Source organism: Lepidochelys olivacea (assembly GCF_965140295.1).
Source record: "Lepidochelys olivacea isolate rLepOli2 genome assembly, chromosome: 8".
NCBI classification, from domain to species: Eukaryota; Metazoa; Chordata; order Testudines; family Cheloniidae; genus Lepidochelys; species Lepidochelys olivacea.
Genome location: NC_140418.1, coordinates 21610480 through 21736260, shown reverse-complemented (window position 1 = coordinate 21736260; position 125781 = coordinate 21610480). Strand labels below are relative to the sequence as shown.

Below are 125781 nucleotides of genomic sequence, written 5' to 3'. Positions count from 1 at the left end.
CGAAAGCTCATGCTCAAATAAATTGGTTAGTCTCTAAGGTGCCACAAGTACTCCTTTTCTTTTTGCGAATACAGACTAACACGGCTGTTACTCTGAAACCTGTCTCCTTGGAATCAGTGTGTCAATGCATGTGTTGGAGACTGAGAGATGGGTTAGCTCCACAGAGCAATTATCTGTTTTCAGGGTCTCCAGTCTCATGGCAAGAGGAAAGTAGGTGGAAAATGATCCAATGAGATGAATAGGCCAACAAAAATACTGAGAACACCAGGACTGGTTAATAGCCAGTGACATGCTGCTGCTGGAATGCAGGCTTGTCTGGCCGATGAACAGTTCTCCCCCAACGGATTTGCCAGCCTCTCTCTGAGCAGCCGTCGTGCCGTTACATCCTTACATCTTCTGAGTGGGAGAGGACAGGGAAATTGCTGCTAAGGGAGGGTTGCAGACAAAGGTCTGGGACAATATAACACCATCCTGACAGGGGAGGTTCGTGGCTAGTGGAGAGTGAAAAGGCCAGACTATAGATACCGTCCCAATGTCGATCAGATGGTTCACTGTGCGTATAACACAAGGCACACTCGTAGTAACATTAAATGACTGGCTCAGATATCAGGAAATATTAAGGCCCTGGCTAAGCTCTCTTTTATGTTTAAGATCCAGATGATGTTTCGTAAGGCATGGTGTAAGTGAAATCTGGTTACAACAATGTGTCGTTTACATTCTCTAATGATGCAGGCATTGAATGCTTCCCCTGACTGGTGCTTTTGGTAAAGCTAGCCCCCCTATCCACTCCGCCCACCTCACAACCATAGGACTTCACTAGTGGCAGATACCGGCACTAGCTGGGGATCTATTAGAGAGGAAGTTATGGTACATGCGATGTTGTGGGCTGAAATTATTCAAAGAAGCCTTCAAGTTACAGACCTTGAAGAGTTAAAGGGTGATTGTCTCTCCTCCAAAATCTTCTATCAGGATACTCTTACACCCTGGAGAGCCCCAAGTTATTTCCACTTTGATCTGGTTCTTGTTTTCCTCCTCGCTCCAGTTAAAAAGATGAGTCTGATACAGTTCTCGCTTGGTCTACGGTGGCTCACAAGCTGCTCTCCCTAAGTTGAAGGATCCTCGCTCTCCCGGACAGCATTGCTGTTACCAGATTAAGCACACACCCCCACAGCAGCGACTGGAGTCAGTGGATATTGATCCCTGTCCTGGGACCCTCCCTCATCTCAGGTGACTTGAGCAAGGAAATAAAGACCAGCCCCTTGTATTCTTTGTGTCATGCCTTTATTGCAGCTGGAGTGTTCAGTGCTCGCTCAGGCTCAGACTTTTAGAGGCATTGGGGTGTGGCTGCACTCAGTGATCCAACACCTACGTCTCCTTTTCAAAAGTGATTTAGGAGCCTAAATCCTGTTGACCTAGCCCCACAAAGCCTAAATACTTTTAAAAATATGGGACTCAGCACTTAAGATGCTTGCAAGAGATCTGCTTAATTTTGTGTCTGGTTCCAGCTGGCTGTGTGCTGGGGTGGCTTTAAGGGGGGTTCATGGGTTCAACTGAACCTACAGAAATCATGGAACCAAGGGTGCAAAACCAAGCAGACATAGACTTCTCCCAGCCTGGTGTGGAGGGGAAGCCCCGGGCAGTTGGGTGTTGGAAAGTGAGCCCACCCTGTATTCAACTCTGTCCCACAGGGCTGGGTCCGGCTCCTCCATCCAGGCATTGTGACCTGGTGCATGGGGTCACAGTGCTACTCAGGTTTGGCTCAGCTTCCCCTTTGTCATGGGGTCCCTGGGGCCACTCCCCCACACCAGACAGGCTTAGGGTTGCGATGCCAGGGCAGAGGGTGCTGCTGCAGGTGGTCAGTGACCCATTGGCAGTTTAGTTTAGTGCACCCACTGAATCAGGAAGTTACATCCACCCCTGCTGTGTATAACAAGAGATTCACAGTGCCCTGGCCAGACTCTGTCTGGGAAGCTGAGCCCTAAAAGGCACAGCCTCTGATACCAGCACAGCCTTTACTTATTTGACTTTGGGGCAGAGACCATTAGTCACATACCAACGAGGTCTTTTCTCTCTGACCGCAGCATAGACTCTAAAGTGCTACTGAAACATTTCTCACCAGATGCATTTGACAGGCGACTTTTGGACTGGAGTTTTGGTGCCCACCTGAAAGGCAGCCTGCAAACCCTGCCTCTCTCTCCTCTCCTCCATCATGCTGCCACAAACTCCAGTGTGACTGTGCTCCTTTCTGTTCTCTTCAATCTGACGAGAGTCCCTTCTCTGATCCACCACAACTTTTGGTGTACAGTGAAAATTCAGGACAAAGGAACAGGGCATTTCTGACTTTATTTGTGAGAACAATTTGTTCTCTGGAGAGAACAGAGGATGTCAGGTTCACAATAGCACTCACAATAAATGCAGCGTACAAAGACTCCCTCTGCAAGCCTGCCATGTGCATTCACTATGCTTATGTGCAGCTTTATTCTGCATGCCTACAAGGCGCATGTGCTTCTGTGTGTTGAGCAGTGTACAATGGCGCTCTCAACATGAACTGTGGCATCAGCCAAGGTGGCACCAGAATAAACTGTGCCCGTATGCCCACAACTGGTCTTAAAAAGCCCTCTTCCCAAGAGCCACGGGTCAATGCAGTCACACGAGCTGCTAAATGGTGCTGCACGCCTCCACTACCCAGTTTGAATTTGTGGGAGCTGGATTACTTTGGGATGGAGATTTGGTCCTATCCTGTCTTCAGCAGGATTTAGTTCCCTCCTGGATAAACTAGGACTTGTCACTGAACTTGTTCCAAATTCTCCCTGTGTCCCATGACGTGGTAGCTGTCTGACCCCTCATTGTGAAACCTGTGTTCAATCTTCCCGGGTGGTGAGGGCAAGGTCAACCTCACACATGGTACTGGGGAGCTATCCGTGTACGGCTAGTGCTTCAGGCATTGCTTCTAGAGCTAATTTGAAAACAGCTCTGTCACAAACTCCTCGCAGCTGGAGTCAAAATTGAATCAGCCTATTTGTATGTCAAATTAGAAGGAGTTAAGAGAATAGCAACCATCAGGGAGCTGGAGAGACTGATCTGTGAGGAAAGATTAAAAGAGTTAAAGGGGCAGTGCTTGGAAAAAGGACATCTTCCCTTAGACATGATAATGAGTGACACGGACTTGAAAGGTATGACCAGGTGTAGGTGTGATATTAGTAGAAGCTTTCTGACCTTGGCTGTGGAATGGTCTCCCAAGGGAAGTGGTGAAAGCCCCATTGGCTGAGGCATTTAAAAATAGACTTGACAATCCGCTAGCAGATGTAACATAGGGAACAAACCTGTAGGGCCTCAGCAGATGGACTGGATAGCGTCTAAGAGATTTCTTCCATCTCCTATGACTCTGTGAGGAAGCAATTGGTGGTAAACAGATCATAGATGACTTTGGGGGCGTGTTTGTGATCTACCAGTGAGACTGTGTCCATTTTAGTTACTGTCAGCTGCTCCCACGCCCACACAAGAGAGTATTAGCAGGAAAAGTAACTGAAAGGATCCTGTGTTGCTCTTTGGCCTGAAGAGAAAACTCATGGTACCATTTCTAAGAGAGACTCCATGACTAATCAGTCACTGCAATGACTCCTAGGCTTTGTTCTGTAAAAGGACAGTCCTCAAACATTAACAGAGTCAGGCCTAGAGTTCTCTCTCCAGCATAAGAATTCACGGGAAAGTGTGCTAAGGGATAAAGAAGTGAGGTTCATGGCCTCATTCAGTCACACCGGTTTGAATGGCTTGGGCCGAGGGTGAGCTGTTGAGGAGAAGAGAATGCCTACCCCATTTGCCTACAGAGTCACTTCGCAGCCAGCATCTAACCAGCTGCACTATACTGTATGGTAGTGTAGGGCACATTGGAGATACTGAGCCAGATCATCAGATGCTGCCAACTGATGTAGCTCCTCTTCAGTGGAAATATGCCAACTCACAGCAGCTGAGAACCTGGCCACCAGGTGCTTACAAGGCAACTGTATATAAAACAAATTTGATTCTGCTGTAGATGGCAGCATTGAGAAAACAATATTAAGAATATAAAGTACCAGAGTCTAAGTAGCGTACAAACATGCGTTTTCTTACACACACACATACACACACACACGCTCTGTACCCTTCACATCCTGCACAGCAGATAAAGAAGGTCAGACTGCAGCCTCTTGTTTTGTAAACATCAGGCAACCCCAGCGAAATGGCTTGCTTTTATTTTGCTAGAGCTGAAGGCCAGCTTACGGCATTACACAAGTTGTCAGTGGCTCCCACTTGCAGACACAGGTTCGGAAGCGGGTCTACAACAACACTCCGCAGTCCTGTTTTTGTGTTACATCAAGCAGCAAATAAAGAAACCCAACTGTACGTTAGTGAGAGGTTTTCCAGGTGGAAGCCCGGCCTGCCTGCACACTTCTTGTCAAAACAGAGCTGTGTGCAAAGCTGAGAAATTCCGTTATCGCTGCTGGTCCTCAGAACTCAGGGAGCTGTTAAGCAGGCTGATAAGCAGAATCCTGCACTCACTCAGCTGAGCCGGGTGCTTGGCATACAAGACTATCCTTTTGCCATCCAAAACTGCAAGAACACCACAGCTTTCCTACTGTTTGAATTCGTCTTTCCAATGGTTTGCTGCGTGGACCTCTAGCTCTCTGCCTTTTTCTTTGCAACATGGGTAAAGAGATGAAGGGCCTCCTGATCTTTTGAGATGCTGAGCTCCTGGGAGGTGCTGGTCACCCAACGCCCCTGGGTGCCAGTGGAGGTTGAGCGTCTCGTGGACAGTGCTAGGCAGCCTCTGAACCTCACCAGATCAAGCCCTTAATAGCCAAACCAGGGCTTTTCATTTTGAACCCTTTTGTATATTTAATAAGCCAGGGAGCTCAGTTTTCAACAAGGATTGACTTGTCCATGCACTGATTTCAATACCCGAATGAGGGATTTGAGCCTTGTATGGCATTTGGGGCTCAGGTCTGAAAACTGGGCTCCAAGGGTGTGGTGAGTGCTGTTTGACCATCAGGGCTGAAAAGTGAAAGGTGAAGCAGCTCTCTTCCCATCCCTGCTAAGTGCAAAAACATGGGGTCAAATCCTAGCGCCTTACAGTCATTGAAGTCAGTGTCTTGGGGTCTGTGGGAGTGTTGTCTGAGTAAAGACCTCAGATTTGGCCCATGTTAATGTTCCTCTTCTATCTGAGTAGGGCTGAGTGGCGTATTGGGAATTTATTAGTTTCTACCCATGGCATCTTCTCTGTCTCTTCCTCTGTAGAAACAAACACAGAGTAAATAAAAGCAAACTTCAGTGTTCCTTGTCTTTCTCGTCTTTAAAAGGTTCCTGTTTCATCTGAACGCCACTGCCAGCATGTGGACAAAAACCCATGGCCATGTTCCTAGCAATCCCTTGGCCTGGCCAGGAGGCAGTGAGCTTGGCTTCTTTTCCATGAATTGGCCAATGGAGAGGACAGGGCAGCCCTAGAGATTTCTTGCCTTTTGAAACTGTGCTTTCCGAGGTTAACATGACAGGGAAACCCCTGGATGTCTTTTTTCCTCCTGCATGGAACTCAACTCATTCTGTGCTGTGTTGTTGGGCCATGCTATCACCTTCCCAGAGTAGATCCAATTTCACATGGTTGGTTCCGGAGATGTGGCTCTTTCAGGGCAGATCCTGCTCTTACATCCCCCTCAGATGCTTGATGCGCTGATGGATCCTCGCCTGGGTCGCTGTTACTCCTTCATCAGCTTCTCCTTCGGGTGACTCACTATGGGTGATGGGCTGAGATGAAGGCAGTTGCCAAAGCAATAGTTTCCCACCGTTTCACCAGCCTCAGAGAAGCACGGCTGTGCTCCTGCTTTCTCTCTCCAGAGCTCTTGTGAGCTCAGCATGGTAAGGAAAACACTTCAGCCCATTCAACTTTCCACCATTCCAGGACACCCAGGGATCTCTGTGGAGCAGAGAGAAAAATTATCAGCTTTTTACATTACAGTTTTACAGGCCTAGAAAAAATGAAGACTTTATACTGAGTCCTGGGAAAGGGATTACACCTCCCCCACTGCAATTTATCTGCTAGTGCTGTGGGCTGTATCCAGCAACTACAGCCCAGTAACTTAAGCACCCAGTCCTGCTCCTGTTAGTGTCAGCAATAAAAGTCTCCTTGGCTCCACATGGCCTATACGTGTATTTAACCAGCTAATGCAGACCTCACCCGGCAGCTCTACTCACTGAGCATGCAAGGCACACATTACCATAGACAAGACTCGAACTGGGAGACTCAAGTGAGCAAAGCCTGGTATCCATGGATTTAGAAGGAAGCTCACCAGGCACCATATCCCAGGGGAAGCCTGCTCTGGCATTTCCAGTGTATTTACAGGGTCTGTCTCCTTCCCGCAGCATAAGCAAATAAAATATCTAGCCGCATTCCCTTCATGCAGCTTTAAACTTCATAACAAACTGTAGACAGAGGACAGCACTCCCCAGAGCTGCTCACTGTACAAGCAGGATACAAACCCAACAGGAGCTGCTTGTGTCCTTCAGTGAGAGAAGTCAGTTTCTGACTTGGCAGTCAATGCGCCTCTCCCTCTTTCAAGCCTCTGAGCCTAACTAGGCTCATCCACAGCTAATTACCTCAGCTGCAAGCAGCAGGCCTACCTCTAGCTCAGGGAGCCTCCCAGATGGCAAAACTAGTGAAGAACCATTCTTGGGACATGAACCCCTATAAGACCCTCCCCCACCCCTTTCAGACACCCCCTCAGGACACCACTAGCTATGGGGCACCAAAGAACCTGTACCCCTCATTGTGATCCTCAGCTGCTGGTAGCTGTGCTATGCTCCCCTTGTCTGGAGAATGCTCTTTGCACACGTCAGAGTGCAGCTGATGCTTCTCCTTCTGCAGGTAGGTGGGGTTCCGCTGACACTGTCCCTAGAGACATTTCCACAACAATCCTGCGATCTCCATTCAGGTTCTCTGAACAATCTCACAAGCGGCTCAACAGAGAGCACACACAATTCTGGACATTTTAATTGTTAAACAATACTTTCCCCCCAACAGCAACCTCCCCACCTCCCTCCCCCCCCAATGGCTCAGTATCACTTCCCTGCAGAGAGCAAATAACAGAAATAAATAACGAATGCCTCCTAAGCACTTTTAGGGTATTACATAGAGCTTAAGACCAGAAGGGACCATCTAGCCTGACCTCCTGCACATCACAAGCCACTAAACTCCTCCCCGTTACCCCGGTATTGAGCCCAGTAATCAGGATTAGACACAAGTATTTTAGCTTTCAGGAGACTCAGCTAGCATAATGGTCCCTTCTGGCCTTCAGATCTATGAAAGGGTGGAGAGTGCAGTCTGTCAGAGGGATTTTTACTTTTCTTGGTTAAGTTTGTGCTCCTATACCCCAGTGACCGTAATGATAGAAGAAAAGAAGAACTCTCAATTTCCTGAAAATGGAAGGGTGTCGGAAAGAGAGAGAATATCCTGGGTCTGATTTTGTTTTTATTTTTATTTTTAAATGCTATTTTAATGAATGACTTGATGATTTTGACACAAAGACCTAGCTTTATGGATCTTGGAGGGCTAGAGGAGGACCTTTCAGTTCTATGAAGGCTGAAATAAAGCAAAATTTCTGTTGTGAATGGAAGTCAAACTTCCATAATGAGACAGATGATTTACAATAGTGTTGGCTGCCAATTCTGTCTGGTTTCAAAGCCACCAGTGCTGTCTCTGCTCTGTAAAATACAGACCCCTCTCCACCCTTCCTTCCTTCTAACTTACAGGATTTCTGGCTCTTGTGATGATAGTTTCTGCAGGGCTTGAAGATTATTTTGTACACTGAAATCAGCAGAGGGAGGATGGGCGCTAAACTTGCTGAGATGAGAACCACATTTTTCTTGAGGCTTTGTGGAGAGAATTGCACAGCATGGATACAGAGAAATGGGGCTTCCCTGGGAAACCATAGCCGCACTGAGACATGGAATCAACCCAACAGCTGGAGAAAAAAATTGCAATAAAGTATTCCCAGACACTCACTATGGGCCTGATCCAAAGACTACCCAAGGCAATGAAAAGTCTCCCATAGACCTCAGTGGTGTTTAGATCAGGCCCCAATGTGAGTAATACAGTAGAAGAATTGGTTTAAACTTTCTTCTGTGGCTTTCACACAGAGTTTGATTCCTCAGCTGGGGGAAAGGCTATCAAGGGTTCTGGCCTGAATGAATAAGCCAGTGAGTACTCTTCTTTCCTTTATTGCAATTAGGACTCCTAGTATCCAGGCTTCAGAATTACCCAAAGAACCATCTCCACGCATGCTTCATGTAGCAGCCCAATGGCATTGTTTTGACAGTATTGGGTCGTGGCTGGCAATATCTGGGGGAAGAGAGAGGCAATGTAAATAGGATTAAATTTTAATTTTATTCCTCATGAAAGTGAGGGGGATGGCTAGTGCTGACTAGATCCAGGATAGCATGGGAAGAAGCAGTGCAAGTTCCTCTCACTCAGCTCTGCCAAGGCACTATCAAAAAAGAACTACATGAGTTCATGGCGGATAGGTTCATCAATGGCTATTAGCCAGGATGGGCAGGGATGGTGTCCATAGCCTCTGTTTGCCAGAAGCTGGGAATGGGTGACAGGAGATGGATCACTTGTTCTGTTCATTCCCTCTGAAGCACCTGGCATTGCCACTGTCAGAAGACAGGATACTGGCCTAGATGGACCTTTGATCTGACCCAGTCTGGCCATTCTTATGATGTGTACCACCTTCTTCTATGCCAGCTCTTCTCATAAAAAGAGACTCTGATCTACTGTATAGTGGTTTTGTGTGGATCGGATAAAGATCTCCAAACTCAGTAGTGACTTCAGCCGTGTATGTGGGGTGGCTATCCAATAACAATAGTAGTTACAAATACTGATTAAAGGAAACTTAAAACTACACCTCAAAGACAAAAACAGAACATTTTAAAACACTTTATGATGAAAGCTTCTATTAGCCACACAAAGAAAAAGGAAGAGAACATGACCATCGGTATTTCCCCCTCCAAAAAGGTCTACTGACAGTTAGTATTTCTGTTGTCACAGCTATTAAAATACCCCAAGGGTTGGTCTGATATACACTTCACACAAAGTTAGTGGGAAACCGATTCAGTAAATAATCTTGGATTCTATTATTAATAATAATTATTTTATGTAATTTGTTTCTCTCATTGTCTACAGTGTATCATAAACTATTGAAACCTCTAAGAAATCATGTTCCCTGCTCCAAAAAACTTGCAGTCTAGCAGCTTACTTGAAATTCCTTAAGGCTTCCTAGGTGCAATGTGGTAGATATCAAGATTCCATTGGTTTCAATGCATAACGGCACCACATTAGGTGCAGTGAAGGACCTGGAGCTAGAGGTTTAGCACCAAAAAATAAGAATATTGTAAAGTCTGAAGTACCATTGCAAAGGTGAAACAAATCAGTCTCAGCAATGAAATGTGAAAACCACCCTTGAGTGAGACAGGAAAACTGGAATCAGTGAGTGACGCTTTTCCTCCTATCTTACCAAGTTGGAACCTGAAGGGATCTTTTTCAGTTCCCCTACAGATGGAGCTTTTGAGCTGACATTGACAAGGAAACTAACTTAAAACCTGGGGTTTGCAGAAGTGCTACACTGCAACCTCTGAGAGAAGATCCTAATTTTTGCAAGGGATTCACTTTAAAATAAGGGAAAGAATATGCCGGGCAAATAATATGTATGAAATCCGAAATAGGAAGTCCAAAAAGCAGATCAGGATTGGGTTTGATAGGACATAGCAATGGCAACATACCTACCCATTCTCTAACTTTGGAAGAGCCACGTTTTGGCTCTGCTACACACTCAGTCTTGTAGGTATTGACTGCCCAGAACTCTTAGGTCTAGGCCTCAGGTCCTTACACAGTTCTTACTCAGACAAACTCTCATAGAAGTCATTCTCTATCTGTAGCTAGTTTATGAGGAATTTATTGTGATTATTTGGTATTCTAAATTCAGTTAGTTTTGACTGGACAAATCAGTTACGTTCCATATTTCTGCTTCCTGACTGGACAAGTTGAACATTTATACTCAAATTTCCAGGGCCAACAATCACCGTTTCATTTGCTTTTTGTGACTGTCTTAAAGGGTGCTGATTCCTGCCAGTGAGCTCCTCTCCTAGCATAGTCACAGACAGCAAACACAAAAGAGGCAGGAAAAGTTATGCAGCATTTTCCCATCTCTAATCATTCCCATTTCAGTAACACTGAGCAGTAATTTTCATCTTCCATTCATGCTTAGATCCAGGAGTGCTGCCTCTAGGGAGTATTTTTCACTTTGATGGGACAATAAGTGTGAAATGAAGGGCGATGTCTCATTCTCACACTACCATACACATCCATCCTGTCCAATCCCCTTCAGCCACGTATCTCAGGGAATAAGAACTTAAGGGGAGGAATACATTTCTTCTTGAGTTTGTCATGTTCCCTCTATCTGGGACACTGGCCACTGCTGTTCTGTGACGGGATTTGGAGCTTCTAGAATATCCTCACAACTGAGCGTGCCAGGAATCCTCCTTTTTTTTCTCTCTCTTTCCTAGGGAGATTCATTACACTCTTCCTCCCCTTTGGTGCCTCATGCTCTGTGACTTCTCGGGAGTTGCAGCAGGTGTGGAATCACTTCACTGTGTAAACTCTGCTGATGACACTACTTTCTTAGCACACACGCACTAGTAAAAAAAAACAGTCCTCTAAAAACAATTAACAAACTGGCCAGAAGCCAATAAAGGACTCCAGGCCAGTGGGGGTAAACAGGAATAGCTCCACCACTGACTTTAATGGAGCCAGGTGATTTACACCTACTGCAGGTCTGGCCCTCCACTTCTCCCGCCATGAGAGCCATAAGAACCCCAGACACTTGCCAATACTTCCTCAAGCAAAAGCCTCTTTAAATCCCTGAAGGTCGACAAGCTCAGGCTCCCACAAACCCTCTAGGAAATGGAGTTCCTGAGCCAAAGGCCCTTTCCTGAAAAATCCGTTTCCACCTTCTCCTTCTGTTTAAAGCTAGGGGCTGATGACAGCTCGAGCTGCTGTATCATGACAGAAGGAGAGAGGCAGCCCTGAGGTAGCCAGGACCAAATTTGTACAGGGTCAGAGTCTCCCACTTTCACTTTCTTAGTCTTCAAACCGTCCCCATTGGGAGTAAGGGGGAGGGGGAAATCTGGCCCACAGAAATGTAGAGGTCAAAGTCAATGCCCTGAATGACATCTAGTAATGAAGTAGAGGACAGTGCAGAATATTTAGACCAGGTGCCCCATGCTTCCTGCAAGCAGCACCACAAAGCAAGCATCCCACTGCATTTTTCCCCAGAGGCAGTTTCAGGTGCACCTGCAGACACAGTGGGACATCTACATTTGGGACCAGTAGGTGCCATTCCAAATTAATTAATTACTGTTTCAAGAAGGTAAGTAATAAGGCACAACAGGAAGAGGCTGATGCTACTGCCTAGGGAGTGTAACCTAGGAGGCATGAGGCAGAAGTGTTTACAAAGGCGCCGGGTGTGGTAGAGATATTGGAAGGTATCGCCCGCCCTGCAGAGTCTCACTGCTATCATAGTATGGCTGGTGAATTAAACTAGATGGCCAGATTCATTCCTGGTGTAACTCCACTGAAGATAGTGGATTACCCCATGGATCAACCTAGCCCAACAAGCTTTATGTAGGAGCATAGTTAATGCTTTGCTGAAGAAAAAAATAATCTATTTATTTGCCCCCGATACTTAAGACCTCACACTGGGATGATGAAAGGCCAGATTCTGATCTCTGTTACACCATCGTAAATCAGGAGTAACTCGAATGGAGTTACACTACATTTATATTAGTGTAACTGAGATCAGAATCTGGCCTGATTTCATATTATCCTGGTTGGGAATGTCCAGTGGTCATCCAGTTTCTTATTTCTGAACATTTTGGGCCCAATTCTCCTCTCACTGGCACTGGAGTAAATCAGGAGTAACACCATCAGAGTCAATTGTGCTGATTTTCCTCTCATTTACACCAGTGTAAAACCACTGTAACTCTCTTGACGTCAGTGGAAAAACTCCAGTGTACACTGGTGACAATGAGCGGAGACTCAGATCCAGCATATTTACACTGCTGTAAAACTGTTGTGAGAGGAATATCAGTTCGGCAGCATACAGTATATACAGGCAGTGATGGAAGACAGGGCTAGCTGTCCTAAGAACTGCATCACCTAAAGAATTCTTATTTATGGTTCCTGAATGTGTGTGCACATGTAGGAAGGAGGCTAGGAAGATGACAATTAAAATAAACTTCAGGTTGTTTTTCCAAAACATCTGTCATATAAACACAAAAATCAGATGTTGTTCTGGAATGCGAGCTATCTGCCGCTCTGCATAACCCAGTGGGAGCTGCAGCTTGCCTGACCTCTCATGGTCTCGCCTGTGATCTGGGAACTAAATTCCTGAGAGTTCACAAACTAAAACATGGGTTTCAAAACAGAAGCCAAATGAAGAAATCTCCCAATCCCTCTTCATGATTCCCAATCCCTGCTTGCCTATGAGAAGCCCAGACTTCATAAAGGAACAGACATAATGGTATGATGAACCACCTGCATACCAGAGTGCAATGGACATGACCAGGAGACTGGGCTGTGTGCCAGACAGAGGAATGTTACAGCCGGCATATGTGTGAATCTTATTAATTTATTGTATCTTACTAGGCCAGTCAGAACTCATTAACCATATTTCCTGGTTTTGTATCAATATGCCCTGTGATGGGTTTGGGCCCTTTGGGGTGTCACCTCATGTGCTGGGTGCTACTGAGTCAGTCTATTCTGCCAGCCTGGGTCCCCTTTACCTGACCTTTGCTGGGCTAGGCTCACAAGCCTCTTGCAGTCAAGTACACAGGCAGGGCCACACCCAGCTGCACAGAGAGACAGAGATCCATGCTGGAAAGATTCAGCCTGAGGGTCTTGCCCCAACACCCTGGTGCCCACTCCCTTTAAGGGGTACAAACCCAAAGGTTTTATGAAATTCGCTCCCTTCCTCAATGTGGAGGGAGAGATGCACAACTTCTTGCCCCTGTCCCCAATTAGAAATTACATAAACTGGGTTATATTATAAACAAGAAATAAGTTTATTGACTACAAAAGGTGAATTTTAAGTGAATATAAGAGATAACAGACAGAACAAAGCAGATTACTGTCCTAAAAAAGCTAAATATGCAAGCTAAGCTCAATATACTTAAAAAACTGGTTACAAAATGTAAATTCTCACCCTAAATGTTATTTTAGGCAGGTTGCAAAGTTTCTGTGGTTCAGAATTCCAGTTATACTCCTTTTCAGACTGGACCCCTGTCTCAGTCTGGACTCCCCGGCACCTTCCCTTCAGGTGGCTTTAGCAGTCTTTCTCCTTGGGGAGACAGGCCATGGAGAGGAAGAGTCCCGTTTGCCTTCCTCCCCACCCTTAAACAGGATTTACATAAAGCGGAAATCCTTTGTTTCCCAAATTTGACACACACACCCGTTCCCTTCCAGTGGAAAGTTACAAGAAGTCCCAGGTAATGTTTAGTATCAGGTGACAAAACCACCTGACCTAGTAGTGTCTCAGTTACATCCCCAGACACCTCCCAGGAGGGAGAGGGATTAGTATCTTCGTGGTTTTGTTGTTCCTTCCTGATGGCTCATCAAATTTGATGGCCTGTCGTCTGCTGGGTGTCTTCCCAATACATACCCAGTTGTAATTGCATACAAATTGGATAATCACTTCAGTAAATCATAACCTTTCCAATGATACCTTACAACACCCATCTTGCATAAAATATATCTCAGTTTGTCATATTCATATCATAAGTATATTTCCATAAAGAATATGGAGTGAAACGTCACACGCCCATGAAAGAGGTGAAAAACTAGTGGGGAGAATGCTTCTGTTCCATTGTGATAGGTCCAGCACAAGCTTCAGGGCAGCCATTTTGTAGGGGCACTCATTTGTTTGTGAGGAAAATGAAAATGACACTTGCACACACAAGCCATCCATATTTCTAACTGGATGTCAAAGGGCACTCTGAGTAATGGGTATTTGTGGTGAGGGGTTCAATGGGGGCTGGAGGAGGATAAATCATCTCCAGGCTATGGCTTGATAGCAGAATGCTTCAGTGGCCTCTACTGTGTCCCTGTAGGAGCCCCTGTAACATGCACACCCTCTGAGAGGGCTTGGAGGATCAGCACAGTCATAGACTGCCAGCCCCACCCCTCATCCAGCTCATCCCCAACTCCCCACCCTGTGCTGAGGAGCAGAGAACCACAGCGTAGCAGGGAGGGACGGACACCCTGTAGGCAATCTCCAAATCCTGCTGTCCCAGCGCAGTAGAATCACACTATGTCCTGGATGCTTGGTGTCCACTGGATTTGGGGTTAAGTGGTGGCTGGGGCAAAACTGGGGTTAGGATTTACCCTACATCTCTCCAGCATACTCAACAAATCAGAAGAGTCCATTAGCTTAGCATTGCAATGGCTCTGTGCTGATGAGAGAAATCTCTTTTTGTGTTTTTGTAGTCACCGATTCCCACATCTTCACCTCACTGCCCTTTTTGCCTCACCTGAATTGCTCACGTATGAAAAGAGAACTCATCAGGAACTCTTCTTATTATATCTCATGCCCCAACCACCTGCCACCTGTAGTTTGCATCTGGCCACATGGCTCAGAGAGTACATGCTAAACGGCTACCACTCTGTCCCACAAAGCAGAATACAAAATGGCTCTAGGGCAACTGACTATAAAGTAATCTATCAGTTACTTCTTCATCTCATACTAAAGTACAAAGGAACCTGATTCCCAATGCGAAACAAGAGGAAGAGTTGTATTTCCCCAGAACGGCTGCAGGACCCCTCTAGTGTGTCAGCTCTGCCTGGCAGTTACATGATGATAGACGCCGGGGAGCTGTGGTGTTCTATAACCCGATTTATTTAGGAAAAGGAAAGGTTGAGCATCAGACCCGTTGGTCGAATGTGAGCTAGGCAGAAGCTGCCCGGAAGATATTAGGATTGGCCGGAAAACAGCAATTCCTTTTTGTGAAAAATGCTGAGCTTTTGAAATACATTTTTGTTCCAATGAGGAACTGAAAAGAGACATTTCTTGAAAAGACCCACGCATGAGAGACCAAGTCCTACATCCAAATAGCCAGTAGCCTGGTGGAGGAGACACAGCTTCAAGTGCCTGCTCTGCCGGATTCAGAGTGATCCAAGATGAAAAGCTCTGCTCTGAGTCAGGCAAAGCAGTGGTTTGTAACTAGGTCTCCTACATACCAGCTCAGTATCCTGACCACTAGCATATCCCTACCTCCTTCCAAAATGCAAAGCATGGGTTTCAATCTGCAAACAGACATCTTGACCCAAATCTGCCTTTGCAAAGACTTTCGAAAGTTTTCCGATTGTTTTTATTCCAATGCAGAAAAAAAATCGTTTATTTTGAAATCTATTGGCTGTTCTGGGATGTCTGTCTGTCTGTCTCTCTCTGGGTTTGACCAGAAATTCCATCCTGGAGCAGAGAGACCTTCCTGACAAAAATGTCATCTAAGTTGATATATTTCCCTGAAACAACATTTTTTAAAGGAAAAAAGGGTCATCTACCTTTTTCCAGCCAGTCCTAGTAGATATATAAGTATGCTCAGGAGGATGAGAGCTAGGGTTGCCATCCATCCTGGTTGTCACAGAAGTGTTCCTTCAAGGTTTTGTGGTCTGTCTTGCATCACGCTGGGCAAGCCAAACCTGCTGACATTTGGATTGCCCCTGCCAGGTGAAATCAGTGCGTCAGGACATCACAATGCCAGATTGCAATAAGAGGCATGTCTCTTCCCTGCTGTTAAACACCCATGGCTGGCCCCTGTCAGTTGACTCGGACTCAGGCGATGGGGCTGTTTTAATTACAGTGTAGACATTTGGGCTCGGGCTGGAGCCCAGGCTCTGGGACCTGTGAGGAAGAAGAGGAACTTCTGTGCCACAGTTAAACAGCCCTGTAGCCAGAGCCCTACAAGCCCAAGTCAGCTAAAGTGCACCACCACGGGGGTTTAATTGCAGTGTACGCATACTCATGATGTTCTGCTTTTGCATCATGGCAATGCCAAATGTTTCCATTCTGATGTAAGGCTATATCACAACACCCTCTCTAATGTGTAGTCAGGAGTTTATGCCACAACTGCTACATATCAGCTGGGACTTAGGGAGTATGTCTACTCTGCAATATAAGCCTTGAGTGAGTAGAACTCAGGTTAGGAGACCATGGGTTTGTTACCCTAGGGCTTGAGTGTCTACGCTCATTTGTAACCCGAGGTTAGAACTGTTGAACCCTGGCACCCAACCTGGGGCTCTAGCATCTACAGTGCATTATGGGGGCTCAAGTCCAACCACCCGATATCCCAGACTTCCTAGCATGCTCCCAAAACATGACCACCCTAGAAAGTCAGCCTCTGGGACTGTGGGATACTTTAGGTGGACTCCCAGAGCATGAGGCCATTGGAGCTGCATCTACACCGCAAAGCAATCGGACTTTAAACTCTGAGTCCCGGCTCGACTCAGTCTCAGACCTTCCATCATTGTGGGGTCCTGGGACACTGGGTCTGTGCTCTGGGTTAGCACAATTTGTGTGTAGACAGGTTAGGCTTGAGCCTGATTTTGAGCCCTGCACTTTTGTTGCAGTGTACAGTGGTGCAAGTGGAATCCATTTCTTACTGATATGGGGGGAGGACACGGAGGGGCACGTGACCTCCTCACGTGACCCCCCCCACATGACTCCTCCCCACCCTGCCACCAGCATGGGGCCCCCACGCTTTTCCTGTCCCCTCCCCATTATCCACCCCCTGTACCTGGGGAGGGTGGGGCTCTGTCCTCCTCCTGCTGTGCCTTCCGAACCGCAGCAGGGAAAGGAGCAGAACCTGGTGCCACTGGGCAGCCCCACGCCGGCAGCTCCTCCGGCGCAGTTGTACTGCCCCAGCCCTTCCACACAGGGTCTCATCCGTCTCTACAGCAGCAGCCTCACAGAGGACAGGGATGGGGCGAGCTTGGGACAGTACAGCAGCTGCGCCAGAGGATCTGCCAGCGTCGGGCTGCCCAGCGGCCCCACGTTCTGCTCCTTTCTCTGCTGTGGGTCCTGGGAGAACTGCAGGGCTCTCCCAGGAACCGCAGTGGGGAAAGGAGCAGAACCTGGGGCCACCGGGCGGCCCCATGCCGGCAGGATACCAGTGAAAATCACTGGCTCCTAAAGTGGTGTACATGACAGTCCAGCTGCTAATTTCCAATGTGGGTTCTCATTTACTTGAGTGAGAAATAACGTCCAAATACTATTTTACATTTCAGGGACATTTTCTCTTCCTGGCAGTGGATAATTTGAGTAATTCTGGAGTTTAGTCAGAATGTGGAAGAGCTGCAAGGCAGCAGGAGTTGAAAGGCAGTGTTATCCTATTTCTCCTTCTTGTTTGCCTGGCCCGGCTTTTCTGATTTTGTTTTTAAGTCCCTGAACAATTTGGACCTTGGTCCCAGAAGTGCTGTAAGTCCCTTGAAACTCTGTAAAACCAATCTATAAAATCTCCATTCCGGCAGGAGTTTTTGATTATATGAGAGTCAGGAGGGCTTGGGGTGTTTTTGCCAACAATATTTTTTTTCCTCCCTCGTATTTCCGTGACCGAAAGGCTGCGTGTGTGTTAGTGCATGCACGAGAAAATATTTTCACGTGTTGCGTTTGTGCCCTCAAATCTGTGAAACTGGTTTCCTCCACCCAACAGAGCTACTGTGATGTGAACTACCAGGGGACCAGGGTGAGAGAGGAAGGCCTATGAAGATGGACGCCCGTCCTCCCCCTCCCCCTTGCCCCCGGATCAGAAGGGGAACTAACAAACAGGCTCACCCAGAAATATTGGTGGCAGTTTCATTTCCACCCAAGAAGCATTTGGTTATTGTCAAGGAGGAAGGGAAAGGAGGTGAGTTTTTACAGAAACCAGACTGTTGGGTTACTTCCCTAAGTGGGATTCACAAGGGAACATACAACAAAGATAAAGAAACCACAGCCTCAGAGTACACATTCCTTATATTCAAGGCCCTGACAGCACTGTAACAGCTACATCATGAGGCCTGGTTATAGATGAGCACGTGCCCAGTGTGGTGACATTTCTATCACAGTTTGCTCTTGCAGTGTAGATGGAGCCCACTTGAGCCTACTACAAGCTTGACCTTTGGGCAGCTGCAGCAGAGTTTGCGAATGCTTAAAACATGCTTCAATCTTGTCTGCCCTGCAAGACCAAAGCCCAGGTTTTAACTATGTCAGAGACAAGAGTTTGTGACCGAGTCCCCTGACACTGTAGTTATACTGTAGGCTGGACCCTAGTCTACCCAGTGCACATTCTTTCTTGTTGCTGATATGGTTCTAGTGTAGTATGGACAGGACCCTGGCTTGGGTTTAAGTACTATTATCAAAACAACATGTTCAACTGCTACACCTGGAAAAAATAAATAGCAACGTTACATTGACTAGAAATTCTCTCTTTGCCTGTAGGGATAATGGAGCAGTCTAAATGCACCTCCGCTCCTCCATCTATCTGTGTTCTTATATGGCATCTATCATGGTAGTATCTGAGTGCTGGAGAGATGTCAAGGGACGCATGGGGGGGCATGCAAGGTTGTGTGCAACCCTCCCCCACCATTTGCTGCTTTTGCTGCCTGGCTTATACCGAGCATGCTCACACGGACTCCCTCCCACCCCCCACTGCTTGGCTTGTACTGAGCATGCTCACACGGAATGTCCCCCCATTCCTCCTCCCCCACACCATCGGCAGGCATGGGTCATCGGGCTTCTAACTCCCCATCCACCCAAATCAAAGCAGAAATGGAGAGCGAGAGAGCTTCCTTTTACAGTATTTAATGACTGCAGATTCCAGTTGCTCTCTCTAAAAATGTGGATCCAGACACAGCATTCTGTCTCCCCACACTCCTCTACTGACAACAGAAACAAAGTTCAGAGGAGTGGTAATTGCCAGGCAGACATCAGTGATCCCAACAGCTGTGTTTAATCCCTTCTATCAGTACTGATTCTGTCTCAGAAGGTTGCGCAACATGGCGGTGGCTCATATACATGGGGATAGCAGCATCCCTCTCTTCCTACCAGGCTTACCCAGGCAGCCATCATGTGTAAATTGCTACATTGAATTTTCCTGCAAACTGCCTACTCATGGGTAACATAAGACACCCTCTCTCTCTCTTCCCCAGTCAGACATTAAACTCTGTGTGGCAGGCTCCATGTACTACCTGATCGCAGTGCTCTTGAGACGGGTTGGGTGTAATCGCTGCTGCACTAGAACAAGGAGAGGCGTCCCGGCTGCAATCTCAGTCAAGGGTTCCTTTGCTATTAGTAAATTCCACCAGCAAGAGCCATTAACTAAAGTGTTGCTCTGGTCTCTGAGTGGAGAGGAATAATATATGTGAAATCAGAGGGGTCCTGTCAGCTTGATGAAGCCCTAAACCGGACCTCTTTAAATATTGCTCCTTTGATTCTGAACCTTTGAATCCCCTTCCAACAATTGCTGTTTTAATTAATGATACAATGAATATAATATAGTTTGGGTTATTTTAAAAAACTGTGTCTAGCCTTCACAAAAGCTACCAAACCTGACACCCCGAGAGTCTGAAGCCCTCCATGCACTGAAAAGGCACAGCACCAGTGCAAATCTTCCCCTTGTTGTCTCCCCAGGTCTATGTGCCTCAGTCTGGATGGGGTGAGATTCCCACTGGGGATGGGATGGCAGTTCGGTCTCCATGGCTCATTCAGACCTTTGCCGTTCTGCTAAGCTTGCCATCAGTAGGGGTCCTTAGTGCCAGTTCTGGTGGTGTTTTTAGTGAGGTGGCTACCTGCTCACTAGTAAAGGGACAGAGACCCATCAGCCTCCCCAAAGCCGTCAGCTGGAAATGGCTTCCAATGGAAATGCATGCTTCGGGAGCTGCCTATCCTTGTTATTACCAGATGTGTTACCAAGCCAGTAACAAAGATAAGCTTGGCCAAGATTTTCAACCCTGACTAGTGATGACAGTGTCTTGGTTTCGGAGTACCCAGAGGGCAGGTGCTCAGCACCGTCTGAGGATAAGACTCCTTTATGCTGTCTTGAGTTGGGCAGCCCAAAATGGAGACAACCAAACCCCCAAGTCACTTTGGACAGTTTAAGCCAAGGTCCATGCGTTGTCTAATTTTAGATGCAACTCAGTGAGTGAGAGTAAGGAACAAAAGGGCCATGGGCTGAGGAAGGACAGGTCTACAGTCACAGGACTGTAGGATTATTCAATACTGGCATGGGCACATTTTGAGGATCCAAACAAACATTACTTTCAAATATACCACATTAAAATTGGTCCTGAGTCTGAAGGAGGAAACCCTTGTGGACACTTGGCTTCAGGGGATGGAAATACTTCCCCAGCTGTAAGACAATCGTTTGTGAAACTTGAGTATGAACTGCAATTCCCCCCTGACTGCTGAGCTGTTATAACAATTCCTGGGAAACTTCATGAGTGTATTTTTGGTGACTTGTTTGATTGTGCTACATCGTTATGACTGTGCTATCCAAAATAATTCAGGGGAAACCAATAATAATTCTTACTTTAAAAAGTCCAACTTCGTGACCATCCAAGATATGGATAAAGCTGTGCACACAAGTAGAGTCCACTGGTTGTTTTCGGAGCACACAAAGGTAGCTCTAGTTGTTACCATCAACAAGCAGATGCGTGATTTCTTGTTGTGCTGTGCATTTATGGCAAGAGGACCTGGAGGGTGACAACTACAAAAGAGAATCCCTTCTCAACTCTGTTGAGGGAATTAATCAAGTTGACATCTCCCATTTAAATGCCAGTAAAACCCATCCTCCCTATGCTGAAACACTGTTGAGGGTCTGACTTGAAATGACGAAGGCTGGGAAATTCAAATTTAAACTGAGTATCAAGGTTAATAGATTTAACATGAGACCTGTCAGCTTTATTTTATTGTGAGAACACAGTCACTGCAGTCTCCCTTCCTACTTCCTTCTTGTGAACTGGCAGGGCCTAGAAACCTACAAGAATCCAACAAAAAAACACCGCAGTGACAACACAGCATCCATGGCAGCAACCCTACAAAAACCAATCACTGGCTCACATATAACTCATGTAACCAGCCCCAAACCCACAAGTAACCCTACATTTACACTCTACCATGTGCAGCCAAGTGGCTACGAGCAACCCTACAATAATGCATTTTCTGCTTATATATAATGGACGCAACAAAATTGCTAAGGAAATACATTGCCATTCTAAGCGCCACACTTGCACTTAGGAGTGCAGCAAAAATGAAAACCCTTTGTGGGGCCAGTAGGAAATGTCACAAGGTAAACACAAGATTGGCCCTGCACTGACTGTCCAATCCAAAGACACTGAAAAGGCTCCATTATGGTCCTCCCCATGAACTCCATCTGAACGAGTTTACTTGTAGGAAGAATCACTTTGAATAGCTGGTACCTTACTTCCCAGCCTCTTCTGTTTTCAGTTTTTCAATCCCCATGTAATTGCTATTAGTTTTATTACTGGAATGGTTGCAGTGTCTGAATATCAATGCGTGTGTATATATAAGAAAATTCCAACAGCATCCCTGTTTTAATCTGCTCTCTGGATTGTAGAGGCATTTTTGCAAAAGCCTCTGATCCTGCAGCGATCCCACTGAGATTACTTCTTGAATAGAAATACCGCTAACAGGCCCGATGAGGAGGAAATTCTCTATCCCTCAGTCATGTGCATTTCCTGCCCTGTGGCTGCGTCCCCGGTGTAAATTGTTCCCACGTGAGCCCACCATGCGGAGGGTCAGTAACCCAAAGTGGACGAGAGCGGAATGTGGGAAATGATTTACAGCCTTAGAGCCAAGTCCCTAAACCCCAGGCAGCCTATTAACCCAGCATGTGCGTGGGGGAATAGATGCAGTGCGCAGGGTTGGAGTCAAACACTTTTACCCTTCTCTTTCAAATCGGGGTGCCCCTGCTGCACCACAGCTGGTGGCTTTATACTGCAGGAATTCCTTACTGGTACAAGTTTCTTTTCTGCAGGTGAAATGGGACAATTAAGCTAAATAGAGCTGAGCTGGGAATGCGTGCTGCTGTGACAGAGACTGCTTCCCTTTTGCTCCTTTGCTCTCTCCCCAACTTCCAATGCACTCTGTTCCTCCCCCACATCTTCTTCCCCGTGGGCCTAGTCTACACTTAAAACTTAGATTGACATAGCTAATTCTTCAGGAAGAATCCCCCTCTCTGAGTGCTGTCGGCTCTGCTGACCTAACCCCCGGTAAAGGCGCAGCGATGCTGATGGAAGAATGCTTCCATCAGCCTAGCTGCCAGCACTCAGGGAGACGGAGTTAGAGAAACCCTTCCATCGCTGTCATCTGTGTCTGCACTGCAGAGTGATGCAAGCATGGCTCCAGCACTGTAGCGATGCTGCTATGGTGTTCGTAGTGTAGACATGGCCTCAGTCTTCTCAGTGTCGCTTTCCTCCTTCGATGACACACAAATGGTTGCAGGGTGAGATGCAAAAGCTTTACACTCCCCAAAAGCTAGCCAATCTGCTTGAGAGTAGGAACTGTTAAGAGCAGAATGTGGCTGCACAAAGGAGATGGCTCCCTTAAGCCTGCTGAAGAGGGAATGTAGTGCTGCTGTATGAAATTCATGGTGGGCTGAGGTATAGATAATGCAATGAGTCCAATTATGTTCCTATCCACTTTATTCCAGCCAAACCCCTGGTATTTTGGGTGTACAAGCAAGACAGGATCCCGTCCATTGTTATTAATGTAATAATACATCGCTCTCAGATAGCACCTTTCATCTGTTGCTCTCCAAGCATTTTACAAGGGATATAAGTGTCATCGTTCCCATAGGGTGAAACTGAGGCAAAAAGAGGTGAAGTGACTTGCCCAAAGTTACACAGCAAGCCACTAGCAGTCAATAATAAAACCCTTGTCTCCTGAGTTCCAGTCCAGTGCACTGTCCTCTGGACCAGTGACCAAGTGGCTCTTTAATGTGTCTCCTCTGGCTCTTTGCAGCACATGATATTCAAACACTGTGTGATTTCATTATTAGCCAATCAGGATGCTTTCCCTACGTTATTAACCAATTGTAAGTCGATAAAATAATAATACTCGATCAATCATTTTGCTGTGAGAATAAAATATATATATCTATCAAAACTATTTCCCCTGTGATACTGTTTAAATATTAATATACAGTCCTATAATAAATGAAACAATGAATTCACACGACTGTGGCTCTTTTGGGTAATGCTGATCACTAATTTGGCTCCTGAACCACTGAGTTCTGAGTGTCACTGCTCTGGACTATCATGCTGTCTCATACTATGAATTATTCATAATAATGTATACAATAACACAGATGTGCATGGCACTTCACCAGCAAATAAACAACTAGATCCCTCCTTTAGGAGTTTATGATCTACATTTATTTCTTATTTAGTTAATTTCTTTTTGACTTATAAACTGGATCTGACCCAGCTATAGTTGATGGGTTAGGGTTAGGGTTAGGGGGAAGTGTACAAGAGAACAAAAGAAAGTCCTGAGATGTGCTTTATTGTATAGTACACATCTTGTTACTTCCTGGGCTTTACAAATATTAATTAATTATATTTGCATATAAATATTTGAGAACAGTGTCCACTCCAGAAAGAACTCTGGGTCACGGGTCAGGTCAATGATCATAGAATCATAGAATATTAGGGTTGGAAGAGACCTCAGGAGGTCATCTAGTCCAATCCCATGCTCAAAGCAGGACCAACACCAACTAAATCATCCCAGCCAAGGCTTTGTCAAGCTGGGCCTTAGAAATCTCTAAGGATGGAGATTCCACCACCTCCCTAGGTAACCCATTCCAGTGCTTCACCACCATGATGTAAGGCACGGCCCAAAAGCAGTGAGTTCTGAAGATGATTTTGATGATTTATTCTTTAAGCACTGTTTTTCAGAGTTGCACCAGTACGACTTCACATTCTATTCTGTTCAGTTTCTTGTACTGGGTCCATCACTGTAGTATCTGACGACTCAGTATCAGTGTATAGTTTCAGGGTGCAGAGGGATATGTATTAGTTAATCTTGTTTCAGAGGGATCCTTGAGGATTTCTGTGGGTGTTCAGGGCACAATGTGGCTGTCTGGTCGAGGACTCACAATCCCTTTTGTAGAGCTTTGGTGGAGAGCTAAAGCTAAAGGGGAACGATCAATGAATTTTAGCTCTCACAGGGGCAGACAGTGTTGTCAACTCTCATGATTTTAACATGAATCTTGTGCTATTTGGTGGTTTTTCTCAAGTCCAGGGCCTGGAGGCAAGTGATTAGGTGAGGATCTCAGCTTTCCTTATAAAATAAAATATAAAAGAGTACCGATCCCTTGAGTTTCCAGAGGAAAGCTTAAAAACTTGACATGTGTTCACCCTAACAGCTCATTAAGCAGAAGACAGAGAAAAAGGACTCAAACATTCTTTTCTAAAAATACCCAAACCCATGATTTTTGCATGCTTCAAGTGGGCACTGTTGGGGAAGAGGTTACATTACAGCTGGTGGAATGATTCCGCAGACAGAAGCCCGTCACAGTCAGCAAAACCTCTTCCTCAAGAATTAGTGTCTACAATGAGAAAGAAATGTAAGAATCAGAATGTAGACAGGTTGGGAATCATTCCAATTTGAAAACCCTGGGTGTACAGCATTATTTCCCCAAGATATACCTCGCTCCCAGGAGCCATTCTTAGAGCCCTTCTCTGACACTAGTGTATGGTAAGGGAGAAAGCTGGACTGAAGTTAACCTTTGTTTGCGAGGATCCAGATAGTTTCCCTGCCCCTGACATTAAACCCTAACCTGAACTGTTTGTAGTACATGTGTGTGTGATTTCCATAGAAACAAGTGTGCAGGAGATTGCTTTTTGTGTGTGTTTATTTTTTATTGGAAACTTCATTTCCCCTCTAATGATGGAATCTGAAACACAGCAGCCTTGTGTTAGCCTAGGAGCACCCCGACTGAGACAGACTAGAAACAGCAGTGACACTGACTAACCTTCCTCTGCTCTCTCCTCCTGAGTGGCGTGTGCAAATGAAACTAGCAGTGTGTAAATGTTGCACGTACATTGGATCCTTTACAGTTCTCTCAGCTGCAATGAAGATGTTGTTAGTGACACAGATAAGGACATTTGTTTTAATAAAACCATGCTAGCCAGCTTTATAAATACCACAAAGAACTGCAGCCAGCCCAAAGGATCTGTGTTTAGCACTCTGCGTAGCAGGCAGGAAACTCAGGCTCAATGTCCTTTCTCTTACTCCCTAAATTAGTTAAGGGTTGCCAACAAGGTGTCTTGCTCAGCAGTAAGAAGAACTAGGAGTACTTGTAGCACCTTAGAGACTAACAAATTTATTTGGGCATCAGCTTTCATGGGCTACAACCCACTTCATGAGATGCATGGAGTGGAAAATACAGTAGGAAGATAGATAGATAGATATACAGAGAACAAGAAAAGATGGGGGTTGCCTTACCAACTCTAATGAGACAAATCAATTGAAGTGGGCTATTATCAGCAGGAGGGAAGATCACTTTTGTAGTGGTAATCAGGACGGCCCATTTCAAACAGTTGACGAGAAGGTGGGAGTGACTCTTCTGGCCAATCTGAGTCTAATGCTGGTGATCTCAAAAGGGAGTGCAATCCTGCCCTTTCCATCTGAAGGCAGGTACCAATGGCACCAAGCCGTAATACGTTGTGGGGTCTCTGCTGTAGCGCAACACAATCCCAATTCAACCTGGATGCTGCAGGGTGGGGTACAAGTGCCTGTTGATAATGCAGATTCATCTCCCTGCAATGACCTCTGTGTGGCTGCTAAAGCCTTCTGCTTTAACAGCATTTTATTTTTTCCCTTGCAGATAATTTGACCCAAGTAACCATCTTTCCACTAGCTATAGGCTGACATACACTAAGGACCCAATCCTGCACCCTTGGAAAGCAGTGGCAAAGCTCCCAATCATTTCAGCAGGACCAAGCCCATAACACGCTCCTCACCCTAATGCAGCAATGCCTGTGTATTAATGAATACTCCTGTTCTGGGCTGAGTTGTGGGAAAAGAGCCCAGGGACCTACGATTGAGTTTGCTAGTTTAGAATGTAAGTGCGCTCCAGTTAGTTTTGGGTGCCTTGCGTCAGGACTCCGTGTCTATGTGAAAGTGATGGGTGCTGCAATAGTTGCAGAGAAGTCCAAAACTCTTTTAATATTGACAGGTTTCAGAGTAACAGCCATGTTCGTCTGTATCCGTAAAAAGAAAAGGAGGACTTGTGGCACCTTAGAGACTAACCAATTTATTTGAGCATGAGCTTTCGTGAGCTACAGCTCACTTCATCGCAGTGAGCTGTAGCTCACGAAAGCTTATGCTCAAATAAATTGGTTAGACTCTAAGGTGCCACAAGTCCTCCTTGTCTTTTAATATTAACACTCTCTTGGGTCTGTGTCTAGCTCCTCCACGCCACAGAAGAGCTCTAGCAGCAGCTGCAGAAACTGAAACCACACAGAGCTCCATGGCCTCTGACATCAGGCTTCTAAGTATGTTTCCTTATCAGGAGGCCAACCAGCAAACAAAGACCAGCATCCTGCAGGCAGTGACTACCCTGTGACCCTGCTCATTGATCTTGTGTGCCCTACTCTCCCGACAAAAACTAATTGCCCCCAACAAACCAAAGAAGGGAACAGAACAAAATGCCATTTCACTCCAGAATAGCCTCTTCCTATGATTGCACATCTTTCCCCTTCCCCCACCTACTTTGCTGGGGGCGGTTGTGGGGAAGAGAGTCCTCTGCCAGAAACCAAAGGATCCCTCTCATTTGGACTCCTGTTCACGCTGTCACTTTCATCCTGGAGGTCTCACTGGGCAGTCTTCATCTATCAGGGCACTGAGGACTGGACAGGGTTCCCCTCAGGGCTGGTTGGCATTGGTCCTTAATGGAGGGTACTATGCAGCAGCACAAGACATCTCATTGCCTTACTGGGGTGGTCGGTATGTTTCTTTTGCAGGGGTATTTTTTTGTCTGGGTTGTCCAGGGCAAATGAAAGCATGACGGAGAGAGCTAGGAACCAACAGCTAAACCTGCACTTTGGTCAGTTAAACTCCAATTAATTCTCCTCCAATTAATTCTCCTCAAGGTAGACCTGATGGGCCTAATTAGTGGGTTAGAATGGGCTGGGGGAGGGCTAATGGGCAAATTGGCCCATTAACACAGGAGGGATGAGAAGGCACAGGAAGGATGGGCATGGGAGAGAGAGGCAGGGTAGCAGAGCTAGAACCAGGAAGAATTTCTGGGTAGAAAGATCTCTTCCCTCTTCTCAGCAGAGAATTGAGGAGAAACTGCAAATCATTAGGAGCAGGATGCTGTCCTGTCACAGAGAAACAGGGGATGGGAATCAAACTCAAGTCTCCTGCATGGCAGTTGCAGACAGCCCTGGCTTTGCCTGCTAGCCCAGGGTGAATGAGAGACCAGGAATGGAAACTGAAAGTGGAGCTCTCTGATGGAAATGTAGAGCACAGATACAAAACCTGCAGGCTAGTTGGCAAATCATTGTGCTCTATAATAAATCATAGGCTGGTGGGTTCCCACACTGTCGCTAGCTCCCAGGGAAGTAGACATGGAAGGTCTCAGTCTGGATTCTTCTCCTGATTTGAGACCGAGCACTGCTCAGTGAGCAGCACTTCTGACTTTCGCCCTTCATGCCTGTTGGATGCTCCTCCAGTGGAAAGCCTACCCTGACTGTTTCCTTGCACAATACATCTGTAGTGTCTCCCTGCCTGAATGTATGGCACCTGACTGTTCTCCTCACTTTTTTCAGTGATATGTAACCTGAACAGAAAAAACTCAACAGGCCAGATTCTCATCTCAGTTACACTGAAGTAAATGAGAGTAAATCCATTCACTTCAAGCCAGTTATGCTGCATTTACACCCAGACAACTTGGCTAAAAACAGGCATTGTGGCACTTTTTCTAGCCTGGGCTGTGCCATTTGGGGTTCTAAAATGTTATCCTTTATGGGAAATGCATGGACCTTGTTACTTCAGTAATGGTCATACTAAAATTATGTAGCTGGATGAACGGATGGGAGAGGGATAAAAAAAATCACTTGTTTTTTAATTCTCCGCTGCAAGATAAATCTAGGGTAAAAGTTTCAAATGTACCCAAGTGACTTAAGAGTCTAAATTCCATTTTCAAAATTGGGCAATAGTTCACTCATCAAGAGTAAGTAATTTTTATTTGACAATATGTGGAACAAAATTGATTTTACCCTAATCTGCACCATGAAGGGTGGAGCAAGTAGATTTTCTGCTTGAGCAGATAAATGTCCCTGAGTTTTGCAATGGGGAGCAGAAGAGTCTGTGAAAAGGATGTCAAGGCCAAAGGTGACCAAGTTATAGTATTGTCTGTTTGGCCTAATCTATCAAACCAACATTACAGCCAGCTAAGCAACGGGTGCAACTCTGAAAAGCTGGGCCACTGATGGTCTAGCAGACAGAATGTAACATGACACGATGCAACCCTACAGGAGGTGAGTGACCTAGTTCTGAAATATAAACAGAATAAAAGTAATGACCTGGAATTCATGGGTAGAGCACATGTAACACCCAGATAAATAATATCCCAGCAATGGGGCCTGTTTTTCCAGGCCCTGGCTTTGTGTGGTGATTGCACCATATCAGCCCTTGGGGGCTTTTCTGCAGAGATCTCTAGCAATCACCATCTTAAATGAGCAAGAGGTTGGCATCTGCCACAAGGATATAAAAAGATTTCCATGTGAGGCAAAGCTCTGCTTGCTGATGATATCATGGTTTCAGTCACGGTGATCTTCCATGCTTGGTTGGAGCACCCACTCCAACATCCTGCTTGCTCCCTGCTTTGTTAGCAATTTTTTTTTTTTTTTTTTTGGTTGTGCTTTCAGCCAGGAAACCCAGGCACTCTGAACCTGCTGATCTACAGCTCAGATCTCATCCTGACATATAGCTCGACGTAAGGACACTTCCTCCCTATCCCCAGAAGGGATGGTAGAGATCAGACAAGGCTTGGAAAAGTTCCAAGAGGGGAAAGTAAAATCTAAATGTTGCCATCAAGATTTGGAAACAGCTGTTGCAGGATTTTAAAGGGACACGGAGGCCTAACGATCATCAAATCCTTACATCACAATATCATGACTCTACAGCACAATTTCACCTCATATTGTGAAGGCAAAATGTAACATGGTACCAGATTTAAAATGTGGATGGTCCCATGATATTTGGCAGTGAGTTTTGTACCACAGGCCTAACTGGACCTTTGTCGCTACTGTGATGAGCTCCTGGGGAAAGTCCTCTGGATTCCTGATTTTTTTTATTTTATTTTTTTAAAGGTAAATTTCATAGTGACAAAAGCTGTGCCACTGACAGACCTAGAGGCTGAAGTCCTCGATTTACCCAAAAGAGAGGTACAGTACAGGCAGTGGTAGTGGAAGTTTCTCCACCACTGGCCTCCAACGTATCTTAATCCTGACCCAGAGGGAACCCAGGAGAGATCAGTCTTCATGACCATTGGCCTCTCTGCTGAGATTGCCAATACAGTAAAGGTACAGATTACTATCATTTGTGGTGGTGGTTTCAGTGACATAAAAACCCATCCACTGAAGCTTAGAATGAGGGCAACAGAATTTATTTCACATAAGCTACTGAACAGCCATCACATGCTAACATCTTCCAAAACAAGCCTGCTAAAAGAAGGTGCTGGCAAGTTACATTTATTCTTCTTCTTCGCCATCACCTTGTCCAGACAATCAGGGTCAGTGGCTCTCATTCTTCATCTCCAACAGTTCCAGTGTTGTGTGTCTTCCACGATGACAACAATGTTCTTCATGTCTTTCTTCAGCATCTTGAACCATTTCCTGGGTCTTCTTATGGCCTTTGTTCTGTGACTACTATTTCTTGTATTCTCTGGCCAACATATTATGTGCTTTGTCATATCACATGACCCAGCCATCTCAACTGATACTGCCTTGGCTTTTCTGTGATGGGGTCTACCCACATCATGGATCGTACCATTTTACTGTGTAGCCTATCAGCTCTCATCTTACCCAGCATCCACCTGAGCAGTCTCATTTCAAAATATTTATATGTCTACTTAATTCTATTAATCTCTCCTCATAAACCAATCCTTCGGTTGGTTTGATTGCTCGTCTCTGAATTCTCTATTATATGTTATTAAGAAGAAGAATTTATTTATTATTTGTATTGCAGTAGCACTGATGAGACCCAGTCATAGGCCAGGACCCCATTGTGCTAGGTGAAACACCAACAGACCCCAGTCATCAGCGGGTGGAATTGAACCTGTGACCTCTGGAGCTTAGTGCATGAGCCTCAAGCCAATGGGCTGTTAGCTAAGGCTGTAGAGCAGACTCATTTATCTCTCTCTCTCTCTCTAAGTGGTCTCGGTGCCACTAGATGGGACAGAACACCACACCCAGGAGGTGTGTAGGTAACACTAGGCACTGTACAAACACAGAATAAAAAGATGGTCTCAGTGTCAAAGAGTTTATAATCTCAGTTGATTGCATTTTGTTGATATCTTTCATATATTGAAGTGCTCAGAACTGAGGGCATGGCTACACTTGCAGATGTAGAGCGCTTTGAGTTAAACCCGCCTTCGGAGAGCGCAGTAGGGAAAGCGCTACTGTCTGTCCACCCTGACAGGAACAACCGCACTGGCATGGCCACATTTGCGGCACTTGCAGCGGCATTGGGAGTGGTGCATTATGGGCAGCTATCCCACAGAGCACCTCTTCCCATTCTGGCACTGTGGCTTGTGGGAAGGGGTGGGGTGCAGGGCATTCTGGGTCCTGTCCCAATGCCCTGTGATGCATCAGTTCGCATCCCAGCAATCCCTGTGCTTCCATCCGCTTTTGGCGCCATCTTTCCACGTTTTTTGTACTGCGTGCTCTGTCTTCCCTTTCGGTCTGCGGGAATGGAGCCCGAACAGCTGAGGAGTATGCTGATGAGTCTCGCCAGCATGTCACGTTTGGCAGTCAAGTTATTCCTTATGATCCAAAGTGACAGCGATGGCTCCAACGATGAGATCGACTCGAGTAACGCATATGACACAAGTTTGCTTGTGGCATTCACAGACATGCTCACCACCGTGGAATGCTGCTTTTGGGCTCAGGAAACAAGCACTGAGCAGTGGGATCACATCGTCATGCAACTCTGGGATGACGAGCAATGGCTGCAGAACTTTCAGATGAGAAAAGCCACTTTCATAGGACTGTGTGGAGCTCGCCCCCACCCTGTGGCGCAAGGACACGAGATTGAGAGCGGCCCTGATGATGGAGAAGCGGGTGGCTATTGCAATCTGGTAGTTGGCAACTCCAGACAGCTACCAATCAGTCACTAACCAGTTTGGAGTGGGAAAGCCAACTGTTGGAATTGTGTTGATGCAAGTTTGCAGGGCCATTAATCGCATCCTGCTCAGAAGAACCGTGACTCTGGGTAACATGCATGACCTTGTGGATGGCTTTGCACAAATGGGTTCCCCTAACTGTGGAGGGGTGATAGATGGTACACATATTCCAATTCTGGCACCAGCCCACCTAGCCTCCAAGTACGTTAATCGGAAGGGGTATTTCTCTATGGTTCTCCAGGCACTTGTGGATCACCGCGGGCGTTACATTGACATTAACTCAGGCTGTCCCAGAAAGGGTGCATAATGCATGCATCTTTCAGAACATTGGCCTGTTCAGGAAACTGCAAGCCGGGACTTTTTTCCCAGACCAGAAGATCACGTAGGGGAAGTCAAAATGCCCGTTGTGATCCTTGGAGACCCCGCTTACCCTTTAAACCCTACACAGGGAGCCTTGACAGCAGCAAGGAACAGTTCAACAACAGGCTGAGCTGGTGCAGAATGACTGTGGAGTGTGCTTTTGGCCGTTTACAGGGCCGCTGGCACTCTCTGCATGGGAAGCTGGACCTGGCCAATGACAGCATCCCTGCCATTATAGCCACGTGCTGTACCCTCCGTAACATTTGTGAAGGGAAGGGTGAACAATTCACTCAGGCATGGAACTCGGAAGTTCAACACCTGGAGGCTGAATTTGAACAGCCAGAGGGCAGGGCTATTAGAGGAGCCCAGTGCGGGGCTGCAAGGACTAGGGATGCCTTGAGGGAGCAATTTGAGGCTGAAAGCCACCAGGAATGTCTGGTGCCCTGCACGGGAGTGAGGCGCAGTGGTTCCAGTGTTAGTAGGAATCTGTGTTTGCTACGCTGACTTGCAGCACCTGCTTCTTTCCTGGGCTAAGGTATCTTTTACTTTATGCAATAAAAAAGAATGTTTTCAAAGCCAAAAAATTCCATTTATTGAAAAGAAAATTCATTTATTGCAAAGAAACACAACTGCTTGGGAAACAGAAAGGGCAAAAGGGTGGGGTGGGGAGGGGAATGGTACAATCACATGGTACAATTTGCGTATGTCCTGTTATCATACTCAGCCTTCCTGTCTGGAGTGCTGTGCAATGAGTGCTGCACTTCAGGATGGCTACACTGCATGGTGATGGTGGTTGAGTGCAGAGGGTAATAAGGGTCGTAGTTTTCAGGGCTGGGTGGTGAAGCTTCCGGGGTTGGAGGCAGCTGGTGGCGGTAAGAACCCGGATGTTGGGGAAAGTGGGTTGGAGGTGAAATGGGGGCACAAGGGAAAGAGTTTTGGGCTGGGGGGGGGGGTCTGGCACAGTAGTGCTCCGCCTGCATGGCTACGAGCGCCTGGATCGAGTCTGCTTGGCGCTCCATTATGCTTATCAGCCGATCCGTGCTTTGCTGCCGGAGCTCCGTGCTTTTGTGCCGGCGCTCCTCACTCTGCTGGTGGATCCTCCTTTCACTGTCCCGCCACTCCTGCACTTTTTGATTTTCATTACTTGAATGCTACATTACTTCATGCAACATGTCTTCCTTGCTTCTGTGTGGCCTCTTTCTGATTCTTTGGAATCTTTTGGCCGGTGATAATACAGATGGCTGAGATCTCAAGGTTGCATCTGTAGAGGCAAAATGCAACACTTAACAGAGGCAGCATTGTTCAAACCAGACAGAGCAAAGATTCCCCCGTACTTAAGGGAAAGAACAGTCTACAAAATAGCATAATTTGGCCTGTCCCAAAGCGAGCACACATAACCCATGGGAGCCCCAAAATGGTGAGTAAGCACAGTCAAGCATGACTGATTGTTTCATGGCTGTACTGTCCTCTGGGTTTCTGTGCCTTGGGGAGAGCCAACAGTGGCAGGGGACCCCTATACTGAACACTGTCCCCACATTTTCCACAGGAGTTCATCCTAGAAGATATCTCACTGCTGAGGGTGAACTGGGAAGCAAGGGAGGGTCTTCTACTGCAAGACGGATTCCGCCCTGGCCCATATGCAGCTTGCCTGTGTGCAGCAATGGTCCCCCTGCCCCTCACGGCACAATGGCGTGGACAAGTTAGCCTTACTGGGTCAAGGAACACAATGGCTCTCCCAAGAAACCCGCACAAGCGCATTGCCCAAGTTCTGGATGAGACCTTTGAAGAGATCACTGAGGCCGATTACCACGATGTGAGAGAGCACATCAACGCCCTATTCCGCATCTAGGCATGCACGCAGCCCTAAACCTCTACACCCCAAGAGCCCGCACCGAATAACTTCCTTCCCAAAATATAAGCCGCTTACCGGGAACGTCCTCTGGTGTTTGTCCTTCCCCAAGCACCGGCCACCATGACTGGCTACCTTCCTCCTGACTTGAGAACAGCTCCTGGCTGCATGCATCTAGGGATTCCGGGGTGTCTTCCTTAGCCTCATCACCCTCGCTCCTGCTTTGCTGCTTCTCCTCCTCCTGCTGCCTTAATGAACTGGGCTCTGAAGTGTCCATGGTGGTGGGGTGGGCTTGGAGTGGAGGTGGGGTGGGCCCCAAGTATTGCGTCCAGCTCTTTGTAGAAACGGCAGGTCACAGGGGTAGCACCAGAGTGGCTGTTTGACTTGCTGCTTTGTGGTCGGCATTCCGCAGCTCCTTCACTTTAATCCTGCACTGCAGTGTGTCCCGGTCATGGCCCCTTTCCATCATGTCCCTTGATATCTGCCCAAAGGTATTGTAATTCCTATGGCTGGAGCGCAGCTGGGACTGGACAGCTTCCTCCCCCCAAACCCTGATGAGGTCCAGCACCTTGCCATTGCTCCATACTGGGGATCGCCTGGCACGTGGAGGCATGGTCACCTGGAATGATTCGCTGAGAGCACTCCACGCCTGGCTGAGCAAACAGGAAGGGGATTTTCAAAATTCCCAGATAATTTAAAGAGCAGGTCTGATGGTTGGTCACCTGAGGGCAGGGCAGTAGAGTTCAAAGTGATGACCTGAGTGGCTAGAACAGGCATTTTGGGACACTTCTGGAGGCCAATCAGAGTGCACTAACAGACCAAGGCGTCCACACTGGCGCTGCGGCGGTCCAGAGGGGGCGCACAAAAGGTTATTCCACTCGCCGAGTTGAAGTACCAGGAGTGCTCTAGGTACGGAGTCAGAGCGCTCTACGTGCCTTGCCAGTGTGGACGAGTAGTGAGCTAGTGCACCCAGGGCTCCTTTAATGCGCTGTAACTCGCAAGTGTAGCCAAGCCCTAAGGAAAGTGTCCAAAGGACTTTTAAAAGTGAGAATAACTTAACAAGGATTGCAGTGGATTCACCATCACTGGCAATTTTTAAATCAAGAGTGGAGGTTTTTCTAAAAGATCTGTACAAGTTCAAACATGAAAGAATTCAGGGAAGCTCTATGGCCTTGGTATACAGGAGGTCAGACTAGATGATCACACTGGTTTCCTCTGGCTTTATCATCTAAGACTCTGTGATGAACCCATATATCTTGGTAAATCCAGCAAATGAAAGAACATGAAAGGAAATACTGAGATCATGAGGAGATATTTAAAAGCATAGAACATGCATAACTTGGCCAAACGACAGCATAAAGGGACTGGTGGAACATAACTGATTTTAAATGTTTGAGAGAGACAAGGTGGGTGAGATAATATCTTTTATGGGACCAACTTCTGCGAGTGGATGGGACAAGCTTTTGAGCTTCACAGAACTCTTCTGCATGTCTGGAAGGGTTAGAATCATAGAATATCAGGGTTGGAAGGGACCTCAGGAGGTCATCTAGTCCAACCCCCTGCTCAAAAGCAGGACCCATCCCCAATTAAATCATCCCAGCCAGGGCTTTGTCAAGCCTGACCTTAAAAACTTCTAAGGAAGGAGATTCCACCACCTCCCTAGGCAACGCATTCCAGTGTTTCACCACCCTCCTAGTGAAAAAGTTTTTCCTAATATCCAACCTAAATCTCCCCCACTGCAACTTGAGACCATTACTCCTTGTCCTGTCCTCTTCCACCAGTGAGAACAGTCTAGAACCATCCTCTCTGGAACCACCTCTCAGGTAGTTGAAAGCAGCTATCAAATCCCCCCTCATTCTTCTTTCCGCAGACTAAACAATCCCAGTTCCCTCAGCCTCTCCTCATAAGTCATGTGTTCCAGACCCCTAATCATTTTTGTTGCCTTTCGCTGGACTCTTTCCAATTTATCCACATCCTTCTTGTAGTGTGGGGCCCAAAACTGGACACAGTACTCCAGATGAGGCCTCACCAATGTCGAAGAGAGGGGGACGATCACGTCCCTCGATCTGCTCGCTATGCCCCTACTTATACATCCCAAAATGCCATTGGCCTTCTTGGCAACAAGGGCACACTGCTGGCTCATATCCAGCTTCTCGTCCACTGTCACCCCTAGGTCCTTTTCCGCATAACTGCTGCCTAGCCATTCAGTCCCTAGTCTGTAGCTGTGCATTGGGTTCTTCCATCCTAAGTGCAGGACCCTGCACTTATCCTTATTGAACCTCATCAGATTTCTTTTGGCCCAATCCTCCAATTTGTCTAGGTCCCTCTGTATCCTATCCCTGCCCTCCAGCGTATCTACCACTCCTCCCAGTTTAGTATCATCCGCAAATTTGCTGAGAGTGCAATCCACACCATCCTCCAGATCATTTATGAAGATATTGAACAAAACCGGCCCCAGGAACGACCCCTGGGGCACTCCACTTGACACCGGCTGCCAGCTAGACATGGAGCCATTGATCACTACCCGTTGAGCCCGACAATCTAGCCAACTTTCTACCCACCTTATAGTGCATTCATCCAGCCCATATTTCTTTAACTTGCTGACAAGAATACTGTGGGAGACCGTGTCAAAAGCTTTGCTAAAGTCAAGATACAATACATCCACTGCTTTCCCTTCATCCACAGAACCAGTAATCTCATCATAGAAGGCGATTAGATTAGTCAGGCATGACCTTCCCTTGGTGAATCCATGCTGATTGTTCCTGATCACTTTCCTCTCAAGTAAGTGCTTCAGGATTGATTCTTTGAGGACCTGCTCCATGATTTTTCCAGGGACTGAAGTGAGGCTGACTGGCCTGTAGTTCCCAGGATCCTCCTTCTTCCCTTTTTTAAAGATTGGCACTACATTAGCCTTTTTCCAGTCATCCAGGACTTCCCCTGTTCGCCACGAGTTTTCAAAGATAATGGCCAATGGCTCTGCAGTCACAGCCGCCAGTTCCTTTAGCACTCTCGGATGCAACTCGTCTGGCCCCATGGACTTGTGCACGTCCAGCTTTTCTAAATAGTCCCTAACCACCTCTTTCTCCACAGAGGGCTGGCCATCTATTCCCCATGTTGTGATGCCCAGCGCAGCAGTCTGGGAGCTGACCTTGTTCGTGAAGACAGAGGCAAAAAAAGCATTTAGTACATTAACTTTTTCCACATCCTCTGTCACTAGGTTGCCTCCTCATTCATTAAGGGGCCCACACTTTCCTTGGCTTTCTTCTTGTTGCCAACATACCTGAAGAAACCCTTCTTGTTACTCTTAACATCTCTCGCTAGCTGCAGCTCCAGGTGTGATTTGGCCCTCCTAATTTCATTCCTACATGCCCGAGCAATATTTTTATACTCTTCCCTGGTCATATGTCCAACCTTCCACTTCTTGTAAGCTTCTTTTTTATGCTTAAGATCCGCTAGGATTTCACCGTTAAGCCAAGCTGGTCGCTTGCCATATTTACTATTCTTTCGACACATCGGGATGGTTTGTCCCTGTAACCTCAACAGGGATTCCTTGAAATACAGCCAGCTCTCCTGGACTCCTTTCCCCTTCATGTTAGTCCCCCAGGGGATCCTACCCATCTGTTCCCTGAGGGAGTCGAAGTCTGCTTTCCTGAAGTCCAGGGTCCGTATCCTGCTGCTTACCTTTCTTCCCTGTGTCAGGATCCTGAACTCAACCAACTCATGGTCACTGCCTCCCAGATTCCTATCCACTTTTGCTTCCCCTACTAATTCTTCCCGGTTTGTGAGCAGCAGGTCAAGAAAAGCTCCCCCCCTAGTTGGCTCCTCTAGCACTTGCACCAGGAAGTTTGTCTCCTCCACCAACAAAAGTTGATCCAATAAAAGATATTACCTCATCCACCTTGTCTGTCTCATATCTTGGAACCAACCCGGCTATAGCAACACTACAAACCATAAATATTTTAAGCATCTAGATACCAAGGAAGGAAAATAATTATGAAGATTGCAAACTAGTGGGAGCAAGAACCAAGATTTCCTTTGTGTCTTGTATGGCACGTCTCACACTGTCAGTACCGAACAAACACATTCTGATTATAATCACTGTTTAGTGTGGTTCAAGCAGAAATAACTCGTAGCAATGGGATGAAATTGAGCAAACATCAAGTGTAGGCAGGATAACAGAAAATACAAGGCACTAAGGTATATTGGACAGATCTCCGAAGGAAAATGGGGGAAGACCCATCATCTGAACTGGGTAAAGTACTCAATATTTATTTTAATAACTTTGCAATTGTTTACCCAGTGACGTCTAGTCACAACACAGGTGTAATTGTGTGCACTGTAGTGCAAGAACAACCCAGCACTGGGCTATGGGCAAGGGATAAGATGACCTAATAGTTCTAATTCTATTTATCATCTGTTTGTAACAACCAGCATGTGGAAATCACGGCTGAAATCCCTAGGGGCTCCCTCAGAAAAAGCCAAGACAGGATCTAGCCCTATGATTCTATAATTAGTGTGTGTACAGAAACTTACGCAGTAGAACCCTCCTGTTCCCCTGGCCTGATTCACTCAGTGATTTTGCTCTGGTGTTTGTGATACAATTGCTTCCTTGATGCTGGGTTGTTATATCACAAACAGCAGAACGTAGCATCCCTGAATGAATCACGCAATAGGATGGGTATAAAGAAAAAAGTCCTGTGTAAACAAAAACCCTCTTGGCAATCGCCATCAAACATGCATAGTCTACTAAGGACTGTCGCACCAGCCAGAGTTACCACGGTTGATGGTGTCACACCAGGCATCGTGTACTGAAGTTCCTAGATCAAGCTCAATCCTGCAAATCCCCAGTTCTCTGGGATGATCCTGTGGGTGGCACCAAGGCGTGCAGCCCTTTGCACATTGATGGAAACTTTGAGAGCACAGTGTGCTGGGATGGTTTTATCCTTGCTGGTGACACAGCCAAAGAACACGCAATGCCACTTTGGATATAATGAATGATTGAAGAAAGGCCAGATATTTGCAAGTTTGTAACATTTCATATAAAGTCAAACCACTTTATGCTCAGGATTTTGCACATCTCCAGTCAGCAGAGAGAAGGAAATACAGAAAAAGTTAATAAGCTCTTAGTGTGAAAGAAAAGATAGGTTTTTGTGCAGGGGACCGTTGGTTTTAAATTAGACAGGATTATACAGAACTAGCTGACAAAGTATAACGCCAGGGCCAGGGCCTTCTACTGCTACTAGCTAAGAGTTATTACTCTGTTATTAGCTCAAGTAATTATGTCCTGGGCTTTAAAAATGAAAGCCCTGGGTTTTCTCACTGGCTGTTTTACAGACAATCTCACAATAGTCTAGGTAAGAGCTGGCAATATAACAAAATGTGTTGATTAACAGCTAGCAAAGTCTTGCTGAATCTCTATTGGTAACCGGATCAGGCTGAGGTTCAACTTCCCTTGAGGATGCCAAGTAATGATAATTTCTGGCACTTATAAAGGTTCTCACCCCCTTTGCAAAGATGAATGAATTTACTCTCTCAGCCAGCATCTGAGGTAGGTGAATAATATTAGGTGAACATCATTCTGGGATGTATTAGCAGGAGTGTTGTAAGCAAGACAGGAGAAGTAATTCTTCCACTCAGCACTGATAAGGCCTCAACTGGAGTACTGGGTCCAGTTCTTGGCACCACACTTCAGGAAAGATGTGGACAAATTGGAGAAAGTCCAGAGAAGAGCAATAAAAATTATTAAAGGTCTAGAAAACATGACCTGTGAGGGTAGATTGAAAAAATGGGGTTTGTTTAGTTTGGAGAAGAGAAGACTGAGAGGGACATAACAATCTTCAAGTATGTGCAAAGTTGTTATAAAGAGGGAGGTGATCAATTGTTCTCCTTACCCATTGAGGACAGGTACAAGAAGTGATAAGCTAAAATTGCACCAAGGGTGGTTTAGGTTGGACATTAGGAAAAACTTCCTAGCTGTCAGGGTGGTTAAGCACTGGAATAAATTACCTGGGAAGGTTGTGGAATCTCCATCGTTGGAGGTTTTTAAGAACAGGTTAGACAAACACCTGTCAGGGACGGTCTAGTCTTGCCTCTGCACAGGGGACTGGACTCTATGACCCATCAATGGTCCCCTCCAACCCTACAGTTTTATGATTCTAGCTCGATCTTACTGATGAGAGAACTGAGGCATGGAGAAGTGAAATGACCACAGCTGGGAACAAAACACAGATTTCCTGACTCCCAGTTCTGTGCCTTAACCATAGACTATTGTTTCCAGAGCAAGGGGGTGATTTTTTCTCACCCCAACAGATCCTGCTTCTCATGCCTGCCACTCACAACCCCCCTATTCTCTCAGCGAATGGAGTCAGTCCTCAAATGAGCCCCAGGCATTGAGGAGCCTTTGTGCAGAACCGGAACAATTAAGCTTGCAGAGGCCCACGCCACAGACTCGCACGGGTTTTAGTACCAATAAAGATGCAATCGCCACCCACTAACCCTGACAATTGTGACTGCTCGTCAGTGGAGATTGCAGATGTGAGATTGGGAGTATGTCTACATTAGCCAAAGACCACGTCTACACTATGAGCTAGGGGTAGGATTCCCACCTGTCATGCTCATGCTGGTTCCCACCGAGTTAGTGCCAGAATGAATAGCAGCACAGCTGCAGTAGCAGTGATGGCATGACTGAGCCATGCTGCATATATACCCACCAGTTTCAGGTGGGTTTATACTTAGCACAGCTTAGCTATGAGAGCTAGAGCGAGTATGTGTAAATGAGCTGGGAATCGCACCCCTAACGCAGAGTGTAGACTTAGCCAAGAGGTTAGCTAACATCTTAGCTAATCACTTACTAACCATCACTTTTTCTCTAGTGTAGACACCGGCAAACATCTTCTACTTCGCTCTGGCTGGTTGACCCTAGGGCAGTCAATAGGTTACATAGATGTGTAAAGTAGAGCATGTGTTTAAGTGCTAGCAGGACTGAGGCCTTTGACTGTAAACTCTTCAGGGCAGGTTTCAGAGTAGCAGCCGTGTTAGTCTGTATTCGCAAAAAGAGAAGGAGTACTTGTGGCACCTTAGAGACTAACCAATTTATTTGAGCATGAGCTTTCGTGAGCTACAGCTCACTTCATCGGATGCATACTGTGGAAACACGGTATGCATCCGATGAAGTGAGCTGTAGCTCACGAAAGCTCATGCTCAAATAAATTGGTTAGTCTCTAAGGTGCCACAAGTACTACTTTTCTTCAGGGCAGTGACTGGCTCTTCCTGTATGTTCGTACTGCACCTAGCACTATGGTGCTGTGACCCAGACAGGGACCGTTGTGAACCATTGCAAACTGACTAATATGAATTAAAAATAAACTAAGATGGGGGAACAAGAAGAGATGGACAATAGGGCAGAGGAATCCTGCACACAAAGCAGAGTCCCAGTCAGTGAAAAGCCCGTATTTGAACTCCTTTCTTTCCACACTTTCTATGCGTCTTTCTATGGAGAGAGGTAAACAACTTTGATTGCTGCAGGGAAAATGCCACATTATTCACACAGTCACTGGCTTTCAACAGGTGGCCATGCTTAAAAGCCAGCCCAGTCCCAGGGAGGGAGATACAGGAGAGAGAGAAAAGACCATGCAGATTCATCTTTGTACCTGTTGGACGCACTCACTGAAAAGGGATAATGACTCAGAATAACAGCCACACACCTGCTCCACACCCATTGTAAAAATGGGTTTCAGGTAATTAGAGCAGCCTTGGAGAAGGAAGCTGGCTTGCTATTAATCTTAAAGGGACACATCAAAAAACAAAACTCCAACAATCAGGCCAAGCTTGGGAAGGGACACAATGAAAGAACTGTATTGCCACAGATAGCCTGATGTCTGCAGGGCAGGATTAACTTTTTGTGGGCCTGGTGCCAAACATATTTGTGGGGCCCCCTGGGGAATGAAGGGGTCGGGGCAAAAGCACAGCGGGCAGGGTGGATTTGATTTAAATCATGATTTAAATCACTAGTCAGGAAGACTCGATTTAATCATGGTTTTCTACAGAAAAGTGCATTCTTGTTGGTTGTTATAACCTTAATGCATATTCCTCACAACTCAGAGATAGATGTAGGTTTCATTTTTAGAAGGTACACACTATACATTTTTAAACAGTGATTTATTTTGAAAACTTTTCAGATGAATTTTACAGCTATATCAGAAAATGAATGATTGGTTATTTCATTTACCAAAGATAATTGAAGCACATATTTATGAAGTCATTGGGAGGTGAACTATCTCCAATTCAACAGGTTAATCATTAATATTTGAAGGATTTTCTTGTCAAACTGTATTAGGAGAACATCACCAGACGGACATTTAAATTGTTTTATTTAACTAAAACAACAATATTAAGTATTCTGGATTTTTTTCTTCAACAGCAAACATAATATTTTAACAAAAAAGCATATGTCCCTCGCTTCTCACATTTATCTCCAGACTTCTTCTCCTTGTCCAGATCTATTCTGCCCCCAACAATCTTCTATTCATTGAACTTTTTGAAAGTTTTCACTTTTAAAGAGAGGTAAGGATTGACTCTGCACACAAATTTGCAGAGGCACAATAGAGTTGAGGTCTGTTATTTCTCACCTCTATATATTATTTATTTAAAAACATTTTTGCTGTTAACAAGCATGTTACCTCTGGAGACACAAATCCACAGTTTGAGAACTGCAAAACTAAGCATCTCTGATGGTATCTTCTAGACTGAGCACTGAGTCCCATTGGGTAGATAGAAAGATTAACCTAAATAATCTATACAGAAGCCTATGGAAGCCCATCAGATTGGGTCCCTAATCCATGAACTATTAGAACTCATTTACAAAACTTTTCTTAAACATTACATGAATATATTGTCTCATACTATAGAATTAGCATTTATAATCCCTATTCCATGATGAGATATAATAGGTTTTTTCCCTCAAAAATCCAATTTAAATTTAAAAAATCCGATTTTTAAAATTTTTTTTAAAAGTAATTGATTTTTATCCACCCTGACAGCGGGGCATGGTGGGGGGGGAGGATTCGTCCCCAGCTGGAGCGAGGCAGGGGCTAGGGGCAAGATGAGCACAGTGGGGCATGTGGGGAGGATTAGTCCCTGCTGACTGGAGCAAGGCAGGGGCCAAGGGCAAAAGCACAATGGGGCGGGAGCTAGGGTTGGTCTCTGGAGAAAGGGAGGGGCCGGGGGTAAACTGCAATTGCAGCAGGGCTGGGGAAGGGGTAAACCGGATTCCCCCCTGCCCCTGCCCACATAGAGTAGGTACCTACCTTCTCCCTGGTTCTAGCCCATTCTGTTCATCTCTCTCTGCACTGAGCTGAGGGTGGGGGTGCACTGAGCACAGGGCTGGGGATGCATGGTCTGGGAGGGATTTAGGGTGCAGGAGCAGGGTTGGGGTGCAGGGTCTGGCCAGGAGCTAGGGTGAGGGAGGGGGCTTAGGGTTGGGGCAGGAAGTTGGGGTGTGGAGTGCTTACCTGGAGCAGCTCCCATTTGGTGCAAGGGGTGCAAGTGAAAATGTGCGGGGGGGGGGTGCAGGAGCTCTCGTTTGGTGCTCAGGGTGGGGGGTGGGGATGGAGGGGGTGCAGCAGACAGGGCATGGGGTGTAGGGGTGCTGGGTATGTGGGGGGGTGCAGGAGTCAGGAGTAGGGGCTCGGTATGTGGGGGGGTGCAAGAGTCAAGGCTGGGGTCGTGGAGGTGTGGGGGGGGTGCAGGAGTCAGGGCACAGGGCTGGGGGTGTGAGCTGGGGCCGTGGGGGTGTTCCCAGCCTCCTGCAGCTCACGGCAGGGGGCTGAAGGGGGTATGCTCTGATTCCACCCCCTTCCCCAAGCCCCAGCCTCCTCCCCCGCCTCCTCCCCCGAGTGGTGAGTGCGCTGCGGCCCCGCTCCTCTCCCTCCCTCGTGCCAGCAAACAGCTGTTCGGTGGTGGGGGAAGCACTGGGAGGGGGAGGGGCGGAAACACGGCATGCTCAGGGGAAGAGGCGGGGTAGTGGGGAGCTTGGCTGCCGGCTGAGCCAGCTCTGCTGCAGCAGCAGGAGTCGGCAGGACCAAGGTTCTGCCCGTTGCCCCCGCAGAAGGGAGTAGGGGGCGGAGAAGAGCGGGCTGGACCGGGGCCCCTTTGGAGCATGGGCCCAGCAGCACGGTAAATCCGGTACTGACACCAGGGCCGTGCATCCAGGAGCAACGGGGGGGAGGAGGGGGCACTACTTTGCCCTCCCTCCACATCACAAGCCCAGGAGGTTGTGGCTGCAAGAAAACCCCCTGGTGGCTGCATTTGAGAAACGCTGCATAGACCACAGGAGGGCTCTTACTGGAGGAAACCTTTTCAGTGAGGCGTGCAGGTCTCTGAGAAGGATTTAATGAATGCTCTTGGCTGGTAGTGTTGTGAGGATCCTTGCTCTGTAATCTCAGCCTTGGCTGAGTGAGGGTGCACAGGTCACGCTGGGTTATGCAGAAGAGCTAATCTATACGTGTACCTCAGTCACATAGGGTCCCATGTACGCAGCCCATTGAATAACAAGGCACCTTTTGCCAAGATTTGTCTATGAGGTCACTGTTTGGACCAACAGCTGCTGGACTGTTGGCTCCCGACTTCCAGTGAAAGCCTTTGACAAACTGCAAACTTCAGTGTTTATGTGAAATGAGTGTGAAATGAGGCTTGGGGCTCATGTGGAAATGCCACAGGGAACTCAGGCTGGAAGAGAGTCAATGCCGAACAAGGTTTCTGTTCATCTAAATTCCCAGAACCAAAGCAAGGGAAGGCCCTACTTGACAATGCTTCCAGCTAGTGGCAGCTCTTGCAGGATTAACATATCAGCGAGGCGTGTCACAGCCGCCGAGTGGAAGGAAGGAATGTTCTGAAACGGTTTCTGTGGCGGTGGCAGCTGAGACTACGGGATGGTGGGGAGGGAGGGGAAAGACGACTCTAGCCTGCTAGAATTTGGAAGAACGTTCTTCCCTGTACAACAGATGATGGGGCAGGTATAGGTGAGAGAACAGGAGAGAGGTGGCCATGCAGGATGCAGCTGAGGGGCCAGGTGCAAAGAATGCTGGAGGGGGTAGAGAGGGTTCAAACAAGGGTGCAGCGTGCAAGTCAAGCTGCAACTATCAGGGCAGGGTGATGGGGCTGTCCACACACAGTCCTCAGGCGCAACCGCCATGAATTAGATAAGTAGCCTTGCAAACTCTACTGTCCCTGGCGCCAGTAATGCCTTTTGACGGGCGAGTAAAATGTCATTCAGTTTTTTCCATTGCCACCATCATTCGCATTAGTGCAAAGGGCAGGAAAGTAGGTTTTATGACTGGGTAGTCAATTTCATGTCACAGGGTTTCAAGAGATTTAAAAACTGCAATAATACACCCTCGCTGGTGATCTGCATTATCTCCATCACAGGTATATTCACACATAGATATATTAAAGTCCTAGGCACATTGCTCATGTCTGCATGACTATTTTGCCAAATGGGGGATGGCAGTATGCTTTTCTTTCTTTCTTTCTTTCTTTCTTTCTTTCTTTCTTTCTTTCTTTCTTTCTTTCTTTCTTTCTTTCTTTCTTAAATCTCCTGAAATCCCAGTGGTTGAACCTAACATTACGAAGTGCATTGGTTCCCAAAACCAGCCATGCATTTTATTATTATTAATCATGTTTATTAGGATAGAGCTTAAGAACCTTGTTTATGTTCTGGTTTCAGTTCAGAATTCTATCAGACATGACGGGATCATGACCATCCCTAACACTACACTAAGTCAAACCTGATTGTCAACCTAGCTGCCAGAGTTTGTACCCAGGGGGTCAGGCAGGATGGTACTCGGGTGACTAGCCCAAAACACCACCCATGCCACTGAAGCCTCGGTCCTAGCTCGAGCACACTTAGTATGTATACATCCACCAGAGCTGGAATTACACCTCCCGGCTACTGTGTAGATGTGCCCCTATTGACTGCACAGCATCTGGGATTTGTTCAGAACACTCATAGCCCACTGGAGCCAGGAGCTTTTCCATTTTCATGGCTTCATTCAAGACCTCCACTGGAAACCTGTGGAATTCCATGGTGGACAGCTGTGTAACTGGAGAGACATGGCCATTTTCATCCCTATTTTAACCCCATTTACTCTACTGGGGATACATGAGGGCTGAATTTCACCCATGATGTTAAATTGCAATGTAGAGTCTTAAAAGTAAAGATGTGTTTGAATCTTGGATCTCATATATTCTTTTTACATTGATGAATCCTGCAGTTTATGACCTAGGAAATTAAGGGTCTCTCTACACTACAATTAGACACCTGTGGCTGGCCTGTGCCAACTGACTCAGGCTCACAGAGCCTGGGCAAAGGGACTGTTTTATTGCAAGGTAGACATTTGGGCTTGGGTTTGGACCCGCCTGGACTCCAGCCCCAGCCCAAACATCTACACCACAGTTAAACAGTCCCTTAGCTTGAGCCCTGCTGGCCTAAATCAGCTGGCCCGGGCCATCTGCAGATTTTTAATTGCAGTGTAGACACACCCAAAAGAAACAATATGGGGGCATAAGTGACACAGCAGATTAGTACCCTTGTCTTTCAGCTCTGGAGATGTGAGTTCAAATCCTGCCTCATGGTTACCAGTGAACACAAAGAATAGGAATTTCCTCCTAGGATTAAATGCTGGCCAATGCCACAGCCCCTTTTGCCTGCTCCAGGGATGAATTTGGCACATACATTGTGGCCAACTCTTGTAATTTTTAACAGGAGTCTTGTGGTTTTTGGTGTTTTTATTATTATATAAACATTGCAGCTTTTTTTCTTTTTCTTCTTTTTAAGTTTCTGACCTTCCTGGCTGGAGAGAAAAGCTTGAACATGTGAACCCTAAATGCTCAAAACCCAGAAGGGAAATAAACAGAATCCAAAATGTATTCGTAAAAAAACCCTCAAGATTTTTATGTTAATCTCATGATTTGGGGAGGCCTAGCTCATGGATTTTGAATCCTTGGGGTTGGCAATACTGCCATTAGTTATTATTATTGTTAATTATTATTTGTATTTCCTAGCAGGCCCAGCTATGAGCCCAGGACCCTATTTGCTAGCACTGTACATAACAAAATGATGCCCCTGCTTCAAAGAGTTTAGTGCTATTGTTGTTCTTCCAACATTTTCAGCTTTAGGGGAAACTCTTATGCAGCAGAAAGATATTCATTCAAGCACATGGGGTTTGCTGTTCACCTCTGGCATAGAGGATAACATGACAAGAAAAATACTCCAATCTATGGAAAAGCCCCGAGAGCTTTGCAGAATCACCGTAGCACAAATGCTAGTGTTTTGGTCCATTCCCACAGAACCCTGTAGTGCTGTCCTACAAGGGGAGACACGTGATGTTTGCCCCGGGTCAGAGGGCAGAATGAGCCTGATAAATGCCTGCGTCCAGAGGGGAGATAGGAAGATGATGTCACGTCTCTGGACCTCCCTGAGCCTGGAGCTGGAGGGACATCCGAACATGCGTGTGTGATCGAGATCAGCAGAGCAGAATGTTTCACCAGCCGGCAGCTACGAAAGCCAAAGAAGATGAGGCTTTGTGATTTGTTTTTTTCTTCCCCATACTTTGTTTTTATCTCCACAGGCCAAAGTAAACAAGTCACACTAAAAACAACAGCCTCATCTGCCCTGTCCTGCCTGCTGCCGCCCCTGCCTTTGGTTCTGAGTCTGGTGACACTTCATTTGCATGCTGTGCTCCTGACCTTTCTTTGCTGGGAATGGCCTGGGCCCTTCGCCACGGATCACTTGACTCTTGTGCTCCTCATGCTGTTAGGTACAGTGCAGCTGGATAAGCCACACACCCCCATCCTCCCCCATCCCCGCCCACTGCTGGCGACGTACAGTATGTCATCACCTTTTATTGCTAGTGAGAACTGACCACAACTGTCACTTACGGTCTGCTAGCAAATGTCAGCCCACAGGCTGCATTAGGGAATTGGGGGGTGGAGAGGGGGAGCACAGACAGAACAGGGTGTACGTTACTCTCCTTGTGGGAGACTGAAAGATGTTCATTCAGGAATGGACAGTTCAGTGATACCTCTTTGCAGGGTTCCGGCCTGGAAATAAACATTTCCAGGAACCCCTGGGAGAGGGGATTATCTCCTCTGCTGATCCCCATGCCGGGGCTTGGACAACCTGCCAGTTTTTCACAATGAACTGAATAAGCGAATGGCACATTTAGTGGGTGCTGTCCTTTTTTAAGTCATACAATGCCTTTGCCATGATTTTGTTCACACACACACACACACACACACACCTCTCCCGGCCCTTCCCCCAGGTCCCCTCTCCCTCTCTCATTCTCTAATTGCACTGAACACATATTAATTAGTTCAAATGGTCTCTGATCCTGCCAGCTGCTGAGTCCCTTCTATTCCCCTGTACTTGGGGTGGGGGCTCTCATGGTCTTACAGCCACCAGCGTCCCCACTCTGCAGGTACCCGGGACACCATGATCTTCCCAGATCTTCTTTGCTGTTTGAAAATGTTACCCTGTGGTGAGTGTGTGCTACAAGAGCCCCTCTGTGCTGGGCCACAGAGGCTCTGACTCTGATATAGAGCAGTGATGCTTTAGTTGAAGCTGTAGCCCCTCGTATGTTTATCTCTGCAGGTCTCTGGGTCAATCCCTGCTAGGTCAGCTAAGACGACAGCCCTCACAAAAAGACAACATCCCCATCAGTTGGGGTAGGAGCAGAACTTGGGAAGGAGGCAAGGCCCGGCATGGCCGGGTGTATTTGGATCTCAGCCTCCTGGGCAAGGAACTGTACTGGCTCCGTGGGGACTATTGTATGTCAGGTTTGCTCCCTCAAGAAGCAGGCTGCTATAATTACCCCAATCACAGGCTGCTGTGCATTTTCTTTTTTAAACTGGCTGTTGTCTTGGAGGGGAGATAATGTTTTAGGTGAAGAGTGACAGGGGAAGGAAAGGTGTCCGTGAGTGTCAGGGTGGGAGAGGCAATGGAGGGCTGGTTCTGATCTCACCCTGGTTTTACACTGCTGTAACCATTGACTTTAATGGTGGTATTCTTGATTTATACCCCCAGGAGAGAGGAAACTACCAACTCGATTCTGACTAGAACTACAGACTTGTACATGGGCGCTGGGCACAGTTGCCAACTTTCACACAGTAAATAAGCACCCTGACTTTCACAATAAGACAAAAATCAAGCTAATCCCATTTCAAAACAAGGTCAAAACAAGCCAATCCCTAAGAACCCCAACACTCTAGGTGACTAGACCCCACGATGTGCAGTCCGGGACTGTGGTGGGCCCGCTGTGCACCCCTGACTCTCTCCCCCCTTGTCCCTGCTTGCCCCTTGCCTCTGCTTGCCAGGAGCCAATCAAAAAAAAAAAAAAAAAAGAAGCAACAAGCTACAAGCCAAAAACTAGCCCAATTTCTGTGGTTTCTTCGCGGATTTGGCATGTCTGGCACTGGGAGGAGTAAGCCCCCATCTTACGCTCCTGCATAGGCAAGCAGGACCACAAAGGTGTGACTGGGCACTGCATGCCTCTTTCTTCCCCCGGCCCTGGCCAAAGCAGGCAGGAAGCCTTGGCACTGTGCCCCAGCCCACCAACCAGCACAGCTCTGCCAGTGCAGTGGGTGTCGTCACTTGGTGCTCGTATAGAACAGCAAATTACTGCTCCCCTGGAGCAGGAGGGAAGCAGGGAAGGAACTGTACCTCCAAGGGATATCGCTGAGGCACAATGCCCCCCTCAGGCTATGTCTGGTGCAGTGCATTTTGCATGAAACCCCCTAGTTCAGGGCGGTGACTAATGTCTCACAATCAAGCCCTGAGCAAAATACAAACTGAAGACACTGATACCTTGTCTACACTAGGGAAATTTGCCACATTGAGTAATATTTGTTCCACCAGCACAGTTGTGAAAGCCACCCTCTCCGCAGTCATTTCACAACCATGCCAGCAGCCATGCTTCACAGATTATGCTTTTTCAGAGTTTACTATCAGTTGTTGAACTTGATGTCAGTGGAGTGAACTGCAGATTTTCACCAGTGTGACAGAGAGCAGAATCTGACTGTGAAAGGACAAACAAGCTGAATAATAGGCAATTAAAATCAGTGCCCCCGCAGGTCACAACACAGCCAAACCTACTGGGGAATTACAAGAGCTGAAGATACTTGGGTTTAATAAGGATGAGTCACACAGGCCCTTTGCTTCTGAGTCCTGACCAATTGACAGCACATGTACAGAGGGTGGGATCAATGAGGGAGGAGACATGGGAACGGTAAAATGGGGATCTGCATATAACAAGGTGTGATGGGGAGGATCAAATCTTCTAGTGAGCACAACCTAGAACCTATCCTCTGAGATTCAGCATTAATTTAGCAACCCCAGACCAAGGCAGTGGTCACTGTGATGTTTCTCCCTCTAATTATCTTTGTTTCCTGACACAAAGAGAAGGGATTTCTTTTTCTTTCTATTCTTTTGGTTGCTAGGCTGATCACACAAACCTTATACCCAGGAGACTTCTGCACCTAGAACAAAAGGGATATTTTAAACCTAGAACGTGCATGGAAAGAAAAAGGGCCAGGTTTTCAATTCAGCTGCACTAGTGTAAATCTTCAGTATTATGATGATTGATTCATATTACAGTAGCATGCAGGGACTCCAGTCAGGACCAAGGCTCCGTTGGGCTAGGCACAGTACAAACACACTGCGGGAGACAGTCTCCCTTCCCCAAAGAGTCTGCTGATTGAAAGCAAGGGATGCCAGGTTCATTTACACTAGTGTAACAGAGACTTGGCTCATGGGGCCTCACTTCAAGCAGGAGCTTATTGGATATGGAATGACAACCTATATTTAACATACACGGCTACCTGCCATCTAGTCTCAGAACAAATAAATCAGGTGGGACCAAAAAGGGTGGGGATTCCTGAGCCAGGAATGAGAAAACACTTGGATAGTGAACGGTCTAGAACTGGGGTCCAATATTAATATATTGATAAATGAATTAACAAATAATTAAGGTAGTTCCTTCTCTCCCTCCTTCCCCTACCCCTGTTTCATGTAACTCTCCGGGAGCTATGTCCCATGAAGCAATATCTCCTTTTAAAAACATGTGACCGAGAAAAGCTATCTTATCGAGCTGGATTGTGAGCTATTTACTCAGGTTTTATTCAGTGCTTACTCAGGCAAAACTGATAGTAAAATCAATGAATAAAGACTGAGTAAATGCCTTCAGGATTTGGTCCTGGATCATGTAACATTTATGAGCCCAGTTACACCCAGGGGTTTGAGAAGCAAGTGTTCAGGTTGCAGTGGTGAGATTCAGAAAGGGTGAGTAATGCTTTCAGCTAGGTGGCTCTGATAGGAATAAGGACTGAAACCTCGGGGCGAAAGAGAGCCCTTCCCTCCACGCCCAAGGTTGCCTGAAGGGTTTCCTCCTCTTTGTGGACCTAAAAAATCAAGCAAAAAGAAAAGGAGGACTTGTGGCACCTTAGAGACTAACGAATGTATTTGAGCATAAGCTTTCGTGAGCTACAGCTCACTTCATCGGATGCATTAAGTGGAAAATACAGTGAGGAGCTTTATAGACACACAGAACAGGAAAAAATGGGTGTTACCATACACACTGTAAGGAGAGTGATCACTTAAGATGAGCTATTACCAGCAGGAGAGTGGGGGGGCGGGGAAGAAGACCTTTTGTAGTGATAATCAAGGTGGGCCATTTCTAGCAGTTAACAGGAATGTCTGAGGAACAGAGGGGGGAGAGGGAAATAAAAATGGGGAAATAGTTTTACTTTGTGTAATGACCCATCCACTCCCAGTCTCTATTCAAGTCTAAGTTCATTGTATCCAGTTTGCAAATTAATTCCAATTCAGCAGTCTCTCGTTGGAGTCTGTTTTTGAAGTCTTTTTGTTGTAATATTGCGACTTTCAGGTCTGTAATCGAGTGACCAGAGAGATTGAAGTGTTCTCCGACTGGTTTATGAATGTTATAATTCTTGACATCTGATTTGTGTCCATTTATTCTTTTACGTAGAGACTGTCCAGTTTGACCAATGTACATGGCAGAGGGGTATTGCTGGCACATGATGGCATATATCACAGTGGTAGATGTGCAGATGAACGAGCCTCTGATAGTGTGGCTGATGTGATTAGGCCGCATTTTCTCCAACTCCTCAGACAAAGACAAACACCTACAAGATCTCTATCAAGCATTCTTACAACTACAACACCCACCTGCTGAAGTGAAGAAACAGACTGACAGACCCAGAAGAGTACCCACCTACTACAGGACAGGCCCAACAAAGAAAACAACAGAATGCCACTAGCCATCACCTTCAGCCCCCAACTAAAACCTCTCCAGCGCATCATCAAGGATCTACAACCTATCCTCAAGGACGACCCATCACTCTCACAGATCTTGGGAGACAGGCCAGTCCTTGCCTACAGACAGCACCCCAACCTGAAGCAAATACTCACCAGCAACCACATACCACACAACAAAAACACTAACCCAGGAACCTATCCTTGCAACAAAGCCTGTTGCCAGCTGTGTCCACATATCTATTCAGGGGACACCATCATAGGGCCAATGAGAGACTGCTGAATTGGAATTCATTTGGAAACTGGATACAATTAACTTAGGCTTGAATAGAGACTGGGAGTGGATGGGTCATTACACAAAGTAAAACTATTTCCCCATGTTTATTCCCCCCCCCCCCCCACTACCCCACCCCCTACTGTTCCTCAGAGGTTCTTGTTAACTGCTGGAAATGGCCCACCTTGATTTTCACTACAAAAAGTTTTCTCCTCCCCCCCCCCCCCCCCCCCGCTGGTAATAGCTCATCTTAAGTGATCACTCTCCTTACAGTGTGTATGATAACACCCATTTTTTCATGTTCTGTGTGTATATAAATCTCCTCACTGTATTTTCCACTGAATGCATCCGATGAAGTGAGCTGTAGCTCATGAAAGCTTATGCTGAAATAAATTGGTTAGTCTAGCCACAAGTACTCCTTTTCTTTTTGCGAATACAGACTAACACGGCTGCTACTCTGAAACCTAAAAAATGAAGGAGACTCTTGCACTAGCATGCACTTGAGAGAAGCAAATATTTATCTAAGGAGAAAAGACTTGGAAGGGATTTCCCTGAGGCTCCTTTTGCTGCCTATACATTTCAAAGGACCGGGTTGAAGCTGCAGGATTCAGCTCTGGAATTTGAACACCTGGAGCCCAGGAAGGGGGTGTTTGGAACCGTGGGTTGGGACGGTCTATAGTAAGGATCCCTACCTTCCAGACCAGGTTTCCCTGCTGCTTGAGCCTGCCATGAAGTCAGGTGTTTGTGAGACTGCAGGTAATTTTCATAGTAACCACTGTGATGTCACATTGTCCTCGCTACAGTGACATCACTGCAGGATCAAACCTGAGGAGGAGGCAGGTTGGGGAAGGAGGGAAGCCCCGGTTCAAACACAAAGGGATGGGAGAATTGGTGGTCATGGCTCATAAGGGTAAAATGCCTTTCTATGTAGTGTGATGTGGCTGGAAATTTACTCCAAGATGAGGTCCCACTTGAAAGTGTAGAGCTGATCCTGTGCGGTGCTGAGTGCCCTCAAAGTCCATTGAAGGTCTGGCACCAACTCAGGGCCCACCCTGTCAGGAAAGGCTTGGATCTCTCTAGTGTTCTCAGTCCTTTTTAAAACTAATACTTATCAATGAAGAAAATGATTAGATTCTGGATAGTTGTGGTGGCTTTGGCAATGACTGGGTTTAACCATTTCCCTGCCCAAGCTGTGCTGTGCCTCTGCAAAGCCCTGCTATTATTTTTTGGGAAGGGGGAATGCTGAACTACGCAGGGCATACACAGGCCTTTCACTACAGAAGCCCTTATCACAGCCCTATGTAGCATGAAGAATGCAAAATACTTTTCATTGCAACACTCTGGGCTGTGTTTCTGGCTGACGTTAACCATTTTGTTTCATCTCGGACACCTGCAGTGATGGGTCCCCTGGAGCAACCAGAGGAATGAGGTTCTGGAACAGCCTTCCACTAGGAGTAATGGGGGCAAGAAACCTAACTAGATTTAGGATGGAGCTTGATAAATGTATTAATGTGGGGTTGCCTGTGATAGCAAGGGACTGGATAATCCAGGAGATCTGTTACAGTCCAGTGTTCTTATGTTCTTCACCAGAAATCTTTATCTGCATGGTACAACGAGCCATAAAACTATCATACTTTTCAAATACCCCACCTAGTTGCTCCAGCCCTGACCTGGAACTACCTTCAAGGAGTTGTAGAGGGTACAAATGGAAAGGACCTATCAAGGTATGCTATTGCCATTCCCTGCCAATGTAGGACTGGTCTCCAGGATACATTTTCTAGTGCTCGGTCCCGTCTCATTTTAAATGATCTAATCTAGCAGGGGAACGCTCTCAGTATTTTACATCTGTTTCTCTGAAGTCCCGCTGGAACACTGGCACTGGAGATCAGCAACCAAACGGTTTAACAAAGCTGTAAATAAGTGCATGACAGCACCTCCTAAACAGGCCTGTTCTGTGGCAAAAGTACATTATTCATTCAGGATACAAGGGGGCGGGGGGTGTGAGGTAATATCTGTCATTGGCCCAACTTCTCTTGGTGAAAGAGACAAGATTTCAAGCTAAACAGAGCTCTTCTTCAGGTCTGGGCTCTGTGTAGCTTAAAAGCTTGCCTCTTTCACTAGTAGAAGTTGGGCCAGATTCAGATTAAGTTGGGCTTAAATTAAGCCGGAGCTGTCCGGAGCAGAGGTCTGGTAAACATTTCCAAGCCCCAGTGTGCCTCCCATGGAGCTGAAGCCCCAAGCCCCAGTGCACCCACCCCCAGGGGGCTGAAGCCCCGTGCCCCACACCACACAGGGCAGAAGCCCTAGCCTCACCAGCCTGCAGAGCAGAAGCCCTGAGCTCCACTCACCCTCCCCCAACCCCAGCCCAGATGCTGAAGCCTGGAGCCCTGAGGCCTCCTGCTTCCCCTCTCCTCCCCCACCCTCCCCTCTCCCCATTTGGTCCTGGAATTTTTATAGCATGGCGGGAACGACATGTCCATTATTTATCATATCCGGGAAATAATCTGTGAGAATTTAAGCCCTGAGTTGGTCCAATAAAATATATTACCTCACCCACTTGATCTCTCTAATATTCTGAGACCAAGATGGCTATAACGATGCTGCAAGCAGTATTCATTCAAGACAGTGATATGTTGTTTGCAATGTGATCAGACAGAAGAGCAGACGGATTGTTTGAAAACCATTAGAATGATAGCCCTCGATGGTGAGATGAAACAGAGAGAGGGCCCTATCCTGGGAAGTGCTAAACACTCTCAATTCCTGCTGGATTCAGGAGATGAAGGTGCTCAGTCCCTCATTGGATCAGGCCCCAAGAGAGGAAAACCTTATGCAAAAAAGGTTATGCAAACTCAAGAAGGTTTTGCATCCTGCCTGCTAATGCATGGTTGGTGGCTTTGTTTTGTTTCCAAATCTTGGAGGATTTATCAGCAGTGTTTGGGGGAAAGTGTGAGACATGCAACCAGCCAAAATGACAGCAAATCAACGGCAGAAGCAGTACCATAAATACTCTTTATTTAAACACATGTCAAACAGTAGGGCCTGTAATAAATACTCAGACTTTGTACATACATATTTTCATATATCTCTCTCTCTAGCTAGCTATAAGAACAAAAATATATTTACATTTCTTTACTCCATATTTTTATATAAACAATTGTGCAAAAATGACCTTACCAAGGACAGTAAACAAAAAACTATTTCCCCATGCACTCTCACTGGCACCAGCAATATTGCACAGGACTTCAGATATCCTTTCCTTCCACTGGGAAGATGAGAAGATGGGAGGAAAGCTGTCATTATGTTAATGGAGGACCTGCAAGCCCATTTTTGTGATTCAACAATATTCTGTCAAGGTCTGACACCTTGCAAAATATTGGTCCTGATTCTTCACTCCATTACACTATGATTCCTGTGTAAAATTGGAGTCAGAGTGGTGCATCGTGGTTATTTTGGCACAATCTTACGAATAGCCCCTGGCAGCACTTTACAGGCAAGCTGGCCCAAGGAATTCTACAGTGCAGCCTGTAGCTGCCTTCATATTTAGTACAGATAGAAACTACAGCTCCCACTATGCTCTGTCTTGATCCAGGCTGTGTCACTGAGACCTGCTGGGGTACTTCTACGTTAAAGATTAGGCTAGTTCATAGTCTGCTCTGATCCTACAGCTGATACATACGTGGACTGCTGTGCCCAAGCAGAGCCTGTTGTAGCTTCAGAGCGGCATTCCCCGCTTGTAGTATCACAAGAAGTGGCTGGTCCTGTGCACTCCCTTCAGTACCCACTGGGTATGTCTACACTGCAATTAAAAGCCTGCAGCTGGCCCGTGTCAGCTGATTTGGGCTTACAGCACTTGGGCTAAGGGGCTGTTCAATTGTGGTGTCGACATTCGGCTGAAGCTGGAGCTCTGGGACCCTCTCACCTTGCAGGATCCTAGAGCCTGGGCTCCAACCCAGGTCTGAATGTCAAACACAATTAAACAGCCCCTTAGCCCAAGTCAGCTGGCATGGGCTGGCCACAAGTTTTTAATTGCAATGTAGACATACCCATTATGATCAGTCATAGTTATAGGTGTTACCATACCCACTATCATGAGAGTGATCAATTAAGGTGAGCTACTATCAGCTCTCTCGTGATAGTGTGGATGGCAACACCTATTTTTTCATGTTCTCTGTGCATATATCTATATCTTCCTACTGTATTTTCCACTGCATGCCTCCGATGAAGTGGGTTTTCGCCCACAAAAGGTTATGCTCACATAAATTTGTTAGTCTCCAAGGTGCCACAAGTACTCCTCATTCTTTTTGCTCAGTATGGTGTCAGTTACTGATAACAAGGTCATGCAGGAACCTTGTTCCATCCTACTTTATAGGGGAGGGCAGTTTCCATTACACAGGTGGGCTCAGAGATCCCAGACAGCAGAAAGTGAACCTAGCAAAGGGAGAGTAAACAATGGAGGGAGCCTGCAGCCTGGGGAGATGACCTATTCCATAAGTTGATCTCATTGGGAAACAGATTTGCCAGGCTGGTGAAAAGAAGCAAGCAGAACAAGTAGAAGAGAAAGGCGAGAGAAAGCCAATCTTTCCTGTTTGCCAGCCTCAGTGTTTCTAACTCCTGAAGACTGGGCTGTTGTAACACAAGAAGGCAGGGAGATTCAGTGGGAGGATCTCAGCATTCTGTTAGCTCTTGCTCAGCATTGTCAAAATTGGTAGGCCTCATGCACTGGCTAAAATAGGTCCTTTATAGTAAGTAAGTAAATAAATAAAGGGCTTGAAAAATGTAGAGCCTTGTGACATTGCCAAGCTGGAGAGCATGGTATGTGCTCACTCACCCTTTGGTTACCTCTCCAGAGAGGCAGGGGCTCTTTCTTGTTTCTTAACTTCTTTAAATTTCATGCTGCTAATATTTCTGGATATTTGGTAACTAGCTCTCCTCCTCCCTTTCCCTGCCTCCGCGCCGTGTCTCAACACAACTCTTGCTCTCATCTTTAATGTGCCCAGCACATTAGACTTCAGCCATTTAGGAGCTAAACACCTGGCCCAGAATGCAGAGGAATGGGGGTAGATTTACATGTACAGTCAGTGGAACCTCAACTGTTTGCCCTTGATCCTTCAGCTCACAACCTTGGCTCCTCTATATACATCCATCCATACATGCCCTTTTGATATCATGCTATAGTATAATATGCATTGACCTGCAGTGCCTTTCATCACTAACTTCCTATAGCAATCAGCTGTTTTCTGATTTTGGGGATATGACTTAGCTAGATTCTACAGCATATACCATATGTCTGAACTAAGGAAAGCACAGCTGAGAGAGAGAGAGAGATTCCATAGTAACTAGAGATGGGCATAGAGCAAAACCCTGCTTTCAAAATTCACCATAGGCAGAATCAAAGCCCAGGGTCCTGAACTTGTGGGAGTGAAATATAGGTGTAAACCTGGACTTCTCCAGATCTTGGGGTGTTTGGAATTGGCCCATTACAGAAAAAGGTTTGAGCTGTGAGAATTCCCCATAACTGGGGCTCTGGATCAGCATACTTCTCATAGGTTAATTGTACACACATCAATAATTCTCTGATATTGACAATTCATCTTCTGAGGCCAAGGCATCTCACAAAGCAAAAGCTCTCCAGGAATGTCTCCAATGAAGCAAAAGACTGACACAGTGGAGGGACTCTACATACTATGTCTGCTTTGGAGGACGGAGCGAAGACAGCTCCTGAAGTGGAAAATGCAGCTACCAGAGTAAAAAAAGACTCAGGGGTCTGCAGCTACACCATTATTCGGCAACACTGCTAAAGCAGGAATTACAGCACCAAGACTTACAAGAATTCAAAGAATTACACAACTGAGCATGGATGTTATGCAAAACTCTATTCATCCAAAGTGCAATAAGCAATAGATGGGGAGGGCACTTATCCCCCACTATAAAATATATTCACAGGGACTATACATATACATACACAAGGGGTACAAAATATTCTACTTGCCTCTGGTGCAATCTCAGTGACACGGCAGTGTTTGTGGGAGGTACAAACCAGCAGCACAGAATGTAGGCCTGTGTGTTTTCAGTGGAGCACATTATTTTAGGTCTGGACAAGGTATTTCATTTCAGTGACAGTGGAATTCTCTAGGATTTATTTTTCCACGAGTGAAAGCAGCACAATGCGTATTATACACTCTGAGCCAGATCCTCAGCTAATATAAACAGACAAAACTGCACTGAAGTCACTTTACACCAGCTGGGGATCTGGCCCAGATACTTTATCTATATATACCTGTTTCTGCTGTTTTTTAGGATATTTTCTTCATTACAAAATAAATGACCAGGCAAGAGGTTTTCCTTTCTGCATTTTTTAATCTCCACATGGCAGTTTCTATAGGGGCCCATTTATTGTGTGTGTTATATTGTAACTGGTTGGGTCCATGACAGTTTCATTCTCTGAACTGTCATGTTTCTATGGAAAGTCAACAGTTTTCACTGAGCCAAGTCCAATGAGAGTTTTGGCTGAGTAAGACTGAGTAACACATGACTAAGCACCTGAGAATCTGACCTATTGTTTGGTGGATTTCCAAAGAAGTTGCTGATCCTTTCCTTCAGCTTCAGCTAGTTTAAGACCTCCACAGCTCACACCCCACCTGTGTTGACGTCAGAGAGAAAAGTAAAACCTGAAGCAATTGTCAGGTGATCTACACGCAAATCTCAGGACTAATGATGCCTCCTTTACCCATCCTGTCTGTGTTGATCAGTGCCACCATATCCTGGTCATCTTCCCAGCCTTGCCTCACAGTGAATAACCTATTGCTTCCTGACCCTTCCATCTTCCAGTGCTTGGAACAGCCCTGTGGTTCTGAGACAAGCCATGTCCCTGTTCACGCCTCTTCTTCAGATACACACAGCAAGAGCATTTGAAGTTTTAATATCAAATAGCCAAACAAATGTGGTCATTGACAAAATATGCACAACACTAGCAATGAGGGTGTGGCATTGTTTACACTCAGGGCCCACTCCTATTCCCACTGAAGTCAATGGAAGTTTGGCAGTAACGTCTATGACAGAAGAACTGGGCCCTTGCTAAAGAGAATGTCACCCTGCCACTTGTGAGGGGTTGCCGTTTCCCCCCTACTTGGCCCAATCAATCTTATAAGCTACCCTATCCTGGTGTGTATCCTCCATGTCACATGTGCATGTAATTCCATTCATGAGGGTATATTCATATTCCAAACACTGACAGCGATTGTTGGTTGCTGGCTGTTCAGACTAAAAAACACAGGAGAGGAAATCGAGAACCACAACTTGTACCTAATTTTTTACTTACTCTGGACTGCTATATAATAATAATTAATATACACACACACTGATGCAGCATATGCAACATGTAGATAATGAATGTGTGTGTTTACATGCACCTACTGTACTGTACAATAGCATTCTGTATCTAAATCCTCATACTACACAAAACGAGCTTCATTAACAAATGGCACCTGAGTTTCTGAGTTCCTAAATCTTGCACTGTGTCAGGTTTCATTCTGCTAGGACAGTGTGTTAATGTTTATCTGGAAAGAGATTGTTTTTGTAGACCCAGTGACTCCCCTAACAGCAATTGCATGTACCCTGTAACGTCATCACTATGTGTTTGCTTCAATGGGACTGGCTGTATTTTGAAGGCTTAATATGGGAATTGAACTGTGCACAGGATCTGCTTACAGCCTGACATCAACAGCAGGGAGCGATGCACCAGGCAACTTCCTTAAAGCAAACCCTGTTCTCTGCTTGGTGCTAGGGGGCAGTCAATGGCAGACAAGCAGGGATATCTTGGAAGTCATCTCCCATAGGAGGGAGACAGCTAGTGAAAGAGGAAGAAGCTTTCTCAGGCCACATTCTCTTTCTCTGTATATACTTTGGGCTCAGCCCTGCAGTCCTGACCCAGGCAGAACTCTTTGTAATGGCAACCACACCTCCCATCCTCTAAAGGAGGATTCAAGGATCCGGCTCTTTTAGCCACTCTTCCCAGAGGACCATGCCCACTTTGCTGGGGAGAGGGAGGAGCACCCATTTCAACTCCTCTTCCCTATAAAATGCCAATAGTTGAGACAAGGCTTCATGGACACGGTTCAAAATGTCTCAGAGCTGAATTCACCCTAGCACCTTGTATCACCATTGCTACCAGTGCAAAGTGAGCGTCAAAACAAAGCAGAATGGCATCGTTTACACCTGCTTTGAACTTACTTCACAATGGGGCAAATGACACAAGGTGCAGGTCAATGGCGAATTGGACCCTAAAGGGAATGTGGGTGCTAAACAGTTATCTCTACAATCCTTCCACAGACTTCTGCAGGGTTGAACGCTCCGCATGTTTAAAGAATGCCTGGTATTTTTATTTTAAATTTTGTTGCCATTATTTTTTATTTCACATTCCACATTTTTAGAGGCGATTTGAATCATTCCACTCCCCCCCCCACCCCGAATTCCTTCATTTTCCCGCACACACACACTTTTGTAGTCTCTGAGCTCGCATCACCTTGTCAGAAAAGCCATGACATGGTGGCCCCCCTTTAACTTGCAGATACTCCTTTGCAAAGTAGCACAATAGTGCAAGTGTGTGTACTGTGACTGCAAGGTCTCTGCTATAAATAGTCCCACTTCATTGTGTTGCATGGTGTCTGGCTTTGTCTTTTAATTTGGCCTTCTCCTTTAAGGACAACTGTTAAAGGTGCAAAAGATAACGCAGCATTGTTTTTGTGGAGATTTGCCTTAGCATTCTTCTAATTTCACAGATGCAGTGAGTCTCTCCGTTAATCACACTTCGCAATTGGCCCCTAGCTGCAGAAAGGGCTGTCAGAAAGCCCCATGCATTTTGCTCCAAACTCTGCTGCAGCATGTCCCTCCCGGTCACCTCTCTTGAACCTGACGGCAGGCTTTTTACTGTTTTAATAACCACCTTGCATGGTGTAAACACTAATCCCAAGCATGACTATGCACAAATTGGAAGGTTTATGAAGGTGGTTCGGGCTACATATGCTTACTAGCTGCTAAACAAAGTGCTTTCTCCACTTGGAGGGTAGGTGAGTGAGTTGGGCAACAGGAAGAAACACTGTATATTCTGCAAAGAACAACTCAGCATACCTTTTACCAGTTTGGCCGGGGAGGGGGCTCCGCTACTTAGTTACATCCCTCTGGCATCTGCAGTTAACAGACACAACAAAAGATCTAACCTGAAAGAGAGAAAACTACAGATTTCTGATCAAGATGCAGAGACTTTAGCTTGTAAGAAATCAGTAGGCAAATCCTCACCACTCACTTGACAATCTCTGCAGCAGGCCTCACTTGAAAGGATAACTCTTAGGAGATCGAGCTTCCTGACTGCTCAGCAGCTCCCAGGAACCACAGGAAACTTCCCCAACTATGTGCCAAAAGTATTTTCAATACAGAAAGAACATAAGGCGAAGCCAATCTATGCTTTACATGGACAGCTTTCCAGGAGTTATCACAAATGATTTGCAAAGGCTCACTCAGAAATTCATTGGAAATACCAATTACAGTTAGTGACGATATTCTTGGTGGAGAGTTTTTTCAGGGCAAAGGCGTGGGTGAGCGGTGAAATAAATGCTGAGGTTGGGAGCAGCTCACCATTTGAAAACACCACGACTCTTTGCATTTGTTTTTTTGTTTTGTTTTCTCTGATATTTCTTCCCACTAAGACACTGTTCCAGGAAACTCCTTGTTGGAATCCTAGGGCACAGGTCAAAACAGTCTTGGTTGCCTAACCCATGCATGATTCCGAGATTGACCAAAAGCTATTTCAAGCAAATTAGTCAAAGCTCAAAGCAGTTCCCTAAGACAGCACACCTGTATTAACAGAGTGCAATAACAAAGCAGCAAAATAGAAACATACCAAGATATTAAGCATTCAGATACTGTGTTGAGGGATCTGGCATACAAATACATAGAACAGATTGGAATGGAAACTTTGTAAGGGACCCAGTGTGTGATCTTCCCCCACCTCAGTCTTTTTCACATGTTTTGAAAGGACCCTTCTCTTTCACATTCTCTTTGCAGCCATGCTGCACCCTTTTAAAAAAACATCTATGTAAGCCTGAAGGAAGAGTCCCGTTTTCTGATCACTGCTTCCTGCATCGAGAGGCTGCTCTGCTGAAGGGTAACAGTCTCCTCTTGCTCCCCCACAGGTCTCTGTACTCCTCCCCACCCGCACCTGTCCACTTGTGTCTGAGTATTAGCTTCCCATCTGACAGCCCCGGGGAGCTTGCAGCCAACATGAAGCAAGGTTTGCAAACCAGGAACAAAATGTAAAACCTGCCAAGAGGGAAAGCTAATAAATAAAACGGGGCCAGAAAAACAAAGACTGATCTACCCTTCCATATCCACTGTCTCCTGAGACCAAACACTCTCTGAATTAAATACACCTTGTTATTTTATTTTAAAGATTGGGAAAACCTTTAGCTAGAGGAATTTTCTGTGATTTTTAGCAGCACACAGGACAATTTTCCAGCTACCTTCTCCAGGAAATTTACAGTCATAGTCTTCTACATTCTCCCAAATTCCCCAGGCCTGTTTCTTTTTTTTAATGAAAAAGTCCTATAGAATTGAACAGAGAACATTAGTTTATTTGTTTCTTTAAATCAGCCTTCCAAATTTAACAGAAGTATCTCTCTTGTATAGAATTCTATAGAGCGATTCTATCTCCCCCTACAGAAATTATCTGGTTTCCTTTAAAAATCTAAAGGTTTGATGGTAATTTTAAAAGCACCCGACAGAACTTTGTTGGCTTCACCCTTGTACAATTCCAGAGGACTTTTCCATAAACAGGGATTTGTCCCAGACCCTCCATCTGAGGCTAAAATTGATTCATGTTTTGACCGCATGTTTCATTTGATTGTTTTGTTTTGTACATGAGAAATCATGTTCAAGAGCTGGTTTATTGGATGTGGAGGGGGGATTTCACTGTACAACAGCCTGGAGTGGCCTGGCTCATGATACGGTGTTCCTGTCCCTCATGAGATGGGGGACACAGTCGGAGATTACACAAAATGCTTTATAAGAGCACTATAAAGGGCAGACTGCCAGGCCCATGATCCCCTTAGCGCTGGGACTCCAGTGGGGGTGTAACCACCGTTGAAAGATGGGAAGACTAAAAGGGGAAATTTCAGGAGGGGGAAAATACAGCCCAGATGAATTCCCTCAGTGACCCCCAAAGCCCATGATTTAGAGCTTAAGCTCGCTCAGACCGGAGGGGTACAGCTCCGAGCACACTGAGTGCTTAACAAATAATACAGAACATAATGACCGGGATCAAACCACCCTTTATTTCACAGGTCATTGCCGAAGAGCCCCCACTGCGTGTCCTAGCCTACTCCACGCTTGGACCTCTGAGGCCACTGAGACCCAAATAGACAGGGGGAAAGCGCCTCTATTGTGAACACTGCCACTGAAGTGGCGTTGAAATGTCTTTAGAGTCCCTCTGTAAACGGAACGAGCTGTCAATGGGAACTGCTCACGGGCTACTCCCTGAGCTGAAACCTGTTGGAACCTGCCGAGCACTGCTCTGCCCACCTTTCCAATCAGTGCTCGCTCGCCTCCAGGGCAGAGCAAGCTCAGCCACGGGGTGGTGGCAGGGGAATCAGGTTCAGTGTGGCCAGAAGGGAAGTGCTAGTTATCGTGTTACAGCCCTCGCTGAGCTTCCCAGCCGCCCCCGCTCCCTGCTTTTGGATGATGTCAACTGCAGAACCCTAGTGCTAACAACTTTATAATTATGGGCTTAATCCTCATGAATTCCGCTGGCATTTAGGCTCAGACCTCTCCAGATGCCAAGAGGGAACAAAGATCGCAAGTGAAGAACACTATTAGCGTAGGAAGCCTCTAGTAATGGGGAAAGGGGCTGGTTTCTTTAGCATACGCGGACATTGCCCATTAGTTTCACAGCCAAGTCTTTGGGATTTAAATAATGCGCAGTAATGAAAATGTGACCATCATATTTGTGTGGGTGGAAGGGAAGCTCAGATCTCAAAGGAAGGGCAGTTGAAAGGTATGTTTACTGCACTAACATGAAGACTGAACTGGGATTAATGGGGATTTGGTGCGGGGGAGATGAGCCATTCCTAGCAGAACTGAGTATGAAGTCATTAGAGCATCACTTAAAGTTGTCACCATACTTTTATACAGTGGACAGGAATTTGGACAAACAGGTGCAGTGAGGTCATCCTTACACCAGTATTCACTGCACAAAGAAGTAAACTTCAGACTCGATTCCCCCAAACGACGGCAAATCGAGCCCTGACTCGTCCCCGAAGTAAAGGATCATCTTCCCCTCTGATGGGAGACAGCCCACTCACCAAAGGGACAGGAGTCCTGCTAGGCTTGAGGGCAGCAGTTACGTGCTTATTATTACTAGATCTCTGAGGTAGATAAACACAAACACCACAACAGTCATCAAGTCTTCAAGGGATGACCCTCATCCACAGTCTTAAAATAATCCCCGGTGCATATAAATATGTACTTGCCCGAGGATTTTGTACATCCTGCAAATAAACAACCCCCTCCCGCCCCTAAAGGGGGCACTCCCACATACTTGTATAAAGGTTGCTAGTTTTAGTTCTCTTGCAGTTACTACATTAAAGGTGCCTTTTTCATTGGACTGGGTTATTTTTGTTTTTGGTAAAGGCTCATCTCTCTACAATATGCAATCGTGTGTGCTATGACTGATGCTCTGGGACTCAACGCAACCGTTCAGCACAGTACCTTTACAGTGCAATAAGTCCTCACTGGCAGGTGGCCCCGCTCCATCACACAGCAATTCACACGTTTTGTCTTGTCCCAACTGATATCCATCGTCCTCCTCGTTGAAGTCACTTTTCCCGTTGCTGTTGGAATATCCATTGGCGTGCATCTTCAGGGCAGATCGCCGGAGGCACAGGAGCTCCTGGAAAGCATACCTGAAGTCCGGGCTTCTGCAGTAAATAAGGGGGTTGAAGCCGGAGTTGACGTATCCCAACCAGTTCAGGAGGATGTACAGGTAAGTGGGGATAATGTTGTCCTGTATCACGTGCACGATGTTGACTATGAAGAAGGGCAGCCAGCACAAAGTGAAGGTGCCCATGATGATCCCCAAGGTTTTCAGGGCTTTGTGCTCCTTCAAACAAAACTTGGAGGTTCTCCTGTGACTTCCTCTCCCGTTCTGCTCCTGCTGGTGGTTGTTCTGGTTATGAAACCTCCTTTCACATTTGTCTATCTTCTTCAACTGCTTCTTGGCTACCTGGAAGACCCTGGCATAGACGAAGACCATGACCACCAAAGGCAAGTAGAAGGAGATGATGGAAGAAGCGATGGCATAGGCTTGGTTGGTGAAGAAGTCACAGCAACTCTCATCTTTGTAACACTTTTCGGCTACCGGGCCCTCTGCTCTGTACCAGTGCATCTGGATAGGCAAGAAAGAGGTCAAAACAGACACTACCCAGACCACGAGGATGACAATCCTGGCTTTGCTCTTGGTCAGCAGGCTCTGATACTTGAAGGGGGAGGTGATGGCGAAATACCTGTCCACGGCAATGACGCAGAGGGTCTCGATGCTGGCCGTGACACACAGCACGTCTAAGGAGGTCCAGAACTCGCACCAGAAGTTCCCAAACTTCCACTGCTTCAGCATGATGTGGCTGGCTCCGAAGGGGACCACGGCCAGCCCCATCACCAGGTCGGCGCACGCCAGGGAAGTGATGAAGTAGTTGGTGACGGTCTGCAGCCGCTGGAACTTGGCGATGGCCGTGATCACCAGGATGTTGCCAAAGACGATGGCCAGCACGATCACAGACATCAGGATGCCCATGCCCACCATCCAGACGTCTTGCGACAGGCTGGAACTGCCCGTGTCCTCGCTGCTGCTCACATTGACCGCAGCAAGCCCCGGGCTGGTGGGACTCACCGATCCCATGGCTTCCTACCCGCAGCAGCGCACGTTCTGCGCTCTGCTCCCTGTTGACATGCAAGCCTCGGGCGGCCCCGCGACCGATCCCCCGCCGCACGGCGCCGGGGCTCTTCGCAGGCAAGTCTGGGACAGGCCGATGCCCACTGCGCAGCGCCGGCGCTCCGCTCGCGCTCTTTACACGCCGGCTGTCTCCTGCGCTCGGTGCCCGGTGCGCCTGGCTGGTGCCCTGGAGCAGTCACACGCGCGCTGTAGGAGATCCAAGCTGGCTCCCCGAGAAATGCCGGCGGTGGCTTGGCCGGGCTGGGGGCCTCTTGCAGTCAGACTTGTTGACAGACTGTTTGGTGGCTAGGGATTTGCATTTGTTTGTTCCCCCTTTAGCCTGCTCCCTCCCCTTCTGCAGCTGCAGCCTGGGCAGCTCCGACCCTGCCGGGAGTCTCGTCTACAAGTGTCCTGAGCCCGTTATGTGTTGGGGAGCTTATAGGAACAGCCAGCCGTGACATCAGGCAGCCCCCAGCCAATGGGCTGCTAGCAGGACACGGGGACACACACACACACACACACACACACACGGCTGACAGTGGTGACGGTGCTCCTGCTGGTCTGTCCCCTAGGGTGGTTCTCGCAGCCCCAGTGCCGGTCTCTCCCGGTGCCCTAGTTGACGGGGGAGCCTCCACTTTGATCCGCTGCAGCCTGCAGACGTCCCTCTCTCCTCACTCCCCAGCCCCGGCCACGGGTGCTTCTGGCAGAGCTCGCAGTCAGCCCGGATCGCTGCTTGCCCCGGTCCCGTTTGCCTCTCAAAGCAGGGCGCTCCCTGGGAACACAGCCCGCAGGCTGATCCCTGGCTCCAGGCGCTTTTGCTGACAGAGGCAGGCGCGCCTTCCCTGGCGCTTTGGTTTCACTGTTGACACTTCGGCCCTTTTGCAGCGAAGGTTTCGAGTCTGCGACCGAGTGGCATTTTGCACAACTGTCTGCATTCACCCTCCCGCCTCACTTGTGCATTGCCAGCGAGGTTGGTTTGCGTGCGCCACGCTCCGTTCCCAGCGAACATTACTGCCTCGCGATCAAGAGAACTTCTCGCTAGTAAGTGCGTGCTAGGTCCCGAGAACTTCTCGCTAGTAAGTACGTGCTAGGTCCTTGTGTGTTTTCAGACACACAACTGCCGCAGCGTCCTGTGGAAGTGGATTGGCCCGGAAACCACCTGTGGAGCGGTGAAGTGAAAAGTTACAGATGCTCACTGTAAAAGAGAGGAAGAGGGATACTTTCTCAGCATACCTCGCCACCTAATCCCCTGGGGACCTGCCGCTGCATCGCTCGCAAAGCGAGCCAACAGCCTGTTGTTATTCCTTAGACCTGAAGTTTCTCTTCTTCAGCTTTAATTCAAATCACCGCGTAGCGCTGGGAATGGTACATTTCTAGTCTCCCTGCCAATCCGCCAGTACCCTGACATGCAGTTAGTTAGCATCACTGAGGCAGCTACCCATCTGTCTAGCTACTTTCAACGGTTAGCCAATTTACATCGGATATAGATCGGTATGTGTAGATATGATCGAAATCAAAGGTTTCGAGCAATAAGCGCAACGGCTTTGGTTGCTGAATTAGCCTTCGAAGTAGACTGTGTCTCTCTGTTTACAGCATTCATCTTCCAAAGCCTCCTTTTACATGCATGTCTAAACTTAGCACGGGATCTCTGAAACCAAGTCATATAACCGGTGTAAAGAAAACTTCCTTCCCGGTCACGGAGGGGTAGAAGAAAATATAACGCATCATTTACTCTGGAGAAAGCAAAGAGCCAGAAACCGAAAGAACAGTGATATATTGACAAGGCACTTTGAGACAGGATCCGAATCTGCCCCCCCCTCCAATTATTCCTGCTAGAGCTAGACCCATTCAGAGAGACCACTCGCACAGCAAAATAGAGCTCAACAGGAGTAAGGGTGGCAGAATCGGGCCCTTTACTATTTTTCAGTGTTTGTTTTAAAAGCAGGCACAGTACGCCATTGCATGGAGAAGTCACGTAAACAACGGACAGCGCAACACTGGAACGTAGGGAAGCTTCCCCAGGTTTGATCCTAATGAGAGGTGCTGAGGATACAACAGTACAGATTTCTCATTGTTAGTTTCCATCCAGATACTATCTGTCTATCTCCCTGCCCGGGAGCTATCAACTGGATAAATCCAAGAAAAAAAAAAGAGGATGGAGGGAGACCATGTGTTTTGGACTGAGTTGGAAGATGGCAGGGGAAGTGGAGTTCAAGAAATCTGGAAGAGGTGAGGCCCCAATCTCAATCTTGTTTGAGCTACATCTGTGCTCTCAAAGGCCATATACAATTAAAGACCAATATAGTCTTTTTTATAGTCAGTTTAGCTCATCCTGAGGCCCTGAACACTAATAGGAAGACCTTATTCTTCCTTGGATTGTGCTGCAATTTAAAGTTTCCTGATTTCTTGGTAAGTAGAGATATCTTTTGACTGGAGAAAAGGAGTATACAAGGAGAGGAAGGAATTTTTAATGTGCTTTTCTTACATGATAGCTTTGTCTTAGTTTTTCCCCCCTCTACCTTACACTGGAATTGTTATTACAGATTGTACCTACTTTATCTGGCTGTACACTCAAAAGATAATCTTTTCAAATTAAAGGTTAATAACTTTTAATTTAAATGATTTGTGGCACATGCCTGGGGTGAGTGAGTGCCCTTTCTCTCAACAGCTCTAAAGGTTTCTCCTTAATGCACATTTGCTTGTAATCACAGCTGTGACCCATCTCCAGTAAAACCAGGGAACTGAACAAATGCATTCAGTTATTTCCCAAACACTTGAGAAATACTGTTAGAAATATGCCTGAGCTGACCATGTAACTTCAGTGCATCCCACTTGGTGATGTTGAAGCCAGATATGGTTAACCTGGTGGTCTGAGTGTAAAAGCATTTTCCCCAAAAGCAAACAGTTTGCTGTGTTAGGGAATAAAGACTACCACAAGCTCCTTTTCATCTAAATGAAGATAATTTTGCCTTTTATGTTTAATATCTGCTTGTTTATTTATAATTAACCCATATTGACTCAGCCCTTCTTGTTTCTGAGATAAATTGCATTCCATGCAGTGTGTGAAGTCTTTTGGACACGACTTTAAAACCTGAGGTCCTGTGGGCTGTGATTTGAATGGACTTAAAGATCTCCTGGCATTTAAGATTAAGGATTGCAGCAGTGTCTTTGGCTAAAAATACACCTCCATCCATAATGACAGGTTTCAGAGTAGCAGCCCTGTTAGTCTGTATTCGCAAAAAGAAAAGGAGTACTAGTGGCACCTTAGAGACTAACCAATTTATTTGAGCATAAGCTTTCGTGAGCTACAGCTCACTTCATCAGATGCATTCAGTGGAAAATACAGTGAGGAGATTTATATACACACAGAACATGAAAAAATGGGTGTTATCTTACACACTGTAAGGAGAGTGATCACTTAAGATGACCTATTACCAGCGGGGTGAGGGGGGTGGGGGAGAAAACCTTCTGTAGTGATAATCAAGGTGGGCCATTTCCAGCAGTTAACAGGAATGTCTGAGGAACAGTGGGGGGAGGGTGAAATAAACATGGGGAAATAGTTTTACTTTGTGTAATGACCCATCCACTCCCAGTCTCTATTCAAGTCTAAGTTCATTGTATCCAGTTTGCAAATTAATTCCAATTCAGCAGTCTCTCGTTGGAGTCTGTTTTTGAAGTCTTTTTGTTGTAATATTGCGACCTTTAGGTCTGTAATCGAGTGACCAGAGAGATTGAAGTGTTCTCTGACTGGTTTTTGAATGTTATAATTCTTGACATCTGATTTGTGTCCATTTATTCTTTTACGTAGAGACTGTCCAGTTTGGCCAATGTACATGGCAGAGGGGCATTGCTGGCACAGGATGGCATATATCACATTGGTAGATGTGCGGGTGAACGAGCCTCTGATAGTGTGGCTGATGTGATTAGGCCCTGTGATGGTGTCCCCTGAATAGATATCTGGACACAGTTAGCAACGGGCTTTGTTTCAAGGATAGTTTCCTGCGTTAGTGGTTCTGTTGTGTGGTGTGTGGTTGCTGGTGAGTATTTGCTTCAGGTTGGGGGCTGTCTGTAGGCAAGGACTGGCCTGTCTCCCATCCATAGTTGTGCAGTGTGCTGTGCACCTGGTAACTGCTGCCCTCCCCCCACAAGAGATAGCTGTATTTCTGCATTTCAGTGGTGATATATATACACACACCCTTATTCACAGAAGCAGGTCTTACTCACAAGAGTAATCCCATTGATTTCAGCAGAGCTATCATGCAGGGACTGCTTATGTATGCAAGTGTTTGGAGAATGGGGCCCACAGTTTGCAAAGTTCTTTGGGATGAAAGGTGCTATTCAAATGCAAATATTATTCTTAATTGAATGGGTTTGAAGTAGAGGACTGATGATTAATCTTCTTCAGATTTCTGAAGGATTAGTAATGTTGAATCACACTTTAAAGTTATTAAGACAATAAACATGCATAGGGTTTCAGGATTCTGCCTCATTTTTCTATTGCTAATATAAAAGTAAGAAAACCCTAGATGTTAAGTTCTGCTGAATAAACCTGCCTACAGTTGCTCTGCTTCTCTCATTGTACCCATCACTTCTCAGGCCTTGTGGTATGAGCAAACTGCTCAGAACCTACTGCTTCAAAACCACTACTAGATGTCCCATGTCATGCAAATGCTGCTCTTAGAGGATGTATTTTTTCAGCCCAGAGCTGCTATTGTTAGAGCGCTACATTGTTTATAGGAAGTTTATATAAAGTTTTGTGGTTTTATAAAAGAAGGGTTAGTGAGGTGCTAGAAACAAGAAATAAGCTGTGTGGTTTTTGCTAAATGTTGCCGAAGTTTCCTTACGAAGTATCAGCCACAGTACTGCAAGCATTTTCTGACCCTACCCCCACATTTTGTAGTTAAAAACCACCCCTGCACACAGGGTCTTTAACACTACTAAAATGAACAGTATTTAAAAAATAAAATTGATGGTCTATATACCACCTGTTTCCACTGGAAATATCCAAGGCCTCTGGAAAGAATAAGGTTTGGATAAGCAAAGCATGCGGAATATTACACTAGGGAACATAAATGACCTTTGATAAAACAGGAGTTTCAGTTAACTGGAGATTGAGTAAATGGGGTTATACTCTAAATACATCTCTATCCATAGTTATAGGGCCAGATCCCCAACAGGTATAAATCAGCCTAGCTCCATTGAGTTAAATTGAGTTACACCAACTGGGGGGAGGGAGAGCTCAGTGGTTTGAGCATTGGCCTGCTAAACCCAGGGTTGTGAGTTCAATCCTTGAGGGGGCCATTTAGGGATCTGGGGCAAAAATTGGGGATTGGTCCTGCTTTGAGCAGGGAGTTGGACTAGATGACCTCCTGAGGTCCCTTCCAACCTTGATATTCTATGATAGCAGCTGAAGATCTAGCCCATAATTGTTTAATGTAGTCCCACTTGCTTCGAGACCATTTAATAGCTTGCTCTTAGCATTCCTCTTTTGCACATGCATTCAACCCTCCCCTGCACCAAAACTAGTGGTACACACTTTGCAGTGGGGACACTGAAGAAAATAACTGGGAGAGCATGCGGGGTATTAGGAGAGCAATATCTGAGAGAAGGTAATGGGCAAACAGAGTAGAGAAAGGAAGGTAGGATGCACTTGGGACTTTAGGCACCTAACTACCTTTGGGGGTCTCGGTTTGTCACAACACCAAACCCACTGGCTTTTTGTCCTGTCTTAAGAGCTGGTCAAATAAATCAGAAAATGATCAACAAATGTTTTTGTGAATAAAGTAGGAAGTTCACTTCGCTGTACTTTGTGGCAAATGATATTATTTATTGATTGTATTTAAATATCTGCTCCAAGAGTTCAAAAAGCATATGACAATCTCATGACATTTATTTCTAACCTCCATTGCATAAAATCTCCATATCCCTAAACATTCCTTACACACACATACACAGTATATGCCTGTTTGCATCATTTCAAAAAAGCATCATATCTTGAAAAGAGGAGGAAACTTACTGGAAAATACCTGGGAGATAGTAAATGCTGAATGATCTGTTTGCAAGTCCAAAAATGCTGCATGAGGCCTTGCTGCTTTCACTCTCTCTCTCTTACACCTACACACCCCTATCTACTTCAAGCAACTGGCCCATTTGCTCCCGTCACAACTGATCTCAGACCTCTAGAGCTCTCTATCATTTTGGGTGGAGAGAGCCACTCAGCCCACTTTAATTCTTTGCTGATTTACAGACTCCATGAACCACCGCCTGGTTAGCAGGGTACGGTGGGGAAGTTGGGCAAGGAAGATTTCCACTGACTCAGGCAGGCGCCTGTTGGCCAAATGGTGGGACTTGTCTCTTTACAGACATTCCATTGAGTTTTTGTATGAAGATGGTCCATTGACTGATTTGTCTGGACCTTGTCCACTTTATTAACTCAAGATAATCTGCTCTGCTGCTCTCAAAATGAAGATCTCCATTAGTTATCTCCAACACAAAGTTTTCAAGAGTTGATTGTATTGTTAAGAAGTAAGGGGGCAGGTTCTTTGGTCCACTAAGGCCATTATGTCAGCCAAAGATTACCAGTAGAGAATTCTCCCTACCTAGATGTGACGGGGAGGAGGAGACATGTTGAGTAGGTGATGGGGCTGAGGTCCACTTCACCAATCCTCTGCTGGTTGAAGGACCCTTATGCCAGCAGTGCCAGTGGCATGAGTTATAGCAGGATCTCTCCTACTCTAACTTACACCAAGGCCTGGCAGCTCTGAATCAGACATAGTGAAGACTCAGGGGGGTATGGGAAAATACTCTGTGTGAAATGCTGGCTCTGGTGAAGCCAATTGCCAAATTCCTATTGACTTCAATGGTGCCAGGATTGCACCACTGACATCTTGTCAGAGTGAAGCCTTCAGAGGTCTCTGGGGCTCTAAACTATAAAATTGGAGCTCTTGTAACATTCTAAAACATTCACAAGACACCACATGCACATCATAATGGATGCTGCAAACTCTGGGACATGTTTCTGCAACCCTTTCTGTGTAAAGAAGATTGCAAAGCCGTAATACCACTATTCAAATAACATCGACCCATTCTAGTTTTTGTGGTCACTGAATAAAACCGGACTTTGTTGTGGATGGACAAATAGTGTAGATTTTTGATCTGCTCTGGGCATAGCTACAAGGGGCAGAAGTAAGATTGCCCTATTCTCAGAGGTTAACGAGAACAATTTTTCTCCCTCCTTGTAAAAACCTTTTATGTACTTGAAAACGGTTACCATGTCCCCCCCTCACTCTTCTCTTCTCCAGACTAAACAAACCCAATATTTTCAATCTTTTCTCATAGGTCATGTTTTCTAGACCTTTAATAATTTTTGTTGCTCTCCTCTGGACTTTTCCTAATTTGTCCACATCTTTCCTGAAATGTGGCGCCCAAAACTGGACACAATTCTCCAGCTGAGGCCATATCAGGGAGGAGTAGAGCAGAATTATTTCTTGTGTCTTGCTAACGACACTCCTGCTAATACATTCCAGGAGGAGGAGGATCTTTTTCTTTTCTTTATTTTTTTTTATTTTTTTTTTTGCAACAGTGTTACACTGTTGACTCATATTTAACTTGTGATGCACTATGACCCCCAGATTCCTTTCCTCAGCACTCCTTCCAAGGCAGTCATTTCCCATTTTGTATGTGTACAATTGATTGTTCCATGAATACCCTGAGAGAATCTGATGCAAGAAAGAAAGAAAACCTTCTCCAACCTCACACCTCTACTTGTCACCTGCCACCCCATACTGGAACCCATAAAGGTATCATCAAACCATTACAATCCATACTCAAAGGGGACCCCATCGTGAAAGAACTCTTTTCTGAACCCACTCTTCTGGCCTTCAAACAAGGCCAGAACCTCACCAAGCAAGCTCCCCCACAGGCCAGGACACACAAACTCAAAGCAGAACCAGACCCTGCCAGAACAACAGATGCAAAGCTTGTAGCCATATCTCCACTGCTACAATGATCAACACCCCGCACAACACATCTTTCAAGATCCAAAGGTCCTACATATGCCTATCATTCACAACATATGGAGAAGTGTTAACGGGCCACTTAACTTTCAGTGGTCCCTTGAAATATGAGTTAACTACTTATGCTAAACAATCGGTTCCACCTTAGTTAGCTGTGAGCCTCTGAGTACATTTCTCAGACCTGAAGAAGAGTTCCGTGTAAGCTTGAAACCTTGTGCCTCTCATCAACAGAAGTTGGCCCAATAAAAGATATTACCTCACCCACCTTGTCTCTCTTGGGGCTTGTCTACACATAACACAGTACAGCTACAATGCTGCAGCACTTCAGTGTAGACACTACCTAAACTGATAGAAGGGATTTTCCCATCTCTATAGGTATCCACCAGGCAGTAGCTCTTCTGTTGACGTAGCACTGTCTACACTGGTTTCAGAGTAACAGCCGTGTTAGTCTGTCTTCGCAAAAAGAAAAGGAGTACTTGTGGCACCTTAGAGACTAACCAATTTATTTGAGCATGAGCTTTCGTGAGCTACAGCTCACTTCATCGGATGCATACCGTGGAAACTGCAGAAGACATTATATACACACAGAGACCATGAAACAATACCTCCTCCCACCCCACTGTCCTGCTGGTAATAGCTTATCTAAAGTGATCATCAAGTTGGGCCATTTCCAGCACAAATCCAGGTTTTCTCACCCTCCGCCCCCCCTCCCCCCACACACAAACTTACTCTCCTGCTGGTTATGCCGCTTGGGGGTGTGGATTTTTTACACCTTTAACCAACATAGTTAAAACAATCTAATTTTCCAGTGTAGACCTGGCCTCAGTTTGACTCTAACACTCTGAAAAGGGAATATGCAGTCAGACCATTACTGTGTGGCTGCTGCTCTGGAGTCCAGCAGCAGAAATCAAATGCAGTCCCCACAGCAACATCTGTGGCAGGTATGACTGTTGTGGTGGAGAATTAAAAAAACAGAGAAAGGGAAACTTCAATGGGTGGGTTCACAGCTGATGCGGGATTTGTCCAAACTTCAAACAAAAGAGCCTGGCAGGCGGCATGTAGCTTTTATGAGGGGATTGTTGTGGTAACAAAATAATCTGGCCTGGTGGTTCTTTATTTCTCTTTTCTTTCTCTTTTTAAATTGTAAGGTGCGGCAACTTGAGATTAACCTGGCACCATGAATCACTAGAGAAGGAACGTGTTTATATTTGTTTTGAGCCACAGCCTGCTTGCCTTAGTCTGATTTGAAATTAACACTGAAGTGACACATGAACCTGAGTTTTTCCTTTCAGGGTTTCCTCCATTTCCCTATGAAAGTCCTGAGGACCCCCCCTTCCTACCTTTTATACCCTCACTCATGATGCCCCACTCTGAAGCTGCCATTCCTACAACCAAAAAGGAACTAGATGGGAGCTACCTTCAGAATCTGTCAGCACTTCTGCCAGAGGGCTTGGTTTACTATGGAATAAAGATGCAGCACTCCCTTTCTTTTCTTTTCTCACAGCGGGAGAATGTGCCTCCTCTGAGCTCTAGGAAAACATGCTCCCCTATATAATGAGAAGACATTTACGATAGATCTAGGCTAATGGCCTGGGCTCAGTCTCCAGGCTGGCAGGAGCTGTAGCTAATGGAAGGACACCTTAGGTGGCAGATGACAAAGAAAAACTTCTTGCTTCATTCAGTGATGATCCTTCCTCTTGTTTAAGGAGAGACGTTGGCCTACTGGATGGCTCAGCATATTGGCTGTGAGCTACTGTTTCTTTCATCTCTAAGTCACCAATCTGAATCCAGGTCAGTAGTGATTGGAAGGTGTTGCTGTTACAACCTGGCCCAGTTTTCTCTCCTGGACCCAAGTCCTGGGCCCCACACACTTCCAAACACCACCAGTCTGGGTAGTGACTGATAACAGTTCCTAGCTCTGGGTCTTTCAGACACACTCCCAGGTGCAGACCCTTTGTCTGACACCCTTCTTGGGCACTAGGACCCAGGAATCCAGCTGCCTTATCCCCTGAAACCAGTGCTGCAGCCTTCCCAAGCTGACAGTTGCTTAGACATATTTCCCCAGAGTGCACTTGGCTGTGGGAGCTGTAGTTTCTAGATAAGCCCTGCTGGGACAATGTGGCAGGAAAGCAGGGAACACAGGCTTAGCAGAGAAATTTCTTAACCAAAGATACTTTATTCTTAATAAAGCACACTAGAGAGTTATAGCCAGCAAAATCCTGAACATACACCACATAGTCTGATCTCACCCCTCCTGCGAGTCCTGGGGTTGGTGAGCTTCCTGCTTTCTTTCTCCTTAGTCTGGTGTTCTTGCCTGTGGTGGTGCTCTGACCTCTTGCTTAGAAAAGCACCCTTCTTCTAAGACAGACTCTCCTATTTCCCCATGTGCTTCATCCAAGAGACTTCCATATTTCAACTCCCCTTTCTGTTTCTGAGCAGACAGACATGCAAAGGCAATCGCCCTACCAGTAGAACACCCATTGTTCCAATACAGGAGAGTCATTTAATGTTGGTGGCCTCTGATTGCTCTCTCACAACTTCTCAGACATAGCCTTCCCCTGAGGTGTCAAGTCCCCATTACAAAATGGATGCTCTAATACAGTAGTTTTCACCCTGTGGTTCCTGGACACCTGGGGCTCTGCAGACTATGTCTAAGGGGTCTGCGAAAGGTGACCATGAGAATAAAGTTTCAGATCCCAGAAAAGGCATTCCATTTTTCTGATCAATCAAAGGTATACGAATATCCCCGCCCACAGGTCGAAATCCAGAAGCGTTGTCATTACCCTAGAAGCCCACAGTTTAGCGCCCGTTCTCACACTGTGTCAAATGCCGTGCCGAGCACATGCAACATTTGTAGTTGAATTCTGTTCAGTCAGTTTTCAGCCTTAAGGCTTCTCTGGCAGCTGTCCACGGACCACAGGTTGAATTTCCAAAGTGGTCTGCACCTCCATACAAAATTTTTAGGGGACCACAAATGAAAAAAGGTTGAAACTGTAATTCATAAATGAGGGTGCAAAGAGACCGGAAGAAGGTCACACTCCAAACAGAAGCAGACAACACAAAACCAGTTCATGCTGTGACTCAGAAATCTCCCCAATCTTCCATAATTACCAGCGGTGTGAAATCAGCCTGGTGGGTCTCATTCCAGTGGACAGGTCTCTATATCACAGTGGCACTGTCTGGATTTAGGGCACTTGATAGTCAAGAGCTGAATGAGTTGCAGAGATCTTTTTCCAGGTCAGGAGGGAAATATTTCCACTGCCCAGCCAAGTCAACAGATGTTGAATGTGGTCTCAACTCCTTACATGAACAGGCCCTATGTGGGGATGGTGTGGGCGGTCCGCAGGAGCACTGCGCCAGGGATATTTTATTTTACAGCAGGCTAACCAACAGCCTCTGATCTTCTTTCTGCCTTCTGTGGAGTGTGCTGGAGATTAGGATAATCAGAACTGCCTTTCAGACAGGACCAAGGGAACAGGAAGCTGGTCAAGATGAGTAATCATCCCAGTATATTTGATCTGCTTAATATGAAATATGATATTGGATACAACAGCTGAACACTGGGAATTTATAGTCTTCAGAACAAGTGCTAAATTGTTCCGGTAAAAATCAATAACAATGCTGAACAGAGGTTATAAAATGACACAGTGTGAAGGCAAAAGAGGAAATAAAGAAAACTCCAAAATAATAGTTAAAAGATAAATGTGTTTTTGAAGAAGCTTCTATTATTACTAGGGATGGGGGGTGAATTTTGTGCTCATAAATGTGGGTGACAGATAGCGCGAGCTATCACCAAGCATAATGCTGGCTGTGCCTCTGCCCCAGAGCTCTGGCAATGGACCTTGATCCTGTCCTGCAAACATCTCCTTCTGTTGCCTCCCTGTCCTCCCCAAAGCTCTGGGATGGCACCTCATGTCCTGAGCTGCAGACCCCATACTGTCCCTGGGCCTCTCTGGGGCAGAGACTGACTCTAATGGTGAATAGTGCAGGGATTTTATGATGTTTTGAAGACTGGGTTGAAAGCCCTATAACTAGTTTTCACTTGTAACCTAATTCTGAGCCAAATTCTCATATATGGACAAGACTCCCACTGAAAACAACTTGGACTATGTATGCACAGCTAAGGGTAGATATCCAGGTGTCCAGCAGTGAAAGGTTCAATCTTTTCTTAGGTTTCAGAGTAACAGTATGCATCCGATGAAGTGAGCTGTAGCTCATGAAAGCTTATGCTCAAATAAATTGGTTACTCTCTAAGGTGCCACAAGTACTCCTAATCTTTTCTTAATCGTCATTCCATGGCTTTTCAGTTGCTGGTAACACATAATGTTATTTGTAATGTTCCAGTCTAGAGCAAGCCCTCTCCTGTCAGACACAATGGCCCCAAATCATCCCCTGTGAATGGAGTTACACACCAAGGATGAATTTGTACCACAGGAAGTAACTACATCATGTTTACTACATGAAAGTCAGCTCTGATAAAGAGAAATGGTAAATACTGATAACGAGCCCACTGCCTATGTTCCTGCGTTTGGAGAGTACATGCATAAAAATAATTGAACCGTAATCCTCCCCCATATTCTGCTCAGGCAAAAGCTGGTATCTCGGGCCTTGTAGCGTGCCCTCAGATTCAGGCTCTGATGGAAAAGCTTGAGGAATGGTCTCCCAAGTCAAGGATCCTTCAGATAAAACATCCTGAACTAAGACTTTTACATATGGCGGTGTCAGGACCCAAGACTTTTAAATAAGGCAGTGTCAGCATGGGCACCTCAGCTGATTCCAGCCCTTTTAGAGGTGGTCACTAAGGCGTCAAGAAAGCCAAGCCTCCCACATGGGCTGTGTAGTCTGATGGATAACACTAGAGTTGGGAGTCAGGAGCTCTAGGTTCTATTCATGACTCTGCTACTGAATCATGGTGTGGCCATTGGAAATCGCTTCCCCTGCATGTGCGTCAGTTTCCCCATCTGTAAAATGATGGTAATTATCCTTAATCTCCTTTGTAACCCACTCTCAGATCCTCAGAGGAAAAGCCATATTAAAGTGCTGTGTATCCTTATTATCACTCGACAGGACTCAAACCACAGAGGGTTTACAGATTTCTAATGTCAGACAATTGATGCTACTAAACCTGTGGGGACTTGAACAACAAGAAGGAGCAACATGGTAGAAAGAATAAAGAATGTATAGGGCCAGCCACCCTTCTTCCATTTCAACCACGGATGTGGGATAGTAATGGACTGAGGGTGAAATCCTGGCCCCACTTAAGTCAATAGGAGTTTTGTCATTGACTTCTATGGGTCCAGGATTTCACCCCTGGTTTCTAATTTTAGAAAGGCTACTTAATGAGATTATAGGAAAGGGAACTCTATGTGCTACAGTATGTGCCCAGCTCTATTTAGTCCAAGAGGAAATTCGTTTTTTCCTGAAAGCTTTCTTATCAAATCTGCTGCATATCAAACCCAAAATAACTTGTGTGGCTGCTGGTCAGAGAGATTTTTCTTTCAGTTCTATGGGATCATTCCAACGGTTGATGGAAGGAAGATAGAGCCAAGAAGAGTCATGGGGGTGAAAGAGCAACAGGGTATGAAGAAGTGGAAGTGAAGTATTGCCCCTCTGTTCCTGATATAAAAAACACTGTCACATCTCTCCTTCCTGCAGTTTCTCTCCATAGGGAAGGGCCAGCAAGTGTTCTCTCCTGAACAAGAGGGTCAGCTGTGGAGGAGGGGAAGAACTGCTTTCAGTTTCTCACTCAAGATAGTGAGAATCCAATCCCCTCAGTGGCTGATACAGTCAGAACCTAATGAGGGACCACAGTCCAGCCACTGGCAAAGTGTGAAAGAAGGAAAGTGTAAGGAAAGGATGAAAAGTGAAGAAGGGTAGTTTTGTGGTTAAAGCACTAGATTGGCTCTCAGGAGAGCTGCGTTCAGTTCCCGCCTCTGCCACAGGTGTCTTGTGTGACCTTGAGCAAGTCACCTAGGCTAACATTTTCAAAAGTGACCTAAGTGAGTTAGAAATCTAAATTCCCATTGAAAGTTATAAAGAAGGGCTGTGATCAGTGGGATTTAGACTCCTATATCACTCAGGTGCTTTTGAAAATGTTATTCTTAATCTCTGCGTGCCTCGGCTGCCACTCTATAAAGTGGGAATAATACTTCTTTACCTCTCAGAGGTGTCTGGAGGACACATTCATTAGTGTTTATGAGGTGTTCATTGGCAAGGGCTACATAGACAGTGACTGGTGGTTATTCATTCCCTGCTGTACAATCCACAGCATTGTTCTGGAAGAAGGTTGTTCTCTTGGCCCCTAGTCTGGTTGTCTTAAGATATGGACCTGCCCTTTTCCTGTCAGTCTCTGTCTGCTCTCCTGGTTGGTTCTTTCACAGAAGGTAGGGAGCTGGCTCGAGTAAGAATAAAGTATTCTAAGGCCACGCCTGTGACACTGTCTCGCTGTGTCTTGGTTTCCCTGATTGTCTGTTTGGATCCATCTGTTATCTCTTCTTTTATACTTCAATTGTAAGCTCTTTGGGGGCAGGGAGCATCTTTTTGTTCCATGCATATACAGTGCCTAGCAGAATGGGGTCCTGGTCTATGGCTGCCTGTGGCTCCTAGACACTATGATCATACAAATAATAATGACTCTCAAACCAAGAGCAATCATCTCATTGATAATTGTCCATGCAACTTATATTCTTTGCACTCCATAAAGCATGATCTACAAGCCACTCTTCCAGTTACATGTTTGTTGTTAAAAATGGGATCAGGTTGTAAGAGTCCAAGTAGGGGCACATGGTCAGTTCATGCCAGTTCTGTTAGACATTCACAGGCTGGGTGGGTGATGGAGCATTTTCTTTTTTAGGAACATATCTATCCCTGTTGCATGAGGGCACAAGCACTCTTTATGTTAATAGTTTTGTGGGAGGCAGTCTTTACAAGTGAATGTAAGGCTGGTGGCAGGTGTCTGATTGACAGCCCTGGAGACTAAAATCTCTAGAACAGGTACAACTTGGGTGGAGACAACATAACTCCTAACTCACCCTCTGTGGCCAGTGGGCCTCAACTCTGATCTGGGATAACCTTTAGATGTGAGAAGGACATTAGTTAATAGGTTCTTCTCACACTGTGCCTATTGCCATGGTATCTAAGTAGAATAATTCAATCTCCACAGCTCATTCACTCCTTGATCTTTCTCTGGAGTTTGTTAAGGCCAACTGTGGTGGTGTGTCTGGTGATGTGGTATCTGTTCATTAAGAACAGGACTCAGATCTCTCCCCATCCACAACTCATCTTGCACAGGCCATTCACCTGTCGGATACTGTCAGCTTTTTCTGCTTATTAACAACCTGAGCCAAATTCAAGCTGGTCGCCTGCAAGCGAAAGGCACCGTATCCCATGACCACCTAATCCCCTTATCCACCCAGGCCTCCAGTGTCAAGTCAAAACAAATGTTGTGTGTAATTTCTTAAACAATGCATGTAATTGATTTTAGATTTACTATTGTGTGTGGCATTCATTTGTGTGATGGTATCAGTGAGTGGTGTTTTGCACTGATATTTTATGTTAATAGCCCATGCAATTAAATCTCCGACTGGTGTTTTTATATCCTATTGTGTGGTAATGGATTGATTTTTCTCTCTAACTGATGGTTTTATAGCTCCTGTTCCTCAGGGAAGGGAACTAATGTAAAGATGTATCTTCACTGCAGAGAAACCTGGGCTCTTACTCAGATGTAGACCCAAATGACCTCCTGTCCACAGGCCCTGTAACCTGAATTTGGGTATGCTTTCAACCCAGGCTAGCTAGTCTGGTTGGGGTTGCGGGCCAGAACTTTGGTTCTTGTGGCACCTTAGAGACTAACCAATTTATTTGAGCATAAGCTTTCATGAGCTACAGCTCACCTCATCGGATGCATACTGTGGAAAGTGTAGAAGATCTTTTTATACACACAAAGCATGAAAAAATACCTCCCCCCACAAACCCACTCTCCTGTTGGTAATAGCTTATCTAAAGTGACCACTCTCTTTACAATGTGTATGATAATCAAGGTGGGCCATTTCCAGCACAAATCCAGGGTTTAACAAGAACGTCTGAGGGGGGAGGGTAGGAAAAAACAAGGGGAAATAGGTTACCTTGCATAATGACTTAGCCACTCCCAGTCTCTATTCAAGCCTAAGTTAATTGTATCCAATTTGCAAATGAATTCCAATTCAACAGTCTCTCGCTAGAGTCTGGTCCAGTCCACACAAGAGATCCACTTCCTGGACACTACAGTGCTAATAAACGATGGTCACATAAACACCACCCTATACCAGAAACCTACTGACTGCTATTCCTACATACATGCCTCCAGCTTTCACCCTGACCACACCACATGATCCATTGTCTACAGCCAAGCTCTGCGATACAACCGCATTTGCTCCAACCCCTCAGACAGAGACAAACACCTACAAGATCTCTATCAAGCATTCTTACAACTACAATACCCACCTGTGGAAGTGAAGAAACAGATTGATAGAGCCAAAAGAGTTCCCAGAAGTCACCTACTACAGGACAGGCCTAACAAAGAAAACAACAGAACATCACTAGCTGTCACCTTCAGCCCCCAACTAAAACCCCTCCAACGCATTATTAAGGATCTACAACCTATCCTGAAGGATGACCCAATACTCTCACAAATCTTGGGAGACAGGCCAGTCCTTGCCTACAGACAGCCCCCCAACCTGAAGCAAATACTCACCAGCAACCACATACCACACAACAGAACCACTAACCCAGGAACCTATCCTTGCAACAAAGCCTGTTGCCAACTGTGCCCACATATCTATTCAGGGGACACCATCACAGGGCCTAATAACATCAGCCACACTATCAGAGGCTCGTTCACCTGCACATCCACCAATGTGATGTATGCCATCATGTGCCAGCAATGCCCCTCTGCCATGTACATTGGTCAAACTGGACAGTCTCTACGTAAAAGAATGGACACAAATCAGATGTCAAGAATTATAACATTCATAAACCAGTTGGAGAACACTTTAATCTCTCTGGTCACGCGATTACAGATATGAAAGTTGTGATATTACAACAAAAAAACTTCAAATCCAGACTCCAGTTAGAGACTGTTGAATTGGAATTCATTTGCAAATTGGATACAATTAATTTAGGCTTGAATAGAGAAGGGGAGTGGCTAAGTCATTATGCAAGGTAACTTATTTCCCCTTGTTTTTTCCTACCCCCCCCCCAGACGTTCTTGTTAAACCCTGGATTTGTGCTGGAAATGGCCCACCTTGATTATCATACACATTGTAAGGAGAGTGATCACTTTAGATAAGCTATTACCAGCAGGAGAGTGGGTTTGTGGGGGGAGGTATTTTTTCATGCTTTGTGTGTATAAAAAGATCTTCTACACTTTCCACAGTATGCATCCGATGAAGTGAGCTGTAGCTCACGAAAGCTCATGCTCAAATAAATTGGTTAGTCTCTAAGGTGCCACAAGTACTCCTTTTCTTTTTGCAAATACAGACTAACACGGTTGTTACTCTGAAACTTTGGTTCTGTTCTCACTCTGTCTGGGAACTCGCCTGCTCTTCAGTGAGGACACAAGCTAAATCATCTGAGTATTGATAGGTTTCAGAGTAGCAGCCGTGTTAGTCTGTATTCGCAAAAAGAAAAGGAGTACTTGTGGCACCTTAGAGACTAACAAATTTATTTGAGCATAAGCTTTCGTGAGCTACAGCTCACTTCATCGGATGTATTGATAGTCCTCCAGTGCCTTCCCACAATTCCCTCCATGTGCACAGAAGGACAGACAAGTTCTCCCACAATTCATTGGGAAAGAATCATGCAGCAACTCAGCTTACTGTAGCACAAAGAACCATGGGATGTTGTACGTCCTGGGGACATACGCACAGTGAGAACGCAGTAACTCAGGTAGGGCTTTATACTTTGTAGTGTGGCTGTTTACACCTAGGCCAGGCTAACCGGGGCACTCAGACCAGGTGCCAGTCACCTAGGCTAACTCAGCAGTGGAGATAAACCCTAAGTGAGATCCTGCCATGGTAACTTGCACAAAATGCAGCATTTCTCTGCAGGGTCCTCTGCCTCTTTCCCTGGGACGCAGTCATGCAGTTGCACTGAGTCTTTATGGGATCCCTTCAGTGACTGGGCTCCTACCACAATAAGTTTCTTCACACAGGTTTCCTACCTATATTAGATACATGGGGCCAAATTCTTCTTTCAGTTGCACCCAGTTCAGCAAGACTGCTGGGGTATTATTGGGGGCAGGAGTGAGGGCTATGGGCCGTAAACTGGGGGGCACAGCAAAGTTTAACATATGAATTGGGCATATCATGGGCTGGCTCCTTGCCGTGCCCCAACAAGTTCAATAAAGAAATACAATGGCACTTGAATGCTTGTAAATAATACCACAGTGAATTGGTCCCGCCTCAGCCCTTCACTTCCCACTTCAAAGGTCAAAGTCACTTGGTTTCACAATAGTTGATGTAGCCACTTAACAGGAGTGAAAGGCAGAGAGAGGGAACCTGGAGAGACAGGTGAGGCAGCGAGAGTGATCCCACATTTCCAAAACAGCCAAGAGAAACCCTGAGAATATGTCACCTATGAGGGCTAGGAGTGGTGAGAAACTGGGAGATTGGAGGGCTCAACACAACACCACCCTAGTATGGTGCTGTTTTATAGCCAGTCCCCATAAACAGCCCTTTTTAATGCAGTCTGAGTGGGGAGGCCAAAGACTGAACGAGTGGTAGAGACTGAGTTCCTGTCTCACCTCTAATGCTGCTTCCAACTGAATCTGGATTTGAGGCAGATGGATGAGGAAGAAAATCACCACTGTTGGAAGGCTGAACCGTATGCAGTGCCAATTCCCTGGATAAAAAGGGGCCATGTATACAGTGTCACAAGCATAAAATTCCCACATAAACTTTGATGGGAAACTACAAACATGGCTTACATCAAAGGAATCAAGTACATAATTCAGCTAAAACCATCTCTAGGACTAAGCAGCCAGAGGGCTCTCAGCATTGGTTCTTCTGTGCAGAGCATTTCCAGGTGCGAGTGAATACATCAGCCCAGACTGTGGGCATGTCTACTCAGCAAATGAAGGTGTGACTGTAGCACAGGTGGGCATATCCAGGCTAGCTGTAATTGAGATAGTGCAGGTAAGGGATGTGGCAGCACAGGGGCTAGCAACCTGCGTATGTACCCAGGGTCCCTGGCGGTGTTGTAGTCAGGCTGCTAGCATGCGCTGAAGTCCAGGTTAACATGTCTTCACTCTGATTGCTACCCAAGTTAACTAGATTAAAGCTAAATCAGGTATGCTTACCTGTGCTACAGTCTCACCTTCATTTGCTGTCCTCTTCCCCATCCCCGCCATTTGGAGAGTCTTATAGGGAGAGGAATAAATATGTTTTTGTGTAGGCCTGAAGGGCAGCTACATTTTTTATCTTCATGACTCACATATAATCTTCACACACACATACCCCCCCTTCCAGTGCCAGGGTGCCATTCGTGAGTTACTTAGTCATCATTACCTCATTCATAACGTAACCACAAATGACCTGCTGGATGTAATATGAACACCATAGATCCATGTGCACACATTATATATGTTTCCTATGACTGCCATTCTCAGCCCAGAATTAGCAAGAAATGTAGCAGGTCAGGGTTGATGTGGGTAACCACAGCACTGTGTGTTTGTATCTAGGCACGTGTGAAAGGGCGGGTATCCTATGACTGGCATGGCAGGGGTTGTTGCTTGTCAGGACTGGCAGAACTGTGCCAGGATCCTGAAACTGCTCGCACAAGGAATGCAGTTGATCAGAATTAAGGTGTATTGCATTAAGTCATGCATGATGTTAATTTTGCACAGTTCCTGCCCACATATGGTATGTCTACGCTGCAATTAAACAGCAGGGGCTAGCCCATGTCAGCTGACTCAGGCTCGTGGGGTTTGGGTTACGAGGCTGTTTGATTGGGGTGTAGATGTTCAGGCTTGGGCTGGAGTATGGGCTCTGAGACTCTCCTCTCTGGTGGGGTCCCAGAGCTCAGGCTCCAACCCGAGCTTGAACATCTACACCACAATTAAACAGCCCCATTGCCTGAGCCCCACGAGCCTGAATCAGCTGACATGGGCCAGCCACAAGTATTTAATTTCAGTGATAGTGCTTAATGCTGGCCAGAACTACTATACAGATCCTCAGTTTCATGAGCGTTACATTCATACCACACTATTTTCATATAGCTAAAAGGAATGGACTGATGCTTTCAAAGCTGTCTAAGGGATTTGAACATCCAATTCCCATCAGAATTGTCCAGATCTCCTAGATGGCTTTGAAATTCTCAGCCCTGGTGGCTGTTTCATAGGTTAGGTCCACGTGTAATTTAGTTTGACGTAAACAATGAGGATTCCAGTGGCACTTTAAAGACTAACAGATTTATTTGGGCATAAGCTTTTGTGGGTAAAAAACCCACTTCTTCAGATGCATGGAGTGAAAATTACAGATACAACATACATAGACTGGCACATGAAGAGAAGGGAGTTACCTTACAAGTGGAGAACCAGTGTTGACAAGGCCAGTTCAGTCAGGGAGGATGTGGTCACTCCCAATAATTGATGAGGAGGTGTCAATACCAAGAGAGGGGAAATTGCCAGCTACTCCCAGTCCCTATTCAAGTCCAAATTAATGGTGCCAAGTTTGCAAATGAATTGTAGCTCTGCAGTTTCTCTTTTAAGTCTGTTTTGGAAGTTTTTTTGTTGAAGGATGGCTATATCTGAAGAAGGTTTTTAACCCATGAAAGCTTATGCCCAAATACATCTGTTAGTCTTTAAGGTGCCACTGGACTCCTCATTTTCGTGGAGACAGGCTAACACAGCTACCGCTCTCATACTTAGTTTGACATGTGGCGTTTGCCTACTATATGGGCATGATCAATGATTTAGGTGAAGGACTTGTCACCTATCAAATGCAACTCAATCCTTTTAGCAGTCACCATGGCTATTGGATATATTTCCTACTAGGCTATCTAAACTTAAAATATCCTAGATAATTTCATAGGCAAGACAGAGATGTGGAGAAGATCAGTTATTTAGTTATGTCGGCTATTACAGACACTATCTAAAACTGTATTGTGAAGCATATAGAAGACACAGTTCCCCACCATCACTATATGTTAAAAAAAAAATGAACCTTGTTCCTTTCCACATTTAGACATAAGGCTTTTCCTGGTCTATAAACCCTAATAGGAGATAAACTATTTTTAGGAAGGTATATATTCCCTTTCCTTGCAAATCCATAGCTTATTCTGATTGCATTAGTTAAGGGAGAACAATAAAGCTTTAGTGTGTGTGTGTTTTTAAAATTAAAATCATAAGATCCAAAATAAACAGCACAACGAATTTGGCATTATAAAACGATTCAGCCACACTTAAAAAATCAGCACTTCCATCATTTATCTGCCAGGACCTGAGTTCAGAGGTCTATGCTTCCCCAGCAAGGGTTGATTAGGATGGTTTATACAAGAAGCTAAAGAAGCCCAAGGAATTCAGAAAGTGTCTTCTACTGCTTATTATGGCAAGGGAGGCAGCATTGTTCGCTGAACTGAGCATGGTCCCAGGAAGTCCTGAGTTGTAGTTCTGGCTCAGCTGTTGATTTTCTTGGGTAAGTCACCATCTAACCCTTCTTTTTGCCCATAAGCAAGAGTTTGTGAGGATTAATTAGTTAACTTGTGTAAATTGCATTAGTATTTATTATTATCAGGTCATCAGCTTTTGTGGGAGAAAGAAAGAACCCTGATTCATTAGGGCGTCAAAGTTAGTGCAGAAGAAAGTATATTTGAGTCCAGCCCTGCAAGATACTGGGTGCTCTCAACTCCCACTGTAGTTAATGTGAGTAGCCAGAGGAAGGTGCTTGGCAGCGTTCAAGAGGTGCTCACCATCTCACAAGACTGGCCCTCTATTTTCTATTTTGAAAATTAAACACACCTCCTACACACACCTTCTCTTACAACCAGTGTGACAGTCAAGGTCCAAACATCCCAAGAGGAGAACAGAAGGGTTAACCCCCCACCCCCAAATGAGCAGTTAAAGCTACTGATTGCACGATATTTTACTGTAAAAATTTATCGAGTAAGTTTTTTTATGAGAGCTTGTAATGTTCTGGACTTGATGGTCATTATGAGATATGTATGCAGCCTGTGATTATGAATCTGTGTACACAGAAAACTGTGCTCATAATGACAGGTTTCAGAGTAACAGCCGTGTTAGTCTGTATTCGCAAAAAGAAAAGGAGGACTTGTGGCACCTTAGAGACTAACCAATTTATTTGAGCATAAGCTTTCGTGAGCTATAGCTCACTTCATCGGATGCTCATAATCTGTACTATAGCTTCAACGTCATCTCAGAACAAGGCAGTGAAGCAGTCAAGTGTGGAGGGGCATCTCTAGGGCCCTACCAAATTCACGGTCCACTTTGTTCATGGTCACAGGATTTTAAAAATCATAATTTTCATGATTTCAGCTATTTCAATCTGAAATTTCAGGGTGTTGTAATTGTAGGGGTCCTGACCCCAAAAAGGAGTTCGGGGAGGGGGAGGGGTTTGGCAAGGTTATTGTGGAGGGTGTTGCAGTACTGCTACCCTTACTTCTGCGCTGCTGCTGGTGAGGCGGTGCTGCCTTCAGAGCTGGGCGGCTGGAGCGCGGCAGCTGCTGGCCAGGAGCCCAGCTCTGAAGGCAGAGCCGCTGCCAGCCGCAGCGCAGCAGCAAGAGTGGCATGGGCTGGTGTTGCCACCCTGATTTCTGTGCTGCTGCCTGCAGAGCTGGACCCTCGGTAAGCAGCCGTCACTCTCCTGCCACCCAGCTCTGAAGGCAGCAGCGCAGAAGTAAAGGTGGCATGGTCTGGTATTGCCACCCTTACTTCTGCACTGCTGCTGATGGGGCGCTGCCTTCAGAGCTGGGCGCCCGGCCTACAGCCGCCACTCTCTGGCCGCCCAACTCTGAAGGCAGTACAGAAATAAGGGTGGCGATATCACAACCCCCCTAAAATAGTCTTGTGACTCCCCCCTGCAACTCCCTCTTGGTCAGGCCCCCCAGTTTGCAAAACTGTGAAAATCTGTATAGTGTAGGGTAAAAGCACACAAAAGACCAGATTTCACAGCAGGGAGACCAGGTTTCATGGTCCATGGCTGTGAATTTTGTAGGCCCTAGGCATCCCCAAGCCAGTTGTTTACATGAAACCCCTTCAAATACCCATCCATTGTCCAGCCCTGGAAAAGACAAAGGTAGACAATCAGAGTTAATGGGAAAACATTGAAACAACTTGAAACTGAAAAGCAAATCCCAGTCTTCAGAAAACAAGAAATTAGGGAGTTTCCCCCACTTTGCGTATCAAGTGACTGAAGGGGAAAAAAAAACCTGCAAACCCTTTTAAAATGGAAGAGGTTTGAATTGACGACCATCCAGAAACTGAGGGGCAGTCTGTAGGTGGGAAGCTGTCTAGGAATAGCTGGATCTCCTCTTTGGCTAGGTGGTACTCCAGGAATCTGTGCAAAGGCAATAGGCAACTTGTATTAGAAACCAGGGTTTATCTAGTATGAAAGTGTAAAACCTACAGTTGCTCTTGAGGTTTGTTTTCTGTGTAATTTGTCTATGTTTGCTTTCCCTCATTATTTCATCTTTGAATCTGTGGTTTTTCTATTAAATAAACTTTTTGTTTATTTTTACCCCAACCAGGTCTCTGGTGTGCAAACTGTGTGCAGTGTGTGCCAAAATGAACTGATAACTGGGGAGCTGCTTCCCTGTCATCAGGGGATGACAAACCAGAGGGGAATGGTCCAAGTGTCTGGTACTTAAGAACTTGGGAAGAATGGCTTTGGGGAGACTCAGGACTGGAGGGGTTATTGGTGTCAAAGAGTAACAAGGCTGGTGAGAGCCAGGGTGAGGCCTTATGGTTGTGGGGTGGTTACTGGTGTCAGGGATCTGAATCATAGCCACACGGCACCAAGGCACCCAGAAGCTAAATGACAGGCGGTGACTGAACCCCTTACTGGTCTGGGTGGTCCCCAAAACATCATGGCCAGATCCTGCAGCCCTTACACAGGCAGAACTGCCAGTGACATCAATGAGAGTTTTACCTGAACAATGTCTTTGTAGCCACTGTAGAATTTGGCTGGTTAGGTTAGCTGTCTAATGATTAGAACTTAGATATCTTATTCTTTTTCAAGGATTTTTAAATAAAGCTTTATGATTCCCCTGAATCTGGGAAGCCATTTCTCAAAGCTGGCTGCTGAAGCTATGTGCATGAAACGCTGCGTTAGTGGGCTGTGGTTAGAACTTAGGTGCCTCATATTTAAGGCATTAAATGGCCATGTAAAAGCCCAGTCATGAGGTTGGGGGATCAAGTTTGAAAACTGAGTCTACCATCTGTGTCTCTTTCCAGCCTGTATACCATCTACCTTTCTCACTTTTCCATTTGTCATTAAATTGAACTAAAACACATTGTTCACGATCAATGTCATGATACTACCCTCTAGTGAGATTTGATTTTCTTAGCCAGCATTGTTTCAAGTTGTGCTGTATACCAGTGTCCTTAGAATTTGTCATTCAAGTAGTGTAACTCCAACATTTGAGCCTCAGCACCTTCAAAGAATTGTAGCCCTGTAGGAAATGTCTTCTGTATTCTAAATCCTCGTTTTACTGACCTACTTACTATGGAAATATTTACCCAACAAAATAAAAAATACATACCAAGTGTTTCGGTTTGGCCTCATTTCTACATGTCAAAGCCAAAAACATGCTGGATGCTTGGTTATTCATTATGTAAATAGTTTTTCGAAATTAAATAACAACCCTCCAAAGAACGGATTGGCCCATGTACATCAACATGGGTTGATAAAATGGGGGTTGGATGCGCAGACTCTAATAAAAAAATTAGCAGGTACTTAGCACCCACTGGCAGCCAAGCTCCTCTTCCTCCCGACCTCCCAGCAGCGCCTCCCCCCCACCGGTGGCCCCGCTGATCAACTCCTCCCCTTCCCTCCCAGTGCCTCCTGCACACCGTGGAACAGTTGTTCCATGGCATGCAGGAGGCGCTGGGAGGGAGGGGGAAGAGCTGGGATGGGGCGTGCTCAGGGGAGGGGGTGGAAAGAGGCGGAGTGGGACAGGAAGAGGTGGGGTGGGGCTTTGGGGAAGGGGTGGAGTGGGGGTGGGGTCAGGGGCCGAGGGAGGGTTGAGCACCCCCCAGGTAGAGAGGAAGTTGGCGCCTATGGTGCACATTACAAGAAGATTGGTACATTAGTTCGGTGCTATAGTAAAATCAGGAGACTAAAGGGTGTGTAGTGCTGATCACTGGGGAGAGCGTGGTGCAGTGACTTTTTGCACTATTTTTTTTTATCGTGGGAGACATGAGTACAAAATGCTGCTTAGATTGGAAGTGCAAAAAGGCTGGTGGATTTTATTATAGTTCACATTTTTGCAGCTCATTGCAAAATTTGCAGGTGCAGCCAAAGCTAGTCACTGAACTGGAAAGGCCAAGGGTGCTGCAGGTAAAAAATGAAGTATATTGTCAAAGTTGGCTAGGGACCCAAAAATGGACTATCTGGGGATAATGCAGGCCTCCATGAGATACACTGAAAGAACTGTGTGTGTCACAGGACTGAAATAACTGGGGTTGGGACAGGTCATAACAGGTGTATTAACAAAGCTGTATGGGGCTGTGAGACAGGATTCTGCAAGGTAATCCTGAGGTGTGTTGATGAAGCAGTCAGGTGTGCAGGACGGGAATGTCAGTGTACAGGGAAGGACTGAGGTGAGTTGACAGAGCTTGTATGGAGGAGCCACAGACTGGAAATGGAGGTGATGCGGGTGGTCAGGACTCACGCAAAGTTCTACATGTGGGAATCTCTGGGGAAGTCTGCAGTGTCTGTGGGATTCATACTTGGTCCAGTAGGTGGGCTGCAGGTGCAGAATGATAGCATGCAGGGGTGGTATCTGGAGGCCCATAGAACTAACTCTGCTTCTGATACCACCTCTATCAAGCTCTAGTAACCTTATAGTCCTTCCCCAGGAAAGGAGGTATAGGGCTTGGGGGGATATTTTGGGGGGAAAGACATTTCCAAGTGGGCTCTTTCCTTGTTCTTTGTGTAACACTTTGGTGGTGGCAGCATAAGGTCCAAGGACAAAAGGTGAAAGTTTGTACCTTGGGGAAGTATTAACCTAAGCTGGTAAAAATAAGCTTAGGGGGTCTTTCATGCAGGTCCCAACATCTGTACCCTAGAGTTCAGAGTGGGGAAGGAACCTTGAATGCATCCGATGAAGTGAGCTGTAGCTCACGAAAGCTTATGCTCAAATAAATTTGTTAGTCTCTAAGGTGCTACAAGTACTCCTTTTCTTTTTGTGGATACAGACTAACATGGCTGCTACTCTGAAACCGCACAGTCCTTATAACTCAGGCAGTGAATACACAATACGTGGTGAGGGGGAGGGAAAGGACCATAGGTTCCCACAGGTACAGGTTGATAGCCAAATATCCACCCTCTTATCTGTGGCCCAGTAACTAGCCTCCATACCCAGACCACCCCATTTCTTCACAGTTATTCTAGGAAGACCTTGCCATGGATTCTCAGAAAAGTCAAAGTATGGTAACAGTGCCGAGAACCATTTCAGTTACAACAGAGGAAAGGCCTCATCAGCAATTCTAGGCTTTGCCTGCAGTGACTTCTGCTGCTGTACTGGAGAGACATCAGATCAGATTTGCAACTGATAACTGGTTATCCCCTTTACAAGACATGATTTCAGCTAATCCCCAGCTTCCCACTGGTGTGACATGAGATGAGGATTTCAAAGCAAATATTATCTGATATTCTAACAGCTGAAACATAGAAATAGCCATGTAGCAGGTGCAGAAATTATGAGTGAAGTAGAAAGTCATGAGTGTAATAAATTATGCAGTAGAGGAACAAGTAAAATCTTTATAGTGTCACAAGCTGACTTAGTGGAAAGGGTTCCCTTGGGAGCCCTCTGCTTTCCCTGAACTTGCGGCAAGTTCTGGTTTTTGGAGTGAGCAAGAAGGAAGATGAATATCAGGTAGACATCTGACAAACTTGGATGACTAGGGTGATGTCATAAGTTAGGGCATCAGCCTTTCATCTCTAGGAAGTGGGTTCAAATCCTACCTTCCAGCCTAATGAGTTATGTGTTCTTTTATCGTCCCTCCTGCGTCACATTTGTCCACACCACAAAATTGACCATGGCTACGAGTCTCTGGAAGTGCCTCAGGTCACGAAGCGGGTTTTGGAGGCGAGAAATGCGCTACTTTGCAGAGGTGTCTGTGGGCTCAGGACTGGAAGAGCCAGCAATGTTGCAGGTCAAGACTGAGGTGGAAGGGGCCTAGGATTATGATAGCAGGATGTCATGCAGCTGGATTTAAAATAAAAACCCCTCTTGCTGTAACTATGGTAAAAATCTATGCAAGTGTCTTAGGTCATGATTGGAGTCCATGATGCACAACTCCTCATTTATACAAGCTATTGTGGTAGCTAGAAGTTACACATTGATGTTCTCTGCACCAGGGAGGTTAGAATCAGAACCCTTAGATTCTGGTTAGGAACCCAGGACTGGAACCCAGCCAGATACATCAAAAATCCCCTCCCCACTTATCAAAATCTTACAGGACCCAGGAACCCATTTAACTGCTGCATGCTCCATCTGGTATCTCTTTTGTGCGAGTTGCTGATCTCTGAGATATGCTTGTCGATAAAAGGCTTTGCACGTTACTGGGGATGGGAGGGTTCGCCTTGTCTGTAGCATCAGGTACAAGCTGCTGCCAGAGGCAGAGTGCCCCGTCAGCTGAAACAGACCTTTGATCTGGTATGAAAAGTCTTATATTCTTCTGAGCCTCTCCCCTCTGCAGCAAGCCCTGCAGTGTGCTCAGAATATCCTGCGGAGACAGGAGAACAGTTCCCTTTGCACTCACGTGACTTGGCAAGCAGCAATGATGGCAGAGGAAGAGCAGATCAAACAGTGATAGCTGGAGGTGAGGGGGGTTAAGGATTTGATAAAATTATCTGTATTTTAATATGGTCCTGAGTCTGAAAGGCATGGTAAAGCCAGGGTCCACTCCATGGAAAGGATTAAGGGCCAGTCCTGCAAGAGGCCAAGCACCTTCAACTCCCATTGAAGTCAATCCTACTCCCATTGAAACCAATAGGACATTTGCCATTGGCTTCAAAGGAAGCAGGAGCAGATCCGAAAGGAAATGAGAGTGCGCTGCCCATTGCAGCATTGGACCCCAGGTTGGTAGCATTTCCTAGTTTCTATGCAGTTATGGACCTGAATTGGATTCCCTGCTGTGTCACTTCTTCTAATAATCTCTGTCTAGGGACAGAGCGATCAGAGCTGTAATGCCTCCTGGCACATCAGATGTTCTTGTACCACTTCAGCTGCACTCTCCAGTGCTGGTGGCATGTCTTCAGTAGGAGGCCCTGCCTTTGGAACTCACTCCCCTTGGCAGTCAGCAGGACCTGGAGCTTTGCTGCTTTCAGAGCATAATGTAAAGTGGGTTTCTTTGGTTTAGACTTGGGTTGAGGTTTATTTTTAGTTCTTGGGGTTATATATTGTGTTTACAGCACTGGTCTAGTCTAGTCTATATAGATATTTATATCACCCTCATCACCATTGTATCCGAGCAACTCCCAGTAGTGCATGAAGTGACGTGACTGACATCTGTTACATGTAGTTCATTCTCTGACAAGTTGGAGAATTAGGTGTGCAGTGAAGTGTTTTGCTTTGGTACTTATTGGTGTTGTATTTTAATGTACAAGCTGCTCCAGGTTTATGTTAGAGAAGGCAGGTCAAAGCAGGTGGTGAGGTTTGTGATGGTCCTTAGTTCTTGTAGGAATTTGTTCCTAAGAAAGTTCTGTCTCCTGCACACAGAAGCTTTGTGGTAGAAAGGTCCATTATCTCTGAGAAGTGGTCCTCATCCTGGAGCTTTAGGCAATCATTTACTTATGCTGGGCCCATTGATCACTTCAAAAAGGAGGAATGTGATCCTGAACTTAACTTGACATTCTAAGGGAAGCCATTGTAGAGTGTAGAGGACAGGTTAGATGTGTTTGCAGGAGCCGATTGTGGTGAGGGAAGAGAATATTGTTTGGAATGGGGGAGTTGTATGTTTAAATATTATGAAAGCCTTATTCTGTACTTGCTTACAACATTGCAACTCCATTGACTTGAGTGGAGTTGCTCTTGATTTACACTAACATAATGAAGTGGAGTATCAGGCCCTTGGTGTCCATAGCAATGATATGGCAAAGCAAAATAGTACTTTATGAGTTAATTAATTAATATTCTGGGTCTGATGTTTCTCTCACTCTTCTGTAAATCAGAAGAAACTCCACTGAAGGCAATGGCATTGTGCAGCTGCACAGGAGAATCAGGCCGTCCATGGTTTGATTAGGCTGAATGTTCTAACTATTAGTAGTTATGAATTATTATTGTCATCATCAGTAATTTGAGTGCAAGCAATGTGGCCAGTGTTTTGAAAACAGAGAAAGAGATGTGGTATCTGCCCCAGAGAGCTTACAGTGTTGCTCAGATGTAGTCAAAAGTTTGGAAGGTGAAGGGACAGACTTGAGGTGATGTCTGTAGGAATCTGCAGTGGTGATTGCTGAAAGGTCCTTTGAAGAAGAAAATTCGGTTGAGCAGGGAACTGAATTGAGTGGTGGGGATGTTTGGGGCATAAGACAGAGATGCATTTCCAAGCATGGAAAATGTCACAAAACTGAGACGGATACAAGTGGGCAGTGACGAAAGAGTCTTGGATGGAGCAAAGGGAGAGGGCGCAGAGCAGAAGAAAATAAGAACAGAGATGTAGCTGTGCAGGGTCCTTAGAAGTGAAAATTAATAACTTGAACCTAACATAGAAGGCCAGGGAAAGCCAGTGAAGAAATTCGAATATGTGAGTGACAGGATTGGAACCATAAGAAAGGAAGACTGTCCTGGCAGCACATTCCTAGACAGATGTTCCAGGAAAATCCTGTCTTTAGATACTCAGTGGGCAGAAAGATTCTCTTCACTGTGCCAAGTAACTCTGAGGGCAGCTGAAAATCTCCAGGAGTGTGGATAAAAAATCCTAACTGTGCTAGACCCTGAGCATAACAACAATCTAGGGGTGTTAGATACTTTACAATTAAAGAAAATGAAAGCACCCTGTGTCTTTCAGCCTGCTGATTTCAGTCTCCCCCCACCTCTTCATAGCTGGTGTTAGAGATAATAGAATGTACTGACACTTCAAGGAAAAAGAAGCAGTGAAAAGTGTTGGCCTGTATTTGGAATCAGAGGGCCTTCTCCACTGATCTCTCCCGCACTACTCTCTGGTCACTGAATAGTAAACCTAAAGAAATGTAATTGGAAGGAAAATAAGCCTTCAGAAATCCAGTGCTGTCAGTGTTAATGATAGAAACATAGAAATGTAGGGCTGGAAGGGACCTGGAGAGGTCATGTAGTCCACCCCCCTGCACTGAGGCAGGACCAAATAAACCTAAACCGTCCCTGACTGTTTTTTTTTTACAAATCTCCAATGATGGAGATTCCACAACCTCCCTTTGAAGCCTATTCCAGTACTTAACTATCCTTATAGCTGGAAAGTTTTCCCTAATATCTAACCTCAATCTCCCTTGCTGTAGATTAAGCCCATTACTTCTTGTCCTACCTTCAGTGGACACAGAGAACCATTGATCATAGGCCTCTTTAAAATATATTTGAAGACTCTTCTTTTCTCAAGATTAAACATGCCCAGTTATTTAACTTTCCTCGTAGTTCAGGTTTTCTAAATCTTTCATCATTTTTTGTTGCTCTCCTCTGGACTCTTTCTAATTTGTCCACATCTTTCCTAAAGTTTGGCTCCCAGAATTGGACACAGTACTCCAGCTGAGGCCTCACCAGTGCCCAGTAGAGCAGGACAATTACCTCCCATGTTTTACATACAACGTTCCTGTTAATACACCCCAGAATAATATTAGCCTTTTTTTGCAAGTGCATCACATTGTTGATTCATATTCAATTTGTGATCCACTATAACCCCCAGATCCTTTTCAGCATTTCTACTGCCCTCTCAGTTATTCCCTATTTTGTATTTTTGCATTTGATTTTTCCTTCCGAAGAGTATTACTCCGCACTTATCTTTATTGAATTTCAGCTTTGCTGATTTCAGAAAAATTCTCCAATTTGTCAAGGTCCTTTTGATCTAATCCTGTCCTCCAAAATGCTACCATCCCCTTCCTGTGTAATGTCATCTGCAAATTTTAAAAGCATACTCACCATGCCATTATCCAAGTCATTAACGAAAATATTGACTGTGTCATCAACTGATAATCTAGCTGGCCTGTTCTTGCTTCCTCGCCTACTTTTTTTCTCCTATCTACCCACTTGCAGACCGACATCACCAATACAGCTACTTACTAAGAATCAGACATCAGTGCCTCTCTGGGAACTAGCCCAATAAAGGATATTCTGTTGTAGAGTTAGCTGAAGCTTACACACACACCCTACTTCCTTCTTTTTCTGGCGCTTGCATGCAGCCGTACCTCCATGGGAATCCTGACATCTTTCCAAACCCAGGTCCCTAGTGTGCCTCTGACCTGACACAATGAGGGTCCTGAACTGCTAAAGGAATTGGGCTGGCATTGTAGAATGCATTCTCTCCCCAGGGGCTCAGAAAACACACACTGAGTGTTCACTTCCACCCAAGCAGCCAAGCTTCCAGGACCCTGAAAACAGTGAGATTAGCACAAGGAATGGTTTTGGAACTCCTCCAGGGCTGGGTCAGCACAATAATACTTCAGGATTTTTAAATTTTATTTTTGGATTCATTAAATAATAGCCCGTACTGCATACAGTTTAGTCAAGGCATGTTCTGCGCAAGATTTCCACATAGCTCCATAAATGCATCTAAGTTGTGATCTGCAGCACCATCTGCTAAACTAATTCTAGCCCCTGAAACAACTGTCATAATGGCCCTTATTCCTGGCTTGACCATGCTATCCTAGGTCTGGTCCTCCTCGCAGCTTTTCCTGTCAATGCAACCCTGTCCAGACCTACTGTGCACCCTCCTAATCCAGACCTGGGCCTCTCTTGAAGAGGGAGCATCATGTGCTAGGTCTATTTGGTGGTTTTGTGCTGGGCTGAGACTGAATTCACTCTCTTGGTGATCCAACAGACATTTGAATGCTAGTCTCCTTTTCTGGAGAAAATGACACAAATTCAGTGCATCATCCTTATTCCTTTGCCCTCCAACTAGTGAAAGACTTGCTGATCTTTTTGTTGTTTGTTTGTTATCTGGGTTGTTGGTTCCGCCAAACCAGCTGTTCTTTATGTATAATGACTTTGTCAGTTCTGCAGCCTGGTGTCTCCATCACCTCTAGACTGTTAGACGCTACTATCTCCTGCCTGTAGGAAGATCACTCCCTCTGTTTCCGCAGCTTAAGGACGTAACACAACTTAAAGACATCTAGCCACTAGTTTTCAGAATAAGGATCTTAGTTTTAATATATCTCTACTCATCACCACAATTCTTATGGACACACACATGTATAGGCACATATACGCTCACTGATACAGCTTGACGGATGTAATTGGATACAGATGTATTTCATACAGGAATAGGGCAAAGCACTTCAGAAAACAGGGCCGTGCGTCAGTAGCTTTTGGCCCACCCCGCAACAAATGTTTCTGCTGATAAGGACAGAGCATTGTTAGCTTTGGATTCTTTACTCAAAGGGGGGGAAAATCATGCATTGCTACTGTTACATATTATAAATCATGAGCTTCTTAGCAGCCAACTGGCAGCCAGGATTCCCCAATGTTCTACGGCACTCTCACTTTGTTAACAGTTCCAGCTTATGCTGCTTTCAGAGCACGGGGGCATCACAGTTCACGGAATGACTTTTTGTTCCATTTAGCCAGGGGAGATCGTCTCTAAGAAACCAATTGTGTAAACCAATAAATAAACCATAAGCTGATAATAGTAACTGCAGAATTAAACACTCAATAGGGTTCAGATCAGCATTATTATTATCTGACAAATGAAGTCTATGAGCCTTATTGCCACACATTAACATTGCTCTTATGCTGTTATAAATCCATCCATTTCAATGGAATGGCACTTGATGGCCCTGAGAGGAGAATCAGGGGCTGTAAGTCATGTGACAAGGATAGTTCATGTGATGAGAGGCACAATGGCTGAAAATGGTATTTGTTCAGAAAAGCAGCCCTTAAAGTTTGATTGCACTGTAGGAAACCATTGTATCCCTTTCACCATTTGGCAATCACAGCTTTGCTTAGCCTTTTGCTTAGGCCTTTCATGACCTTGCCAACTGCTGCTCTGTCCTGTGCGGGAAGGTTTTTGAAAAGGTCATGGCAAAGCAGTTCTCAAGTCATCTGTTTTCCTCTGACTTCCTGAATCCTTATCCATCTGCTGTCTCCTTTTCATCAGACCTGAATAGTGAGGGCTCTTTTTTCCCCAAAAGCTAAAATGTTGGAGGACAGTCCTGAGGCCTCGAAATGCTGAGTGATTGTTTTTTCCCCATGTCCCTTTCAGAGGCTTAAGGAGTCGTCTGGCTTTTTCTCGCTTTATACACCACTTCCACTTTGTGGCCTTATATCATGTCAACCCGCCCCCAGCCAAAAGAGAATGGAGGGGACTCCCTTAGGAACCTACCAGTTCCTCACTTTTAATCAGTCAGAGAGGTCATTGATTGATGAGCAATGCAAGGCCCCTCTAGCCCCTTCCAGCTCCTGCTAAACCCTGGTAAGAAAAGCCCAGGAACTAAACTCTGTCATAGGCCTTGCAGAGAACTATACCCCGCTCCTCCTTACCACATTAGCTGTAACATGGTAGAACATGAACAGATTTTTAATAATTGCATTGGAGGAGATCCTGGGGAGATCATGCAAAGATTTCTAAAGATACCTGGGCCATGCCCTATAGCACATTTTTAACCCTGCCAGTGGCAGAAAGATTAAGGAGGGATTTTTTAAATTCATTTTTCCAAGATTACCTCTATTTGTTCAACATGACTTAGCACAATTGCATTGTCCCTATCCAGGGACAGATTCAGTAGGTCAGTGTTTTTCATAAATAAGTACTTGTGAGAAAGGACTGAAGATCACCTGACTACTATCCAATACAGCAGAGAAAGGGCAGAGGCAAAGGGCAGAGGATCTACTTCTGCTGCTACGTGTGAATTCTCTGGTTATTTGTTGTTGTTCTGAACCACTACATCTCTCCCTTCACCCAGTGGCAGATTTAGAGTTAGTGGGGCCCTGTGCACGGCTTCCTTTTCAGTGGCCGCCCCCTCGGGACCCAGTCAAGAGAAAGAACATTCTCTCTTATCTCCCCCTCTGTTTTTCATTCTTTTTTTCTTCATCCTCCTCCTATATTATAAGTAATGGGAAGTAAATGAAAATAAAGTGAGGTACCTTGCTTGGGGCAGGGGGTTGGGGTGTGGGAGTGGGTGAGGGGTGCAGGCTCTGGGGGAAGTTTGGGTACGGGATGCAGGCTCTGGGCTGGGGCAGGGAGTTGGGGGCAGGAGGGGGGCAGGGGGTGGTGCTTACCTCAGGCAGCATGGCTCCCAAAGCGACCGGCACACACACTCCTCCGCAAGCGGCTCCTAGGCAGGGCGGGGTCCAGGGGGTCTCCGAGCACCGCTGCCCGCAGGCGCCACCTCCACAGCTCCCATTGGCCACAGTTCCCGGCCCATGGGAGCTGCGGAGTTGGCGCTCAGGGTGGGGGCAGCGTGTGGAGACAAGACACACACACACACACACACCCAAGGGCCGCAGGGACATGCCAGCTGCTTCTGGTAGTGAAGTGGTACAGAGGGAAGGAGGCAGAGCGGGCAGGGAGCCACCTTAGCCCTGCTGCTGGCATGTCTCTGTGCACCCCTTGGGAGGAGGGGGGCAGCGAGTCTCCAACCGCTGCCCGGGGCAGGGGCAGTGCGTGGAGCCACCTCCCCCCCAGCTAGGGGCGCACAGAGACATGCCAGCAGGCAGCCACTTCCAGGAGCAGCATGGGGCTACTGGCCACGGCATGCAGTCAGCCTGCCTGCCTCAGCCCTGCTGTGTCGCCAGCCGGAACTCAGGGGCAGGTTGTCAGATATTTGTCCTGCCTTTTGGGGGCCCTCCAGTCATTGGGGGCCCCGTGCTACCGCACGGATAGTTTCATGGTAAATCTGCTCCTGCCTTCACCCCTTCAAAATGTGTGTGTTTTGGAATGGAAAGAAAGAAAGAAAGAAAGAAAGAAAGAAAGAAAGAAAGAAAGAAAATACATGGACAGACATTTTTGGAAGAGAATTCTTCCAGTTTAATAGCACAGCCTGGTCTATATGTGCGTTCATGGTCACTTATTTCCCAGCCTTTTCCACTGGGAAAGAATGTCCCCCCTGCCATAGTTTTACAGGCGCATGTTTATCTATCTGGGGGGCTATCACTCCAATTAAGAATGTGCAGTGGATTCCCTGTTAACTGTTTCACATAAGCAAGTTTAACAAAGTCAGACTCTGAAGAAAAACAACTGCTAAAAATGTATGGGCAGCAGCAGCAACTGGAGACAGCAGAGGCTCAACACCCGCTCTTGCTCGTCCAGCTCTTCTTTGTTGTCTGCAGACACTGGCGTAAGTGTGCAACCACACAAACACACATGCATCCACATGGAACTGTTACATGCACACATAACAGGCATGTGCACACTTACACATATACGTAAATGCACATGCAGACCCATATGTACACATACAAGTCCATGTGCACACATACAAACCACATGTATCCGCACAAGCACACACAAATGGCATGTTTGCATGTGAACATACAGGGAGACACACAAAAGCCTGTCTAACCACACATGCAAGTTTGCACACACAAAGATTTACTATTTCCTTCTAAATCTCTGTCTCTGATTCCCCACAGATTTCCTATTGGCTACAATCACTGAAGAGAGAAAAGATCCCAAGTGGGTAGCATTAACCACAGGGGGGTTAGTTTTAGGAAACCATCCTTTTATTTATTTTTCACCTGTTAGAATTTCAGTTGCCATACCAGTATTTTGTGTATGTTGGTTCACAGGACAAAATATTATGTGTCAGCAAAGTACAAATACAGAAATAGTTTCTGAAGATTTGCATAAAAGTAGCACAGAACCTCCGCCCTCCCTTCCTCCCCATCACCTTGAGTCATTACATTTTTCTAAGGCTTAGCATGCCAGATCCTGTCAGGAGGTTGCTGAGAGGTCTAAGATATGTATTCAAGGTTCTGCCATCTATAATTCTCAGTTCTCTTTCCCAGTGTAGATTCATGTATACAGTTTCCATTGACATCAATCACATATGGAACCTAGACCCCAATCCAGCAAGCACATGCTCAACATTAAGCCATGCTGTTGTCCCCCCATGCTTAAATAAGAACATGGCTAAATGCTTTGCTAGATCAAGGTCCTAAAGAGGAACCATGCTGTTCTTGGCCATGGTGTCTTGATCGGAAAATGTCCTTGTTTCTAAAGGTGAGTGGGGGATAAATGACCTCTTGAAGACTCAGCATTCCGTTTAATGAGCTAATATTTCCTCTTGAACCTGGCTATAAAAACCCTCCCTGTGGTCCTCAGGGAGTTGTTCAGTCATATCCAGTACTTTGCTGTTTGGATTTGTGTAGCATATAAATCCTATTTTTAAGTCTGCGTGGAAGTTTTTTTTATGGTTCAGGGCAGATGCTCACGTAGCACTATATAGGACTAATTGTAAGCCCTAATTAGAGGCCAGAGGGCAAGGCTATTCTACAATTAAATGTTACTTTCTCAACCATTATTGAGACCCTTTTGTCTGTCACGGAGAACTTTAAATGAACCTGAGCCCAAAGAGGGCTACATACAATACAATCTTTCCATCAACAGTGTCAGGACATCCTTGGAATCTACTGAAACTGCCCAGTTTTCCTTTTAGCTGGAAATCCCCAGGGTCGTAAAATCTTGGTTATTAATCTTCACAATATACAAACATGTCAGTAAAACCTGAAGCAACCCACAAAATCTCATGGTAAATCCTGGGCTATGCAAAACCTCACACACTGCACATGACAGGTTGGTACCAAGTCAACGATAGTCCTTTCCTGTTTGAAACTAGAGAGAATGGTTGTTTTTGGTTTTGTCTTTAACCCGCTCCTTTGGTTAAACTTGTCCACAGGATGAACTCTAGCATACAGTAGGGCCTGGTTATCCTCAGGTACAGGAAAAAATTGTTTAGTCTAACTGTAAGGAATTGCTTCAGGAATAGCGTTCATGCAAGGGAAGGGGAGCTACACTGGGAGGAAAACCAAATAAATCAGTACAGAGTCTCCAGTTTTACAACAGATTGCTGACAGGGCCTTTTATGGACATAATGGGTTACTGCGTAGGGTGTGGTCATGTGCTACTGGAAAGTCAAGAGACAGTAAGGTGGGGAACACATCGAAGATTTAGCTCTAGCTTTATTAATAATTAGAATTCCTCAATATTTGTCTCTCAGGGAACCCATCTAGGCTTCTGAATCTCCCACCAAATGTCGGAGTAGGCCACCGCTGCCTGTCCAGAGCAATGGAAGGTACTCTCTTTAACATCTCCCATAGTTGTGTGAGGAAGAGAGCTCCTTTTATTGCCCCTGCTGAGCCGCCATCCCCCATTCACATTTGTTAGTATTAGGGGGTACAATGTTCCTGCTGGGACTGGCCTAGAAGGTTCAGCCGTATACAACAGATGAAGTTGCCTGAAGCGTTCAATATCACAGTGCACGCATTCTCTGTGGACAAACTTGAAACATGCAGCAGTACTGCTGCAGGTGGGTGTAGCTGGATGCAGCCCAGCATATTCTGCAGTATGGCAGGAGCAAGTTACCCAGAACAATAGAGAGGTGAAGTGACTTACCCCAGGTCAGCTGCAAAACTAGTCAGAGCTGGGAACAGAATCTGGGCCTCCTGGGTCTCAGTCTAGTGCCCTAGCCACACTGCCTACCCACAGGTTGTTGACTGTGACTGTTCATTGGAATCTTTTCTCGCTTTCTTTTCTTTCTTTTCTTATCTTTAAAACCTGCTCATGGAGTAGGTACAGGGTGGAAAGAAAGTGAAGGAAACTTCCCAAGCAACCCTTCCAAAGGAAGCCTGAGGATGGTGCATCCTTGCTCAGATTTTTTTCTCTTCTCAGCGTGAATCACTGTTATTTTATCGCACATTCTGCAACAGTAGCCCATCAGTTTGCTCAGTTGTCTAAATAGTTCTCAAACCAGAGCAAAAGCCAGATACATTGCCCCTCAGATAACAGTGCTTAAGACAGGTTTCAGAGTAACAGCCGTGTTAGTCTGTATTCGCAAAAAGAAAAGGAGTACTTGTGGCACCTTAGAGACTAACCACTTTATTTGAGCATGAGCTTTTGTGAGCTACAGCTCACTTCATCGGATGCATACTGTGGAAACTGCAGCAGACATTATATACACACAGAGATCATGAAACAATACCTCCTCCCACCCCACTGCCTTGCTGGTAATAGCTTATCTAAAGTGATCATCAAGTTGGGCCATTTCCAGCACAAATCCAGGTTTTCTCACCCTCCGCCCCCCCACACACAAACTCACTCTCCTGCTGGTAATAGCCCATCCAAAGTGACAACTCTCTTCACAATGTGTATGATAATCAAGGTGGGCCTTTCCTGCAAAAATCCAGGTTCTCTCACTCCCTCACCCCCCTCCAAAAACCACACACACAAACTCACTCTCCTGCTGGTAACAGCTTATCCAAAGTGACCACTCTCCCTGCAATGTGCATGATAATCAAGGAGAGTGAGTTTGTGGGGGGAGGGGGGGAGGGCGGAGGGTGAGAAAACCTGGATTTGTGCTGAAAATGGCCCAACTTGATGATCACTTTAGATAAGCTATTACCAGCAAGACAGTGGGGTGGGAGGAGGTATTGTTTCACGATCTCTGTGTGTATATAATGTCTGCTGCAGTTTCCACGGTATGCATCCGATGAAGTGAGCTGTAGCTCACGAAAGCTCATGCTCAAATAAACTGGTTAGTCTCTAAGGTGCCACAAGTCCTCCTTTTCTTTTTAGTGCTTAAGACATAACTCCATGTCTAAGTCACATCAGCACAATGTGGGCACTGGCAAAGTGACAGCTTTTTGCATTCACAAAACACTGATTTCATGGAATCATGGAATATCAGGGTTGGAAGGGACCTCAGGAGGTCATCTAGTCCGACCCCCTGCTCAAAGCAGGACCAATCCCCAATTTTTGCCCCTTATCCCTAAATGGCCCCCTCGAAGATTGAACTCACAACACTGGGTTTAGCAGGCCAAAGCTCAAACCACTGAGCTATCCCTTCCCCCAAACTGTTTCTGCCCGGTTTCGAACTGGGGACCTTTCGCGTGTTAGGCAAACATGATAACCACTACGCTGTGGAATTTGTATGCACAAAACCGGTCTTTGCCCTGCAGACGGGTCAATGTGCACACTCTTGCCTATTTCTACATGCCCATATGTCACGGCGCACAGTTCAGCTGCTGCAATTGGAAAAGTTAGTCCCATGTGATTATTTTAAAAAGAAAACTTCACCGGGGGGGCGGGAAATCATGACTGAAAATGACGACTGTCGTCAGCCAGTGGCCGGTCTCTCTGATTTAATGTGGCTGACATGAAATGCTTGAGCGTGCTGACCTATGCAGGGCTAAATGGTAACAAATGGGTAATATCCCAAAGACAGCAGAACGGCACCGAGCCTGCTGAGATATCAATAAGTGTTAAGTACTGCAGTGAGTGATTGTGTTAAGATTTGAAGCAGGCCATGCAGAAACAGCAATTAATTAGGCACAAAACACAACTACAGTCATTGTCAAGGGAAACCTGAGAAACAGAGAGGGAGAAGAAATGGGCAGGTTCTTGGGAGTCGCTTGTTCTTAAATTTTAATTGTATAGAGTAATTTCAGGGGACATACTCCATGTCCATTATGGGCTCTATTACTCTCCATGTATCTAGTCTTTGTGTCTCCATAACACATCCATAACTAGCATCCATAACACAGCACTGACCACTTTTGTCGCATTGCCTGCCTGGTGCAGACAGGCCTTATTTAGCCCAATGGCGTTGATCTAACAAGATTATCAATGAGCTCTGCTGCCATGCAAAACTCTGCCCACTTGTCTCATAGCTTTTATCCAAGAAAGCAGCAGTACTGTTTGAGGTTGAGGCAGGAGCTTTCCCAGCCAGATGGGGAATGGAAGGAGAAGAGCAGAAGACGGAGAAAGGCAATCTTTGCAATGCTTATAAACTGGCAAACACAGCAGTTGCCCAATCGCTGGGATTATTTTGGCCATGCTCAGTCTACTTACATGAGTATTCAAGGTCTCCCTAGTTCTGGTACCTGGGTTTGGATCATGTATATGAGCCACATCTTCAATATTGCAGCTTCATTTCTTCATGATGCGTCTTGCTACCACTCCTCATTACATTGTTTGCAAAGAAACATTTCTAATTAACCTGTTCTATCCAGACTAGTGCCAGTTGAAAAGTCTCACATTGTCATGGGGTTGGGGATGGATCCAAGCTCCAAAATTCACATCTTGTTTTTATCAACTTAAAATCTAGGTGTGTTCAGAATTGAGGTTTGGGTTGAGGCCTGTTGCTAATTACACTCAACTCATCAGCTTGGCAGTTCATAGGGCATGTCATCTTCAAGGTATCCCACATACTACACAAAAGAATGAGTAAGATAGTAGCTGGCAGTGGTCCTGCTAGTGAAATATCTTCATATCTGACTATTTAGGGTATTCAGGTTCACAGGCCAAAAGTGTTTCAATAAGAAAACAGCAAGAAATATGTATTTTATAATTAGTGATTTTCTTTTCTTTTTTCTTTTGCTTATGAAAATTTGCTTCTTAAATTTTACCTTGTTCTTGGTTCACTTTGAAATGTTTCATAGATGGTCATACTGCAGGTGCTAAATGTACTATCTGTAGTCAGGTACTCAGTGCTGCCCCATACTGGAGTTTGCAAGACAAGTACCTTCCAAACACTTTCCTGCTATTACTGAGGAAGACCAAGAATTTAATAAACGAAATACAAAAGAAGTACAGAAGAGATGCTTTCCCGCATAGTTGGAAAGTGCAGCATTAACTTAAAGCTGAATGAGATTCATAGTGCCAAGCGCTGTGTTGTATTATTTGAAAGGTGAGTTCATGCAAGCCTGGTACTTTCTGCATCAGACAGAAAACAGAAAAAGAGTAAAACATAAACCCTAAGATAAGGAACTTTCTATATAACCAAGGACAGTCTTATTTTTCCATGTAAAGGGAAGATTCAGAATTGCGACATCCTGCTGCCTAGTTGTGATGGGACCTTTATCTGAATTACAGCTACATGCAGTTTATTAGTGATGACATTTTCCCTCTTTCCTAAACCTATTCTATGTGCTCGTATATCAAAATAGAAACAGACATCTTTGCAGCCAAAGGAGAGAGATAATATGATCATTCCCCTCCATTACACCAATGCCACCCAAGTGAAATCAATTTTCAGAATGTCTTTAGAGTTAAATGTCTGTGTGATTTATACAGGTGTTTCCTTGGCTTCCTTTTTTAAATTGCCACACATAGTGTTCTTTTCCCTGAGAGATGCTTTCTTCGTTTTGTGATCTTGACACAAATTACGAGAATAGCAAGATGAGACTTTGTGACTGCTTAGACTCTGGGAGAGATTAAATCAGGCACAAACTCAACTTCCAGGGTTTTTATACATCACGTTTGTCCTTATTCTCACCACTGAACAACTACTCTTCTCCAAAGTGATGGAAGGTGGAGAATGGAGACCCATGGATGGTACAGAAGGTGCTACAGTATCTTATAATAATGAAACTAGAGATAAAGTAGTAGCCTTTGCAGGATTTCTGCACCAATATTTGGTGGCACATAGTGAGGACTTCATTTTACAATAGTCAGAATGAAGGTCTGATGAAGATAATGAAGACAACATCCAACTATCTATTTATCTAACTAGGTTTTTATATGGTGCCCATCACCATGGTACCTATTCACATGGATTTTGAAGCTTTCAAAGCAGACTGCAACATAATTTGGATTTATCTGAACTGCAGAAAATACTGAATTTTGCAGTGTATTAGACAGAAATGTGCCTTGGAAGTTGGACAAAATTAACGGCATTGTAAATTGCTGCAGCAAATCTCCTACTCCTCTGTATTAAGCAGTAAGATTCTTCTCAGCTTGTATGTCCTGACATAAACTGAGACCATTGTGTTACAGAAATAAAAAATAAAGAGAATTTCTTTACAGTTTAGAATAATAGTCTTACAGTGGCCTCTGTGTAGTGAACATGAAGTCTTAGCTCCTAGATTTGAGCTGTATAGAATGATTGGCATGTGAATTTTTTGACTTCTATCTAAGGTACTTGTATGGCCTCCATTACTGAAGTATCTGAGCACCTCACAGTATTTGTCCTTCCAACACCCTGTGAGATAGGGCAGTGCTTCTATCCCCATTATTCACATGGGGATCTGAGGCACAGAGAGGCACAGATTATTAAAGGTATTTAAGCATATCTCTGTTCAGCATTGCAACGCCTAGCTGACTTAGGAGCTGAAGTATCATTTTCAAAAGCGACTTAGACACTTGGGAGCCTAAATCCCATTGACTTTCAGGGAGACTTAGGCTCCTAAATGCGTTGTCATGTTTGAAAATAAGACAGGCTCCTAAGTCAGCTGGGCATTGCAATTAGAGTGGGGAGAAACTTTTCAGCAAATAGTTTATTCACTGAATACTGCAGTTTGGGATCGATTGAAAGTTTCATGATTTCTGCTTGAATTTGGCAAATAGTTTCAGCTGGAAAAAAATGGATTTTTTCCCAAAAAAATGTTTCTATTCAACATTTTCAAAACAAAACATTTTGACTTTTTGTTTCAAGTGATGTTGTATTTAAAATTTTAGCTAGATTTAACCACAAAAACAGAGTAACCCTTCTACACCCCTCCCGCCCCCACTAAACCAAAAAAAAATTGGTGTTTCAGGTTGACCCAAACAATTTTCCCCCAGATTTTTTGGTTTGGCCACAGAACCAGAAAATCCTCTTCCCCTAATTGCAAGACTGAGCAGAACAATGCCTCAGTATATGTAAAAATCTGGACCTTAGTGTCTTAGCCAAGGTCACGCAGGAAACTTATAGCAGTGGAGGGACTTGAAGGCAGGTCTCCCAGATCCTAAACTAGCACTCTAACAACTGGCTTATCTTTCCTCTCTACTTTGTTGGTTTCTCCAGCCTCACTGAATGTGGAGGAAAGGAAACCCTTTTGTTGCTGGGACAGTTTTATGATGGTTTTCCTTAGCAGCTGTGGGTTTGGGTTTTTTATTTCTTTTGCATTCGACTGATTCAGCTACTGTAGGTTTCAAAAGTGAAATAAATTGAATTAGACAGTTAAGTCATGAACTTTCAGCATCTTGAAATAATCTTTAAGAAAAGGGCAGCAACATATTCCTTAGACAGTAGTTACTGCAAACAACTTTGGGGAATTTGTCCCCTCTGAAGTGAGTTCTTGTGTCTGAGGAAGACCTGGAAAAGCCTAGATGAACAGTGTCTTGTTTGTGTTGGAAGAACTTTGGAGAATCACTGGGAATATTGAAAGTGGCTGCGGGGAAATGATAACTTCTGCCCAATCATTAGAGCCCTTTGGAAGCTGCTGTTCTTCTTAGCTTGTCTGGGTTTCTTTTAACTAAATGTTCTTTGGTTAAAGCCAAACTGCAGCTCCACACCAGCTAAATGCATTGAAATACTAAAAGACACTAAGCTATGAAAATGGTGAAATGGCATTGAAATAGGATTGGAGTCTTGACACAGGGATTAAACCCCATTGCCCCAGCATTGTTTTCTCTGCACAGCCTGGCTTGGTTAGCAGGTGTCCATTTAAATGGCGAATGAGTCTGGAAACAGCCCCTCAACTGTCACCTCCCCTTAAAAGCAGGGCCGGATTAACTCTCCTGTGGGCCCAGGGCTATTAGACTTTGTGGGGCTCCTGTATACAAGTCTTTTTCCTAATTTAAAACAAAATGATCACAATTATGGCATTGAGGCTATTAACACTATACTAAACTTGCCTTTTAATTAACATAAAGCCGTTCTGTGGTTACATTTCAGTCTTAAAACATGTAGAATATAGTTAAGTTAATTCAAAATAGCCTTCTTCTTACCTTAGAACAGCTGTTATATTACTTTCTTTCTGGGAGGGCGTTTGGGTGCAGGAGGGGGCTCCAGGCTGGGGCAAAGTGTTGGGGTGCAGGAGAGGGTGCGGGGTGTGGGCTCTGGGAGGCAGTTTGGTGCAGGAGAGGACCTGGGGCAGGGGGTTAGGGTGCAGGAGGGGGTGCGAGGTGCGGCCTCCAACCAGGAAGTGCTTACCACAGACAGCTCCTGACTGGTGGCGTAGCAAGGGCAGCCTGCCTGCCAGAGCCCCACACCACTCCCAAAAGCGGCCAGCTGCAGGCATGTCTCTGCGTGCCCCTGCTGGGAGGGGGACAGCGTGTCTCCATGCACTGCCCATGCCCGCAAGTGCTGCTCCCGCAGCTCCCATTGCCTGGGAACCACTGGACTTTTAGTGGTCCAGAGATCACAATCGATTGGCAGAGGCTCCAGGATCGACCAGTCGACAGCGGTCAATGCGTTGGTGACCACTGAATTGTATATAATTACGGATTTATTTTTGCAGGGCCCCCCTTAGCCCAAGGCCCTGGGCTGCAGCCCCTAAAGCCCCTGCGTTAATCCAGCCCTGCTTAAAAGGACAGCCAGGTGTGAGGATGGGATTTTTCGAAAGCACTCAGCACTGGCCATACTCTGCTGTCACTGAAGTCAAGGATAATATTGGCTCCACTGGGAGCATTGTCAGGCCACCATGCAGCACCACTGGAAACATATTTTAACTGTCTTCCTGACCTGAACAGATGCTCAGCCTCTCTCAAATGCACACAGGGGCTCTGTTAACCCCCCCACCCCCTCCCCCGAATTTTAGCATACAGACAGGTCAACAGGAATGGGAGTCAGGCATTAGGTATGTTAGGGATTTCAGGAGCACATGTGAGATTGGGCTGGTGCTGTCTGTCTGCTCTACAGCGGGCTGGAATGGTTTTGCATTTTGAAATTTCAGCAACATTTCATTAAAACAAAACAAACAACCAAGCACACAGAAAAAAAATTGAAAAATCAAAGTTGAGAAACTTCCCCTTTTTCAGTCAGTTCTTTGCCGCTCTTTTCTTAGTGCTGTATGGGAAATTCCAGTGTGCTGCTGAGCTCAGTTGGTTTCTGGGCTGTTTTGACTCTGTTGGTTTAGTGTAAAAAGATTGGAATCAGATGGCTCCATGGCTGTTGGGAGCAGCAGTTTTATGAGCAGCAGGCAGGAGGCAACGATGTGCTCGGCTACCTCCTGAATCTGTCTAGGAGTCGTGAAAGTGCCAGTACATTATTTCCCTCTTTATAGACCGCTGAGAACTCCGTGAGTCTAATCCAGGAGCATGCAGCAGGTGAATACAACACTTTGAAGCCAGGCACAGGACTGGGAATGGCAACTTTACTCCTGGAGGCAAACATCCCCAAAACAAATCATATTGGTGTCCCATTAATGGTAGATCAGAGCAGAGTTTGGTAAATGATCAAAGAGCCATTGCAGAAACTATAAGAAACAATTCCAACCTTTGTCCATCCCATGATCAAGACTCACTTTAGTTCAGACCAGACCCTTACCCTGCCCTTTGTTGCCACAGTTGCAGACCTTGCTAGTTGTAACAGCCTCCCCTTGCTAGGGCATGTTGCATGTCTAATTGGAAAACATGCGTGATCTGTATACTGGGGTTCCTCTTACAGGATCTTCTGGGCCATGTCAGGGTACCAGGGCATTGCCACTGTTTTGTGGCGTTGGAAACCTGTGTCACAAGATGTTTATGGGGCATTGCAATCCTGTGGGCATGAGAGATGGTGCCAAAGGTTACTGGACAAGGAAGGAAGGAATGTGGAGGAACCTCAAGAAGTTCAAAGAAATCTGTTCTGAGCACTGGAGCTTATGTAAATAGCACCTTCTGACCTTCACCTGTCACATGACTCACAGGAGTGACTGTAGTCAACCAAGTTCCTTCCTTCAACAAGTTCTCATTGGCATGACCTCCACTGTGCAAACATTCCCCACAGGGGGGCAATCCATAGTGAAACCTAAACCATGTCTGTACACAGAGTGAATGAGTGCACAACATCTATCATTAACAACACTGAGTTTGACGCTCCAGCCAGCCTCCAAGTGACAGCACTCTTGAGAGATCCAGATACACACAGTGACTAACATCACAGGGACTCTTGGCCCAGCCTTATCAGCTCTTTCGCCAGGGTGACTCAAAGGAGATAGCTGCAGCCTTTGAAGTCTTTGAGCTGGGCTGTGGAATTCTGGCCACTCTGCAGCATTCCAGCCACTCCAGGAATATAGCAGGGAGTGTTCCATTGGAACTCATGTGACGCACTCTTCCAGGCATTAACCACCTCGTTTATTTTCATTCACTGCAGTTGGGACAGGGCATCAGGATTTGGCATCTTTGCCACACAAACTTTTGATATTTTTTATTTTGTTTTTAGGCTTTTCTGTGGCCCTCATGACCTTAGTTTCTGAGCACATCTCAGGTATTAATGAATTTATCATCACAACACGCTGGTGAGATAGATCTCTATTAACATCCCCAATTTACAGATGGCAGGGGCTGATGCACAGAGATATAAGGGATTTGCCCAAAGTTTAGTGGTAGAGCCAGGATTAGAACCCAGATCATCTTATATCCAGTCTAGTACCTTTACATCTGATGTCACACTCAGTAATTTGCTACACTTATCATTGTTCAGTCTTTCCCTTCCATCTAAAAAAAAAGATACTGGTGAAAAATGATCCAGGAGAAACTTAGGTGAGGAGTAAAGAAACAGATAAAGAATTGTAAAGAGAACTAGCTTTCAAATGAGAATAGAATTGCATTAAATATGTTATTTGTCATCTGCGGGGGAAGTCAGTGGAGAGCTCACTTGATCCCATCTGGAGCCCCATAAACACAATGTTGCTTGCTTTGGATTTCTCTCACAGAAGCAGACCCATGAGGATTCTTGTCTAGTCAGAAGTGAAATATGAAACCACTTTACATCTTAGCTTAAACAAAGGTCAACGTTGGAGGGTTTCCTCTTGGTGCAGCCTGATGAGGAGATCGTTCTATAACGTCTATGACTTTCTGTTTCCTGAGCGGTGTCTGACACTCTCCTATGCACAGATTGTTTTAATATTTATAGTTTAGTAGCATCCAGAGGCCTCAGTCACAAGCAGGGCTCCATCGTGCTAAGAGCTGTATGAACACATATACAGTCCTTGCCCCACAGAGCTTACAGTCTAGGAAGAGAAGTGAAAAAGTGAAGATGGATACAGTCAAAAATATACATAGCCTTTATATATATTACATTAAAATACTGCACAAAAAGACCATCAAGGTTGAAAAGTCAAGCACTCCAAAGTCAGGAAAGGCCAGAATTAAGGCAATCTTTAATTGCATGACCACATATTCTTTTGGAGGTATTTGGCTGAGACTCTGACAATGGATCGGCTGAGGCCAGCATCGCTGGCACAGCAAGAGGGGCGAGGAGGGGGTGATGTAATAAGAGACAAGAATGGACAAGCAGGGAGAGCAACAGATGTGATGGGAGATGAGGACAAGAGGCTTGAAAGTCCTATATTGAAACGGGCTGCCAGTGGAGGGATTCCAAAGAATGAGGTGGCATATCAAAATAGTGAGCAGTTGTGTTTTGTATGGAGTGGAAGGGGTCATGTGGGAGCTGTGGAGGCCCCAAAAGAAGCTAGCACTCATCTAACTGAAGACTGAGCAAGACCTTGATGTCTCTTATTGTAGCTAGGAGAGCTAGAATGCTTGGTGCAGAGAGCTATTTCCTGTGAGAAAGCACCAAGGATGATCCATTTGGGGGGCGATGGTAAATGAAAACATGTTGGCATCTTGAATCTTACTTGAATGTGTATTTGAAGGCTTTTAGTTCTTTAGTACTCTGACTGATCCCATATTGAACCAAAGCTTTGTATCAGAGCACTACAGTGCTAGGTCACCACGACCATAGCTGAGTGGGTATTCCTGGGTTAAAATAAGGTGTGAACTAAGGTGCATTGGCAGAACTCTGTGTGTCTGAGTGTGTGTAACCGGCTCACCATCTGCCAACACCATGCTGAACCCCAAGATATCTTATTAATCCTTTAATCTAGTCTTTAAAAAAACATATAATTGTTCTCATTCAGATGCAAGTTCTACGGCTCAGTGCTCTGCTGACATAATTCCATTTCCCGTAATGGGTTTACAGTGACAGAGAATTTGGCCTCTAAAGTTTAACTGAAGCATCGTGTTAAAATATTGGGGTTGGCAGAGTTTGTTTGTTTCAGAGCTGAATCAGAACTCACTAATTAAAAGCAAAACATGATATAGAAAAAATAAGCTACACCAATAATGGCATGCAAATATCTGGTTGTTGCTTAATTCTAGTGAGGAGGGCAGAGGACACTACTTGAGCCCAGTGAGCTAGATAAATCTTCCATGTGCTCTGAGTTCCCAGAGAGAATTGCTATTTTTAGTAAGACTTCTTGGGCCAGAGTCTGCTGTCAGTTACACTGATATAAATCCAAAGTTACACCATCAAAGGCAACTGAGTTATTTCCAATGTATACTGGTGCAACTGAGGACAGAATCTGGCACTGTATTCACCAGAGACTCTTCTGAGAACTTGAAGAATAACATCTGGGTGAACTGGAATCAAAACTGTGCATAAAATATTGTGCCTAATACATCAGAGTGTTTATATTGTGAGTCATAAGGTTAACAGATTCTGACAAGATTAGCTAGACCTTTTCTTGTTCACATTTACATTCATCTTGCTGTTGAGCTGCACTGGTTTGGCTGGAAAAGCCACAATAGAAACTGATAGGGGTTTCCCAGCTGAAAATAGCTGTAAGAATACCACATTCCAGTTCTGACTGGGTCCAGTTTTGTAGTGTCTTCATTTACTTTGAAAGAAAAGAACAGAGGTAAAGCAGCTAAAGGCTCATTAAGTTCCCAGAACTTTCACAGGATTGTGCAAATGTAATAAACATGAATTTAGGTAAAATTGAAAAGCATTTTGTGTGATAGTGGACAACAAATAAGATATGTTTGCTGTGTGAGTGGCAACAAAAAGGACCAATGTGATTTTGAGCTGCATACAGATGTAAGCAGGATATGAATGAATTCTCCCCTGACAGCTAGCTGGGGAGGGGAGAGACTTCTGGAGCAAGCTGTAGTTACATGAACATACTTATTTTGCTTAGATATCCAAGAGATAGAGCAGTGTTGCTCAAAGTAACCAACTTTGGCTGGTGTTGGGTTACAAATCACTTTAGTACTGAATGCAGGGGTAATGAAATGCTGTTGTCAGTGGTGCTGTCATTATTGTATGAACAAAGGCAAGCAGCACTGTGCATAACCTGCTCCAAATGAGGGGGTCACCCTCAACTGAAAGGAACTCTTTAAGCCAGGGGCTCGAATGCCAGAGCCCCGTGAAAGTAAGAGGGGTGGGGACAGGTGTCCTAGCCAGGAGGTGTGGCTTCTCCCTACGGGTCCCCAGTCTGGTTTAACTTGTTCCTCCCCACTGTTCAAAGAAAGAGCTAAATAGGCTTCATTAGGAGCCTCTTTGTTATTTTAAATGATCAATCAGAGCTGAAATCAGTTGTGATGGGACTATGTTTCTGCCCTGCCTGCTAAGAGCTAAAAATCACTAGTAGACTGAGCTGCAGAAGTCACAGCAGAGAGACAGGTAGCAGCAGAAGGTGACTGGCAAGCGGCTGGCTTGAGCAGTGAGCAGGTGGCCGGCAGGAGCAGCTGGCGAGAGTGACAAGCAGGCGGCCAGCAGAACGAGTGGCCCAGCCGCAGCAAGTGCTCAGAGGGTGAAGCAAGCAAGGTGCCTTCTTCCCCAGGTGGGAGGTGAACTCATACAGATGCACCTCAGAACCCTGGGTCCTCACTGACCAAGGACAACCACTGTGAGTGGGGTATGGTGAGGGGGGCACAGTAAAGGAACTTCTGGTTGTAGAACTCAAGAACAAGGCAGAAGGCACTGCCCCACGCACTCTGGAGTAGATGTCCTGCTCACAGTTTTATGTTTATGAATCCTGCTTGTGGCATTTTCCCTAATTAATTTCAGGTGACTTATCTCCTTTCATTAAAAGTTTTGTTTCTACACTCAGACTCTGTGTTTGCAAGTGGGGAAGTATTGCCTCTCAGAGGTGCCCAGGGATAGTGTGTAATTTTCCCAGTTACTGGGTGGGGGGTCAAACCGGTTCTGTGTTGTATTGTTGAAAAGAAACCCCTAGATATTGAACCCAGCCCTGGTTGCTGCTGGCTACACCTGGCAGAAGGGTCACACACAGAATCATCATAATGATGGAGGTTTCAGAATAACAGCCGTGCTAGTCTGTATTCGCAAAAAGAAAAGGAGTACTTGTGGCACCTTAGAGACTAACCAATTTATTTGAGCATAAGCTTTCGTGAGCTACAGCTCACTTCATCGGATGCATACTGTGGAAAGTGTAGAAGATCTTTTTATACACACAAAGCATGAAAAAATACCTCCCCCCCCCATTCTCCTGCTGGTAATAGCTTATCTAAAGTGATCACTCTCCTTACAATGTGTATGATAATCAAGTTGGGCCATTTCCAGCACAAATTCAGGTTTTCATCCCCCCCCACACACACACACACACAAACCCACTCTCCTGTTGGTAATAGCTTATCTAAAGTGACCACTCTCCTTATAATGTGTATGATAATCAAGGTGGGCCATTTCCAGCACAAATCCAGGGTTTAACAAGAACGTCTGGGGGGGGGGGTAGGAAAAAACAAGGGGAAATAGATTACCGTGCATAATGACTTAGCCACTCCCAGTCTCTAGTCAAGCCTAAGTTAATTGTATCCAATTTGCAAATGAATTCCAATTCAACAGTCTCTCGCTGGAGTCTGGATTTGAAGTTTTTTTGTTGTAATATCGCAACTTTCATGTCTGTAATTGCGTGACCAGAGAGATTGAAGTGTTCTCCGACTGGTTGATGAATGTTATAATTCTTGACATCTGATTTGTGTCCATTTATTCTTTTACGTAGAGACTGTCCAGTTTGACCAATGTACGTGGCAGAGGGGCATTGCTGGCACTTGCCTACAGACAGCCCCCCAACCTGAAGCAAATATTCACCAGCAACCACACACTACACAACAAAAACACTAACGCAGGAACCTATCCTTGCAACAAAGCCTGTTGCCAACTGTGCCCGTATATCTATTCAGGGGACACCATCATAGGGCCTAATCACATCAGCCACACTATCAAAGGCTCGTTGACCTGCACATCCACCAATGTGATATATGCCATCATGTGCCAGCAATTCTCCTCTGCCATGTACATTGGTCAAACTTACCATAGCTCATACAGATTCAGCCAGAGGAGCACTTGTTTGCTGCGTCCCTCATGTTTCATGAGTCTTTGGTCCATCTGACTCTATCTCTGTGTTAGCTGAATTTAGATCAAGAGGGAGGAGATCAGACTACAAATTCAGTACTTGTGTCCCCTGCTTGTAAAAGTGCTGTCTCTGTGACTGTCACACACACCTTCCCCCATCCCCACTCCCGGCAGCCTCTGCCTATTGTTGTTGCTGCTCCAGGGGCACGTCAAAAGTAAATTGGTTTAGGAGGCAGGAGGGTGAGCTGAAAGATCAGTTTGATAGATAACCTACTTTCTGCTGATTTGTTGTTTTCTTTACAATGTAAGTGTGTGTGTGAAGAGCGTTAGCTCTAACACCGGCTATCAAGATAGGACCATTTACAGATTCTGAGAGGCCAGAGAGATCAAGGACCTATGAGCACAACAGTCTGACATGGATTAAGGACTCCGCACTTTGGGAAACGCTCTGCAGCCCTCCTCCACTTTGCAATGAGAATCAATGCCCTAGATGGTGGGAGACATGGTGCAGAGAAATGAAAAGCAAGGGAGGCAGAGGTGCAGTAGCTTGTCTTGAGTGTCCAGGTTATTTTTAACCTTCAGACTATATTCTACAGATGAGATGTTAAACAGAGGTTTCTGATTTGCCAGTGCCTAGTACTTCTCCACAGCTAGTGGCGAATTTTCAAACTATTAATGGATAACCAAGCAATGTGGCCAGCACTCTCTTTCTCAATAAAAGAGATGGCAATTTCCAAGGCTGTGTATGAGCTGTTATTGAGCACATAATATTGTCTAAATTTACCCACTGTGACAGACCCAGACCAGTGGGGTAGAGGAGACTGGTCCTATTGGGATCCAGGAAGTGGGCGGGCAAAGCTCGTCCACTACGAAAGGATCCCCCCCAGCCTAAGGGGGGGATCCACAGGACCTGGAAAGCCAACTAATTACTGGGGACAACTAATAAAAACAGGGACGGGAGTGCGGTCAAAGGGTCAAACGAAGGGAACCGGATGGGGACACCGAGCAGAGAACCCCGGACAGCGCCCACCGCTCCTCAAAGGCGTCAAGGGAGTCAGTGGACGCCGCCCAGAGGAACTCCACCCGGAGGCGTGAACGGACAGAGGATCGGAAATAGGCCCCGCAGTCGCAGGAGACTCCATCGGCCAACCTCCTCACCCTGGTTTTATAGATGGCCACTTTAGCCAGGGCCAGGAGGAGGTTGACCAGGAGGTCCCGCGACTTAGTGGGGCCACGGACAGGGAGTGCGTAGATAAGAAGGTGAGGAGAAAAGTGCAACCAAAACCTTAATAAAAGATTGGTGAGGAGCTGGAATAGGGGCTGCAACCTGGCGCACTCCAGATAGACGTGCGCCAGGGTTTCCCTCACGCCGCAAAAGGGGCAGGTGTCCGGGATCGGGGTAAACCGTGCCAAATACACGGCCGTGCTCACGGCCCCGTGAAGGAGCCGCCAACTGATATCCCCGGCGGGCCTTGGCACTAAGGTGGAATAGAGGCTGGCCCACCGGGGCTCCCCACCCTCCAAAGGTGGCAGGAGGTCCCGCCACTTTGTGTCAGGGTGGGACGCGAGGGTGAGGACATGAAGGGTGTGGAGCACGAGCGTGTAGAGATGTTGTTTTGGCGCGGTCTAGAACCGGACCGGCTGCAACTCGCACAGCCGGCTCACGGTGAAGGGATGGGGGGGTCGGTTGGGTCCACGGGGCAGGGGCCCGATGAAAAGGTCCGGAGGGCCTGGGGTGGAGGGTGGGCGGGGCGCGCCCTCTCGCAGGACCCGGTCGAGGTAAACCCGAGCAGCGGGCGGCAAAGCGGCCCTCACCTCCTGAAGTACGCGCAGGGCAGTACGAGGTCTGGAGAGCCCCATGCGCTGAGCGAGCGTCAGGGGATCCAGCCAGTCTCCCCGGTCGTAGTCCAGGAGGTCTCCGACTCTGATGACTTCCGCCAGGACCAACCTCTGGCGCACCGAGGGGGACTCCGCCGCCTGCACACGGAGCTGGGCGTTGTGTAGCAGGGGCTCCGCGAGGAGGTCTTCCCCCACGGAGGCCGCCACGGACCTGGTCGCTGCGAACAGTTTCCAGGTCCGGAGGAGGTCCTGGTAGAAGACCGGCAGCCCGGAGAGGTCTCGCGGAAGACCCCTCGGATGGAGATAAAGGAGCTGCCGGTCATATCGGAGCCCTCGGAGGCGGCACAGGAAGGCGTGTGCCAATACGCTCCACGCCGGACTACCTGCACCATAAAGGAGCCTCAGCAGGGCCAGGAGGCGGAAGACATGGAACTGAGTGCGGAGACACTTCAGGCCCTGCCCTCCCTCCTCCAGGGGCAGATGGAGAACCCCTGCAGAGACCCAGTGCAGTCCTGACCAGAAGAACTCCAGAACCAATTTCTGGAGGTTGGCCAGGAAATCCGGGGCCGGAACCAGGGTGTTGAGCCGGTACCAGAGCATGGACAGGACCAGTTGGTTGAGCACCAGTGCCCGCCCTCGAAAGGACAGACACCGGAGCAGTCCTGTCCATCTCCGGAGCCGCTCTACCACCCTGCCCTCTAAATCGTGCCAGTTCTCCGGCGGAGATGGATGCGTGGCAGAAAGGTAAACGCCGAGATAGAGCAGCGGACCCACGCTCCACCGGATGGCTTGAAGCGCGGGTGGGAGGGAGCTCGCCTGCCGCCAGTCCCCTACCACCAAGCCAGAGCTCTTGACCCAGTTGACCCGGGCGGAGGAGGCTGCCGAGTACACAGCCTGGCAAGCCTCCACCCGCGCCAACTCGCCCGGGTCCTGGACCACGAGGAGGACATCGTCGCCGTATGCCGACAGGACCAGCCGCAGCTCCGGCTCCCGTAGTGCCAACCCCGTCAACCTCCTGCGGAGGAGACAGAGGAAGGGCACGATCACCAGAGCATACAGCTGGCCCGGGAGACTGGTCCTATTGGGAATCCAGGACGTGGGCGGGCAGAGCTCGTCCACTACAAAAGGATCCCCCCACAGCCTAAGGGGGAGATCCACAGGGCCTGGAGAACCAACTAATTACGGGGGACAACTAATGAAAAACAGGGACGGGAGTGCGGTCAAAGGGTCAAACGAAGGGAACCGGACGGGGACACCGAGCAGAGAACCCCGGACAGCGCCCACCGCTCCGCAAAGGCGTCAAGGGAGTCGGTGGACGCCGCCCAGAGGAACTCCGCTCGGAGGCGTGAACGGACAGAGGAGCGGAAATAGGCCCCGCAGTCGCAGGAGGCTCCATCGGCCAACCTCCTCACCCTGGTTTTATAGATGGCCGCTTTAGCCAGGGCCAGGAGGAGGTTGACCAGGAGGTCCCGCGACTTAGTGGGGCCACGGACAGGGAGTGCATAGATGAGAAGGTGAGGAGAAAAGTGCAACCAAAACCGTAACAAAAGATTGGTGAGGAGCCGGAATAGGGGCTGCAACCTGGCGCACTCCAGATAAACGTGCGCCAGGGTTTCCCTCACGCCGCAAAAGGGGCAAGTGTCCGGAATGGAGGTGAACCGCGCCAAATACACGCCCGTGCTCACGGCCCCGTGAAGGAGCCGCCAACTGATATCCCCGGCGGGCCTCGGCACTAAGGTGGAATAGAGGCTGGCCCACCGGGGCTCCTCACCCTCTAGAGGTGGCAGGAGGTCCCGCCACTTTGTGTCAATGCGGGACGCGAGGGTGAGGACATGAAGGGTGTGGAGCACGAGCGTGTAGAGATGTCGTTTTGGCGCGGTCTGGAACCGGACCGGCTGCAGCTCGCGGAGCCGGCTCACGGTGAAGGGGCGGGGGGGGCGGTCGGGTCCACGGGGCAGGGGCCCGATGAGAAGGTTCGGAGGGCCTGGGGTGGAGGGCGGGCGGGGCGCGCCCTCTCGCAGGACCCGGTCGAGGTAAACCCGAGCAGCGGGCGGTAAAGCGGCCCTCACCTCCTGAAGTACGCGCAGGGCAGTACGCGGTCTGGAGAGCCCCATGCGCTGAGCGAGCGTCAGGGGATCCAGCCAGTCTCCCCGGTCATAGTCCAGGAGGTCTCCGACTCTGGTGACTTCCGCCAGGACCAACCTCTGGCGCACCGAGGGGGACTCCGCCACCTGCACACGGAGCTGGGGGTTGTGTAGCAGGGGCTCCGCGAGGAGGTCTACCCCCAGGGAGGCCGCCACGGACCTGGTCGCTGCGAACAGTTTCCAGGTCCGGAGGAGGTCCTGGTAGAAGACCGGCAGCTCGGAGAGGTCTCGCGGAAGACCCCTCGGGTGGAGATAAAGGAGCTGCCGGTCATATCGGAGCCCTCGGAGGCGGCGCAGGAAGGCGTGTGCCAATGCGCTCCACGCCGGACTACCTGCACCATACAGGAGCCTCTGCAGGGCCTGGAGGCGGAAGACGTGGACCTGAGTGCGGAGACACTTCAGGCCCTGCCCTCCCTCCTCCAGGGGCAGATGGAGAACCCCTGCAGAGACCCAGTGCAGTCCTGACCAGAAGAACTCCAGAACCGATTTCTGGAGGTTGGCCAGGAAATCCGGGGCCGGAACCAGGGTGTTGAGCCGGTACCAGAGCATGGACAGGACCAGTTGGTTGAGCACCAGTGCCCGCCCTCGAAAGGACAGACACCGGAGCAGTCCTGTCCATCTCCGGAGCCGCTCTACCACCCTGCCCTCTAAACCGTGCCAGTTCTCCGGCGGAGACGGATGCGTGGCAGAAAGGTAAACGCCGAGATAGAGCAGCGGACCCACGCTCCACCGGATGGCTTGAAGCGCGGGTGGGAGGGAGCTCGCCTGCCGCCAGTCCCCTACCACCAAGCCAGAGCTCTTGACCCAGTTGACCCGGGCGGAGGAGGCTGCCGAGTACACAGCCTGGCAAGCCTCCACCCGCGCCAAGTCGCCCGGGTCCTGGACCACGAGGAGGACATCGTCGGCGTATGCCGACAGGACCAGCCGCAGCTCCGGCTCCCGTAGCGCCAACCCCGTCAACCTCCTGCGGAGGAGACAGAGGAAGGGCACGATCACCAGAGCATACAGCTGGCCCGGGAGACTGGTCCTATTGGGAATCCAGGACGTGGGCGGGCGGAGCTCGTCCACTACAAAAGGATCCCCCCACAGCCTAAGGGGGAGATCCACAGGGCCTGGAGAACCAACTAATTACGGGGGACAACTAATGAAAAACAGGGACGGGAGTGCGGTCAAAGGGTCAAACGAAGGGAACCGGACGGGGACACCGAGCAGAGAACCCCGGACAGCGCCCACCGCTCCGCAAAGGCGTCAAGGGAGTCGGTGGACGCCGCCCAGAGGAACTCCGCTCGGAGGCGTGAACGGACAGAGGAGCGGAAATAGGCCCCGCAGTCGCAGGAGACTCCATCGGCCAACCTCCTCACCCTGGTTTTATAGATGGCCGCTTTAGCCAGGGCCAGGAGGAGGTTGACCAGGAGGTCCCGCGACTTAGTGGGGCCACGGACAGGGAGTGCATAGATGAGAAGGTGAGGAGAAAAGTGCAACCAAAACCGTAACAAAAGATTGGTGAGGAGCCGGAATAGGGGCTGCAACCTGGCGCACTCCAGATAAACGTGCGCCAGGGTTTCCCTCACGCCGCAAAAGGGGCAAGTGTCCGGAATGGAGGTGAACCGCGCCAAATACACGCCCGTGCTCACGGCCCCGTGAAGGAGCCGCCAACTGATATCCCCGGCGGGCCTCGGCACTAAGGTGGAATAGAGGCTGGCCCACCGGGGCTCCTCACCCTCTAGAGGTGGCAGAAGGTCCCGCCACTTTGTGTCAGGGCGGGACGCGAGGGTGAGGACATGAAGGGTGTGGAGCACGAGCGTGTAGAGGTGTCGTTTTGGCACGGTCTGGAACCGGACCGGCTGCAGCTCGCGGAGCCGGCTCACGGTGAAGGGGCGGGGGGGGCGGTCGGGTCCACGGGGCAGGGGCCCGATGAGAAGGTCCGGAGGGCCTGGGGTGGAGGGTGGGCGGGGCGCGCCCTCTCGCAGGACCCGGTCGAGGTAAACCCGAGCAGCGGGCGGTAAAGCGGCCCTCACCTCCTGAAGTACGCGCAGGGCAGTACGCGGTCTGGAGAGCCCCATGCGCTGAGCGAGCGTCAGGGGATCCAGCCAGTCTCCCCGGTCATAGTCCAGGAGGTCTCCGACTCTGGTGATTTCCGCCAGGACCAACCTCTGGCGCACCGAGGGGGACTCCGCCACCTGCACACGGAGCTGGGGGTTGTGTAGCAGGGGCTCCGCGAGGAGGTCTACCCCCAGGGAGGCCGCCACGGACCTGGTCGCTGCGAACAGTTTCCAGGTCCGGAGGAGGTCCTGGTAGAAGACCGGCAGCCCGGAGAGGTCTCGCGGAAGACCCCTCGGATGGAGATAAAGGAGCTGCCGGTCATATCGGAGCCCTCGGAGGCGGCGCAGGAAGGCGTGCGCCAATACGCTCCACGCCGGACTACCTGCACCATAAAGGAGCCTCAGCAGGGCCAGGAGGCGGAAGACATGGACCTGAGTGCGGAGACACTTCAGGCCCTGCCCTCCCTCCTCCAGGGGCAGATGGAGAACCCCTGCAGAGACCCAGTGCAGTCCTGACCAAAAGAACTCCAGAATCAATTTCTGGAGGTTGGCCAGGAAATCCGGGGCCGGAACCAGGGTGTTGAGCCGGTACCAGAGCATGGACAGGACTAGTTGATTGAGCACCAGCGCCCGCCCTTGAAAGGACAGACACCAGAGCAGTCCTGTCCATCTCCGGAGCCGCTCTACCACCCTGCCCTCTAAACCGTGCCAGTTCTCCGGCGGAGACGGATGCGTGGCAGAAAGGTAAACGCCGAGATAGAGCAGCGGACCCGCGCTCCACCGGGTGGCTTGAAGCGCGGGTGGGAGGGAGCTCGCCTGCCGCCAGTCCTCTACCACCAAGCCAGAGCTCTTGACCCAGTTGACCCAGGCGGAGGAGGCTGCCGAGTACACAGCCTGGCAAGCCTCCACCCGCGCCAACTCGCCCGGGTCCTGGACCACGAGGAGTACATCGTCGCCGTATGCCGACAGGACCAGCCGCAGCTCCGGCTCCCGTAGTGCCAACCCCGTCAACCTCCTGCGGAGGAGACAGAGGAAGGGCACGATCACCAGAGCATACAGCTGGCCCGGGAGACTGGTCCTATTGGGAATCCAGGACGTGGGCGGGCAGAGCTCGTCCACTACAAAAGGATCCCCCCACAGCCTAAGGGGGAGATCCACAGGGCCTGGAGAACCAACTAATTACGGGGGACAACTAATGAAAAACAGGGACGGGAGTGCGGTCAAAGGGTCAAACGAAGGGAACCGGACGGGGACACCGAGCAGAGAACCCCGGACAGCGCCCACCGCTCCTCAAAGGCGTCAAGGGAGTCGGTGGACGCCGCCCAGAGGAACTCCGCTCGGAGACGTGAACGGATAGAGGATCGGAAATAGGCCCCGCAGTCGCAGGAGACTCCATCGGCCAACCTCCTCACCCTGGTTTTATAGATGGCCGCTTTAGCCAGGGCCAGGAGGAGGTTGACCAGGAGGTCCCGCGACTTAGTGGGGCCACGGACAGGGAGTGCGTAAATGAGAAGGTGAGGAGAAAAGTGTAACCAAAACCGTAACAAAAGATTGGTGAGGAGCCGGAATAGGGGCTGCAACCTGGCGCACTCCAGATAGACGTGCGCCAGGGTTTCCCTCACGCCGCAAAAGGGGCAGGTGTCTGGAATCGGGGTGAACCGCGCCAAATACACGCCCGTGCTCACGGCCCCGTGAAGGAGCCGCCAACTGATATCCCCGGCGGGCCTCGGCACTAAGGTGGAATAGAGGCTGGCCCACCGGGGCTCCTCACCCTCTAGAGGTGGCAGAAGGTCCCGCCACTTTGTGTCAGGGCGGGACGCGAGGGTGAGGACATGAAGGGTGTGGAGCACG

At 46.7% G+C, this 125781-nt stretch overlaps 1 protein-coding gene across 2 annotated transcripts; it reads right to left on the bottom strand.

Moving 5' to 3' along the window:
* Positions 1-4207: 4207 nt before the first annotated feature.
* On the bottom strand, positions 4208-66670 carry ADRB2 (adrenoceptor beta 2). 2 transcript variants are annotated; one of them, XM_084636383.1, is made up of 2 exons: positions 65053-66670; positions 4208-5947 (listed from the first exon to the last, which is right to left on the bottom strand). In XM_084636383.1, exons 1-2 carry the CDS (start codon positions 66236-66238, stop codon positions 5913-5915), a joined length of 1221 nt encoding a protein of 406 aa, XP_084492509.1. In that variant the 5' UTR covers positions 66239-66670; the 3' UTR covers positions 4208-5912. The 2 variants fall into 2 exon arrangements, with proteins under 2 accessions (XP_084492509.1, XP_084492508.1); XM_084636382.1 differs by lacking the exon at positions 4208-5947 and adding an exon at positions 32839-33109.
* Between the last annotated feature and the right edge of the window lie 59111 nt (positions 66671-125781).

Coding starts and splice junctions, on each gene's coding strand:
- ADRB2 (XM_084636382.1), bottom strand. CDS start 66,238: ATGGGATCGGTGAGTCCCACCAGCCCGGGGCTTGCTGCGGTCAATGTG. Junction 33,110..65,052: donor GGACTTATTGCACTGTAAAG/GTACTGTGCTGA, acceptor TTGCCTCTACAG/ATGCAACCTTGAGATCTCAG.